Source organism: Budorcas taxicolor, chromosome 9, assembly GCF_023091745.1.
Source record: "Budorcas taxicolor isolate Tak-1 chromosome 9, Takin1.1, whole genome shotgun sequence".
Classification (NCBI taxonomy): Eukaryota; Metazoa; Chordata; class Mammalia; order Artiodactyla; family Bovidae; genus Budorcas; species Budorcas taxicolor.
The window spans coordinates 63,407,353-63,551,531 of NC_068918.1; the positions used below are offsets into that span (position 1 = coordinate 63,407,353).

At 41.4% G+C, this 144,179-nt stretch overlaps 2 protein-coding genes across 2 annotated transcripts; one reads left to right on the forward strand and one right to left on the reverse strand.

Moving 5' to 3' along the window:
- Window positions 1–12,506: 12,506 nt before the first annotated feature.
- Window positions 12,507–50,681, forward strand: TBPL1 (TATA-box binding protein like 1). Its single transcript, XM_052645920.1, has 7 exons — window positions 12,507–12,660; window positions 43,565–43,743; window positions 45,196–45,278; window positions 45,438–45,501; window positions 47,018–47,121; window positions 47,214–47,308; window positions 50,179–50,681. Exons 2-7 carry the CDS (start codon window positions 43,609–43,611, stop codon window positions 50,256–50,258), a joined length of 561 nt encoding a protein of 186 aa, XP_052501880.1. The 5' UTR covers window positions 12,507–12,660; window positions 43,565–43,608; the 3' UTR covers window positions 50,259–50,681.
- A 3,706-nt stretch (window positions 50,682–54,387) lies between these two features.
- SLC2A12 (solute carrier family 2 member 12) lies at window positions 54,388–119,635 on the reverse strand. The gene is made up of 5 exons (XM_052645997.1): window positions 119,521–119,635; window positions 91,475–92,815; window positions 71,632–71,754; window positions 67,494–67,626; window positions 54,388–54,558 (listed from the first exon to the last, which is right to left on the reverse strand). Exons 1-5 carry the CDS (start codon window positions 119,633–119,635, stop codon window positions 54,405–54,407), a joined length of 1,866 nt encoding a protein of 621 aa, XP_052501957.1. The 3' UTR covers window positions 54,388–54,404.
- Window positions 119,636–144,179: the final 24,544 nt, after the last annotated feature.

Sequence of the window (144,179 nt, forward strand, 5' to 3'; positions counted from 1 at the left end):
TCCATACCATTTCTGTCCTTTATCGAGCCCATCTTTGCATGAAATGTTCCCTTGGTATCTCTAATTTTCTTGAAGAGATCTCTAGTCTTTCCCATTCTGTTGTTTTCCTCTATTTCTTTGCATTGATCGCTGAAGAAGGCTTTCTTATCTCTTCTTGCTACTCTTTGGAACTCTGCATTCAGATGCTTGTATCTTTCCTTTTCTCCTTTGCTTTTCGCCTCTCTTCTTTTCACAGCTATTTGTAAGGCCTCCCCAACCATTTTGCTTTTTTGCATTTTTTTTTTCATGGGGATGGTCTTGATCCCTGTCTCCTGTACAATGTCACGAACCTCATTCCATAGTTCATCAGGCACTCTATCTATCAGATCTAGGCCCTGAAATGTATTTCTCACTTCCACTGTATAATCATAAGGGATTTGATTTAGGTCATACCTGAATGGTTTAGCGGTTTTCCCTACTTTCTTCAATTTCAGTCTGAATTTGGTAATAAGGACTTCATGATCTGAGCCACAGTCAGCTCCTGGTCTTGTTTTTGCTGACTGTATAGAGCTGCTCCATCTTTGGCTGCAAAGAATATAATCAATCTGATTTCAGTGTTGACCATCTGGTGATGTCCATGTGTAAAGTCTTCTCTTGTGTTGTTGTGCTGTGGAAAATTCTGAAAGAGATGGGAGTACCAGACCACCTAACCTGCCTCTTGAGAAATCTGTATTCAGGTCAGGAAGCAACAGTTAGAACTGGACTTGGAACAACAGACTGGTTCCAAATAGGAAAAGGAGTATGTCAAGGCTGTATATTGTCACCCTGCTTATTTAACTTCTATGCAGAGTACATCATGAGAAACGCTGGACTGGAAGAAACACAAGCTGGAATCAAGATTGCTGGGAGAAATATCAATCACCTCAGATATGCAGATGACACCACCCTTATGGCAGAAAGTGAAGAGGAACTAAAAAGCCTCTTGATGAAAGTGAAGGAGGAGAGAGAAAATGTTGGCTTAAAGCTCAACATTCAGAAAACGAAGATCATGGCATCTGGTCCCATCACTTCATGGGAAATAGATGGGGAAACAGTGGAAACAGTGTCAGACTTTATTTGGGGGGCTCCAAAATCACTGCAGATGGTGACTGCAGCCATGAAATTAAAAGACGCTTACTCCTTGGAAGAAAAGTTACTACCAACCTAGATAGCATATTCAAAAGCAGAGACATTGCTTTGTCAACAAAGGTCCATCTAGTCAAGGCTATGGTTTTTCCAGTGGTCATGTATGGATGTGAGAGTTGGACTGTGAAGAAGGCTGAGCGCTGAAGAATTGATGCTTTTGAACTGTGGTGTTGGAGAAGACTCTTGAGAGTGCCTTGGACTGCAAGGAGATCCAACCAGTCCATTCTGAAGGAGATCAGCCCTGGGATTTCTTTGGAAGGAATGATGCTAAAGCTGAAACTCCAGTACTTTGGCCACCTCAAGCAAAGAGTTGACTCATTGGAAAAGACTCTGATGCTGGGAGGGACTGGGGGCAGGAGGGGAAGGGTTCGACTGAGGATGAGATGGCTGGATGGCATCACGGACTCGATGGAGGTGAGTCTGAGTGAACTCCCGGAGATGTTGATAGACAGGGAGGCCTGGTGTGCTGCGACTCATGGGGTTGCAAAGAGTCGGACACCACTGAGCAACTGAACTGAAGTGAACTGATCTTTAATCTATTACTATATTTTCTGATTTTTTTGCATGTGAGGTTAAGCCATTTACGTGTATTATGCTTACTGGAAATTTAGAACGTGTTTCTTCTATGTTCTCTTTTGTTTTACTATATGTTTTTTCTCTCTTGACTTTCTTTATATCCATTTAATTATTTATTTGTTTTGTTGTTTAATTTTTGCCTTCTACTAGATGGGAATTTATAGTCTTTTCTACTGTTTATAATAGCAGTAGTCTTCTAGTAATCTTACTTAACAACTCAACAATACTTAGTGTTACACATACCTTAACTCCCCTTTTAAACTATACAAGTCTAAGGATGCTCTTTTTCCATTAACTTCCACTGTGCTCCCCCAACTTATGCACGCATGCTAACTGGCTTTAGTCTGACTCTGCAATCCTACGGATTGTAGCCTGCAAGAATACTGGAGTGGATTGCCATGCCCAACTCCAGGGAATCTTCCCAGCCAGGGACTGAAACTTCTACTCCTGCAGCTTCTGCTTTGCAGGTGGATTCTTCACCAATGAGTGACTGGGAAAGCCCCCAACTTAACTATTCAGTTCAGTTCAGTTCAGTCGCTCAGTCATGTCCGACTCTTTGCGACCCCACGAATTGTGACCCCACAAATTGCAGCACTCCAGGCCTTCCTGTCCATCACCAACTCCCTGAGTTCACTCAAACTCATGTCATTGAGTTGGTGATGCCATCCAGCCATCTCATCCTCGGTCGTCCCCTTTCCTCCTGCCCCCAGTCCCTCCCAGCATCAGAGTCTTTTCCAATGAGTCAACTCTTCGCTTGAGGTGGCCAAAGTACTGGAGTTTCAGCTTTAGCATCATTCCTTCCAAAGAAATCCCAGGGCTGATCTCCTTCAGAATGGACTGGTTGGATCTCCTTGCAGTCCAAGGCACTCTCAAGAGTCTTCTCCAACACCACAGTTCAAAAGCATCAATTCTTCAGCGCTCAGCCTTCTTCACAGTCCAACTCTCACATCCATACATGACCACTGGAAAAACCATAGCCTTGACTAGATGGAACTTTGTTGACAAAGCAATGTCTCTGCTTTTGAATATGCTATCTAGGTTGGTAGTAACTTTTCTTCCAAGGAGTAAGCGTCTTTTAATTTCATGGCTGCAGTCACCATCTGCAGTGATTTTGGAGCCCCCCAAATAAAGTCTGACACTGTTTCCACTGTTTCCCCATCTATTTCCCATGAAGTGATGGGACCAGATGCCATGATCTTCGTTTTCTGAATGTTGAGCTTTAAGCCAACATTTTCTCTCTCCTCCTTCACTTTCATCAAGAGGCTTTTTAGCTCCTCTTCACTTTCTGCCATAAGGGTGGTGTCATCTGCATATCTGAGGTGATTGATATTTCTCCCAGCAATCTTGATTCCAGCTTGTGTTTCTTCCAGTCCAGCGTTTCTCATGATGTACTCTGCATAGAAGTTAAATAAGCAGGGTGACAATATACAGCCTTGACATACTCCTTTTCCTATTTGGAACCAGTCTGTTGTTCCAAGTCCAGTTCTAACTGTTGCTTCCTGACCTGCATATAGGTTTCTCAAGAGGCAGGTCAAGTGGTCTGGTATGCCCATCCCTTTCAGAATTTTCCACAGTTGATTGTGATCCACACAGTCAAAGGCTTTGGCATAATCAATAAAGCAGAAATAGATGTTTTTCTGGAACTCTCTTACTTTTTCCATGATCCAGCGGATGTTGGCAATTTGATCTCTGGTTCCTCTGCCTTTTCTAAAACCAGCTTGAACTTCAGGGAGTTCACGGTTCATGTATTGCTGAAGCCTGGCTTGGAGAATTTTGAGCATTACTTTACTAGCGTGTGAGATGAGTGCAATTGTGAGGTAGTCTGAGCATTCTTTGGCATTGTCTTTCTTTGGAATTGGAATGAAAACTGAACTTTTCCAGTCCTGAGGCCACTGCTGAGTTTTCCAAATTTGCTGGCATATTGAGTGCAGCACTTTCACAGCATCATCTTTCAGGATTTGAAACAGCTCTACTGGAATTCCATCACCTTCACTAGCTTTGTTCGTAGTGATGCTTTCTAAGGCCCACTTGACTTCACATTCCAGGATGTCTGGCTCTAGGTGAGTGATCACACCATCGTGATTATTTAGGTCATGAAGATCTTTTTTGTATAGTTCTTCTGTGTATTCTTGCCACCTCTTCTTAATATCTTCTGCTTCTATTAGGTCCATACCATTTCTGTCCTTTATCGAGCCCATCTTTGCATGAAATGTTCCCTTGGTATCTCTAACTTTCTTGAAGAGATCTCTAGTCTTTCCCATTCTGTTCTTTTCCTCTATTTCTTTGCATTGATCGCTAAAGAAGGCTTTCTTATCTCTTCTTGCCATTCTTTGGAACTCTGCATTCAGATGCATATATCTTTCCTTTTCTCCTTTGCTTTTCACTTCTCTTCCTTTCACAGCTATTTGTAAAGCTTCCCCAGACAGCCATTTTGCTTTTTTGCATTTTTTTTTCCCATGGGAATGGTCTTGATCCCTGTCTCCTGTACAATGTCACAATCCATAGTTCATCAGGCACTCTATCTATCAGATCTAGTCCCTTAAATCTACTTCTCACTTCCACTGTATAATCATAAGGGATTTGATGGCATAAAATTTCTATAGTAATAAAGTACACAATTTTTCCACCACTAGAGGGCAACATACATTTTCAAGATTATTTTGTATATTTCAAAATAATGTTATTATTTATCTAAGTTGTGAATTGAATTATTTATCAAATGACCAAATAAAGTTTATTTCAAGGAGGTGATCTAAGGACATATTTACCTCCTTAGTCTTTCAAAATCCAAGTAAATTAACAGGAAAAAAATATAAAAATTAATTCAGAGCACTGAGAAGAAGTCTATGATGCCAGAAGACTACAGCAGTGAGGAATTTCTGAACCACACAAAGGTGTCACCCTACAGTGTTAAGTCTGAATAGGAATAGGATGGCAGGAGGTGGCAGACTAAAGGATACTTCACTTTGTGTGGGTTGTCTGAATGTCTACTGAGAAGTGTATTCATGTATTACCTGGTAGAATGAAAGATTACATAGTCATTTTAAAACAAACTATATGGATAGAGATTTAATGATAAAACCTAACAGAGCTGAGAATCCTTGAGACCCAGGCCAATACTTCGGTTTCAAAATAGAGAATAGGTTTCTGTTGTTTTAAACCACCAAGTTTGTGGTACTTTGTTATGGCAGGCCTAGAAAATGAATGCAACCTTGACAGCTTCAATATAAAATAAAAGTGGGGAGGAGAGAAAAGGAAATGATTAGTAAATACAAACAACCATATGGATATAAAAAGCTAACGGATAACATACAAAGATACTACAGTCCCTGGTTCTGTAACTGTTCAGGAGACCATAATTCCTATCTATGGCTTTCATTTTCCACTGCCTATTCTGTATTTCCCGTACCTTCAGTCAGAACCTCAACTGGTTGGGATTCTTTGCTTGGTGAAATGCCCCAAATCTTCATTTCCAAAGATTCTGAGTCCTCAAGAAAAGTACTTTTTATTTTTTGTTGATTTAATTTTTCATTAGCCTTAATATTAGACATGAAAGTACTAAGCAGTTACCCGGAAAATCTTCTGGGTTCCAGACTCTGGTCCTTGCCCTCACTTTTAGAGTAAGAAAGCCAATTTCCCCTTGGTAACCAGGACCAATCACTCCAGTCTGAAGATTATCCCATTTTTGTTTTGGTGGTATAAGGAACCCCAAATGACCAGTTGGTAGCCTCGTCATTCAATGTAGTAGAATCATAGCATATCCTGAAGGTGCATTCTCTCCATGGGGACTAAGATCTCTATACCAGCAGCAGCAAAGTTTTTAGGTAAGGGAAGAAAAATCCTGAGAGCAGACTGTTAGGTGAAATTGTGGAAAGAGACATTCACTGCCACACCTTGATTCAAATGGATTCTGCCTATGAGAGGGAGAAAGCCATATAATGGTCTCTGATTCAAAACATAATTCGGTCAAACAGAATCCCATTTTTCCAGAGTACTGCTTCCCAAATGACCATAACAGTGTCATTAGTAAGTCATTTTAATGTTCATTTAAGCCAGTTGCTTCCAAGTGACGGCATATGTGGTAAGGTCAGTTAATTCCATAGACATGGACCCACAGCTACACTTCTTTGCCCTGAACCAAGTACCCTGATTAGATGCAGTGTTGTGTGTAATACACCAGTGGTAGATAAACTACTTTGTGACTTCAGAGTGGTGTTGGCAGAAACATTAAGAGTAGTCAAGACCAAACCATTTCTAGAACATGTAATTATTCTAATGAGGACAAATCTTTGCTCTCTCAGTGATGGAAGAGGTCCAATGTAATCAACCTGCCAGATGGCTGGTTCATCACCCTGGGGACCAGGGCCATATCAGAGACTCAGTGTTGTTTTTCTGCTCTTGACAAGATAGGCATTTGGCAGCAGTGTCAGCAAGATGACCCTCACCATGGGGAAATCCAGGTCGCTGAGCACATGCACAGCCTGCATCCCTGCCGCCATGGCCACTCTGTCCACAAGCCCACAGAGGAAGCTCTGAGGTGGCTGGGCAAATCAGAGTGTGCCATTTTGTCCACCTAATTATTGACAGTCTCCTCTACAGCAGGTACCCTTAGTGTACATTCAAATGAGACACAAATATCTTCACAGTCCGCTCCCATTCAGAGTAATCCATCCATATTCAATACTTCTTTCCCATACTTCCTCATCTCCAATCTTCCAGTCCCATTCCATCTAGAAAAACCATTAGCAACTGCCCATTCTGGTCATTTCTTACATCAGATATGGCAGATAAACATACTATTCAAATTATGCCCACTTAGAAGATTTTCCTTCACCCTTGACTGTCCTGCAGACCCCTGAGAGGAGCTGGGGATGCCACTGTGCTGCCAGAGGTGGATTCTAGAAAAGTCTCCTATGCTTCAGGTGCCTGGCAGGGAAGCAAAATTTTTTCCTCCTTCAATGTCACTCCAGCCCTTTTTCTACTGACAAAGCTTAACAGTGTGATAGTTAACAAAAGAAGAATATTCACTGTGTCAAGACCCACCTTCATAGAACAGTCACACAGAGTGAATTTGGAACTAAGAGTCATAACTCAATCACAGTACAGTTATTATATAATCATCCTACCTCAGCTCAGAAACCCACCGCTCTGTCAACCACTGTGGCTACTGTACCTCCCATTTGTATTTGCATTAGATTGGAGGTAGGTAAAGAGTAGAAGTTGTTGTCCCAAATAGAAGGAAAGAGTACTCTTCCCAAAAGAAGAGAGCAGTTCTGGGTTGACAAAACAATAAATGGTCCCTTCACATCACACTTGGCTGCACAATAAACACACACACACAGAGTTTTCTCCATATTTATAGTTTCTCTTGACATAAAGTGATGATCTCATAAGAAATTGAAAATGTACTCAATTCCTACCCAGTGGAAGGAGAAAACTCAAAGTCATATCCAGCACAAATTCAGAGTTTTTGGGTGTAGTCAGTCTTAACAGGTCCAGATGTAGCTAACTGATGAATAATAAATTTTCCCCAACATACAAATATACAATAAAGGAGGTGGAGGTGGGATAACAAAAACTAAAGAGAAAGGGTAAAAAGGAGACACAACATGTGATGGCTGTGAGATCACATCATATCCTGTTGGACAAGAGTAACAAGCAGAGAACTGAGTATCTCTGGTGAGCCAAAGTGCCCAGATTTCTTTTATCTATTATCCTCAAAGACCCTGCCTTAGAGGAGTGGTAAGAAGGAATCTCCTAGGACTGCCTCAGCAATTGAATTCATCTTCCTATAGAGATGGAGAATGGGACATTGTCTTTGAGGCAGTACACAGGTTGGTAGATGCCTTTTGCCAGGGTGAGGACTTTCTGGCAACACCTTCAAACTTACTTGGCTGCCAGTCAATGTCATTTGGGGGAAATCCATTAGCTTTTTATCAGAAATCTCACTGAGACATAAGCTTTGAATATGGACTCTGCCCTTCCTGTTTCTAGCTCTTGGAAACTGACCTGGCAACTTCACCAACCTCCCTAGATCTCTATTCACTGTCTTTGCCATAGACACTATCTGATCACAGAGGAAGGGAACAGCTGGTATCATAAAATCAGGTTACAGTATCAGACTCTGTCCCATAAGTTGCACATTACTTAACTGGCAAACTGGAATTACTCTTTCAACTGGGGTACAGAGTGTATAACAGGAGATATTCAAGAATTCTGAGAAATGAGGATCCCTGACACCACTGCTCTGCTTGATCACTGCATTCATAGTTAGTGTGTTAACTTCATGTGGGGCAGAAAATTTCGTCGTTTCAATTGGCAGAGTAGATATTATCTGATCTCTACTAGTGTAGGATAACTAAACAGCTGGCAGAAAGGACTCCTCTTAACAATGCTGTTTCAGTACCATTCCACTACTGCTTGTCTCTTCAGAAAGCTATACTGAACAGTTTTTCTATATCAAAGCACTAAAGGAGATAAGTCAACATATTTCAATAGCCTGATTTTCTTTTTATAGCCAAGTTCATAAAACTGGAGCCTTAATGGGCATAACTATGGTAAAGAATCAGATTTGTTACCAACCCAATACAAATATTTCTATAAATACAAAGTTGCATGTTTAGATGTAACAGTAATGTCAGATTACTGAAAGTTTCAAAACGTTCCTCTTGATTTCTATAACTATTTCATTGCTGATCAGTACAGTTTACAGATGGGCTTTTGCCTTTATATCACATTTTAAACAGCATTTATCCAACTTATAAAGCTTACTATTTTACCAGCCTAAATATCAATTTATGTATTAATCAAGAGTCTTGGTTTGGCACAATGAGGTACCATCTTACACCGGTCAGAATGGCTGTTATCAAAAAGTCTACAAACAATAAATGCTGGAGAGGGTGTGGAGAAAAAGGAACCCTCTTACACTGTTGGTGGTAATGCAAACTAGTACAGCCACTATGGAGAACAGTGTGGAGATTCCTTAAAAAACTGGAAATAGAACTGCCATATGACCCAGCAATCCCACTGCTGGGCATACACACCAAGAAAACCAGAATTGAAAGAGACACATGTACCCCCAATGTTCATTGCAGCACTGTTTCCAATAGCCAGGACATGGAAGCAACCTAGATGTCCACTGGCAAACGAATGGATAAGAAAGCTGTGATACATATACACAATGGAATATTACTCAGCTATTAAAAAGAATGCATTTGAGTCAGTTCTGATGAGGTGGATGAAATTGGAGCATATTTTACAGAGTGAAGTAAGTCAGAAAGAAAAACACCAATACAATATATTAACACATATATATGGAATTTAGAAAGATGGTAACAATGACCCTATATGCGAGACAACAAAGAGACACAGATATAAAGAACAGACTTTTGGACTCTGTGGGAGAAGGCCAGGGTGGGATGATTGAGAGAATAGCATTGAAACATGTGTATCATCATATGTGAAACAGATTGCCAGCCCAGGTTTGATGCATGAGACAGGGTGCTCAGGGCTGGTGCACTGGGATAACCCTGAGGGATGGGATAGGAAGGGAGGTGGGAGGCAGGTTCAGGATGGGGAACACATGTACACCCATGGCTGATTCATGTGAATGTATGGCAAAAACCACCACAATAATGTAATTAGCCTCCAATTAAAATAAATAATATATATATATATATATTTTAACAAAGAGTCTTGGTTTGGAACATATGCTGTATATTCTAACTTTTCCTGGCACCTGGATAATAAATAATATTATAGCCTTACCTGGATCTTGACCAATGGAGCACATTATAAGACTAGTGAAGCCCATGGGCTTTATCTCATTGTCTTCTTTCACCTTGAAATGAATTCCTTGGTCAGTAAAATTGTGTTCTAAAGCTAAAGCATTCAACAAGTCTATGGGGAATGGTGGTTGTTGTTTAGTCGCTAAGCCAGGTCCAACTGTTTGCAACCCCTCCTCTGTCCATGGGATTTTCCAGGCAAGAATACTGTAATGGGCTGCCATTTCCTTCTCTATAGAGAATGGTGCCTGCAGTAAAATCAAACCCAATTCCAGAATGAGGAAATAATATAATGAGGCAAATTCCTGACCTGTCTGTGACAAAAGGGGAGTCCAAAGCAGTTGACATGCTTGATACCAGCTATATTGCTGGTCTCTTGTAAGGAAGGTGACAGGTAAAGACCTTAGTCATGGTTACCGTAAAGCTGACTTATCCACAGTGGCAGTGATCATTGGAATAGAGCCTTTCTCCTGCCATTTCCTTGGTAAATCAGACCATGCCACTCTACCACTTAAAACCCTTCAGTTCCCCCAACATTTGAAAGAAAATTCAAACTCTCTTACACATGGTCTGCAAGGCACTGAAGGTACAAGCCTTAGTTTCTTGTCAACTTTGCCTCATGTCCGCTTCCCCTTGCACTGATCATGATGCCCCATCCAGGCTACTCAGTTCAGTTCAATTCAGTCGCTCAGTCGGGTCAGATTCTTTGCGACCCCATGAATCACACCATGCCAGGCCTCCCTGTCCATCACCAACTCCCAGAGTTCACTCAAACTCATGTCCATTGAGTTAGCGATGCCATCCAGCCATCTCATCCTCTGTCGTCCCCTTCTCCTCCTGCCCCAAATCCCTCCCAGCATCAGAGTCTTTTCCAATGAGTCAACTCTTCTCATGAGGTGGCCAAAGTACTGGAGTTTCAGCTTCAGCATCAGTCCTTCCAATGAACACCCAGGACTGAACTCCTTTAGGATGGACTGGTTGGACTTCCTTGCAGTCCAAGGGACTCTGAAGTCTTCTCCAACACCACAGTTCAGAAGCATCAATTCTTTGGCGCTCAGCTTTCTTCACAGTCCAACTCTCACATCCACACATGACCACTGGAAAAACCATAGCCTTGACTAGACAGACTTTTGTTGGCAAAGTAATATCTCTGCTTTTGAATATGCTATCTAGGTTGGTCATAACTTTCCTTCCAAGGAGTAAGTATCTTTTAATTTCATGGCTGCAATCTCCCACACAGATAGCTCTAGCCTGTCTTGTTCCCTCCGCCTGGAACACTGTGCACCCCTTCCATTCCCATTCAGATAACAACCTGAAAGTCATCTCCCCACTACTCCACAGTCATGACTCTCTAACCCAGCCTCTTGCTTGTTGTCTTCATTACACCTAATACAAGCTATAATTATTTAATACTGTTCAAAGAATAAATGACTATAGAAACTGAAACAGATCAAAGTTCCATAATTCTACAGTGTCTTTAAATGCTCACATATTTTACTGAATATTCAAGAGTGGGAAGGAAAAGATCTATAGACACCCTTGAAGACCCCATAAATAGGGAAATACTCAAATGGTTGCCTCCTCCCCAACCCCTCAGAAGTCAGCCCAAGTCATCTATTTCAAAAAGGACTGTGGTATTAGCATGATTCATGGCGGATGCACACCAACCAGAGGCCAGGTATTCATGAGGCCCTTAGGGCCTTTTATTAAAATTAGAGCTGCCCACTGGTCTCATCCAGGGAGAGGCTTTTAACTGCAGCCCAACTCTGAGCAGAGGCCTGCGCCGGCCCGCCTGGGAGTGGGACTCGGGGGCGCGGCGGGCATCCGCACCGCTGCTTCGCGCTCCCGGACCGTTAGTCCGGTCTCGCTCTCGCAGGCAGCACCCTTCAAGTGGCCCCCGAGGGGCCCCGAGAGCCAAGCGCGGCCGTTCAAACTGGCGAAGTGTGCGCTTCTGGGAGTCCCCCGGGTCATTCCAGGGCCACTTGGGCGCGGAGCCGCGGAAGGGTCTCAGTCCTCAGGAGCCCGGCTTCCGTGTGAGCAGAGCCGCCGCCGCCGCCTCTGCCCAGCAGCCCGGACCCAGCGTGCAGCCGCCCTCTCCCTCCTCCCATCCTTCTTGGATCCGGCTACGCGGCTTAAAAGCCTCTCAAGGGCTTCCCGACTTCCAAGGCAGAGTCCTGACCGCAAACCCAAGTTGAGTATGGAATATCAAAGGGGCAGGCGACAGAAATGTGACCTAACCCCTATTATCTATCACCTATCTATCTATCTATCTATCCATTCTTTTACTTGTCATATCCTATCACTGTATTTTAGGACTAGGATTAGCATCCCTTCACGAGAGCTTGATCACGTAAGTTAACGCGTTTAACGGAAAAAGCGGTCGGACTTTTTCAAAACAGAAAATGTATTCGTCAGAATTAGAAAACAATTTTTAGTTGTTGAGGACGAGCTTCGCTAACTATATTGAATGGTGGACCTTTTCTATGAATTCAATGAGCTAACAGAAGTGGCAAGGTTTTGCCCCACCCCCACCCCTCAAAATAAAACCCCTAAAGTCCGTTTATATTACACTGTATGCCAGAAATTACGTACTCATGTGTAACTACTAGCTAAAAATGTACAAGGGATGCACAGTTTTTTCGAAATCTTTCCAGGCGGTTCTCAAGCAAAAGAAACCTAGCCTATTCCACACCTTTCCTCACTAACCCCACTTCGTCAAGCCCTTAGACAGGCCGGGCCGACCCGGACACCAGGAAGGAGGAAGGGAAAGTGGAGGAAGAGGCGGGGGAAAGTGACGGGAGCAGTGAGAGCCGGATATGACTGGCTAGCGAGGAACCCAGGAGGGCTCTGTCCGGCGGCGCTCTAGCCGCCGAGCGTTGTCTCTATGCTCCCCCGCGTCTGGTCTATTTATTGTCGCGGGGAAGCAGCGGCCGCCCTGTACCCGGAACAACAAAGCACGAAAGACGGAGCCCGAGCCTTCGGGGCTCCTAGCAACCGGCCGGGGCAGGAGTTCCATGGAGACTGGGGAGCGTGCTCGCCTCATCATCATCCTTATCCTCCAGCTTATCCTTCGCGTCCGCCGCAACCGGCAGCAGCGCTGCCGCCGCGTCCTCTGCCGCCGCCCGCTCTTCCCACGGTAACCCGGTCGGCGACCCTGGGCGGGAGGGGTAGCGCGGGCTTCGGGGCTGCCCGAGTGCCGGTTGCGGGGCGTCTTGGCGCGGGGCGGGCTTGTGCGGAGCCGCGGGCATGCTGGTGATGGAGTGTGCGGGGGCGGATGCCTGGGCGGAGGGGAGAGCAGCTCCGATGCGGGAAATTGGTCCAGCGGCCGAGGGAGGGTCCAGCTTTCAGGAGGACGGGGTGATATTTGGGGATCTCGTCTGGGATAACGGGGTGGGGGTGGGGCGTCACTGCCTGGGAACGTTATCCGGCGGGGTGTAGGATAAGAAGAGATATTTTTATTTCTTGGGTTAGCCACCACTGGGAAAGACTGGAGAAGGGAGATTCCCCATCTTTCTCTGTGGAGCCCTCACCCAGGGGACGAGAAATCGTGCAAAGATGCTAAAAGGGTCCGTTGCTTCCCAGAAAACTTCATGCGGTCTCGGCCGCGGCGGGAAGGCTCCCAAATAGCACCTTGGTCGGTTCCTACTTTTGGCAATGCCTGCAGCACCTCCCCCCACCCTTTTTTTTTGTTGTTGTTAGTAGTAGTAGTATTAACCAGAATTAGGCTTGATGAAGGATCTGAAACTGAGGAGGATAAAATGGGTAGGACGTAGGGCTAAGCAAGGTTGAGAACCGGGGTAAGAGCATAATAGCCAGTAAGAGGTCTAAAAGTAAATTCGATTGGAAATGACGGTTTTTAAACTCTCTCCTGCTGAGATGTGCTTCTGCGGGCTCTGTCAGTGTGTTCATTGCAATAGGATTCAGACCGCAGCCAATCCACGTCTGTGAGCTCTCTGACTGCATCTGTCACCTGCAGTTCTAGAGAGACACTGGCAATTGACCAGCGTGGGCTTGGGTGTTTAGGGTTAAGAAGAGTAACTTAAAATTGGCTCAAGGAAAGAAAAGGAAACAAGCTTGGTGTGATTTTTGTTTGCAGAGAGAATGACATTTTCCGTGGGGAAATTGAAAAAGAGAAATATGAGAAGGTTTAGCTATTTTAGCATAATCTGCAGCCTGTTGGAAAGTTTGAGAAAATGGCAGTTAAATCGAAAAAGGACTTTTATCATCACTCTGTAGTTGAAAGAATTATTCACAGCTGATATCTTGCTTACCAGTTTGTGCCATCTCTTTAGGCCTTAGGCCTCTGTTTAATGGTTTTATGCTTCCCAAACCTTTCTAGGTCAGTAAATGAGGTTTTCCTGTGGCATACTGAAATGGCCATATATGCATGCTACAGTAATACTATTTTTGTGTCCAGTGGGAACAAAGCTCTTTAGTTGAAGATTAAAGATGAAAAGAAAATTGATAAATCACAGAAGCAATGATGTCAACCATGGTTTCTCTTTGTCCCTTACTTTTTTTTTCCCTCTTACTTTTCCCCTGAGTCTGGCTTGTCTTAAGCAAAAACGTTCATCCTGATCCAGAGTCAGTCTCCGAGACTATCATGATCTGCTGCTTTGTGCTCTTGATTGGTTGATGTCAAAATCGAGTTTTTGACTGGATATTTTCATGGAATTGAGGTACAGCATCTCTTATTAAACCAATTTCGTATATGTGCAAAGAGGTGGCAGATACCTTTAACAGAGATGCGAAATATAAATATTGTATGTGTGTTAAGTTGCTTCAGTCGTGTCTGACTCTGCACCCCTTTAGACTGCACCCTGCCAGGCTTCTCTGTCCATGGGATTCTCTAGGCAAGGATACTGGAGTGGGTTGTGTGCCCTCCTTCAGAGGATCTTCCCAACCCAGGGATCGAACCCACATCTTGCATTGTCAAGCAGATTCTTTACAACTGGCGCTACCTGGGAAGCCCGGGAGGTACAAACATTGGGAAACTTAAAATTGCATTTTAAACCTCTTGAGAAGAAAAACCTAATATTGTCTTCTGTAGATTAGTGAGTCAAGGACTTTGGCTTACTCTCTCGTTTGAGGTTGTGCTGGGGCATGATGGCACTTGAGGTGCTGGAGGATATTCTTGGTTCATGTGAGATTCAGTGAGTTCCCTCTGCCTCAGGGCTGCTGTCACACTCACTTCATTTAGATCTTAATCGCTGCTGCCTCTTTTCCTTTACCGCTTCTGTGTTTGAGGAAAAGGATTTAAGCCCCAGCTACCTCAGCTTCTTCCTTTATTAACAGTCCCTGCTTTCCCTGCCGTCTGCTGCAATACTTGCAGCATTTCGTGTTGTCTTAGTTCCTCTCTTCACCTAATCATGTCCCAATCAAAAATGATTCCTTATGCTATTTGTATTATTTCCGTTTCTTAGGGAGTTTTCAACATATGTCCTTGGCCTGTGTATCCTTTTTGTTAACTTTGTTGCATTTTCCTTCTGTATCCCTCTGCTTATATTGAGAATGGAGTGTTCATGTCAGATGTTCTCTATTCATTCTGAACCAACAACTGTTGGTTGTATGGTATGACAGGTAAGAGCCTTATGCTGAGAATCAAGACTGTGCTGAAATAAGGCATGTAAAAATATTTGAACTTTTAGGAATAAAAGGTGTTACAGAAGTCCAAGTGGTAACACTGTAATTGAAGATGTAGTCACTTTTTTAAAAAAAAGATAAAAGTACAGCTTGCTCTGTGTTGTTAATTGAACCTTAGATTTTCATAATTTGTACTCTAAAAACCTTGTCTTAACATCCAACTTTTCAGATCATTTTGCATCTGAGTACTTGACTGAAATTATGCTTTGCCAAATTAGAGGGGAAAATTAAGTGAGTCCTATAATATTTTTTCATGTGTGGGAAATTGTCATATCAAAATTTTTGTAGATGTGTATATATAGAGAGACTGTATAGCATTTGCCATAAAGTAGAATGAATAAATAGAAAATTTACAGCTGAAAACTTCTGGAGAGTGTTCTTTCTTAGCATGGATGTGGCACAGTATTTAAAAATCAGCAAATATTGTATAATTTAGTTAAGTGGGTATCAGTGCTGTTTTTTGGTGAAGGAGGCCTATAATTACCTAGTGATTGATTTCTTTCTGTTGCATCATAGCCCATGTGATGAATAATTATTGCTGTGAAAAATAAAGTTTAAATGGATTTTAGAATTGATAATAGTAAAATGTTTCCACAGTGTTCTCAAAACCTGTAGTGCTTTGGCAATTTAGCTGTTTTGTGGCATTTGAATTAATAAATAAAGATTTCCTGAAATTTACACCCGTGTTTGTTATACCTTTAATATGTCTGATGCCATGGTGTATAAAGCTGTGTTAAAGGTGCCTCTCATCAGGTGCGTTTTGTGCACTTGTAGATAGCAGGGAAATGACATAGGTAGACACCAAAACATGACAAACACAAATCTGAATTTTAAAGCCTGTATTACATGCTTCCTGGTGCTAGACTTACTGGTGTATGGATTTCATCATGCCTGGTAAATTAGAAGTTTCTTGGGGATCAGGACTGTAAATTGCCATCCTGTTGTATGTTTGTGCGTGTGTGTGGTTTGAAGATTAATTAAAGGGTATACATATTTTATTTCTTTCCTTTCAGGGACTTATCTAGTAGATGAAGGGAACCTTTAGACATCTAATCTAATTAGTAATCTAATCCTGATGCCTAAAATTAAACTTTTATATTCGCTGTATATTCTGAGCAACAGAATTTCTCAAACATGATTAGGGCTTTTTTTTTTTTTTAACCAATTCAAATAATAAAAATAATGGTTTACTGCTTTGAGTTAATACTGTATTTGCTCTTGTCCCATGACTGTCACTTTGAGTAATTTCAAAAGGGTAAAAGAGTATATTTATCTGAGGTCTTCCCAGGCCATGTAGACAAATTTGATTCTTGTATTGTGACACAACCTTTGATTTAGAAGAAAAATGGAGTAAGTATGTTTGTATAGTTGTGAAAAAACAAGATTCCAGAACTGTGTCATTAGTAGAAGGGAATCAGGTCAGGTCGTATCAAAAATTGTACCCATCTGGTCTTTTCATGTGGTTAACGGGTGATAAAATTCACAATTTGGTTTAAATGGCTTGTTTTGTAATGTGAAGTGTGCTGCTGGGGATCCCACTAAATACTAAAAACAAAAACCATAACATAGTGAATAGTGAAGTCGCTCAGTCGTGTCCGACTCTTTGCGATCCAATAGACTGTAGCCTACCAGGCTCCTCCCTCCATGGGATTCTCCAGGCAAGAGTACTGGAGTGGGTTGCCATTTCCTTCTCCAGGGGATCTTCCCGACCCAGGGATCGAACCTGGGTCTCCTGCATTGCAGGCAGACCCTTTAACTTCTGAGCCACCAGGGAAGCCCCTGGTGAATTCTGGGACAGTTCTAATCAGCCTTCATGTGTGAGTCCATAATTAAGCTATTTAAAATTTCCCCCCCAAAAAAATGCACCATGAAACTTTTGACTGGCGACTTTGGCCATGCAGTATTCATCTGTCAAGAAAGAATACTGAAAATCAGATTGCATCTTTATGGACGGTTTTCTCAGGACCTATGTGGATGACTCTTGGTATTTTGTCGTCGTTACCATCATAGACTGCTGTCCATAGACACTAATACCTGATACACTTTTGTTTTGTAATTCAGTAAGTGAGAACTCAGAATATTTTAATTAAGAAGTCAGAATTTGTTTTTTATTAATGAAATGGTTTCAAAGAATCAGGCATTAACTTTCTTCCTTCTGATAAATTACAGTTTTTATTGTAAAATCAGTTTTGATCAAAATCTGTTATACTTTCTTGAGACGAGGCTTTGTATAGCGCTTGTGTGGACTCTGGATACAGGCTGCCTGTGTTCAGTGTGGTTGCGATGCTGCTTATTAGCGGTATGGCCTTGAACAAGTTTTTTCACTGCCTTCATTCCCCAGTTTCTTATCTGTAAAATGGGTTAATATTAGTACCACCTCATATTGGTGGTAAGGAAGTGTAAAGCACTTACCACAGTGTTGTGCGAAGTTAGCTGAAAAGATACTGGCTGGTGCTTGTTGCGGTGGCACGGTTAAAGGGGAACCACCTTATTTCTTTCAGTTGGAGGCGATTAAAACATTGAAACTCTTTGTAATGCTGCCTGTTGGACTCATCTCTGCTGTTAGGTCTTGGGAGGGGGAAGGACTTTTGTTTTAATTTTGAATCGTCACACAGACATCTGGTTATCACTTATGGCAGATGGACTCAGTAAAAAAGAGACATCTCTGTTTCTTGGAAAAGGAAGGCCAACAAAGGCTGGTCTGGCACCATGTTGCAGCTATTGAAATGCTATTCCCTGTGGACTTGACTGCTTGTTTAGTTGTATGGTACTTCTGAATAAAAGGAATAGACCCAATGGTTTCATTTAGCAGAATTAGTCTTTCTTTAGAATACACTATTTTTTACTTTAACCATAGGTGATGGTAAACTTGAAACTTGCTGATGTCATTGTCAGGCCATTTAACTTGAGGTTTTTGTGTCAGTATAAATGTGCTCTTCATAGTAGCTTTCTTGTCGTTTTAGAGGTAGCTGAAACTGCTGCTTCGCTCTGATAATACAAGTAGCTCAGGAATGACTGCATATAATTACAAGATTATTTGTTTATGATAAGGTTGACACCAAATACTGAGACTGCCTAATCAGGGAATAACCTGATAAATATAGCTTTGTTTATTAGACTGCTGTTGAAATGGCTAATTTTTTAAATGTTAAGTCCAAATGGTTTAGTTGTATGGGCCTTTGAAATTATTGACTAGAAAATAAATATTTCTGCTTAAGTATAATAAATCGCAAACTGTTCTTTCCTATTTTTGGCTAATGTATAGGTCTTAGTTTTTAGTTGAAATAATATTTTTTATAAGACATGGAAGTTTATATAAAACACATTATTAAAAGTATGTTTTGCTTTCAATATACAGGGGTAAAATTTTATAATTCTTCCATATTGTGCAATTTTTGTTTTAGTTGATTTTTATAACCCTCCCTCCCTCAGATTGGTAAATATGTTTGTGTTTAGAGGCATGACTTTTGTTTTCCTTTTTGAAGAGAGTGACATCTAGTTGATACTGTTGATTTCATTGAGTACTAATAACTACATTGGCCACAATAGAGGAAGTATTGATGTAATATTGTTAACATAATTCCTAGATCTAGATTCTAGGAATTCTAGATCTAAACAAATATTGAAATAAGCATAGAAATGATCCTGGCTGTTTCATATATATTTTTTCATATATATATATATATATGTATGTGTGTGTGTGTATGCACAAGTATATATCCTTTAATTTTAGATATTCTGAGGACTGTGTTGGGAACTTTCATGACAACAGGCCTTCAAGGTGTCAGTACTACTGCCCAGAATAAAAGCTAGGTGTTTTATTCTGTCACATGGTTAATATTTCCCTGGTGTTGTCAACATCACTCTTTTTCAGGGACAAGTGTTGCCATCTTTCAGACATGAAGATAACACCAGTGTGTAACCACAAAGTGCAGATCTGAAGATGGGCATTTGGTTTGTGAAGATGGCCAACACTTAATAGATCCATTGTTTGAACCTCTCTTTAGGTTCATGAAGAACCTGCAGCTTTTATGAAACAAGAACCTTTTCTTTTTAATTTGCCAAATACTTTTGTTGAGCCCCAACCCTTTTTTCTTTCACCTGCTTATGGCTGTGGTGAACATCTTGTATATCTCCAGTTTCTTGTATGCATGTGCAGCCTAGTGAGGTTGTAATGAGCCTCCCTTAATTGCTTGTGGGTTGACTGCATCCCAGGATGTGGCAGGTTAGGGTGGTGGTGGGAGCCACAGCTATGTAGAAGACATAGTCACCAGTTCATTGGACCTTCCTGAAACAGACTTGGCGTGCTCATCTCAAAAGTCTGCCGGATTTCGTAATTCAGTTCTCTCCTCTGTTTTGTTGGTGGGGGAGAAGCTGAGATAAGGGATGTGACATGGTTGAACAATTCACAACTGATTAAAAAAAATAATGATATTAATCTGTGAATAACGCTTGTTTTCATCATCGCAGCAGCGTATTGCCAGTGTAAATCTTGCAATCTTGAAAATTCCACTTCGATGCATAGTGTAAACCTACTTGGATAATTGTTCATTTGTCTATATATTAAGAATGCATGCCTTTAAAGTTACTCTTAGTAGGCTTTTTGTTTGGGGCCTGTTAAATTGGAAGAGTTTCAAATGTCTGAAACTATGTTCTTAATTTATCTGTATTGTATCCTCACTCTCACTTTGTAAAGAGAGGAATAATGGCTTTATTATCAAACCAAAGATTGCTGTGCTACAAGTAACTGACAGGGTAGCTAGTCTGTAACCAGCTATCCTGGAATGAATTTAGGGTATGGATGAATTAAGACTCTTGGGACTGAAATGGACAGTGTAGTTTAGGAAAAGGGAAAGGGACTAGGTACCAAAGTGCCAAGAGTTGGTCTGTGTGTTTTAATCAAAACAGTTCCTTCCTTACATCAGATATGTATTGTATTTATGTATTTGTGAAAACTCCTGAAACACAGTTACCCTTTAGGACTTGGGGATTTTAACTAAAAGTGGTAATGACTTGTTAGACACTAGAAGCACTAAGTGGAACGTACCGGAATGTGAGATAAGAAAGTAATAGAATTCTGTTGGATAACTTGAATAGCTGAGGCTACTAAGATTCTTATTGTTTTACTGGAGAATGTTTCCTCTCCCCATTTATTCACCAACCCCACAATTCTTTTTTTTTTTAATTGAAATATAGTTGATTTACAATATTGTGTTATTAGTAACTTCTGCTATACAGCAAAGTGATTCAGTTATACAAATATATACATCCTTTCTTATATTCTTTTTCATTATAGTTTCTCCCAGGACATTGAATATAGTTCCCTGCTATACAACAGGACCTTGTTGTCATTCCGTTCCTCCCCCACCCCCTTTCCACTTAGCAGCCACCCAACTCCACAATTCTTTCAGTTGTTCTTTTGCATTTAATTCAGCAACTACTTATTGAGTTTAGGACCAAGTACCAGTTACTAACCCACATTCCAAAGATACACATTTATATTAAATTGTTCTCTTTAAGGATCACAGTGCCTACAGTCTAGTAGGCAGTTACCGTACAGTCGGTGCCTACAGTCTAGTGGACAGTTCAGTACAGTCAGTACCTTTGCATTTGCTGTGCCTTCTACTTGGAGTCCCTTCTCTCAGTGTTTCATATAACTGGCTCCTCCTTAACCTTCAAGATCTCATTTTAAAAATAATTTTCATTTCTGAGGAAGTTAAGAAGCCTTCCTGGATCACTCTGAAGTTTCTCTCATGTCATTTCCTTTATAACATAGATCACATTCTCTAATTACTCTCATTGCTTGTCTGTCGTCTGTTTCTTCCACTGGAGGACAACTGTCAGGAGGGCTCCTTACTTGACCATTTTATTCTAAGCAAGTATTTCTGAGGGGATTAATTATTTGTTTTGGATACATTGGTTTAGCGCAATGAATATGCCTAACAGATAGGAATCTGGATTCAGTCTCTGATAGGTTAAGATTGAAGTAAGACCTCTAAATTTATGGATAGTGATTGAAGCCTGGAAAGCTTAAATTAAAAAGTATTTTAAGACAATGATTTATAACCTTCAAGGATCTTAAATCCTTTTGAAAATATGAAGAAAACAATGGCCTCCTCAGATACATATCCAGGTTAGTGTGGATATGATTCCAAGGGAGTTTGCCCTCTAGAATCTGTTGTTGAGCTTTTAAGGGACTGTCACTGACTTCCCTGAAGAATTTATGATTTAAGAGGCAGACAAAGCAATATTTGAGATAGGAGGAGAACCTAGGAAAGGTGCCTCAGAAGCCAAGGATAGGGGATAGTGAGGAAGAATTTGGGGAATCAGGGGTTCCCAGTGCTTTATGCTCTGCTGCTGCTGCTAAGTCGCTCCAGTCGTGTCCGACTCTCTGTGACCCCATAGACGGCAGCCCACCAAGCTCCCCCGTCCCTGGGATTCTCCAGGCAAGAACACTGGAGTGGGTTGCCGTTTCCTTCTCTGATTCATGCAAGTGAAAGTGAAGTCATGTCCGACTCTTCGCAACCCCATGGACTGCAGCCTACCAGGCTCCTCTGTCCATGGGATTTTCCAGGCAAGAGTACTGGAGTGGGGTGCCATAGCCTTCTCCGGCTTTATGCTCTGGAGTAGTCCAATAAAAGGAAGTGTCAGCTGTGACACTGGATTCAGCAAGGAGCAGTTCTTTTGTAACATTTCATCCCAGGCAGAGGCAGAAGGCAGATTGTGACAATTTAAGGCATGAATCTGAGTTAAGGAAACAACACATGGGAAACAGTGCAGAAATCTTGATGTTCTCTATGATAAACAGCCCTGATATGAGACTGTAGCCCATTTTAAGGACCTACTGAGAGGGAAATTCCATCATTTTGTTGACCTGTTGTGGTGTTTCAGCCCAGTGGTTCTCAACTGACTGCCCCATTAGAAACAACTTGGAAATGTTTTTAAAATCAGGGCCGTGCAAAGGTTAGTTAATCAGTATCTTTGGGGCTTGTACCTCTTTTATAGCTTTTATTTTGTTTTGTTTTGGCTTTTTCTTAGAAGTTAAGAACCAGTCAGAAAACCTCCTTATCACTCTTGTATGTTCTGTGTTAGAACACTTTCTTGTACATTATCATCAGTTAACTTAGCTTACTGTCGTGCTAGTTTTAAATCAGTGCCCTGTAGTCCTTTTTACATTGAATTTGAATTAGTTTCTAATTCAAAACATTTTTTGTGGCTTTCTTCTGATCTTTAGCCGAGTTGTACACATTTGTCTTTTTTGAATGATACAGCCCTCAATCGGTGAAAGATTTGCCCATTTCTGAGTAAAACAAGAAATTCTTAATGGTGCTAACATGTGGAAAATATTCACTCTGTAGTTCTGTTTGCTTTTATTTAAATGTTGCTTTTTTTTTCCCCCACTAAACAGCTAGAAAAGTTTGAACTCTGTACACTGTTTTCCAAATAGCTAATTTCATAACCTTACCTTCCTGTTTTTAAAATGGCAGTCATACATGACCCAGACCTTAAACAGGTTGTCTCCATTAGAACATACATTTCATATGAAAGGTAAGCCTATAAAAGTGGTTGAAAGGAAACTGTCAAAATAGGAAATTCACCCTGTTGTGTTTTCACCTTGCAGTGCTTTCTCTGGATTAAATTCTTGATGAGCTGTCCGAAGTTGAAGCTTGAATCCTGCATTCACACCCTTGAAATAAAAATAAAATATGGAGAAAAATGATCTTTATGCATGCCAACCTTGACACCAGCCACAAGCTGGAAGAGGGTTTATTCAGTTTGTTAGCAACCTCATGAATTAACATTTTTACTTGCAAAGAAAATGATAATCTTAAAAGAGTCTGCTGTGTTAATAGCATCAGTGTAATGACTAGATTAGTCACAAATTGTAGTTACTTATCATGGGTAACTTGAGAGATATCAAGATTCTCTATAAAGAGATAAACTTCCTAATTTTTTAAATGAAGTTTTCCTATTTTTGCAGGTACCTAGCTAAGTAAACATTAGCGAAATGTCTGTTTTGTAATTTGTTGTAGACTTGGTCAGACTCTTTCTTCTTGTCTATTCCTATCTCCATCTCCCCCATATTCCCACTGCCCCCCCCGCCCCCCCCAAAAAAACCTGACATAGTCAACAACTACTTTTTGTTTTGGTTTGAAATGATTTTGTTATTGTTAGGTCTTTTTTAAAATTTATTCACTGTTAAATTTAGTTGTTTTCTAAATACTGATATCATTTACCAGATACATCAAGATTGTTTTATTTTTACCCTTGCTTTTAGACCTGAAACAACATGAACTGTTTTTGCGTTCCAAAGCTGGAGGACCACAATGAATAACTGGAAATCCTTTCCATTTTTGCATGTTTCTGTATCCATGGAAGATGAAGAAAGAAGATAATAATAGTAACAATAAGAAGAGCTAAATTTGAATGCTTACCATGTACAAGTACTATGCTAAATGCTCTGCATGAAATTTTAGTTTTCCCAGCACTTGGCAGTAGGTGCTGTTATCTGCCTTATTTTACAGATGTGGAAGTTGAGGCACAAAGGCGTGAAATAACTTTCCCAAGTCATATGACGATAAATGGTAGAGTCTGGATTTAACCCAAGTAATCTGCTCCAGAGCCTGGCCTCTTAAAGCTTGTTTCTCTGTGCATGTTTGGAGATAGTGCTTTTTAATAATCTCAAGCTAACAGTTAACCTCTCACAGACACTTCATTGAATGTGTTTCATGCCTTGGGACCTATGCCAAGACTGGGGTACAGAAATAAGTAAGACTCGATCATTCTTCTGAGGAGCTTATTGTCTACCACAGAGATGCTGAAATATGAAATTTCACTGTAGTGTGAGAATGCTGTGTAGTGGGTCCCCTGGCAGCGTGGTCATGGGTCTCAGAGTATTCATCATGGTCATGGATGCCCTGGCTCAGTCTTGGAGACCAGAGGTCTTAGTACCTTTGATTTCTTATTTTATCCAGCACGGCTTTAATTACCTTCTACATGTGGGTTTCTAAGATTTCACCTGCAGTCTAGACCTAGGCCTGTCCTCAGCAGTGGACTCTTATCTGATTGTCTGTTTCTCCTTGTGGATGTCTCACAAGTTCCTTCAAATCAGTGGGTCAAAAACAGAATCCTTACCCCCTGCTCCTTTTCCCATCTCCCCTTGCAGACCTGCTCTGCCCCCAGTGTCCCTATCCCAGTAGATGGTATCGTAAGCCACAAACCTGGAGTCATACTCCATCTCCATTTTCCTCTTCTCCATATCAGTTGCAAAGCTCTGTTCCCTCTGTCTCCTAAAGAAGTCTCTCTCTGACCTACTGCTTTGCCTCTTCATCCACCCTGCTCCCACTACTGTCCTTTCTCACCAGGACCACAGTGGTGGACCTGAGTTTTCTGCCCTTTCTTGCCTTGCATCCCATTCTCTTGTTAAAGAAATGGCAATGATAGAGTCTCATGAAAAGCAAATACATTATGTCATTTCTTGCTTCTCTTTAGCCCACCATTATCTTGGAATAAATGTGAAAATCCTTAACATGGTCTGGAAGGCAGGACTTAACCCCTCCCCACATCTCCAGCCTGATCTCGTGCCCCTTTCCCTCTTCCCACTCTTCCTTCTTCACATCTGAACAGTTCACATTCCTCTCCTCAGAGCTGAGAATGCCTGCTGTCCCCTCTGCCAAGTCTTCCTCACTACTGGATCCCCATCCAGTAGGCTGGGGCCTGATGCTTAGATTACCGTTTATTGTTCTAGAACTGATTATAAATGAAGGTAACTTGTAGAACAAGTAGGAATGAGTGAAAATAGGCATTAATCATTTTTAGCTGAAGAAATAGCATAAGCAGGCAAAAGACTGACACTTCTTTACATACAAGCATTTATAAAATCAGTAGGATATCTCAGAAGGAGAATGAGCAAAGAATATGAGGCAATTAGCCTAGAGTAAATTAACTATTAATATTTGAAAAGTTCACCTTCATCAGTGTTCAAGGAAAATTAATGAATTCAATATTGCTATTTTTCTTAGCAAAAGTTGCAGATATTTTTACAAAATCTTTTGTTGACTAGATGCAACAGCTTATGCATATGATCTCAACCCTGTTTAGTATATACAAATAAATATGTGGACTTAGCAGCCTAAAAACATGTGCCCATGTGAGCATAGAAAAACAGTTGTAATTATCACAGTGGTGGGACTATAGATGACTTTTTTTCTTTAAATATTTCTTATGTAATCAGAAAATGACATATAACCTTTAAAAATCACGTTAAGACCGCTTATTTGAAATACTAAGAAATCTAGCCAAAATAAATTTTTCTTTTACATAGTCAGGAATCTCTATGCCAGATTTCTTCATCTTTGAGTTTGAATCCCCAGATTTCAAGTTGTATTCATCAAAATATACTTTTTCCTCTTATAATAGTACATTTAGTTAAAATTAATGTTACCATTGACTAGTGTAATGTTACTTTAATAGAGCATATTATAATTTGTGCTGGAGAAGGAAATGGCAACCCACTCCAGTATTCTTGTCTGAAAAGTCTCATGGACAGAGGAGCCTGGTGGGCTACAGTCCATGAGGTATCAAGGGCTTGGACACAACTTAGCGACTAAACCCCACACTATCATAATTTGTGAGGTACTCACTAACCCCTCAAATCAGTCATATGGTGAGTAAATAGTGTTGTTTGTATTTTGCATATAAAGGTAAGAACAGTTTAGAGTCAGTCCTTGTCACATAGCATCCATTTTACAGTCCACACCTTAACACCCAAGTTTTCTTACTTCACAGATACATTTTAGTACATATTAAAATAGTGAAATCCTTAAACAGGCTACTGTTTAAACATTGTTAATACAGGATAAGTATTAGATTATGTATTTTCAAATTGCAAAATGCTTAGTTGCTCAGTGGTGTCCAACTCTTTGCAACCCCATGGACTGTAGCCCACCAGGCTCCTCTATCCATGTGGATTCTCCAGGCAAGAATACTGGAGTGTGTTGCCATGCTCTCCTCCAGGGGATCTTCCCAACCTAGGGATCAAACTCAGATCTCCAGCATTGCAGGTGGATTTGTTTTTGTACTGGAACTTTTTTATGATAGTGTAAACTGGTGCCATCTTGGAGGCTGGCTACCATATGTACCATCTTTAACACATGGAAAAATTAAGTGAATGAAGGACAGGCATAGTAGATAAAGTATAAATATGGGATTGACATGAAGCAAGTAAGCTGATAATCTTTGTGTATAATGTTGTGATCTGCTGCAAAAAAGATGTAGCATCTTAGTTGTATGAAAAATAAGCCTATAGATAGACTGTAGTAATATCCTAGGATATTGTTTTTAGGGTTTTTTGAATTTTACACATTGACTTTATTATTAGCAGTAACTTAATTAGGGGATCAGTAAACAAAGGTACGCATGAATGGAAAGGTACAAAGTTTGAGCCAATGCATATCTGAGGGTTATGTGAATAAATGATTTGGTTAAACCCTGTAACTCTGAGGTCAGAGACCTAGTTAATGCCTGTGCAACAGAAGTTAATGCTCAGGAGTTTGTTCTCAGGCTATTAATATTCATAGGTCTAGATGGTATTACTATAAGTGAATTAGTGAATGAGTAAGTATATCTATATAGAACACAAGGAAAGCCATATGTGGTCCAATTATGAGTGTTTAATGTATTTTTGCTATTAATACATTTCTAAAGTGCTCGATTCCAATGTAAGTCTATTTGGATAAATAGCATACAGAGATAAATACCTGGAAATCAGTGTTCTGCATTATTTGAGAAGTGCTGACTGCTTATTGAAAATAAGAAGATATGATCTAATTGGTTATGTCTGGGAGTAATGACGGAGAAGGCAATGGCACCCCACTCCAGTACTCTTGCCTTGAAAATCCCATGGATGGAGGAGCCTGGTAGGCTGCAGTCCAGGGGGCTCTCGAAGAGTCGGACACGACTGAGCTACTTCACTTTCACTTTTCAGTTTCACGCATTGGAGAAGGAAGTGGCAACCCACTCCGGTGTTCTTGCCTGGAGAATCCCAGGGACGGGGGAGCCTGGTGGGCTGCCATCTATGGAATCGCACAGAGTCAGATACGACTGAAGCGACTTAGCAGCAGCAGTGACTTCAGCACTCATTCAGAAAATCACCATTGTTTAAATCTTCCTCCACCACCTTTTAGGCATCATTACAGATATTTTCATTGACTGAAACATAAAATATACTTCTCCTTACCTATTTTTTAAATAGATGGTTGCTGGCAACCATCAGAGCTGTTTAAAAACCAGTACCTTTCTCTGTAATAACCTACAAGGGAAAAGGATCTGGAAAAGAATAGATGTGTGTATGTGTGTAACTAAATCATTTTGCTGGACACTTGAAAGTAACACGACATTGTAAATCAGCTGTACTCCAATGTGAAATAATAACTAGAGAAAAAGAGTATTTGTGATTTTCTTGATGTAGATTTTTAAAAATTGTAGTAACTATTCTGATACCAGTCTTCAGAATTGGTATTTAGAAAAAGTCAGAGGTAAAAGGTAGATACATATGTAGTGAGGATAGAGAATGACATCACCAACTCAATGGACGTGAGTTTGAGCAGACTCTGGGAGAGAGGGAAGCACAGGCAAGCCTGGTGTGCTGCAGTCCATGGGGTCAGAAAGAGTTGGTCAAGACTTAGCAATTGAACAACAACAAATTATGGTTTTGTACATGCTTCTTCTTTTACTTAAGCATTTGTTAACTTTTTTTGTAATATGAGTAGTATACTATATAATCCTTTCCTTCAGAATCCTTTCCTTTAGAATATGCAAGGATTTTTGTGGTCAGGCATATTGTTAATGAAATTTTCTGCTTGTGGCTAGAACACAAAAATGCCGACACCAAGAACTGTTGGTATAAAGTATAAGCTGTTGGGCCACACACAGAAGTGTCTTCATGATGTGATGTCACCAGGTCAAACAGACTTTGCAGTTTGGTCGTCTGCCTGTGCCGTTGCCCCTCAGTGCTTCTAACTTTCTCTCTGCATTGCCCATTTGAATACAAGTGCTTGTTGTAGGAAAAGTGGGAAGTTCAGAATGGGTTGTCAATTTAACTAAACTACATAATAGTTCTAGACTGAAAATTGAAATGTAGTATGTAATTCCTAAATGTGTCTAGAATATGTCTTCATCTCAGATGTTGGAATCTTGGGATTTGAGAGTTAGATGGGCATCTTAGAAGCCATCTAGTCACATCTTTTACCTAATAAAAGACTCATTCTGTAACAGTCCAGCATATCTTGCCCTCCCTCCGTTCTTTCGGCCACTTATCTTCCATGGGGCCTGCTGCTTTGCAGGTATTTGGTTTCTGGTGTGACTTCATAAGGTCTCTTCCTCTGGGCCTTCATTTGGATTTTTTGGTTTCCTTTTTATTTAGACATCTGAAAGCAACTGCTGTCTTTCCTGTCTTGTGCTAAATGTCCTGAGACTTTCCTCACACAACTATTTTTATATCTCATGCCATCCTGCTTTCCTCTGGATATCAGTGCCCTCTTTAAATGATAAGGTCAGGATATTCTAGATGTTTTAGTAGCAAAGAGGCTAGTAATTCCTTTGCTCTGAATACTCTATCTGATCTGGTTTTTCTTTAAAAAAAAAAAAAATATATATATATATATATATATATAATTAATTTCCACATTGTCTTAGTGTGGCCTATTGTGAGGAAATTTGTTTTTCTTTTTAAACAGCTTTCAAAAATTATTATGGACATTGTTTAGACCAAAATGTAGGGAGAGCATTATATCCTTATATCCTTTCGCCTAGATTTAATCATTGTTAAGAGTTGAGGCAGTAATATGGCATTTCTTTGTCTTAAAATTATACCTACAATCCAGATCTATTCTGTACTCAAATTTTCCTAATTTGTTTGGTTCCTGTGGCAAGATTCCAGATATTGAGGGGATCATCTGAAACTTTACCAAATCTGTTTGTTACTGAGTTCAGATAGTGATTCCAGACATGGCATTTTTCCCTTGACTATTTCAATATGCATGTTAAAAAATAAGCGTAATCGTCTGTATGACCACTATATTATTTGACCTAGCAAAATTAATAGCAGTTCCCTAATACTATCTAATATATTCAAATTATCTATCGTAATCAGATCTTAACACCTGTTTCGTTCAAACCAGGAGCCAATCAAGGACCATGGTATACAGAGGTTTTATTCATCTTAATAAAAATATAAACTTTATTTACATTAGATGTCATTTTATTGATACTGCCCCATTGCACTAGCCTGGGGATCTGCAAACTTTTTCTTAGAGGACCATATAGTAACTACTTTAGGCTTGTGGGTCTTTTGGTCTTTGTCACAACTGCTAGGGCTTCCCTTGTGGCTCAGCTGGTAAAGAATCCGCCTGCAATGGGGGACACCTGGGTTTGATCCCTGGGTTGGGAAGATCTGCTGGAGAAGGGAAAGGCTACCCACTTCAGTGTTCTGGCCTGGAGAATTCCATGGACTGTATAGTCCATGGGGTAGCAAAGATTCAGACACAACTGAGTGCCTTTCACTTTCACAGCTGCTCAGCTCTGACACATAGTCATTAAGCAAACACATGAGCATGACTGTTTCAGTAAGATTAAAAAAAAAAATCAGGGCCTGGCCCATTGGTTGTTATTTTGCTGACCCCTGCCTAACCTGTTATGGTCTGTTTTTTTTTTTTTTTTTTCTATCAGTATGATTGTTCTCAAGTTGTGTGTCAGTTCATTAATACCATCTGGTTACAATATTCTACCTGTGAATCCATTAAATGGTAATAGTTGCCATTTAGTGAATACATACAGTATGCTATGTACTTGACACAGATAATTAGTCCTTACTTCTTAAAAACACCCTGAGAGATAAGATGATATTATCACCAATTTTTCAGAAGAGAAAATTAGGACTTAAGAGAGAGGTTAGGTAACTTACCCAGTGTCACATACCTGAATGCGAACACTAGGTCGGCACCCTATTTTATAAGGTTTATGGTGTACTATTAATGTTAATCCTGTGTGAAAGAAGACCCTCTTTGTGAAAGGCAGACTATTAGCCTTTCTCCATCTCGGTCACAGGTGTGTATTGAGAGATGGTTGAGTAATCGGTTGGAATCAGGAGCACAAAATGTCTCTTTCCTAAACTGCTATTTGGGGAACTTTATAAAGAATGTGCGGTTAGTTTGGATGGCATGTCTTGTTTGTAGAAAAGAAGGATCCCTAGGACACCACCTGGGCTCACACTGTGTTTGCAACTGGACTGTATCCAGTCTGTCTCTGCCATTTCTCAAATCATGGAGAGTAGTTCTGTGGTTAAATCTTAGAGGACCCACCCACTGTATCCTCAGATCCAACTTGCTGCTGCTGCTGCTGCTGCTAAGTCGCTTCAGTCGTGTCCGACTCTGTGCGACCCCATAGATGGCAGCCCACCAGGCTCCCCCATCCCTGGGATTCTCCAGGCAAGAATACTGCACTGGGTTGCCATTTCCTTCTCCAGTGCATTAAAGTGAAAAGTGAAAGTAAAGTCGCTCAGTTGTGCCCGACTCTTAGCGACCCCATGGACTGCAGCCTACCAGGCTCCTTCGTCCATGGGATTTTCCAGGCAAGAGTATTGGAGTGGGTTGCCATTGCCTTCTCCCAGATCCAACTTAAGTACCCTTAAAAGTAGCCAGAATCTACTTTCTGTATTCTCAGTTTTACTTTACTTTATTCTTTCGGCCTTTAGTTAGATTTTAGGGTTATTTTTGCTTTGTTTTCGTAACAATGTTTGTTGTGCCCTTTTAGTTTAAAATATCTTTCCTGGTGTGCTCAGTTGCTAAGTCATGTCCGACTCTTTTGTGACCCCATGGACTCTAGCAGCCCACCAGGCTCCCTCATGTCTATGGCATTTCCCAGACAAGAACACTGACTGGAGTGGGTTGCCATTTCCTTCTTTCCTCCTGGAGAATTTTAAATATAGTAGTGTTGGATGTAATTTGTCTTAAAAACCAGGAGGTGGCGATGTTTTCCAGTTGATGCTTTAAGGTTGTGGTTGGAATACCACCAGGAGGACCTAACTTGTCCATAAAAATCTGCTTCAACTCAATAGTGCATCTTAATACAATGCTAGAAATATGTTATTTCCTGAAGTAGGACAGCTTCAACTTTCAACTTTGCTTCTTATTAGAAGGAAATACTTGACAAACTCATAATTGGCATTTACTTGAGAAACAGGACAAAACACCTTGTCAAATCATGGCTTAATATTAGGCCTTGGGCAGTGGGGAACTTACCAAAGTCACCCTGTTGCCAGTTCTCTGAATAGGATAATTGTGAACATTTTGGCACTTCTAGTACATACGTAGATATATAAACCAAAATGAACTCTATCAAATGTATGTTTTTCACGTTATGAACCTCTGTCTATATCCATGTAGTTATAATTTATAAAGTCAGTTTAGTAGTCTGTTGTATTAGACTGTGCTATACTTTATTTAACCAACCCCTTCTGCATTGGCACGTAGGTTTCTGCTATTAACAGAACTGCAGTATATCATCTTTATTTATACTTTGCTCAGTTGAATAATTTCTCAAGATGCATTCATCAGCAATGTTTGATGTTTACCAGTATGAGTAGTGGTATCTCATTCTTTTAAGTTAGCACTTCCTCATTGCTAGTGATTTTAAGAGCTGTATATGTCTAAAGATAATTTATAAATAAGTGGTCTTAAAAAAAATAATGGAAATGCAACTATTGTTAGAATCAAGGGATAGTGAAAACATTATATATCCAACTTCAGATATACGGAATGCACTTGGTTATCACTGCTCTAAATGCTCATACAAGAAGAGAGAAAAAGTTCAAAACTGACATATTAAGCATCCAGCTTACTTTCCAATATAAGAAATCAAGAAAAGAGTAGATCTGTAGAAGGAAGAATATAAGGCAAAAATAATAATAATAATAATAAAGAGGATCGAACTACCTATCAATAGTTTGTCCTTTGAACAAACAAAAAATAGAAAAACTTTTCAGCAAGATTGATGATAGAAAAAAAAAACAGGGATAAATGATACTATGATGAAGAGATAAGTATACTGAAGTTGAGTTTTTAAAATTTGTGTGAAAACCATGAAAAGTTAAATGCCATAAAATGTTAAATTTTAGAAGAACTGGAAAATTTCCCAAGAAAATTTAATTTGGGAAAACTGATCAAGGAAGAAATAGAAGACATCAAATGTCTTAAAACTCTTAAATTGAATTAACCTTTTAAAATCCGCAAAGGAAACAAGAAACAAGTCAAGACAGTTTTCAAATGAGGTCTTCTAAAACTGTCTTCCAGAGGTTTTTGTTGTTTTTTTTTTAGAAGAAAGCAACCTAACTTGTCTAGTAAGTCTGATATCACCCATGATACTCAAACCGGATAAAGTCCAAGAAAGGATTATAGACAAATTCTGCTTACAAAAATAGATGAATTAATCCAAAATGAAGTATTACCAAGCCAAATCCATTAATGTATTTTTTTAATGATTTATTGGGTTCAAGGATATAATGTGTATGTCATAACTTTAAGAGGAATATATGAGAATGATAAAACAACAAATTGGCGAGAATGGAGTTTTCTCCAGAGGAAAGGAATTGAGGACCTTATCTAGGAGAAGAGCAGGAGGGGAGACATCCATTGTATTGTAAATTATATTTTTTAAACTGGATGCTGGGAACATAGATGTTTGTTTTTGTCATTTATGTTGTCTAAAGTATTTTGTACTGTAGTGTTAGCAGGCTTAACAGCTTTGTAAATATAAATGCCACTTTAAAATGGTGTTCTTTTTTGTGGATTTGCTGAAACCTATTTCCCTTGAATGCAAGCAAACAAGTTTAAAAGTTTTAAATGTGTAAGCCATCCTGAAATATAGTAAAGAACACTACATATGCATTTTCATGGCTATTAAGGGGCATGTAGGGCTGCAGTCCATGGGGTTGTGAAGAGTCAGACATGACTGAGCGACTTCACTTTCACTTTTTACTTTCATGCATTGGAGAAGGAAATGGCAACCCACTCCAGTGTTCTTGCCTGGAGAATCCCAGGGACGGGGAAGCCTGGTAGGCTGCGGTCCATGGGATTGCAGTGTCAGACACGACTGAAGCGACTTAGCAGCAGCAGCAGCAGGGAAGAAAAAGACTCTTAGCTTTTCTTCATTTAAATGAGAGTGAGTGGCTTTGGAACTGAAATTTCAGGCTTGCTTTTAGTTTCTTTTTTTCTTTCTGTTATGTGTTTGTTTGTTTTAAATAATAATGTATTATCATCAAGTAAACACTATTATGTTTAGTTTACCTCACTTTTGAGATGTAGTAAACTAGTGGCACTCACTCTGTTTTGGATTCATTTTGCTTCTAACTTCATGGTTCCATTTTGACTTTAAAGCAGTTTGGACTTGACCTGAAGCACTTTCTTCAGGAGCTTTTAGTTTTGCTTTTTGTTTTTTTTTAATTTTTCCATACCCAATATTAAAAAAATTGTAGTTTGGGATTCTAGCTAATGAGAATTCTAATTTAAACTGAAGATTGAACTGTTGGATTTTCTAGCATCTATTCACGAAATAGTAATAGAACATTTTCTATGTATGAGATATGGTGCCAAGTCATGGATGTGACTTTAAGATGTAGTTTTGAACCTTCAGAATATCATAAGTGAAATAGATGTTTAACTATAGGTACCATGAAAAGTGAAGTTGCTCAGTCATGTCCGACTCTTTGTAACCCCATGGACTGTAGCCTACCATGCTCCTCCGTCCATGGGATTTTCCATGCAAGAGTACTGGGGTGGGTTGCCATCTCCTTCTCCAGAGTATCTTCCTGACCCAGGGATCAAACCCATGTCTCCCACATTGTAGGCAGACGCTTTACTGTCTGAGCTATCAGGGAACTTCAAGGTACCATAGGGAACTATAGGTACCATAGTTACAAGCAATTTGGAATATTTCTTCCCTACTGGGAATTAATTCTCCCCATCTTTTTTATAGCTGTAGCTGTGTATGTGTGTGTTTAAACTGTGTTTTAAAAGTTATGGGTATGTTTTAAAGTAAACAAGTGGGATCTGATTAAACTTAAAAGCTTTTGCACAGCAAAAGAAATGATAAGCAAGGTGAAAAGACAACCTTCAGAATGGGAGAAAATAATAGCAAATGAAACAACTGACAAAGGATTAATTTCCAAAATATATAAGCAGCTTGTACAACTCAATACCAGAAAAACAAACAACCCAATCAAAAAGTGGGAAAAAGACCTAACAGACATTTCTCCAAAGAAGACATACAGATGGCTGACAAACACATGAAAAGATGCTCAACATTGCTCATTATTAGAGAAATGCAAAAAAACTACAATGAGATATCCCCTCACACCAGTCAGAATGGCCATCATCGAAAAGCATACAAACAATAAATGCTGAAGAGGGTGTGGAGAAAAGGGAACCCTCTTGCACTTGTTGGTGGAAATGTAAATTGATACAGCCACTATGCAAGACAGTATAGAGATTCCTTCAAAAACCAGGAATAAAACCACCGTCAATTCAGTTCAGTCACTCAGATGTGTCTGACTCTTTGCGACCCCAGGGACTGCAGCACGCCAGGCTTCCCTGTCCATCACCAACTCCGAGAGCTTACTCAAACCCATGTCCATCAAGTCGGTGATGCCATCCAATCATCTCATCCTCTCTCGTTCCCTTTGCATCCCGCCTTCAATCTTTCCCAGCATCAGGATCTTTTAGAAGGAGTTAGTTCTTTGCATCAGGTGGCCAAAGAATTGGAGTTTCAGCTTCAAAATCAGTCCTTCCAATGAATATTTAGGGCTGATCTCCTTTAGGATTGACTGGTTGGATCTCCTTGCAGTCCAAGGGACTCTCCAGAGTCTTCTCCAACACCACAGTTCAAAAGCATCAGTTCTTCTATGCTCAGCTTTCTTTATAGTCCAACTCTCACATACATACATGACTACTGGAAAAATCATAGCCTTGGCTCGTCGGATCTTTGTTGGCAAAATAATGTCTCTGCTTTTTAATATGCTGTCTAGGTTTGTCATAGCTTTTCTTCTGAGGAGCAAGCATCTGAATTTCATGGCTACAGTCATTATCTGCAGTGATTTTGGAGCCCATGAAAATAAAGTCTGTCACTATTTCCATTGTTTCCCCATCTATTTGCCATGAAGTGATGGGACTGGATGCCATGATCTTTATTTTCTGAATGTTGAGTTTTAAGCCAGCTTTTTCACTCTCCTCTTTCACTTTCATCAAGAGGCTCTTTAATTATTCTTCTCTTTCTGCCATAAGGCAGAAACCGCCATCAGTTCAGTTCAGTTCAGTCACTCAGTCATGTCTGACTCTTTGTGACCCCATGGACTGCAGCACCCAGGATTCCCTGTCCATCACCAACTCCCGGAGCTTACTCAAACTCATGTCCATCAAGTCCATGATGCCATCCAACCATCTCCTCCTCTGTCATCCCCTTCTCCTCCTACCTTCAGTCTTTCCCAGCATCAGGGTCTTTTCCAATGAGTCAACTCTTCACATCAGGTGGCCAAAGTAGTGGAGCTTCAGCTTCAGCATCAGTCCTTCCAATGAATATTCAGGACTGATTTTCTTTAGGATTGACTGGTTTGATCTCCTTGTGGTCCAAGGGACTCTCCAGAATCTTCTCCAACACCACAGTTCATTTTTTTATAGTCCAGCTCTCACATGCATACGTGACTACTGGAAAAACCAGAGCTTTGATTAGACGGACCTTTGTTGGCAAAGTACTGGAAAAACCAGAGCTTTGATTAGACGGACCTTTGTTGGCAAAGTAATGTCTCTGCTTTTTAACATGCTGTCTAGGTTTGTCATAGCTTTTCTTCCAAGGAGCAAGCATCTTTGAATTTCATGGCTATATCATCTGCAGTGATTTTGGAGCCCCCCAAAATAAAGTCACTGTCTCTTTCCACTGTTTCCCCATCTAATTGCCATGAAGTAATGGGACAAAATGCCATGATCTTAGTTTGCTGAATGTTGAGTTTTAAGCTGACTTTTTCACTCTCCTCTTTCACTTTTGTCAAAAGGCTCTTTGGTTCTTTGCTTTCTGCCATGGGTGGTGTCATCTGCATATCTGAAGTTACTGATATTTCTCCCGGCAATCTTGATTCCAGTTTGTGCTTCATCCAGCCTGGCATTTCACATGATGTACTCTGCGTATAATTTAAATATGAAGGGTGGCAATATACAGCCTTGATGTACTCCTTTCCCAGTTTGGAACCAGTCTGTTGTTCCATGTCCAGTTCTAACTGTTGCTTCTTGACCTGCATACAGATTTTTTAGGAGGCAGGTAAAGTGATCTGGTATCCCAATCTCTTTAAGAATTTTCCACAGTTTATTGTGATCCACACAGTCAAAGGCTTTGGTGTAGCCAATAAAGCAGAAGTAGATATTTTTCTGGAACTCTTTATATGTGGTCCAGCGGATGTTGGCAATTTGATCTCTGGTTCCTCTGCCTCTTCTAAATCTGGCCTGAACATCTGGAAGTTCACAGTTCACGTACTGTTGAAGCCTGGCTTGGAGGATTTTGAGCATTACTTGGCTAGCGTGTAAGATGAGTGCAATTGTGCAGTAGTTTGAGCGTTCCTTGGCATTGCCTTTCTTTGGGATTGGAATAAAAACTGACATTTTCCAGTCCTGTGGCCACTGCTGAGTTTTCCAAATTTGATGGCATATTGACTGCAGCACTTTCACAGCATCATCTTTTAGGATTTGAAATAGCTCAGCTGAAATTCCATCACCTCCACTAGCTTTGTTCGTAGTGATGCTTCCTTAGGCCCACTTGACTTCGCATTCCAGGATGTCTGGCTCTAGATGAGTGATCACACCATTGTGGTTATCTGGGTCATGAAAATCTTTTTTGTACAGTTCTTCTGTTTATTCTTGCCACCTCTTCTTAATATCTTCTGCTTCTGTTAGACCCATACCATTTCTGTCCTTTATTGAGCCCATCTTTGCATGAAATGTTCCCTTGGTATCTCTAATTTTCTTGAAGAGATCTCTAGTCTTCCCCATTCTGTTGTTTTCCTCTATTTCTTTACATTGATCACTGAGGAAGGCTTTCTTATCTCTCTTTGCTATTCTTTGAAACTCTGCATTCAAATGACTATATCTTTCATTTTCTCCTTTGCCTTTAGCTTCTCTTTTCTCAGCTATTTGTAAGGCCTCTTTAAACAGCCATTTTGCCTTCTTGCATTTCTTTTTCTTGGGGATGGTCTTGATCACTGCCTCCTGTACAGTATCACCAATCTCCATCCATAGTTCTTCAGGCACTCTGTCTAGCAGATTTAATTGCTTGAGTCTATTTGTCACTTCCACTATATAATCGTAAGGGATTTGATTTAGGTCGTACCTGAATGGTCCTGTGGTTTCCCTACTTTCTTCAATTTAAGTTGGAATTTGGCAATAAAGTATTCATGAACTAAGCCACAGTCAGCTCCCGGTCTTATTTTTGCTGACTGTATCATCTTTGGCTGCAAAGAATATAGTCAATATGATTTTGGTATTGATCATCTGGTGATATCCATGTGTAGAGGCTTTTCTTGTGTTATTGGAAGTGGGTGTTTGCTATGGCCAGTGGGTTCTCTTGGGAAAACTCTGTTAGCCTTTGCCCTGCTTCATTCTGTACTCCAAGGCCAAATTTGCCTGTTACTCCAGGTGTTTCTTGACTTCCTACTTTTGCATTCCAGTCCCCTATGATGAAGACATCCCTTTTTGGTGTTAGTTCTAGAAGGTCTTGTAGGTCTTCATAGACCCATTCTTCTTCAGCACCTAGACTTAGATTACTGTGATATTGAATGGTTTGCCTTGGAAACGAACAGAGATCATCCCGTCATTTTTGAGACTGCACCCAAGTACTGCATTTTGGATTCTTTTGTTAACTATGATGGCTACTCCATCTCTTCTAAGGGATTCCTGCCCACAGTAGTAGATATAATGGTCATCTGAGTTACATTCACCCATTCCAGTCCATTTTAGTTCACTGATTCCTAAAATGTCGATGTCCACTCTTGCCATCTCCTGTTTGTCCACTTCCAATTTGTCTTGATTCATGACCTAACATTCCAGGTTCCTATGCAGTTTTATTCTTTGCAGAATTGGACTTTACTTCCATCACCAGTCACATCCACAACTGGGTGTTGTTTTTGCTTTAGCTCTGTCTCTTCATTCTTTCTGGAGTTATTTCTCCACTGATCTCCAGTAGCATATTGAGCACCTACCGACCTGGGGAGTTCCTCTTTCAGTGTCCTATCTTTTTGCCTTTTCATACTGTTCATGGGGTTCTCAAGGCAAGAATACTGAAGCGGTTTGCCATTCCCTTCTCCAGTGGACCACATTTTGTCAGAACTCTCCAGCATGACCCCTCCATCTTGGGTGGCCCCACATGGCATGGCTCATGGTTTCACTGAATTAGATAAGCCTGTGGTCCTTGTGATCAGTTTGATTAGTTTTCTGTGATTGTGATTTTCATTTTGTCTGCCCTCTGATGGATAATGAGGCTTATGGAAGCTTCCTGATGGGAGAGACTGACAGGCGGAAACTGGGTCTCCTTCTGATGGGCAGGGCCATGCTCAGTAAATCTTTAATCCAGTTTTCTGTTGATGAGGGAGGCAGTGTTCCCTGCTGTTGTTTGACCTGAGGGCAAACTATGGTGGAGGTAATGAAGATAATACCAACCTCCTTCAAAGGTCCCGTGCATGCTCTGCTGCACTCGGTGCCCCCCACCCTGCCACCATATGACCCAGCAGTCCCACTCGTAAGCATATACCCTGAGGAAACCAAAATTGAAAAAGACACATGACCTCAATGTTCCTTGCAGCACTGTTTACAATAGCTAGAACATGGAAGCAACCTAGAGGTCAATCAAAAGATGAATGGATAAAGAAGTTGTGGTACATATACACAATGGAATATTAATGTTTAGTGTTAGTTGCTCAGTCGTGCCCGACTCTTTGCGACCCCATGGAATGCAGCTCATCAGACTCCTCTGTCCATGAGATTTTCCAGGCAAGGATACTGGAGTGGGTTGCCGTTTCCTTCTCCAGGGGATCTTTCCAACTCAGGGATCGAACCCAGGTCTCCTGCACTGCAGGCAGATTCTTTACCGACTGAGCTACAAGGGAAGCCCCAATGGAATATGACTCAGCCATAAAAAAGAACACCATTGAGTCAGTTCCAATGAGGTGGATGAACCTAGAGCCTATTATACAGAATCAGAAAGAGAAAGATATATATCATATACTAACACATATATATGGAATCTAGAAAGATGGTACCAAAGAATTTATTTGCAGGGCAGCAGTGGGAAAACAGACATAGAGAACTGCCTTATGGACATGGGGAGAGGGGAGGAGAGGGTGAGATGTATGTAAATAGTAACATGGAAACTTACATTATAATATGTAAAATAGATAGCCAATGGGAATTTGCTATATGTCTCAGGGAACTCAAACAGGGGCTCTGTATCAACCTAGAGAGGTGGGATGGGGAGGGAGATGGGAGGGAGGCTTATGAGGAAGGGGACATATGTATACCTATGGCTGATTCATGTTGAGGTTTAACAGAAAACAACAAAATTCTGTAAAGCAATTATCCTTCAATTAAAAAGTGAGTTCAGTTCAGTTGCTCAGTCATGTCCAACTCTTTGCAACCCTATGGACTACAGCACACCAGGCTTCCCTGTCCATCACCAATTCCTGGAGCTTGCTCAAACTCATGTCTATTGAGTCAGTGATGCTATCCAACCATCTCATCTTCTGTCATCCCCTTCTCCTGCCTTCAGTCTTTCCCACCATCAGGGTCTTTTCCAGTGCGTCAGTTCTTTGCTTCAGGTGGCCAAAGTATTGGAGTTTCAGCTTCAACATCAGTCCTTCCAGTGAACACTCAGGACTGATCTCCTTTAGGATGGACTGGTTGGATCGCCTTGCAGTCCAAGGGACTCTCAAGAGTCTTCTCCAACACCACAGTTCAAAAGCATCTGTTCTTCAGTGCTCAGCTTTCTTTATAGTCCAACTCTCACATCCATACATAACTACTGGAAAAACTATAGCTTTGACTATATAGAGCTTTGTAGGCAAAGTGATGTCTCTGCTTTTTAATATGCTGTCCAGGTTTGTCATAGCTTTTCTACCAAGGAGCAAGCGTCTTTTAATTTCATGGCTGCTGTCACCATCTGCAGTGATTTAAATTAATTAATTTTAAAAAAAGTGTATGTTTTAGGAATAATGTAAGCCTTTTGAACTAATTTTAGAGGTAATCAATTCATTCCTCTTTAATGCTGAGAGAAGTTTACTCAGGTAGAATTTTTCACGCATTGATAAAATGATTTAGCTTCACTCAGAATTGGAAGGACTATAATAGGCTGTCAGATGCTCTGTAGAAATTGAGATTTGTCTCTTACTGGCTTGCCATTTGAATTATCCTACTTAAAAGTGATACGAAGTGTTTAGCTGTAAGAAGTGAAAGGGGACGACCGAGGATGAGATGGCTGGATGGCATCACTGACTTGATGGATGCGGCTCTGAATGAACTCCGGGAGTTGGTGATGGACAGGGAGGCCTGACATGCTGTAATTCATGGGGTCGCAAAGAGTTGGACACGACTGAGCGACTGTACTGAACTGAACTGAACTCTTGTTTTACAAGATAGATATTAACTGTTTGCAAATGCATCTCTTTTTTAGTACTGCTTTAAAAATCTGGGGTTTTCATGTAGTATGCCTGCCTGTTTGTTTTCCTTAGTAATGACTTTCTCATATTTTACTCTTGATACATCTTCTGTGACTGTTTGCTAGGATGCTCATCTAAAATGTGAATACTTCCTAACTTATCTATGCCCATGACTTTATTTTTAGATTTTAAGTTGCTGATGTATGGAAACAATCATCAAATTTTAATCAATTTCAAGGCTTCTTTGCATTCTCAAAGTTTGCGTTCCCCCTTCTTTTTTTGACTTATTTTTACGTTGTCTGTTACCCTTGTAGTCTTTCCAGACAGTTCAGCAGTTAATACTCAGAGTAAGAGATCTGAATCATTTGTTTTAGCCTGTTTGATGTAAAAAGTCTGTGTGAGGCGGTAAATTCAACTTAGTTCCTTCATATGTAATTTCTCTTTTAAGTCAGGCTTTTTGTGGCCTCTTATCATGGGATGTGTATCAGTCAGGATTAGATTTGGCTGCATATAGTTAAAGTCCACCAGGAGGGCTTAAAATAGAAATTGATTTTTCCCTCACGTTCGTAAAGTCTAGAATTAGAAAATGATGGGGGTGATAAGGAGTTTCACAATATCAGGGTCACAGGCTTCTCCTGTCTTACTGTTCTTCCATACCCGTCTCATGATCCTGAATGGCTTCTTGAACTCCAGCTCTCACATCCAGACTCCATCCAGCAAGAATGAAGAAGAGCAGAAAGGCAAAAGGGTCCTCTGGTTAATTCGGTCCCTCTGAGCAGGCTTCTCAGAAGTCATGAAGCCATATTGTTTTACATTTCTTTGACAGTACAGCGCTTGTGTCCTCTTGGGGAATGTTGCCAGGGAGGCTAAAATGTATAGAATTTTTTTTTCCTGCCACAATGTATCCAGCTAGACATCTGGGTTATGTTCATTGTGAAGGAGGGGTGAAATGGGTGTTGGGGTGAGCAGTCAGAAGCCTCTGCCTCACAGTTATTTCTGAGTTCTAATAGGAAAGTAGCAAGTGGAGCAATATCTGGGTTATGATAGAATCATGGAAAGTGATGGCTAAGAAACCTCTGCTCTACCTGTGGACTTGGACTTAAACTTTTACCCCTAATCATTATTATTTTTTGTGTTACTATTTTCCAAGTATATGTGTTAAGTACTTTTCATACATTTTATGTAGTTCCCATGGTAGCATCTGTTAGGCACTGTCCATTTCATGTCATAGGTGAGAAAACCAAGACACAGATAGATTGTATAATTGGCCTACATCCTCAGAATAGTCAGTGGGGAATCGAATGTTGAGTGTGCACTTAAAGATCACCACTGATAACTGCTCCTGTCCTCTGTTTATTAATCTGTCCACCTATGTATCTATCCCTCAGACACCACTGCCACCCCTGTCCCCGCCTCTTGTACCCAAGAATCATTTGAGGTTGCTCAAGCACAAAGAACAGAAAAACAAACAGATAGGTAGATTGAACTAAATATAAGAAAGAAAATAGAATGAAGTTGAGGTTCAAATGATACACAGAGTTCAATGCTGTATGATCCTACAGAGATGCTAAACGTCACCACCTGACTTCTCATTGTGTCCTACCAGAAACTAAAAGGCAGAAAAACAAGGTAGAATTTTTTTTTTTAATGTGGACTCTTGGCTTTAGTCATATAATAATTTGAATCCTTATAAAGAATACTAGTTCTTTTTTCATATAGTGCTTCAAGGAATTATAAAGATAATTATAAGAGCGTTGTTACCATTTTCTGATTTTTCTCTTTGTGGGATAGGTCAACTGAATTACCATTGCTTTTTTTTTAAGATATGCGTACTCAAAGAGAAAATATTTTAGCTGGACGTAGATCGTGTACTTAGTAAAACTAGGGCTCATTTTTGTTTGTTTTTAGAAATATTCCTGTCATTGTTTTGAAAAGATACACATTCTATAAGATTGGGATCTTGGTAAAAATGGTATGGCGATAAACAGTTGTTTGTTAGAGCTTCCCCGTACATACACAGGCTGGTGAGCTGCTTCAGGACATCTTTTGTCTTATTTCTGTTTTTCTCCAGTCTCCTCAGTGTGTAGAGGTTTTCAGTAAGTGGTTAATGAATGAATGACTAGTAAATGAAGAAAGTCTGTTAATGAATGTTATTATTAATATCGCTGTATCTTAAAACTTAAGAAAGTCAATGGCCCTACCGGAATAGAGAAAAAGTAGGTCATTCTTTATATAGCCCTTTCTAGTTGTATGAGGTGGGTTTTAGTACCGTTAATGGTTGGACATTGGGACCACATAGAGTCCAGCCCTTGAACATGTTGTGTTTGGAGAATCACCATAGCTGTGACACACCTGGAAAGTGGTGGCTGTAAAGGCGAGTTGCAAGAGTTAAGTCTGGCAAGTTCCTGGCCTGTAAAAGTTACTGATTGGTTTTAAGGAATGAAAGTTAGATTCAGATTTTCAAAGACTTTCTATGACACGTTATCTTTTTAAAAGTGACGTTTTTCATGGGGCAAAGAAAGGACATGATTTGAATAACATTTGAAAAATAAAAAATAGAGATCTACTTCTTGCATTTTAGTTTTCAAGATTCCTTGTGACCAAAATATTAACAGAACATTTGAGTTTAATTATTTAATTATTTGTTTTTACTTCTCAGGATGTGATCTTCGTGGTGGGAAGCCAAGTTTTTAAACTACCCCAATGGATGCAGACAGTGATGTTGCATTGGACATTCTAATTACAAATGTAGTCTGTGTTTTTAGAACAAGATGCCATTTGAACTTAAGGAAGATTGCTTTAGAGGGAGCAAACGTAATTTATAAGCGTGATGTTGGAGTAAGTATCTGATTTTTGTTACGTGTGCTACATAGCCTAATTTTATAGTGCTGTGAATGACATACTAAGTAAAGAATGAGGACAATACCTTATACATTTATTATAAAAATTAAGAATGGGTATGAAGGCCCTGCTGAAGCTCTAAAAATTAAATGCCTGTATATCTTGGTAAATTTGCATTAGTTCTTCAGGCTAGAAATGAAGTACAGATGAATTCAATTAAAAATTTCAGTGAGTCACAAAGATTTTCATGTTCATCAATAATGCCATCTTCACTTTTAAAAAGAAGTAAATAATCTGCTAAAAAGAGAGGGACAGGCTTAATGCTGCATTGAAACTTGAGCATGCCATATGGCAGACAAGTCATTATTCCTGGGAAGGTTAACATCTTGAGTTGATGGACAAGCTGGTAGCGAAAGACAACTAAAGGTAGAAAAAACTCTGTTTCTTACTTAGGTAAGAAATTTTATAATGTATTTTAACTCGAATTTTGTTTTGAGCCTGTGATAAATTGGGTCTCCCCAGGTTTACTAGCTTTCTAGTTTAATAATATATGACAGAGAAAGAGAGGAACTCAAAATGTAACAAGAGTTTTAAGAAGAAATGTCCAGTTCCTTTTTTTGTTACATATTCAGTAAAACATTTAGCTCTTTTATATATTATGGCCATTTATTAAATATTGCCATAAATGAAAAGTTGCAATGAAAATCTAAATTCACATGTTATCTTGGACCTTAGTCCCTGACCTGTTTACACTCACACTGTAGAAAATTTAATCCAAATCCATAGCTTTAAGTCCCTTTCATTTCTAAGAAGTCTAAAATTACATCTCCAGCTCCAAACTTCCTCCTGCATTCAAGATTTGCACATCAGTCATGAATATGTAATAGGCATATCAGCTGTAAGACACAGAAGAAAGTAATGAGCACCATGAAGCAGAGACTAGCAGGGTTAGAAGTCACAGAGGGGTGAAGGGATGGGTGTGCTGGTGAAATGGTCAGGGAGTGTCTCTCTGTAGCGATGACATCTGGTGAGAGACCTGAATGAAGTGAGAACACTGAAGGAAGAGAATGCCAGATGAAAGTAACAGCGATGCCAAGTTCCTAAGGCATGCACAGTTTGGCATGTTCAAGGATCCAGGCAAGTTGCAAATTCCAGTTATGTGAACAGAGTGAGAAGTTGGAATGTGTACTTGTAGTACATTGATTTCAAGTATATAGTGAGAGATATAGACAGGCCTTGAATTTTTTATTAATTAAATGTCCTTTTGAATTAATATGTTCTTTATGTTCAGTGTGGTTCTTGATTTCAGAGTGGGTGGTTTGGAGAACAGTTATTTCAGTCTTAGGTAAGCTTGAAGTAGTATTTAAACATAAAATGGCCGCACAGAGGAGAACCATGTGTGGAAATTAACCAAGCTGTTGGGTTTTTGGTTTTCCTTTCTTTTTGCAGAAAGTATTAATGAAGCTTAGAAAGCCTAGAATTACAGCTACAATTTGGTCCTCAGGAAAAATTATTTGCACTGGAGCAACAAGGTAAATGTTACTTGGGTTTTTATTTTTTAATTTTCCCCTCATGGGAAAGACATTTTTCCAGACTTGAAAACAAAATCACATGTACAGTTTGTTGTGTTCCTCAGTATAAAATTTATTTCTTGTGTAACTGATAATCTTTTTCTTTCTTTCAAACCATAGTGAAGAAGAAGCTAAATTTGGTGCCAGACGTTTAGCCCGTAGTCTCCAGAAACTAGGATTTCAGGTAACGTTTTCAAAAGCTATCCAAGCTGCAGATATCCAAAAATTTATTTCTGTAAGTTTTACATATATATAGGATTGAAGAAGTCTCCTCAAGGTCCTCTTATGATTGACCTTTTTTTAAGTTGTATAATTCTGTCCCTTCAGCTCAAAACGTAGTGCCAGACTTTGCCCGCAAGGATGTTTGTATGGGATCCTGGCTTTTTCACAAATTGCTTTCCCATAGAGAGAGACTTGTTTCCTTATAGATTAACTGCTTTTCAACTCCTGACATTTTTCACTTCTCTCTCTCTGATTCACACTCTCTCACACACATGCACACACACAATCTGTGTTTGATCATCACAAGAATGCTGTGTCAGGATGATGGGTGAGAGCCACAGGACCCTATTGACACGTACACACTGCTTAGCGGGCTCTCAGCCTTGTAAGGTGACCATCTCTAGCAGGTCAGCCTTATAAAATATAGTTTCTGGAGGCATAACTTTGAATAAAATGAATATGTATCCTGGACTCACTGGGTCACTTAGAAATGATGAGTAAGTAAAAGAAAAAGAGATGGGCCTAGGCAGTTTGGGATTTGGGTGGCAGGGGATGGGGGGTCAAGTTTCTCTCTGATGACTGCAGTCTCCCCTGAGGTGGAAGGTGGCCAAGCAGGCACCAAGGTGCTGGGGGGTGTGGGGATGTTGGTGCTGGCCAGGAGTTCGGTAGAGAGCCGAGACTGATGGCAGGGCCACTGGGTACGTATTGTGACTTTCTCTCATTGCCTTGTGACTGCTGAGTTGGAGGATAGTTAGTTCATCCAGATTTGTGGTTTTACTAGGAACAGTTGAAAGGATTACAGGGTAAAATCATTAAAATATTGGCAGAAGTGGCTAAAGTTATTAATATTGAGAGGACATTATTTTCAGCCTTGGAGCCTCTTTTCTTAGCCTTACATTAGAGATGTTGCGAGAAATCCCAGTGAGTTAAAGACACAATTTTGTCACTCTGTTCCTCATTCTGTCCCCCCAAGTGAGCCAACATCTAACTAAATTCACAGAAACATGATTCTACCTTACTGCATATAACAAGAAGTCTGGCCTTTGGAGCTCAGAGTCCACTGCTTTTTGAGTTTGAAATGACAGCTTTTCCATTTTGACTCTTTTTGGAGGAATCTGCTTTAATGTTTCCTCACTGTTCTCCCTCTTACACTGATAGATTAAATATCCCGTTTGAAGTACAGTCTTAAAATAAGTTTCAGAAGACCCAGATGTACTATTTTATTCATGCAGTTATCTCAGGCTTTGTTTATTTTTGAATAAAGTTTTTGAGCTCCCCGTTTCTCCGCTTTAATTACAGCAATAAGCAGTCTCTGGTAACTTCAAATATTAAATCATGCTTTAAATGTTTCTGTTTATCTTGTTTGCTCTTATTTTTAAGGATTAAAATTTAAGATTTAAAATTAAGATTGCCACAGTGAGTAAGTTTTTTGTTTGTTTGTTTCAAAATAATTCATTGGTTTTACTTCTCTCCTAAAGGTAATATTTACAGATTTTAAGGTTGTTAACGTTTTGGCAGTGTGTAACATGCCTTTTGAAATCCGTTTGCCAGAATTCACAAAGAACAATAGACCTCATGCCAGGTAGGTCTTCAAAGAATCAATATAACTTACCAAATTTGAAATTACTTGTCAATCTATAAATATTTATTTTAATTGTGGCTTTTTTGGTATAGTTATGAACCTGAACTTCATCCTGCTGTGTGCTATCGGATAAAATCGCTAAGAGCTACATTACAGATTTTTTCAACAGGAAGTATCACAGTAACAGGTATTTTATGATATTGAAACCAAGCTTGTCAATTATGGATTGAATAAGATGAGGTGTTCGTACCAAAATAGAGATAAAGTATGCTTTTCCCCTTCTGCCCTCCTCAGAGAGCCAGTCTCCTCATTTTTAACACAGTTGTTGTTCAGCTACTAAGTCATGTCTGACTCTTTGCAACCCCATGGACTATAGCACGCCAGGCTTCCCTGTTCTTCACTATTTCCCAGAGTTTGTGCAAACTCATGTCCATTGAGTCAGTGATGCCGTCCAACCATCTCATCCTCTGTTGCCCCCTTCTTCTCCTGCCTTCAATCTTCCCCAGCATCAGAGTCTTTTCCAATGAGTCGGTTCTTCACATCAGGTGACCAAAGTATTGGAGCTTCAGCTTCAGCATCAGTCCTTCCAATGAATATTCAGGATTAATTTCATTTAGGATTGACTGATTTGATCTCCTTGCTGTCCAGGGGACTCTCAAGAGTCTTCTCCAGCACCACAGTTCAAAAGCATCAATTCTTCAGCACTCAGCCTTCCATATGATCCAACTATCACATCCGAACAGGACTACTGGAAAAACCATAGCTTTGACTCTACATACCTTTGTTGGCAAACACAGTAGATGAGTTTAACCTGCTTTTAAACACTATTGTGAAATCTTATGTATACAGTTTTATGTCTGTCTTCTTTATCTTCATCATTACCTTAGTAGATTCATCTGTATTGTTCCACATAGTTGTGGATCAGTTGTTCTTATTGCTCTTTAGTACCCAGCATGTGAATATATTGTTCCATAGGCATTTGAGTTTTCAGTTTGAAATTAAGAATATTCTAGTATATGTTTTCATATGTTGTTTTTAAGTTTATGATGTCTTGCATTTAAAATACTCAAGCCTGTTTTATGAACTTCATAGAGGTTTTACATGAGCAGAATATTCAAATATAATTGGTATCTATTTGTAATGTGTATTTTGTTATATCTTCTGAGTCTTTTTAATTATTTGGAAGAGGTGATTTCAAAAGAGTAGGCATAGATGTCAAAGGGTAGCATTAGGTGTGCAGGGTGATTTTTTTTTTAATGGTATTGTGGTTATAAATTGTTCATAGACATTACTTGGGAGTCAGGTCCAGTCTTTGGCAAAATTAAGGAAAACTACTTTAGGTCCTTGAATTTTCTTTTTATTCCATTAATCCTTAAAGGAAAATACACCTATAAACGTTCAATAGAAAAGCTTTAGTTTTGATTCATCCATGGGTTTTCACATCTTCCTTGGAGACTTTTAAAGGCTCTTGCCAGGATCATGCCTGAATCTTAAAAATGGGGTGATGGGGAACAAGTCTCTTTCTTTCCTTCTCTAGGTTTCTACACTTTGGAGCTCAGACTTCACAGGGTTCTAAAATATATAAAGTCCTTGCTAAGTATGGAGTTGGGCTTCCCTGGTGGCTTAGTGGTAAAGAATCTGCCTGTCGAGCAGGAGACTTGGTTTGATCCCTGGGTTGGGAAGATTCCCTGGAGAAGGACATAGCACCCCACTCCAGTGTTCTTACCTGGGAAATCCCATGCACTGAAGAGCCTGGTGGGCTACAGTCCATGGGGTTGCAAAAAAGTCAGACACGACTTAGTGACTAAACAACAAGAAGTATGGAGTAAAATAATGCTTATGTAAAAAATATATATTAAGTTAATAGATAATTAACACAATGGCAAACTGAAGACCATTGACCTGGTTACCTAGTATGCATTATATATTAACATCTGGAATACCCTCTGAACTGTTAGTTCAGTGGACACATTCTGAGTGGCCCTGACAGGCAGAGCTCTATTCTCTGGAGGGACTGAGGTGAGTCAGGAAAGGGTTCTCAGTGGATGCATATGTACATTTTTAGGATCTTTCAAAAAGTAAGTGTAAATGTTAGTGGGGGACAATATATGTATTTATGTATTTATTCAAAATAGGTTTTATGAAAATATTTTTCACTGTTCTATATATATTTTTACCTATTTCGATGAAAGCTTACTTATTTTAAAGTTACTCTTAGCATTGTATGGATTAATAAATATATTACATCACCTCATCCCTGGTGCTTTTTTGTTTTTAATTGGCAGTTATTGTTCAGTCACTAAGTCATGTCTGACTCTCTGGGACCCCATGAACTGTATCCTGCCAAGTTCCTCTGTCCATGGGATTTCCCAGGCAAGAATACTGAAGTGGGTTGCCATTTCCTTCTCAGGGGATCTTCCCAATTCAGGAATCAAACTGGCGTCTCCTGCATTGGCAGGCAGATTCTTTTCCACTGAGCCACCAGGGAAGTAAGCTGTAAGGGTGAATGACCCGATGAGTAGTAAAGATGTGAATACCAGATAGTGGTAAATCTGTGGGGATGTTCAGACCGTGCAGTTTATAACAGCCCTCTGGTTTCCCAACTCTGGTAGCAGCTTTGTTTACTTCTGCTGGGTTGCTTGATACTCCTGTGATGAGCTTCAGTTGTAGCCTAACCAGAAGCCAGGTTACAGTGACCAAAAGGATATTATTAATAGTTGTCTAGTTCTGTCCTGTTTTCCCTTCCTTTAATGAGCGTATTTTAGCACTTCGTATTTTCCTCTGTGATTGTGTGTGTGTGTTTAATGTACTTTCTTTTCACAGTGGTGCCCAAACCAAGATGAATAACATCATTTTATGTTTGATTCCCTTTAACTGTTTGTAAAAAATTGTATTTCTTGGTTGTTACTATGACTGTGTGTACAGTTATATAAGTGTAGATTTTTAAAAGAACAACCTGATATTCTAAGGTACTCAGTTCTTTGTAATTCTGGGAAATCAGCTTTTCCTAGTTTTCTTCTGCCTCTTCTCACCTCTTCCTCCATTGTGTTGTTGCAGGACCCAATGTAAAGGCTGTTGCTTCTGCTGTGGAACAGATTTACCCATTTGTGTTTGAAAGCAGGAAAGAGATTTTATAATTCACCACTTAATTGGTTAGAATCCTTAACTGAGCACCTTTTAAAACCTGCTGCACATTGGACTCAAAAGGAAAACCGGACCAACAGTAACTGAGGAAATAGACTCTTTTATTCTTTCATGGCTACAGTGTAAGCTCCAGGCCCTTTGGATTTTATTTCAAACCTTGCTGTAATATAAAAAGGAAGTTTACAAGACGTGACATTGCTGCTTTTACAAAAGGACACTTCTATTTATTTTCGCAGTGATTTTCATGTCCCCGTGAGCAGAGCTGTCGCCGTGTGCACTACCGCAGATCGCTTTGTTGTTGTCATTATTTTTTTTCCAGTTTGAGCTAATGTGTTTTATTTGTGAATAGTCTTTTACATTTTTGTATGCTGAATATGGGCACCAAAGAACCTGTCAAAGTTATCTTTTTCAATTGAATGTGCACAAATAAAAGTTTGGAAAAGATCTCTCTTCATATCCATTCTGTAACTTTTATTCCCCATTTTTCTATTTTAACAAAAATTGTATTCATAATTCTTTTTTTTAATCTATGCAAGCTTAGACTTTTGCTAAAGTGTGTCAGCTTCGTTTTGAAGTGTATTTTGTAAATATACATATGCCACGTGTGTATAGTATCTTTTAATGCTCTGTTACCAAATATCAAATAGGAATTTTTTTTTTTCCTGAAGATTAGAAATGAAAACCTGTATATAAATTGTAGGGAACCAGAATAGAACTTTATAGATTAAGCATAATGTTTTATGTTGCTAATTTAACATGGTAGAAAATGTTAACCATCTTTTAAAAGTTGCAGAGTTGTAGTTTTAAAAAAAGAAACCTCTTATTACCTACAAGATAAATACGAGAAAAGCTGTGATGGGTTGTACCTCATATGTACCTTTGTTATTCTGGAAAGACTCAACTCTGGTTATAGGAAAAGAATAATCTGAGGTTGATACTCAAGGCTGTATATTAGGAGTCTTGTCAGAAGTTGAAACATTGTGCTGTTTTAACAAGAAGTGCCCCAGGGTGACTATATTAATACTGCAGTTCAACTTGAACTTGAAAGCCATTTTGCAAGATAAGTCTTTCTCCTTGCTGTGTCTTATTGAATGAAGCTAAAGAGTGACTATTCAATACATGGGATTGCGCCTTTAAAGTTAACAGTAAATACACATTTGTGAACAGTAAATACACATTTGGCTCACCCATGAGCCCAGAATGGTAATAAGAGTATCAAGCTGTAGTGGTGCTCGACCAATGAGTATTAACTAACAATGATTTTACCTAGAAATAAAACCAAGTGAAGAGTCATATTAGCTTCTCAGTTAACATTAATAGAGATAATAATACAACACAGTCTTCCACTAAAACCTTGAATTCCAAAATGTTTTGGAACCTTTGTGAAAAATTGGAACACTTTAACCTCTATATTCTAGTACATTTTCCCTACCATGTTCTAAAATCTTGAAAACTGTACTGAACAAGACATATTATTTTATGTTTATCTTTGTCTTCTTGATACCTTCCCCTGCCCTTCCTCTCACTCTTCCTAAGTTGGAGGCAAGAGCTAACTTTTATATTTTCTCTCTTGAGAGAGACTTAATTGTGATTTTCAGACTTCTTTCTTTCTTTTTACGTTTGTGTTTAGATAGCCTCATAAAATATATACAGAATAAAATTCAATGAAAATTATAGGTTCTGGGCAGACTGTTTGAAAAATTTGAGTTTTCACTAAAACTTAATTAACAGTAATTAAGTGATCTCCTGTTCTGCAGTGTTCACAGAAAAAGAAGTAGAGAAGGAGGGCTGGAGGGGAACATGGGCTGGATATAGCCAAGATGCAGATCCAATTGTTGTAAGACTTTTCAGTATTGGAGTGACTTGAAAACCAGGTAGATCAGTAGCTCATCAAAACGCTTTCTCAGAAAAGAGGAAGAAAGACAATCTGACTGGGTCTGGTTTCAGGGCTGCTGCTCGTGTGTCGCCTGGCAAAGTGTCACGGATGTGACCCACTATCCTTAAAGCTGGTAAGAAATGAGTGTGTCTGATGTCTTCTGGCTTTTCACAAGTGCTGTACATTTTTTTTATAAATAAAAACTGTAAATATATACATAAAAATTATAAGTGTTCCCCCTTTTTATTTTTAAAAGTGAAAATGCTGTAGTTGGGGTTGTATTGGGTAAAAATTAGTTTGAAAATAGAATTGTTTCATTATAGATTCTGAATAATAAAAGAAAAATAGAATGCTTAAGATAGTGAAGTTGAAATCACTTAATGATAAACCTGCTAAGTTTATAAACAGTTTCCTGCCCATTTACAATACATGGCTAGGCCATGAAATAGCTAAAGGACACACAGTGTTTGAACTTGCACAGTTTAACAATTTTGTTAGTATCTTACAATCTGTGATGCTTGGCAAAGAAAAAAAAATCATACTGATTAATTACCTGTTGTGGCCTTTTTTAATGTCAGCATATAATTCCACTGAAGGTTCTTAATAAATTTCTTCAATTGATTACCTCTACAGAACATACTTTCCCTTCTTCCAAAACAAATGAACAATGCATGCTCAAACTTGAGTGAGAAATGTACTGTGCAGAATGGAGAATGCAGATCTTTCTTCATAAGTTCCCCTGCCAATTTTAATGTAGATAGTGTTTTTCAGCACCAGGACTTTTAGTCATTCTCCTGAGTTTCTGGTAATACAGTTGTTTTACTGTTGCTTACAGAGGCTGAAGTCTGACCACTTCATTATAAAGGGCTGCAGTAGATCTTACTTCCTTATATCAAACTGGGACAGTTTGTTACGGGCTGATACAGAAATTTCAGGCTAAATGAAAAGGGCTTTTGACTCAGGATTCTCTTTTCTTCAGGGTAATCATATTTTTGTATTCTTTTTCAGCTTAGGTTGTTCAATATATTTTGTGTGTGTTTCCCATAGCTTAAGTCATTTAATAGATTACTGCATAAATGGTTTGAGATTTTTTATTGTAGATTTTCTACCAGTGTACCAAATTTTATTGGTCAAATGCCTCCCCACATCTTAAAATTCAACTGGTGCAGTACAGAAAAGAGCAGACCATTACTGAGTGGGTGAAAACCCAAGTTTCTGGTACAGTCAGTGATCTCTGTTTCATCATAGAACATAGTGAGGGAATTGTCCCAATGTCTAGATGTCATTTATTATGTCTGCAAGCATCTGAAAGTCAGCATCAATTATAGCCCGTAGGCTGTAACTTGAGGTAGTGATATTCCTGAGGCGTGTGAAGAACTGCAGGAAACTATGGATCTAAGTTATCATGAAAGCCTTACAAAGAGAGACGTGTGCAAGCTTAACTTAGTAACTCAGACCTAATTAGTTACAGATTTGGATAAATAACCTAATGACCTGACTCCTTTTCTCATGTTTTACTAACAACTACTACTAAATAAATACGATCCCATGATTTTGAAAGTATCTTTTCTGCTCATATATTTTTTTAATGGATAGAAAAATGCTTATCTTTCTCAACTATTGCAGAGTTGTTTCTTTTTTAATACATTGTAATATCAAATTCATAAAAATATTTTGAATTACATTGTAGTTCATGATTCATAAGATGGATAATCTTTATAGTTGTTGAACTATAATTAGAAATGATCGCCAAAGTCATAACCAGGACCCTATCCTAAGCTAGAACATGTGTGCAACTGTCTATATTGTGTCTTGGTTCTTTTTTACACAAGACCTAGTGTGAGGAGTGTCTTGGTAGGCAAAGAACTGTAAGCTTATGTTCGGACAACTTATGTGTCTGAATAATAAAGCCACAACAGGCCTCTGTGCATAACCTTAAGATAAAAGTTGTTCTCATCACTGGTTCATCGTCTTTCAAAGGCTACTCTGTGAAGAAGTTGGAAAATACTGAACCAGCTGGTATTATTTTTATCCTGGTATCCTGCTCAGAGTAAGAAAGAGACCGCTTGGGACCTTGTTCCTCAAATACCTTTCATGGCTCCTTTAGGGGGTGGGGTAATGAGTAAAGACTGTGTAATTTCAGGATATCCTTTTTAAACTAGCTCCATGACACTGAAAAGAAAACGCAGGAGTGGCTAACACATATTGATAGACACCAGAAGTATTCTCTTTCTGTATCAACACTTGAAGGGTTTTGAGGCCATTAGATCTCTGAAGAAAGCTGCCCTGGCTGTCCCTTACCCCGTAGATTTTTAGACTCCAAGAACTGCTCTTGGGGTTTTCTTTTTTGAAGCTGTTTTGGCACTAATTCCTCCTGGTGATGACTCATAAAACAAATGTTGTTTTTCACATAGTTCCTGAAAGAGAAAGAGGCACTAATGAAAATGTCATTCTTAATTTACAGTATTTGGGGGGAAAAAATGTGCAGGCTATAATTTTTTTTACCCTGGGGCTTTAATGTTTTAGCTGTGCCAAAAAGACCAATGTTTATTGCAAAGTTTCCATGTGTCACGAAATTCCGGGCACCACAGACCTTTGATCAATCTCATGCAAAGGGTAAGGTGAGGTGGCTTCTCAGAACAACCATGGCATTCCTGTCTGCAAGGAAGGATTCCAAGGGTAGTCTTACATAGAATGAGTGGAGATCACAACCCAGATCCTCTCATTTTTCTCCCGTTTTCTCAGACTGGTTACCAATATGCCTATATTTGTGTCTACACATTCTACTTTCTGCATTATTCTCTTGCTCCTGCTTTAACAAATTCATTTCTACAAGATTATTTCCATCAGCATAGAAACATGGTCTAGTATTTTATATTTACTTTTAAAAAGACCTCCTTCGAACCTTTCTCTCCCCTTAACTATGCTGTCCTATGGTTTATCCAGTTCGTTGAGTGGCTACAACATTCCCGGTGTTCTGTGGTTGGAGTAAAGACCTTGCTTTCAAGGATCTTACATCTTAACAAAGGAGACAAGCACAGAAGCACATGATTTCAACTAGTAAGAGTGCTAATGAGAAAAGTAAACCAAGAAAGGGGGAAAGAATGACTTAGTGGGGATGTGGAGGCCTTTTATCACACTGCTGGCATCTCCAAAGATGAGGTGACATTTGATCAGAAACTGGAGTGAAGATAGGGAAGAAACCATGTGAAGGACGGCAACTAAGGACCATGTTATGGAAAGTCCAGCGTGGCTAGAACATGGGAGCACATGAATGACAGAGGTGCCGCTGGAGGGGTAGGTAGCAGCCATAGTTCATGTTGAAGTATGGCAAAACCAATACAATATTGTAAAGTGAAAAAAAAGAATGACAAAAAACGTAGTAGGATTTTGAGCTGAAGAACGACATGTTTAGAAGATCCATCTAGCTGCTGTATGGAGGATGGACTGCAGAAGGTGGAAGCTGAAAGAGGACTAGTTTGGAGGTTAGTCCAGATGAAAGATGGTGGCTTGGGTTTGGAATAGTACTGGTAGAAAGTGTATGTTCGTATGTTCACAGCTAACAAGACTGACAGTGTAAGGAACAGAATGGATGAATCCCACGCCTCTGGCCTCAGAAGCACCCTTGGCCTCAGAGGTTCCCCCAAGCAAAAGACTTGTGGAGGAAATATGAGAAGGGCAGTCAATGGTACTGGGAATCCAGAGTTCTGTGTAGGTCATATTAAATTAGAGATGCCCTATGGACGCTCTAACCAAAGATGTCAAGTAGATGGATTTGGGAATTGAAAATCAGGTAAAAGGTCAGAGACCAGAGAAAATCATTTGGGTACAATCAATTTATGGATGGCTTATAAAGCCAGGGGAATACACCCAAGAAGTGAGTGTAGATGGAGATCAAGGATTAAGCCCTAGGCATTATGGTATTTGGAGGGAGGGAGGAAGGAAGGACGGAAGGGGAAACAAAGGAGACCAGGGAGTCACTGATGAGGGAGGAAAACCAAGAAAGTACAATATTCTAGAAAATAAGTAGAAGGAAAACTGCTTAAAGATGGGAGCATGGAGAACTGGGCACATACAGCTAGAGTCACATAACACGGGAACGTAAGGGGTTTGGTAACAGCAGAGGTCATGGGGAATAAGAAAGCAGCAAAGAAAACCTGAGTGGGGTAAATAAGTACAACACAGAATGAGAGGTAAGGATGTGGAGAAAACAAACAGAAGATACCCTGTAACTGAATAGTGGCAGCAAGGAGTGGGTGGTACCTGAGGGGAATTTGAGATCTGAGGTCTAGGGAGGTATTTTGTTTAGGATGGGAAGTACTGTAGCTCTGTGTGTGTGTGTGTAGTGATAATCCCATGCTGCTAAGTCCCTTCAGTCGTGTCTGACTCTGTGCAACCCCATAGACAGCAGCCCCCCAGGCTCCCCTGTCCCTGGGATTCTCCAGGCAAGAACACTGGAGTGGGTTGCCATTTCCTTCTCCAATGCATGAAAGTGAAAAGTGAAAAGTGAAAGTGAAGTTGCTCAGTCGTGTCTGACTCTTAGTGACCCCATGGACGGCAGCCCACCAGGCTCCCCTGTCCCTGGGATTCTCCAGGCAAGAACACTGGAGTGGGTTGCCATTTCCTTCTCCAATGCATGAAAGTGAAAAGTGAAAGTGAAGTTGCTCAGTCGTGTCTGACTCTTAGTGACCCCATGGACGGCAGCCCACCAGGCTCCCCTGTCCCTGGGATTCTCCAGGCAAGAACACTGGAGTGGGTTGCAATTTCCTTCTCCAATGCATGAAAGTGAAAAGTGAAAGTGAAGCGCTCAGTCGTGTCTGACTCTTCGTGACCGCATGGACTGCAGGCCCACCAGGCTCCTCCATCCATGGGATTTTCCAGGCAAGAGTACTGGAGTGGGGTGCCATCACCTTCTCCAGATAATCCCATAGAAGGGGGAAATTGATGACATACTCAAGACAAATGGACGAATTGGCCTTTATACCAAGACGCAGAAAACGGGCACAGATGTAGGTAGTTTGGTAGATGGCATAGAGCATGAGGTGGGCTCTTTATTTCTCTCTCTCTCTCTCTTTTGTGAACTAAAAAGCCAAGACCATCAGCAGGGCATGAGGAAGTGGGACGGAATGCTGGAGGTTTGAGAGGTGACAGAGTGTGAGGTCGCCATCTAGGACAGTCGGAAAACCAACTGCGGAAGGACATTCCTGGAAACCTATTTGAGATTTACATTCAGCAATTTAAAACTGAACTTACCTAGCACAGTTGGCTATTTTCTCCAGCCATGTGTAGTTCCTCGGAAGCAGGGAAAAAACAGGCTAAGAATAGACTTAATCAGATTTGCCTGATTAAGAAGAGACTTAACGAAGATTTGCCTGAACAATGAAGGGAGAGGGGACAAGGTAAAGGAAGACGTGGTGCATGGAATCCAATGTAAGAAAGGAAATGGATGATGACTCTTCAGTGGATTCCCAGTCCTGGTAGGTGTTAGAGAGTGAGCTGAAATGCAGAGTGGTCCGAGGGTGCGTGGGAGGCTTGTGAAAGGAGCAGTGATGAGTTAGGACAGTCAGGACCATGATCATCCTGTGTGTTCCCATTCCCAGCAAAACTGGACTGTAGCTGATGTCTTCACAAACTTCCACTCTCAAGCCTCCTGGGTCACCTCTGTCCTCCTAACCCCACGGAGACTGTACCCAACGACCCGGAGTCACCACCCCTCTTTGTACTTGGCCACTCCACAGCATTTAAGATCATTTGGTGCCACCTCCCCACAACACTCCTGCTGGCTTCAGTGACTGCACATTTTCCAGGCTCCTCTGCAACCCCACTGTTGGCTCCTTTTCAGTGCTTTCCACGCGCACTCTCCCCTGCTTCTTCTCTAAATGTTGGCATAAACTAGGGCTTGGTCCTGGGCCTCATCCTCTTTGCTCTGCTCTCTAACTAGATGATCTCATCTGGTTCCATAACCTACATACCATTTACTCCCAAATCTGACCCAGACTCTGAATGTCCCCAGAATCTCACATATCCAGCTGCCAGTGAATACACATCCATCTGATGTCAAATGGACATCTCGGTAATCTTTCCAGCTCTGAAACCAAGTTCTCTTTCAGGCTCTCCCCCATTTTACCATCCATGCAGCTTCTCCAGCTAAAAATTTTAGTTATTATCCTGACTATTTCATTGCTGTGGTTTAGTTGCTCAGACATGTCCAACTCTTATGCAACTTCATGGACTGTAGCTGACAGGGTCTTCCGTCCATGGGATTTCCCAGGTAAGAATAGTCGAGTGGGTTGCCATTTCCTTCTCCAGGGGTCTGGCCAGCCCAGGGATTGAACCCACATCTCCTGCATTGCAGGTGGATTCTTTTCCTGCTGAGCTACTGGAGAAGCCCCACTACTTCATTGCTGCTGCTGCTCAGTTGCTTCAGTCGTGTCCGACTCTGTGCCACCCCATAGACAGCAGCCCACCAGACTCCTCCGTCTCTGGGATTCTCCAGGCAAGAACACTGGAGTGGGTTGCCATTTCCTTCTCCAATGCATGAAAGTGAAAAGCAAAAGTGAAGTCGCTTAGTCGTGCCCGACTCTTAGCGACCCCATGGACTGCAGCCTTCCAGGCTCCTCCATCCATGGGATTTTCCAGGCAAGAGTACTGGAGTGGGGTGCCACCTTACTCCTATATCAAATTCATTCATTCACCCATTCATTTTCAATAATGTGCTTCAATTATATGCAAAGAAATTATTCCAGGTGCTGGGAAACTACAGTGAACTAAGTATACAAAAACTAGGGCAGAGACCCTGCGTCTTGAGCATTTCCTGGTGTGTCTGGGATACAGCAGAATGACCTATACAGCTAGTGAGAGTGAAAGTGGGGAAGAGTGGTAGGATATGTAGACCTCTATGGGCCTGAATACACACTGGAAGGACTGATGTTGAAGCTGAAGCTCCAATACTTTGGCCACCTGATGCAAAGAGCCGACTCATTGGAAAAGACCCTGAGGCTGGGAAAGATTGAAGGCAGGAGGAGAAGGGGATGATAGAGAACGAGATGGTTGGATGGCATTACCGATTCAATGGACGTGAATTTGAGCAAACTCCGGGAGATGATAAGGCACAGGGAGGCTGAGTGTGCTGCAGTCCGTGGGGTTGCAAAGAGTCGGACATGACTTGGCAACTGAGGAACATGGGCCATCAAAGCTGCTGGAAGAGTTGAGCAAAGGAGTGGCTTGATCACATGTAAAGGGGTCACTAGTTGCTGTGCTGAAAACACTGGAGGGGATGGAGTCTGAAAACAGGACCAGTCGGGTGGGTCTCAGGTGGCTCAGTGGGTAAAGAATCCGCCTGCGATGCAGGAGATGAAGGCAGATGTGGGTTCGATCCCCAGGTCGGGAAGATCCCCTGGAGGAGGGCATGGCAATCCACTCCAGTATTCTTGCCTGGAGAATCCCAATGGACAGAGGAGCCTGGTGGGCTATAGTCCATAGGGTTTCAGAGAGTTGGACACGATTGAAGAGAATGAGCATGCACAGATGGTTACTACAGTAATACAGGAGAGAGCATAGTGACTCAGATCAGAGAAAGAACAGTGAAGATGGCCAGGTTCTAGATGTATTTGAAATAAGAACCAACACTATATTCCGAAAGATTGAACATGGAGTGGGAGGGAAGGAGAGGGAAGACTCAAAGGTCTGTGGCCAGAGCAAGTAGAAAGATAAGGTTGACCTCAAGTGAGGTGGATGTCTGTGAGTGGAGTAGGTTTGGGGGGCATCAGGGTTGAATTTAGATCATGCTCAGTTTGAAAGATTTATTAGACATTTGAAAAAAGGTGTAGAGCAAAGAGTTGAATAAACAAGACTTGAATTCTGGAAAGATATTGAAGCTAGAGGTATAAATGTTGAAATCAGTGGCATATATCCATAAAGGCCACGGCTTTAAGATCAATGAGCCAGTGAGGGATAGAGAGGTGATCAGAGGATGAAGCCCCTGGGCACGCCAACTTTAAGACAGTGAAACATGAGATGGATCCAGCAGAGGAGGAGGAGCGAGTGGCAGAAGACAACCAGGAGGTTGGTCCCGGAAGGCAGTGAAGCAAGGGTCTCGGAAAGGAGGGCACGCTCACCCCAGTCCATGCTGGCGATGGTCACTATGCCAGCCATTAAGATGCTGACCAAGAACTGACCACTGGGTTTAGCAATGTGGAGTAACCTGGATATTAAAAGGAACGATGTCAGTGGAGTAGTGCCCACAAAAGTCTGCTCACTGGAGCAGGTTCATGAGAGAATAGGAAGAGAGGAGTTGCTGACAGGGAATAGAGACAACTCTGGAAGAATTTTGCTATAAATTATGGCAAAGAAAACATGAAAATAAATGAGAGCAGAGCAAAACCTAGGGAGGAAAATGGGACCAAAGACTTTTTTGTTTTAAGATGGGGGGGAAAATCACATAAGATCTTTCTGCTGATGAGGAGTAAAGATCCAGGAGAGAAGGAAGATATGCATAAAGGTGGACCAGGAGTACTGCTGGGGAATGATCTGGAAAAGGGAAGGGAAGAGGGTGCGAAGTGGTCACCTTCATGTAGCAATGAGTTAAAGGTAGAACCTAGAGGGATGGTACTATATTTCAATACAGACACTGAGATGTGGGTGAAGTGGAAGGTTAGGGAAGTTTCCTTTCTGATTGTGTTCATTTCTTCTGTGAAGTCAGAAGTAGAGACTTCCCAGGTGGCTCAGTGGTAGAGAATCTGCCTGCTGATGTAGGAGACACAAGAGACTTGAGTTCAATCCCTGGGTCAGGAAGATCCCTGGAAAAGGAAATGGCAACCCACTCCAGTTTTCTTGCCTGGAAAATTCCATGGAGAGAGGAGCTTTGTGGGCTACAGCCCATGGGGTCACAAAATAGTCATACACAACTGAGTGAATGGGCATTCATGCTTCCATGAAGTCAGAAGTAAGGCTGTCAGCAGGAATGAGGAGGGCTAAGGAGGTGGGCTTCCCTCATAGCTCAGTCGGTAAAGAAACTTCCTGCAATGCAGGAGACCCAGGTTCAATTCCTGGGTCAGGAATATCCCCTGCAGAAGGAAATGGCAACCCACTCCAGTATTCTTGTCCAGAATCCCATGGATAGAGGAGCCTGAAAGGCTACAGTCCATGGGGTCACAAGAGTTGGACATGACTTAGGGACTAAACCACCACCACCAAGGAGGTGGGAAAGTCCCAGAGAGAGGAGCTGGTGTTGAGCAGTTGTCTAGGAGAGGCAGTTCATGGACAATGGATATGGGCAATTGCCAGGCGGCATGGGAGGGGCCCTGGAGGTCATGAGGGGGATTGAATTTGGGGCCCAGCCCTGTGCTCATGTGCCTTCTCTACCATGTGCAGCTGTGTGCCTACAGACACTAGCTTGGCACACCTTAAAGTAAATCAGGTCACATCACTTCCCTGTTTAAAGTACTTTTGTAGCTTCCCATTGCACTTAGAATGAAATCCACACTCAGTCTGTGAAGCTCTACACATCCGTTTCCACTGACTTTCTCACTGAATCTCAACGATTGCAGCCTCCTCCTGGGCATCTTTCAGTTCTTAGAACAGGTCAAGTATGTTACTGTAGCCTTTGCACTAGCTGTTCTCTCTGCATGAATTCTCTTTCCCTCTCTTTGCAGGACTGACACTTTATTAGCACTCAGTTTTTATCTGAAATGTTATCTTTCAGGATACCTTCTCAGATCACCAATTCAAAGTACCCACCCAACACACACACACACACACACACACACATTTACTATCTTAATTCTTACAGCACTTTGCTCACTGATTAACGTGATAGCACTTAGAGCAGTGTGTGGCATGGAACAGATGCTCGGTAAATATTCAGCGAATAAATGAATTTGTGTGAATGAATGAAGGAATGGCCACATAAAATTAGCTGCTAAAAGTGAAAAATAATCTAAGCCTCAGAGCTAAAATATTTACAAAACATTAACTTGTGTTTCTCTAATTGCTTCCACTTAAACTGGGGAAAAGAATGAAAGTCACAGCTGAAATAGCACATGTGGCAAATATCCCATTTTGTGTTTGTAGCTGGCAGGGCACGAGTTCAAAATAAAATCCTTTCAAATTACATTATTAGTGAGATCTTTTCTGACCTCTCCGCTGAGTCATTGTTTATCTTACAAAAAATTTAACAACTTTGGAAGAAGATGTGTTTTCTCAGCCTTGTAGAAACAGAAGGAAAAGAAGCCAGCTCTAAATATGAGAAATGAAAATATTAAGTGGAATGGAGTATCAAATTTGAAGTTAATTCGATCTTATAAGTAGTTTCCTTTCTTGCTTAGAAAATCATTGGAGGTAACATCTGAACTCAGTGTTTCCCTGGTGACAAAAGTTGATTCTTTGTTTCACCAACTCCTAAGTTCAGAAAGACTTTCTTAGCTCAGCTGTGGCCTTCCTCCATCTTCAAGTTTTCTTCAACTTTCATGTCCTCTCAAGTTCCCTGGGGCTTTCTGCCGCCCCATGTTCACTTAGCTAGTTCAATAAATTTTCAATACAATTATGTATTTTACTTCTGGTCTTGTCTCCACCATTTCCCTCCAGGGAACCTTGTTTAACACCCATACTTCATACATAAATTTGGTCAATTTACACCATTCAGGCTGCTTACTTCCTAATTTTTAAAGCATTGGCCAATCTGCTGCTTCAAGCTAAGACTTGTCCCAGGCTCTTTGGTGTTGTAGAAATCAGTTAACCAAGATTTCTGAAAGCAACTGTTTCCTTTCTGCCCTCAGGTACTGGGCTTCCCTGCAAGAATACAACCCAGGTAGCTACTGCTGCTTGCTGCTGCTAGAAATGAATTCAAAATGCAGAACTGTTTTGCCAACTCATCTTTCATAATTCACACCTGCGCCATTATCTGTATCTGTTCTACATCAACCTCCTGGCACAAGAAGAGTCTGCCTTTGGCTTTTGGATCTCTCCTAATTTGCGATTTGAAACTTTCTTGGAGAGGGTCTGGATTTAAGTTTGAGTAATTGTGTGACTCAAAAGGAACAGAAATGTGATTCTTTCAAAAACATTTCATAATGCAGAGTTTTGCTAATTTAGACAAATTTCGTCCCTACCCTGAATTCTAAAGCATACTTTTTGTTGAATTTTAGCCACCCAAATCACTATGTTCTTATGAATACCATATTCTGGAGGTCTGCTGGATAGAAAGACTGGCTTTTCTTAAGTTTTGTCTTCAAATTTTCATTTGGTTTGAAATTTCATACATTCTGACAGTCCCATATGAAAAAGAAAGATCTAAAAGTTTCTTAACTTTAATTCATTGAGAACATTCTGCTTTCAGACTTTTTAAAAAAGAGTGCGATAAGGAGTGATGCATAGTCTTGTTCAGTTCATTCATTACAGCTTTCTCCCTACTTCATTTTTTTTAATTCGTACTGCTCACCAGGGAGAAGGCAATGGCACCCCACTCCAGTACTCTTGCCTGGAAAATCCCATGGACAGAGAAGCCTGGAAGGCTGCAGTCCATGGCGTCGCTAAGAGTCGGACACAACTGAGCGACTTCACTTTCACTTCTCACTTTCATGCATTGGAGAAGGTAATGGCAACCCACTCCAGTGTTCTTGCCTGGAGAATCCCAGGGACGGGGGAGTCTGGTGGGCTGCCGTCTATGGGGTCGCACAGAGTCGAACACGACTGAAGCGACTTAGCAGCAGCAGCTCACCAGAATTGTACTGAACCCTTACCTTTAAAGGAATTCTCTTCCCCAATACACGTGACCTTCCTTTGTACTTGCCAACACCGTGTATTGCAATGGTCTGTTTTCTGGTCTGCCTCTTCAAATAAGGAAGTTATGGACTCTGGATATCTTCCGTTCTTTCCTAATACAGTGTCTAGACCATAGTAGATCATCAACAAAGAGCTGAATGAATCATCTCTGCAGTTGTGGGGAGGGAGCAGTATGGTGAAGCCCATTCATCTCCCTTTTCTGAACACATACCTCTTTCTCCTCTCATTGCACAGACTGTTAGGTCATAGATTAAACCTCATCCTATGATCCACAGATCAAAACCTGTAATGATTTATATTGTTGTCTGCAATTTAATACCCACATACAGTGAATTCAGCATTGGATCAACAGACAGCATGGTGGATGTTTTTCAGTCATCCACGAGGAATCAATTTTAATCTAGGCACTGTAGAAGTTACATAAGAAAGATAATGGGTTGAGACCATCCCTGGAAACCAAAATTTTCTAACATACTTAAGGAAGTGAAACCACAAGAATTTTAGCTAAGGCAACATAAAAAGAAAATAGGACTAGAAAATCTTGAACATCCAGGAGAAAGGAATACTATCCAGGGCTAGGGTTACTCAAGGCTTTGAAGATGAAGATTTGGCCTTAAGGCAAAAGGGTATATGGCTAAGATATCAAAGATAACTATCATGTAGGAGCAGTAGGAGAAAGAAGGAATTAAGAGTTGATGAGGTAGGAGAAGAAGACCCAGGGGGAAAAATTGTTTCTTAGGAGGTAAAAGGGTTTCCCAGGTGGCGTTAGTGATAAAGAATCCACTTGCAATGCAGGAGAAGTAAGAGATGCAGGTTCAATCTCTGGGGTGGGAAGATCCCTTGGAGAAGGAAATGGCACCCCACTCCAGTATTCTTGCTTAGAGAATCCCTTGGACAGAGGAGCCTGGCAGGCTACAGTCCATAGGGTTGCAAAGTGTTGGACATGACTGAAGTGACTTAGCATGCATGCAGGAGGTAAAAGACTTTCAAGAAACAGTAGGGGTGGGACTTCCCTCACAGTCCAAAGTAGCAAAGACTCTGAGCTCCCAATGCAGGAGGCCCGGGTCATTCCCTGCTCAGGGAACTAGCAGAGAAGGAAATGGCAACCCACTCCCGTACTCTTGCCTGGAAAATCCCATGGACAAAGGAGTCTGGTAGGCTGCAGTCCATGGCGTTGCTAAGAGTTGGACACGACTGAGCGACTTCACTTTCACTTTTCACTTTCATGCATTGGAGAAGGAAATGGCAACCCTCTCCAGTATTCTTGCCTGGAGAATCCCAGGGACATGGGAGCTTGGTGGGCTGCCGTCTATGGGGTCATACAGAGTCGGATACGACTTCATACCAAGAAGCGACTTAGCAGCAGCAGCAGAGAACTAGATCCCACATGCTGCAGTTAAGACCTGGTGCAGCCAAATAAATAAATGACTTTAAAAAAAAAAAGAAAGAAAGAATAGATGTGATAGGTTAAATGTAACAAACAAAAGACCTTTGCCCTTCATTTCATCAAGACATAAGTCAATCGCTATGTGAATCTGGGCTGGCCTTAGGACTTGTACTGACAATAGAAAGTGATGGAAGTGATGTAGCGGGACTTCCAGAATGGGAACTTCACGGAACCTTGCAGCTTCTGCCTCCACTACCTGGGAATGCTGCCCAGAGTCTGACAGGTGAGGAAGCCACATTAGCCTCATGGAGGATGAGGCCACCTGAAGAGAACTGAAACTCCCCCCTGGGTCAGCATCTTCCACCAGCTGCCCTTCCTGCTGATACTGGAGTCACATGACTGAGCCCAGGTGAAATAAGTAGGGGCCCCACCCAGCCAAACCAAAGAATCATGGGAAATAGCAACTAGTGTATTTCAAGCCACTACATCTGGGGAGGCTTTATATCTAAACAAACCAATGATGTGAAACAAGCTCTTAGGGAAGGATGAGAAGTAAAGGGTAACCAGTAAAGGTGGATGTCAACAGGGTCCTGGCATCTCAGTTCTGAAAAAGGCCTGCCTCTGTCAGATGTGTTTCCAGTTTACAGATGAATGCACTGCGTTATTAAGGTCTGAAGATATTCCTTATGTAACTCATGTATGTGTAATTAATTGTCTTGTTCAGATTCTGTGCTCACCAAGAAATCCAATTGTTTGACTTTAACTTGTATAGAGCCAAACAATGCTCTGACCAGGCCAAGGGGATATCTGGCTTTCATGACAACTATATATATATATTTTTTTTTTGTAAGTGAATAATTTTCATTTTCATTGAATACTTATAAAATAAGGCCTATCTGCATCAAAAATTAGCCTTACAGTTGATATTTATGTTGAATTAAGAGAAAAGCTTTTCTGCTTACTAAAAGGAAATGTCTTTAAAATGTAGGCCTTTTTATGTTTGTTTCTTTTTGGCTGCCCCACTCAGCTTGTGGGATCTTAGTTCCCCAACCAGGGATTGAGCCCAGGCCCTGGCAGTGAGAGCACCGAGTCCTTATTACTGAATGGCCAGACAATTACTTGTAAAACATTTTAAAGCATATAAAGTACAAAGTAAAAATCATCCGTACTCCTACTTCCTTTATACCCTAATAACAATAATAACAAATAATTGTTATATAATACTTTTAAACCAGGATTAAAAACTCGGCCTATATATTTGCACACATATACCTCTCAGTGTATGTCAGTTCACCTCTCAGGTTTATTCTTCCTTCAGACAAAAGCTGAAGAATCACTGTGCTTACAAATTTCTTTAGCCATCATAACATTTCTCTCTAGTGTATTGGAAGTATTTTTAGAAGAAAATCAAGCTGTAAATATGTATTTTCCTCCTGTTAGGTTAAACCCTAAGCACAAGTATTCCTGTATTTCGAGTGGAATGATTACATGCTAGGAAGAGGTGCAAGTTCCCTTTCATGCCTGACCCCTGCGCACTGGGCGCCTCCTCCCGCAGGCCAGTTTCATCACTCAGAATTGTGAGTTCTGTTCCTAAAGAAAACAGGAGTTTTCTTTACACAGCCCACTGCTGTGTTGAATTGTTTAAGCAATCTCTCCATGTGAGTTTTTTTTAACCAGTGTTCTAATTGCCTATTCATGTAGGAAACTCTCCATCTTGCATAACATACTTTGTGCCATATTTGGAATAATTCTAGACATTTAAGCCAGAGAGTTTTCCTGGTAATCTTAGCCTTAATGGGTGTTTAGGGCTTCAAGAAACCTACCAGTGTGATACAGAAGGCTGAAGCCCAGTTTTAGCACAGGGTGAGCATGTCATTCTGGGACCAATCTGAAACCCCAAACAAAAAAGACACTCCTGTGAGGGGGAGGCGCAGAGATGGGAGAGGTTCTTCAATCATTACTGAAAAGAGCTTTGGAAGACTAGAAAACCGTGCTTATTCTAAATTCTTAGGTGAATTATGCCAATTAAACATATAGCAGAGAAACTGGAATTATTTTTGAGTTATGGTTCCCCACCAAAGCATATATCCTAAAATAATTTCAGATATTATCATTTCATTGTATATAAAAGCTGAATTTTTGAGCTAAGAGTGCTGTTCAGAGAGCAACGCATGCAATACTCACTCTTTTGCCAGCTCCATTGATATTTGTTCCAAAGAGCATCCCTTTGTTTCAGGTATAAACACAATAACAAAAACCAGGGATGCTAGACTCATAACTGTATATATAAAGCACACCCACGGCAAGCCAATGAGATCTGGGGGAGACGAAAGAAACTAGTTAGAGATGCATTTTGTGTTGCTTCCATCCCATTTGTGGATAGACGCTTCTTAGGGCACATATAAAAACATACGTATTTTCAAACATGCCAGTAGTAGCCAGGGAAATAGCAATCACAAATTAAAAATATAGCCAGCATCTGAAAGGTTCATTTTCACAAACAACCCCAGCTCTCTCTGGTGAAGTGAATAACAGTCTTGTAAGGATCACAATTTAAACCCAATGCCATTTTCTTGGTGAACATACTTTTTGTTTTCAAAATGGTAATAGACATGTTCATTGCAAAACAAACAAACAAAAAGAACCTCGAACAACACAGAAACACATAAAGCAGAAAGTAGACACTCTCCTCTCTCCTCACCCCCTACAGTTCCTCTCTTGGGAATCACTGCAATAGCAGTTTAGTTTCTATTTGGTCGACATTTGTAAAGACATATATACAAATGGACTCTTCTTGGAATGAGCTCCCCCTTCTTTACTCTGACTTGAATAAATCACTTCATGTTGGCAGTATTTCATCATTTTAGTAGCTGGCACTGTATTTGCAATGCTGCTTCCTGGATTCAGAGGGGGAAAAAAAGTGATAATGGTTTGAATGAAGGATATTAACTTGCTAAGAAGCATCAGCAAGAAGCAGGATCCTCCAGGTTTTGATGGATCTCATCTGCTAACATAGTGTTTCCTCTGACGGCTTCTTGCCAGAGGTACTGTCCCTTTGTAGTATAGACCAAAGTCAAGGTAAGGTAACTAGTGAGAGGTGGCCCCCAATGCACTCGAGTCTGCCCTTGTATTGTGGCATCCTGTGCGCAGCAGAAAGTCCAGTGTAGCCAGGAGCAGAGAGGAGGAGCCTGGCTCAGACCAGCCACAGACTGAAACAGTGCAAATAGTCCTTAGCGGCCACAAATCATAGCTAGTCAGTCGGGAACACTGACCGAGCAATTATGCAAGAAGGCAGTTTGGTAAATGCAGAGTGGAAGGATCTACATATATTAAGCACTTGCAGGCCAGCTGTGCTGAGGTGGGTTCAAGAGGGAAAAAAGACCAGCGCTACAGTCCTCCTGGCAATTTGACTTAAAGTCTGCTCTCTCTTGCCTTACTTGCTGCTGGTGCATGGTCTCCCCCAAGCGAATACTTAATAAAGAGTTTAAAGATTTGGTCCTCCTTCCTTCTCTGGGGCATAAAATCAGAAAAGTAGAAGATGGGGCGGGGGAGTTCATCTCATCAAACTTATCCCCTTTCCTGTCTGAGTACTTACAGGGACAGGGAGCTCACCACTTACAAGGATGTATACTTCATTGTGAATCAGCCCTGTCTGTTTCACACATACTCCTCATTCATTTCTAAAGCCAAGTCTCCCTTCTGGGAATTTGGGTTCAGAGGCTCTGTTTTGTTCTCTGCATCAGCCTTCTCATTCCTTCTTCAAGACATGCCGCAAATATTTGAATGCACCTCCACCCCTTCCTGAGCATCCTTTTGTCCAAGTCAAACACCCCGAGCTCCTGCAACTGTTCTTCACAGACCACAGGCCATGTGCCCATGTCACCCGGTGCCCTCCTTGGGGACACGCTGAAACTCTCTAAAAATATTCTACTCAGAGCTGAAAGCAATACCCAGCTGTATTATGACCACAGGAGGGTATGTCTGTGTCTCCGTAACATTCTTCTTTTATTGGTACAGCTGACATTGCACCAAAAGTCAGTGCCCAAGGGCTTGCTGTCAAGCAGAACCCTTATATCTTTTACTTGGAAAATTGACTTTTTGAAAAGAAGTATAGAATTTCAAATTTAGTCCAATGAGATGTCATCTACAGGTCTGAGATCATACCAGGATTTTTTTTAAATAAATGAATATGCTCTCCAATCATTTGTTCTAAAAGTCCACTCAGAACTTGAGTCTTCATCAGCTCATCCTGTATATTAGCTATCCTTTCCAGAGATTTGTGTCATCTTTACTTGTCCTCCATCATTTCCATTCTTTCTTTTATATTTCTCTTTCTCTACATAAATGTCAGGTAAGGGTGTGTGTGTGTGTGCGTGTGTGTGTGAGAGAGAGAGAGAGAAGGTGAAGGGCATGGATCTATGTGTGTGATCTCAGCAGGAGACATATGGTTGGTGCAAATGACCAGTTCCTTTGTTTCGTCTTAGGCTATTTCCAAAAATGTGGGACATAAATATTTTAAAATTTTATTAAAAACACAAGCTAAATTTAATGAATAACTCCAAAAGTTCACTTCCAAAAGTAGATGTACTAAAAAAGAAAAAAGAAAAGTAGTCAACAAGATTCAGAAGTACATGAGTTCAAAGACTCTTGTTTTTCCCTCTACATATAAATTTTTTTGAGTATACACCCCCTGGAGAAGGAAATGGCAACCCATTTCAATATTCTCGCCCAGAAAATCCCATGGACAAAGGAGCCTGGTGGGCTACAGTCCATGGGGTCTCAAAGAGTCAGATGTGACTGAGAGATTAAGTATGCATGCATGAACCACTTCTGAAAATGTATATATTATCTCTATATTATATATATATGCACTATTTAAAATTTATACATTATATATATACATATACATATAAAATAAAGAAAACTCAACTTATTAGTCAGTTTTTGAGGATGCTGGGGAGCCACCTTATTATTTTGAAAACTAGAAAATAAAGAGAAAGTTTCAAACACTAATCTTGCTAGTATATGAATCTAGTGTATGATCCATACTCAGGGCAGGCAAACAACTAATGAGAAGAATTTTCTCCTTAGAGAAATACTGCTGATAAAAATTCAGTTGTTGTTAAGTCGCTCAGTTGTATCTGACTCTTTGTGACCCCATGGACTGCAGCACACCAGGCTTCCCTGTCCTTTATCATCTCCTAGAGTTTGCTCAAACTCATATCCATTGAGTCGATGATACTATCCAATAATCTCATCCTCTGTCGCCCCTTTCTCCTCCTGTCCTCAATCTTTCCCAGCATCAGGGTCTTTCAGGGATAATGGAAGGAAAATAATGGATCTTGGCAATGATCCTCAAAGGATGCAGGCACGACAAGGTGGGAGACAAACAGACAGGACATGCCTCTAATAGCAGGACACACGCCATCACCTGGGAAGGGGTTTGCAATAAACAAGAAAAGCTAAATCTTTCCCAGCCTCTACAGATAAATAGGCTTCTCAGATGGCTCTAGGGGTAAAGAATCACCTGCCAATGCAGGAGATGCAAAAGACTCGGATTCCATCCCTGGGTTGGGAAGATCCCCTGGAAAAGGAAATGGCAACCCACTCCAGCATTCTTGCCTGTAAAATCCCATGAATAGAGGTGCCTGGCAGGCTCCAGTCCATGGGATCACAAAGAGTCGGACATGACTGAGTGATTGACCACTCACAGATAAATAGCAGTTTACAGGAAACACACAAAGGACAGAGGGTCATGTGATATGACTACAATCAGCAAATCCAGCCTGGGAAAAAGTCTATGAAACAAATGACCCAGCTTCTTTATTAAAAATATAAAGTGTGGGGAGGGAGGAAACATGGAGTTGAAACCTGTAAATTCTGAGACATACCAATCAACTGTAAATCAGTTATTTGAACTGTGATTCAAATAAAGTGAGAAAATAATTATAAAACAATTGGAAGGATGTGAACCCAGACTGGATACTTGATACCAAGGGATTATTATTAGTATTTCTTTTAGGGGTGAAAATGCTATTTTAGTCACAGTATGTAGATGTCTTATCTTTTAGAGGTCCCTGTTGAAACTTTAGAGACGTGTTTGGAACATGACTTAAGCTCATTTGGGGGCAGAACAAGTGGGGTCATGACTGAATTAAGGATTGATAACTTTAAATTGGGTGGTTGGTACATCAAGTTCACTGCCATCCTCTTCACTTTTGAGCGTTTGAAAATGTTGACAAGAAAGTGTTTTTCAGGTGATGTACTTCCCTAACACCTGTCCTAAGAGCATAAAAGGCCTTAGGGAAAAGCAAGTTCTTACCTGTCACCGTCAAAAATGTCAGAGAGATGAGGAGATTGATGCCCCAGTTCATGCTGGAAGTTAGAGCCATGGCACGTCCTCGAATTCCACCAGGAAAAATCTCGCTCAGCACCAACCAGGGCACTGGAAGAAAGGGAAGAGTGGACGGGGAGCAGCAAAATGATGGAAAATCCACTGAAGCTGACAGCCAGCTCACTGCCCTCTGCCCCACTGACCTCTGCGAGATTTGTGGTTGCAGGGCCGTGTCCTTCTACATGAGGAAGGAGGAGGGATGTGCTTTCTTCCCTCTCCAGTCAAATATGAAACTGAGGGAGCTTGACAAGGGTCCCTGGAAGTAGGGGGAGCAACATAACGGGCTGGGGCAGGTGAGACTGTCCTGAGAACTGCAAACGGGAAGCGCAGTGGCTGAGGCCACCTGCCCACGACAGGAGGCAGCTTTGAGGCTCTGCCAAGCACAGAGCCTCAGTGCCAGATGCTGGCTCTACCCACTTTCCTCTGGGCCCTATCCTGTAATCTCCTCTGCCCCTAACCTTGGAGAAGTCCACCATCACAGCTACCGAGTGGGTAGGAACCAGGAGAGTGGAAGAGGAGACGGGCCCCGCTCCTTTCCCCCACTCGGGCTTCCCAGCCTGTGGCAAGCTGGGTGCAGAGAAGCTCTCAATTAAACGGAGCTCTAGGATTTGATTTTGTATCAAATATTTGACTTTCTGAAAGGAGACTCTTCTTGGCACAAGAACTGATGCGAGGACTTTTTGTGATCTGAGAGTGACACAGAATCATAGGACCTGCCTGATGGGATTACTTGACTTCTGCTCACAGCCCATCAAATCCAGTTTGCCTAATAGCTACAAGTTCTTTCAATGGACTCCGCCCTTTACAAACCTTGTTATCATTGGATCCTCGCTGAATCCCTCCTCATTAGAAACTAACAGTACTCTTCCCCTCTTTTAAAGTAGAGGAAACTGAGGTTGAAAGGAGTTCATAATTTGCCAGGATCCCAACACTGGCTTCCCAGGTGGTGCTAGTAGTAAAGAATTTGCCTGTCAATGCAGGAGACATAAGAGACGCAGGTTTGATCCCTGGATCGGAAAGATCCCCTGGAGGAGGGCATGCAACCCACTGCAGTGTTATTGCCTGGAAAATTCCATGGGCAGAGGAGCCTGGTAGGCTACAGTCCGTGGGGTCACAATAAGTTGGACATGATTGAGCAACTAAACACTAACAGAGTTCAGAGGTGGCATGGAGCTTGGATCGTCTCTGGATCTCACGCTTTTTCATCTTGGTGTGCTCTTGGGAGTGGCTCAATAAATATTTGTTAATGAACATGTAGATAAGGAGTATAAGCACTTCTGATGCTGAAGAAAGAAGGGCTTAGGAGTTGCCCCAGCCCTGGCTCAGTGCTGCCTAAGTCACCTTGTGTTGCAAACCCAGTGTTTATACACAGACCAGCTGCATCGTCCTACCCCAGAGGAGAAAGAAACAAGAGGCTGAGGAGGGCCCCCCTTGACCAGCAACCACTCGGGCTGCCTGTGCCAGAATCATGGGGCTGTCACCTGTGTCTCTGACTGAAAATTTATCTCTCGTAGCAGGATCACGCTCTGTACAGAGAACATCTGCTCAAAGTAAATTTGCTGTTTCAAAGAAAAATATTTAAATTACGGAAGAGGGCTGCAAACACATTTTTTCCCCTTGATTATTTGCTCCAAGTGGTTACCTTGAGGGTATGGAAGAGAATCACAAGCCAAGGAACATGATTATTGTTGTTCTAATTAAGAAGGAATTCCAAAATAACACTCCAAAGCCCTCCCCTCCACTCTGTGCCCCAAAGTCCTTCACCAGGTTGCTGCAGATTATATCCTTGGAGACCAATGCAAAGATCAGGTAACCTTGCCCTGAGCTTTGCAAGAGAGAGGATCTGGCTCTAAGAAGAATGATAGCTGCGTAATTTTGGTGAAGCCTTTGTAACAAGGCTATCCTTGAGCAAGTACAAGATAAAAGTAAGTAAGTTCACTTAGTCGAAGACAAATCATCTATGCCACAGGCCAGTCCCCCAGGCTCCTTCCTGCCATGGGTATTTGATGCAGGTAGAGGTCCTGCTTTCAAACTGTGGTGTTGGAGAAGACTCTTGAGAATCCCTTGTCCTGCAAGGAGATCAAACCAGTTAATCCTAAAGGAAATCAACCCTGAATATTCATTAGAAGGACTGATGCTGAAGCTGAAGCTCTAAAACTTTCGCCACCTGTTGCAAAGGGCCCACTCATTGGAAAAGACCCTGATGCTGGGAAACATTGAAGGCAGGAAGAAAAGGGGATGACAGAGGATGAGATGGTTAAATGGCATCACCGACTCAATGGACATGAGTTTGAGTGAACTCCAGGAGATAGTGAAGGACAGAGAAGCCTGGCGTGCTGCAGTCCATGGGGTCTCAAAGGCGACTGAACAATGACAACGTTAAAATAGCTTTAACAGATCTCAGAATCATAAAGAGTACAGGTTTTCAGATCCATAGAGAGTGAAATAAAAATCTGAAAGTGCTATTTGCAGCAAGATAGAACTTACTGAAAGGATAAAGTCCCTCCACGGCAGTCTTAGGTGCAAGATGGTGCCAGAATTTTGTCTCCACTGAACAGTGGAAAAGGGCTATGAGTACCCAGAGCAGAGGGAATGGAGAAGCTGTTTCAATTCGTAAGTAAACAGCAAAGAGGTATAAACTATCACAGGAATTTAATATATTGATATTTAATAATAGGTGGAAGTTTGGTTTTTTTTAAATCCCAAGCGTTTTTCCAATGAGAGAGCCTAATTCCTCACCACCAAAAATCAAGTTATTGCCACATGCCGCAGTAAAGTGATGGCTCTCTCTGGAGTAGTCAGAGATATAATAATTCTTTCACAATGAGTGCAGCCATTCACTGCAGGTGAGCAGGCCCTGCAACAATTCTCCTTGACATCTATTATTTCACCTTTTATCCTTCTCTTCCAGGACCACCTCTGCAATAGGTGCCTCTATAAATGTCTGCGTGAGTCTTTAAACTCTTCTCCAGGTTACAAGGATTGAGGAAATTTTGGACTTGCTGGGAGATGATTGTCCACAAATACTGAGACTCGTATTTCACATGGTATTCAATCACCAAGGTTGCCTGTCAGAACAGGCCTGATCCAGATGAAATCTGTGGTGGTTACGGCTGCACAGAGTGCCATAAAATGACCATGAGGGACAAACTTGTTGAAGTGGCTCTGTGTGCAGCAGAGGACACAAACTTGGATAAATAGGGCCAATCAGTGGTAACGGCTGAGCTCTGCCATGTCAGCAGCCATGCTTATCTCCCCCTCCTCCTATATTTCTGCCACTGCTGAACATTTTTTTCCCACTGAGGCTGTCCTTTCTCTCCCTGTGCCTTCAGATGTAAACGCTGCAGCATTTCAGGCATGCTTTCCATTTGGCTTGAGCATTTCCTGAACCACGTGGCATGGCAGCCTCAGGTCTGAAAGACTCATGGAAGGCTTGAAACTCTTACCTTACCTTGAAACTCTTAGGGAACTCCTAGCAACTTGGAGGAAGTTCTACATTTAGGCTGTAGAGTTCTGAACAACCTGATGGAGCCAGTGTCCTATACTTTGTAGGAGTGAAGCCAAATCCTATGGCTTTTACTGACTTTGTAGGCAATGTGCAGCAGACCCAGCTCTCCTCTCACTGTAAAGAGGTACTTAAAATGTGAATTTGTAAGGGAGTATGCCCATTTCCTTCCAACTAGATGTTTAAATTATGATCTTATAAGCGACTTGAGTGGGAAAATCTTGTCCTTTAAAAATATACTCCTTCATAAGCCATCATCATGATTCCCAGGTAGCTCAGCTGGTAAAGAAATCGCCTGCAATGCAGGAGACCCTGGTTCGATTCCTGGGTCAGGAAGTTCCCCTAGTGAAGAGACAGGCTACCTACTCCAGTATTCTTGGACTTCCCTGGTGGTTCAGATGGTAAAGAATCCACTTGTAATGCAGGAGACCTGGGTTCTATCCCTGGGTTGGGAAGATCCCCTGGAGAAGGACATGACAACCCACTCCAGTATTCTTGCCTGGAGAATCTCCATGGACAGAAGAGCCTGGCTGGCTACAGTCCGCGGGGTCGCAAAGGGCTGGACATGACTGAGCAACTAAGCACAGCACAGCAAACCACCATCCACAACATCAGCAATGATATTGCAGCTTTACTTCATTTTTTGTATTTTTCCTTCTCTCAGTCTCTCTGGATTTTGCTCACTCCTGGCCGCTTTTAAAATAGATACCTTATTCAAGAATATTAACAAACCAAGAAAAGCAATGAAATAAAGCCTCAAGATTCCCCAATCTTTCTATTTTAATGATTTCTAGTCAGAATCAATCAGAAATGATTTTCTAAAATATTTTAGGAGAAATTGGATTACATGGATTAATTGGATTAAACTTTAAATCTTTAAAAACATTCCAGAGTTAAAAATGGAACCCTATTGTGAACAGGTACCAATTGGGAATAAGAACTGTGGCGGGGTCTCCAGGCTTTCATGCTTGTGTAGCCTTTAAAATAATTAGAAAAGCTAAGTACTTTCTTTCATTTATAAATCAACATCTCACTTTTTTTTTTTACCACAAATTTAAATGACAGCAAAATATGCAATTTCAATGATTTTATGTATTTACTTTTGATGCCATTTAAACTCTATGTGTATAATAGAGAATATTTATATCACTCAAATAGTTCCAGTGGAATTTAAATACCATCTCTATTTGATATTCATCTTCATCCAATTAAAAATATAGCAACTTGACATTTAACATAAAGTTTACATTTTTAAATAGATGAAATGTTCTCAAGAATAATAAAAATTGATGGGGAGTCAAAAAATTTTTATAATAGCAGTCTCACTACATTCTTTAAGTTAACAAAAAAAAATTGTAATGATGTATCAGTTGATAACTTGATTAGGTCAGCCCATAGGTTTGTTAAAAGCAGATTATTGGAAATATCTAAGCTTAAGAAGTACTTTTATACAGTCATTAGAGTCATTTTTCTAGTCCACATCTACACCAATATCTCCAACTGCCGTTTTGATTAGTGTTCCTCAGGTTTTTATGATTGGGGACATACTGTCATAATAAGATTTCTGGCAGGTAATAGATGTGCTTTCTTTTAAATGGAAGAATAGTTATTAGTGGGAAGATAAGGAAGAAGAAACTTTAGGAAACAGATTTTTCCTAAAGGTCAAGAAATTGATTTCCTTTAATGAATCACTGAAGGAAGATTCCAGAAAGTAGCCCCCAGGAGTATGCTTATCCGAATTTGCAGATATTTTGAACTAGAATTCAAAACGAAAAAAAAAGGAGGGAAGGAGTTACAAAAAAGTAATCCGCTCTGGTTTACAGTATGATGTGAATAGCGTGCTTCACACATAACATTTTATGTTGTACTTTTCTTATGAATGATGCTTCAGTATTCATAATAAAAAGTATAATAAAAAGTATTATAGTTTCTAATGTTGCAAGTGTTCTTTGGAAAAATGCTTAATGTGTTCTGAAGAACAATAAAGTAACAAGTGAATACTGTGCTTATTAAGATAGCGTTAAAACTTTTACTCTCTTTCTTTAATGTTTTCACTGTCTGATATTCATAATTTTAAAGGGCATGAGTCAACAATCATAGTGCAGGTCAGAGAGGAAAGCTAAACACCAATGTATTATATTATGTGAACAGTCATTTTTGATGGCAATGTAATAAATGGTGCGGTTTCTCTGTGTTTAGCTGTGTTTGTGCTACAAAAATACAGTTTCAGACTCTTTGGTTCTTTTGGGAACCACTGTGCATTATCTAACTCCAAAGAGGAAAGTGAAATTTAATTAGCAAAGGGCACATATTTCTCTTCTTTAAGTTTTTCCTCTTTTGCTTGGATGCAAATTTAGTATAAAACCATTCAGATACTATTGTTGGTTTACTTTGCGTTACTGTAATGACTAACACCAGAGGACCAAATAAATCACCACTTTAATCAAGCTAAATATCTTTTAACTTAATTAACTGGGGAGGAGGAGGAACAGTATTGGTATGAATTTTGGTGATAACTGAAACATAAAACTTGAAAGAAAAAAAATATTTGGAAGATCTTAAAGGTAGACACACTTACCACAAACCCATTGGGTGAATATGATTGTATAATGGCTACATTTGATAATAAAATTCTTCTGTTTAAAGAATAATAATTTAATCAATATGCTTTTTCTCTAAAAGTATGTATTATTCCATAAGAATGGTAGGAAAAAGAAAAGATTGAACACTAAAAAGTCTTTGACTGTGATGGTTTTGAGTATTAGAGGCCTGGAGCCTAGAAGGAAATATGAAGAATATCAAAATCTCTTTGGAAACATCTGATGTAATTCTGGTCTGCAAGCCTTTGTTCTAAACCCTGTATATCTTGAAGTCTAGTAGCTAACTAAACTTCCAAATTAGAACCTGCTGTTCCACATCCCTGGAATTGTCATCATCTTTAACTATGAAAACATCACATGAACAATTTCTTTTAGAAGAGCTCATTATTTAGTTATAAATTTTAGATTAAATGTTATGGCAAACGAGTCATATGCTTACTACTGATACCTATCCTCCAAAAGGCTGCTTAAACGCCACAAAACCAAACAAACAAACCTAGGCTCTACAATCTTTGTGCCTTAAAAAGTTTCAAAGTTTTGTTTTAAACAGAACATTGTTTAATATGTTTTAGAATATTTGAGTTGAAAAACAAGTTTTCATGGGTCTTGCATTTCAATATGTTTCCTGACAAAAGCACTGACTTTGTTCCAGACTGTCTTTCTAAGGATGTTCATATAACAAGCAGCCTTGGAAGATGGAGTGTCTCCTCTGGGCAAAAGTTTGCTTACTATTGCTTAAATTAATGTCTCCCTCCAAGGGAAAAATCAGGTTGGTTTACTGTCTATTATAAAAGACTTGGGTTCCCCAAGGTTGGGATTCTTCTTCTCTAAAATAACCCATTCTATGTGTAGGTGTCATCTGGCCTGGTTCATGATGTCAAGGCATTAGGGCTTGGGGAACCATGCAAATGCTGTTAACTCTGGCTATTGCTATTGCTAAGAGTAATAAACTGTCTTTTGTCTCTGACCAAAGAGTCTAGGGTCTTTTGCCAAAATCCATGAAACTGAGACAGGCTAATTTTTAAACTTGCTAGTGGGCTCAAATATCAGCCTGTTTATAGTTCTTGAGAGCTGATTATTTGTAGCTATGGTATGAATTTTTTTTAAAAGATCTTTTATTACCATTATTAACTTTAGACTTCCCGCTTACATCTGAGAAATTTTACATGATTCTTAAGCCTCAGATAATCCACTGAAATATTTCTATAAGCTCTAACACTAATTAAGTAAGGAAAAACAACCCCCAAATACCAGACTTAGACTTTTGTATATTTCTGCTAGGAAAACTGGGAAGAAATTATCTCAACACTTTTTTGGAAAGTGTCAAGTTTTAAAACATTCAATTACTAAACCAAGGTAGGAATTATTATCCCATGATATAGCTAATCTCAGTCTTTTTTTCCACTTCAGGAGAAGGGTTGAATCTTATATTTAGAGAACATAATAGAAATAAATATTTTCTAATACCATACATTTTTTATGGCCTTAATTTTTGTAACTTTAAGACATGAAACTTCTTAAGTCGCCAAATGAATTAGAGATGGCTCCACATCCTCAATTGAGTAGCTTTACTCAGACATAACTTTTGGTCAAATGTGTATGAGGTTCCACTCAAACCACTTTTATTTCTGATGCCCTCTATATTGATACAAACTCATACTAGAGAAGATCAGGATATGTCAACGGCTGACTAGAGAGACAGCACCCCTATAACACAGAAGCGGAAAGAGTCCCAGAAACTTTTTTGGACTCATCTAACAAATATTTCTTAAGCCTTTACTGTGGGCCAGGCACAAGGTTAGGCTCAAGGAAACAACAATGAACAAGACACCCAAGACACAGAGTCTAAATTAGTTGCACCAACTCAGAATAATAGAGAATTGGTTATTTCTCAGCCTAAATCACACCTTTCACCAAAGCCTCCAAATTTTTTGTAACATCTGTCTGATATACTAGAAGGCTCTCTTGACTGTAGGTAATGCAGAACTGAACCATACTTCAAGCAATACATGTGTTTTCTTTAGTCTTGACCTAATTAGAATGATGCTTGGAAGGGAGGTGAGAAGGACCATGGCATCATAATTCAATATGGGGCTATGGAACATTTGCTATGTCTCCTGAAATGGCTTAAGCAAAATGCCAGCTGAGGTCAGTGCTTGGCATTACTGGAAACATCCATCTCATGTCTAGACTGTACCCAGATATTTAATAGCACTAATAACTAAGTGTACTGAGTCCATGCCACCCACCAGGCAATGCACTAGGTATACTCCATGCAAATATCTTTGTTCAACCCCAGTTAAACTGTGAGGTAGGTCAGGAAGCTGAAGCCTGGGGAGATGGATTGACTTGTCTGGAGTTCTACACCATGGAACTGCCAATTCAGTGTCAGGAAGCTTGATGCCAATGTCTGGTCTGAATTCATGCACTTTGTTTACAACCTCTGCAGGCTTTCTTGCTCTCCTCCCCAAACTCCTCCTAAACCTTGCGTGACCCCCTTAAGGCCATTGATCTTATCCCTGATCCTTCTTTATTTGTCTCCATCACTCTTACTTCCACTTAAATGTTGACACTTCTCTCTTCTCGAAGCTGTATTATACATGTGTTTATTTTCTGTCTTATTGCCTGTCCCCACCACTAGCTCCATGCAGGGGAGGGGTGGCTTTCACTCATCCATCCCTGAGTCACCATCAATGGGCACCATGCCCAGTGGGTCATGACTGAGCCATTCACATGTGCTGGACAAGTGAGTGACCAGATGGATCCCCACCACCTTCTGCCCCTCTCCTCTCTTCCAGGTCCCTCCAAGGTGCTTTCTTGCTGGAGCTCCTGCCTATTTGGAAAAAGAGATAGAGGGAGGTGATTTGGTGTCACCTGTCATTCAATCTTTAGAGTAAAGTTCTGCTTGAACTTGAGAATACAAAGGCAGTTAAAGGATAACAGTCATAGCCTCATTATGGAGCCTAATATGTGACTTTGGACAAATTCTTTCAATCTGCTCTAATGAAAAGATATTAGTCATAAGATAAGAAGAAGAGGTTAATTAATTAATTTATGGACATAGGAGTTCTTGGATTTTAAAAAAAGATCCTAGTAATTGTTTTGAAAAGAACAGTCACACACATTTTTCTGAGTTACAGAGGCTATTTTAAGGAAGGCGGCTACACAAGTATTACCTCAAATGAACTCATGAGATAATAACTTTATGCTTTGGGTTTGGACTCATTTCTGCTTTACTTTCGAAGCCTAAGAAGAAGACAAATCTCTATGTGGCTCTATGTCCTCACAATGTCAGGGATCTTTGGTTCTACCCTGAGCTTGAACTACAATAGAAAAGTATTCATTATTAGAAGGAGCTAAAATGATCAGAATTACCCCAGAAAGAGTGGAGAGTCAAGTTAAGATTTTGAACATATTTTAAAGGGAGAAATGAGTCGTGTAAAACAGAATGTTTCGTAAAAGTCTCTAATTAAAGCAGTGGGGTATATATTGTGATTTTATTTGATGGAAGAGTTTTAGGATGAGTTACAGGAGGGCAGAATTTCTTAACCTCTATGAACCCCTTCAGCCGGCTCATGAAACCTATGGATTCCTCCATAGAATAATATTTTAAATGTACAAAATAAAATATGTAAGATTACTTGGTAGCAAATTTAAGCCCCCTTCTGAATTCTAGATTTCAGAGTACCCCAATTATTCTAGACTCAGGCAAACAAAGGACCAGAATGCAAAATAATGTAGGGCATACACTTTAGCCTAAAAATAGAAATACTTTTTGACAAGAGAAACTATGTTGTGATCTAATACAATGAAGGAATGTTGTTCTAAGCCAACCCATATTTTTAAAGATTTAATAAAGATGATTTAATCTTGCTTTTGAGTTTTCTTTGGAACAGCAAGTACTTTTCTCTTTATACCCCTGTTGACACAAAGGATTTGCTTCTATTACAAGCAATAAACTCTCTAAATGAAATACCTGAGCAATTATCACATCGGCTTAATAAGTTTTATGATGCATTCATGATCTGGCATGAAAATTTGCTCTTAATAAAAATATTCTTTAAATTTCAAATCATTTGTGCCAGTACTCTAGAATACAATTTTGGTTACTGAATTGGAATTCTTATGGCATGGTTTCTTTGGAAAAGAAAAAATTAACTACAATATGAACATGGACATAAATGACTAACTCTTAGCAAGAAAAAAAGGAGAATTATTCAGATCTCTTCTAAAAACTCTAGCAGAATTGATCGTCTCAAGCCATCAGTGTGAATTAACTACTTGTTTTCCTTAAAGGGAATGGTGGCTCAGCAGTAAAGTTCAGTTCAGTTCAGTCGCTCAGTAGTGTCCAACTCTTTGCGATCCCATGAATCGCAGCATGCCAGGCCTCCCTCTCCATCACCAACTGCCAGAGTTCACCCAAACTCATGTGCATCGAGTTGGTGATGCCATCTAGCCATCTCATCCTCTGTCATCCCCTTCTCCTCCTGCCTCCAATTCCTCCCAGCATCAAGGTCTTTTCAAATGAGTCAACTCTTCGCATGAGGTGGCCAAAGTATTGGAGTTCCAGCCTCAGCATCAGTCCTTCCAGTGAACACCCAGAACTGGTCTCCTTTAGGGTGGACTGGTTGGGTTGCCATTTCTTTCTCCAGGGAATCTTCCCAGATCCTGGAGTAAGAAATGGCAACCCACTCCAGTATTCTTGCCTGGGGAATCCCAAGGACAGAGGAGCCTGGCGGGCTACAATCCATGGGGTCACAAGAGTTCGACAAGACTGAGTAACTAAACCACCGCCACATTCTGTCTCCTACTGCTTGCCTTCTAGCCTCAGGTGTGAATATCTGAATCAGTGCTTGAAACAGCAATCACAATTGGAAAAAATCAGGAGATGATGGGTTATTTCCCTTTCCCAAATGCAAACCTCCTTCAAACCTGAGAGTCTCATCCCATTAGCTTTGCTTTTGTTCTAAGAAATGCTCTGAAAGACTCTTCTCCATGTGAGAGCAAAAAGCAGAGGTGTCAAAAAAAAAAAAAATCTAGTACTACTTTTAGATACTCTGTGTCTGAAATTCCCAAATAACTCTTTATGACTTGACAAATGCCCTAAGTGCTTCCAACTACTTGCTTCTGAGCACTGCTAACTCTCTTGCATCTTTTCTTAGAGGCCGCAACAGAAAAGGATTTTTAGAACTCATGCCCAAATTGAGACAGGAGGGAAGAGGGCAGGGCACAACCTTTAAAAGAATGACAAGGCCATTGAGGGTATGATAAAGCCTGGTTAGAACAGATTAGGCCCAAAATGGCAGAAGATTGACTTTCAGTGAACCTTAGGCTCATTATATGCTCATTATAATATATTAGCATGTACAAAATGACACACCCACAGGCACCATGACAGTTCTGAGGCTAACCATAAAAGGTCAGAGTGGGCAGTGGCTCAGTTCCTGGAAATCTCAGTCCCCTTCTTCAAAAATAGTTGGAATAATCCTCCCACTTATTAGCCTATGAAATTATCCAGCTCATACAAACTAACCACCCCATATTTTGGGGCCTCTCGCCTCCTGAGATGGCCTGAACTCGTTCTGTGGAGTATGTTTCTCCCTAAATAAACCTGCTTTCCTATTTACTTTTCAGGACAGATTCCTTTTGCCTGACCTCTTGTATCCTTCACAAGTGTCCTATATTAATAAACCTACTTCTTGCCCGTCACTTTGTCTCTTGCTGAATTTTTTTCTGCAGCAAGATATAAATAACCTGAGGTCCATTAAGTCTTGTGACCAGGTGTGTGGTTTCATCTGGGAGACTGTGGGTTCAAGGCCCCTCTTAAGCCAGAAATTGTGGGTTCAAGTACCAACTAAAGTGCAGCTGAATTGGAGTCCCACCCAAAGGACTGAGGTTAGAAGACTGTGGGTTTGAGTCCCAAATTGGGGTGTGTGATTGCAAAGTGATGGATTGTTCTGCAAAAACTTGATGGTTTCAGGACATACAGGCTTTTCTGTGGCAACCTAGTGACCATAGCTTTGTTAGTACTTAGCCTACCAACTAGATGTACCTTGACACAGATAAAGAAACACAGGCCGAGACTTTTCCTGTATATTCATCTTTGTTTTCAAGTTCTTTCGCTCTCCTCCTTAGTAACATGAATGTACCCCTGCATCATTTTCAAACAAGTGGTGCTAATTAAAGAACCTGCCTGCCAATCACAAGACAAAAGAGATGCAGGTTTGAATCTGGCTTGGGAAAATCCCCCCGAGGAGGGCATGGCAACCCAGTTCAGTATTCTTGTCTGGAGAATGCCATGGACAGGGAGGCTGGTGGACTATTCTTGGCACAAAGAGTCAGACAAGACTGAGCAACTTAGCACTCAGCATGACTTCAAAGGACAGAAGGAAAAAATATGAGATGTCATGTCTCCCCTCCAAGAGCTTACAATCCAGTAACCACATTCTTGTTAATAAACCAGTAAACACTCAAAAGCAATACACTGTTTCATTAAGGACTAAGTTGTTATCACATGCTAACTTTCATTTACATCATACACTACAGGATCCAAAACACATGCCTATGCGTTGGCTCCCTTGATACTCACCTATACTCTGTGATGTAGGACAGGTGTTATTATGCCTAGTTCATGGATTTAGAGGAGAAGGCAATGGCACCCCACTCCAGTACTCTTGCCTGGAATATCCCATGGATGGAGGAGCCTGGCAGGCTGTAGTCCATGGGGTCACTAAGAGTCGGACACGACTGAGCGACTTCACTTTCACTTTTCACTTTCATGCATTGGAGAAGGCAATGGCAACCCATTCCAGTATTCTCGCCTGGAGAATCCCAGGGATGGGGCAGCCTGGTGGGCTGCCGCCTATGGTGTCGCATGGAGTCGGACACGACTGAAGTGACACAGCAGCAGCATGGGTTTAGAAACAGCTTCAGAGAAAATAAATGACTCAAAATCACATAACCAGTAGGCAGAAGAACTGAGATTAGAACTCAAGTTTTCTGGTTTCAAATTCAGGCTCTTTGTAGCCCAGAACTGAACTACTCTACACTAGAAATAACTGATGGTTCATATGAATAAAGACCTTGAAGAAAGGAGTAAATTCATAGAGGAGATAAGACTTTCACTGAACTTTCAAGATAGGAGGGACTCGGGGAGACTAGATGCAGAATGAAAAGAGGTCACAAGTGCTTTCTGTCTCCTGACCTGGGTATGGAGCAGTGGAAAATAAAAATGCACAGAGAGCAAAGTATTGCCTCATGTCACAACTCTTTGTACCCTCAGGAATCTAAATGTATTTCTATGTGAATGGTAGCCCTGGAAGAAAAGTCTATAGACTATGATGTAAATGGTTGTCTTGGAGTCATGCAGATACCCTGATGGAGTTGGGTGGATGATGGAAGGTCTTGAAAATCACACTTCCTTTCCTTCCAGGATGTGTGATATCATAGTAGAAAGAGAATGGAATTAGGCTTCAGATAGATACCCAGAGATCTAGTCCTAAATCTCTGTGATCTCAATCTCTCAGAATTTCTTATTTCTTTTTTATAAAAAGAAAATGTAGAGTACAGCATTCCTAGTCTTCTTTTCATCTTGAAAATGATTTGACTTTTCTGATATGGAAGAAAGTGGGAAGTCATGGCAGATTCATGAGCTGTGGTGACATGAGGAACATGGTTGCTTAGGGAATACTGGTATGGTGGATGATGTATGCGGAAAGGCCGGAAGGGGAAAGAACCACAGGAAGGGCTTCCCAGTAATCTCAGGATGAGACCATAAAGAATAGATGAGGATGGCAGAAAAGAGAAGGACAATATGAACAGAGGAGTCCATTTCGAGGGAAAATACAAGAACGTTTGATCATTGACTCCATCAGGAAATGGTCCCAGAGCATTAGAACTGAGTGACTGGCAGAGTGACTACCCCATGGAAAACAAAGACAAGTCTTCTTGGCATAAGGGGAATAAGAATTCAGGAACAGCTTCTTTGTGTTCAGCTGACAGTGAAGCATCAAAATGGAAAAGTCCAGCACTCATTGGGAAAAAAGGAACAAGAAGTCATGTGAGGTGATGGAACTGGAGATACGTGACGATCGTCAGCCCAAGGGAGACAATTAACATTCCTGAGAAAATAAATATGAAAGCTTTTATCATGCATTAGCAAAAGAGTGTCTTTGGTTTTATAGCTAAAGAAACAAAAGCCAAGAGACAGTAATAAAATGACCTAACCTCTTTTTTAGAACTAGATGGAATGGAAGCTAGTCATATATTTTAACAAGTAATGTTTAATTAAAAGAAATAAATGTCTACACAGAAGACAGAATACAGTCTTTGACCCTCTGAAATATTTCTTTCCAGATTCATATTTATTCTCTTAGTCGAGTTTATCACCTGACCATTTTGTCCTATGCCAATTTAGCTAAGCTGGAACTACATTTCCCAGAATTCCCTTCCCCATGTAGTTCTGGGTGAGGGTTGGCCAAAAGAGAAATTTGCCTGAGACTTGGAAGGCCAAAGTGACACTGAGCCCTGTGCTTGGGGGGTTGGCACCCTGGACATCAGTGCAGGATGTATAAGTTGTTATATGCTGGTTGTCCTTGTTGGCATGGAGGAGCAGCCAGTAGACCCAGATCTCCTCCTCCAACTTCTCCAAGTACCAGGCCAGGCACATGGGAGGGGTCTGTGGAAAAGGACGTGGGTTTTCTGCAGGTGGCCTGCATCGTCAGAATTGACGTGGTGAGAGACAGATGTGGGTTACCATTTCTCCTTAGGGATTCCTGCTTGTCCTAGCAGGGTCACTGGTCTTTGCTGTCCCTGCTCCAAGTCCAGCTTTTCCTCCCACCTGCCCTGCTGCCCTGCAGAAACTTCAGGCAGCATCCAGATGCAGAGGGTGCAGGCTTCCCAGACTCCACCAGCTTTCCTCTGAGGCCCTGATGAGTGACCTTCTCTCTTTCCTCTAACTGTCCCTTCCAGATCTGTGCTTTCTCAGCAGCTCCCACAATTATGTGATGTCTAATCCCTGCAGAAAATTCCTTATCTCATATCACTCATAGTGGTTCTACTTTTCTTATAGAATTTCTCACAGTGTCTTCTCACCAGGCCTTTGTCTAGCAAGCCTCCCTTTAATTGACTGTACTTGTGCATTTCACTTATTCTCAAGGGATCATCAGCTATCAGAAAAGGATGATGAAATTTTTAAATGCATTTTAGTATTTCTAAATAGGCATCATGATAGACCGGGAACCAATATCAAACTTTGGGCTACCATGAGGTTTAGGGACACTATCTATTGGCTACTGGTGACTGAGCTGGAAACCTCCATAGTGCCCAGAACTACCCAGGTCCAGCTGTTAACAGAGAGAAAGAAACACCTATCTTGTTTAAGCTACTTTCATTTTGGTCTTTGTTGGAGCTGAGCTTGAATTTCAACCAATATACATGCTAAAATATTTTAATTGTTTAGTTATTCAAATAAATGCATGTCAAAACCTTCTGCATTTCATTATTTTCCTTCTCTTTTAGCCCATAGTTCAATCTTATAAAAAATGTACATGCTCACTTACCTAGCAGAGCTTCAGAAAAAGAGACTACCTCTATCTTGCATAAAATGCAGTGGCTCATTTAATGACTTCATGCAATGGACAATAATACACAATTTTCATTTATTCCTATTTCTAATACATCTTCTGGCATCTGGTCCCATCACTTCATGGGAAATAGATGGGGAAACAGGGGAAACAGTGTCAGACTTTATTTCTTGGGCTCCAAAATCACTGCAGATGGTAATTGCAAACATGAAATTAAAAGACGCTTACTCCTTGGAAGGAAAGTTATGACCAACCTAGATAGCATATTGAAAAGCAGAGACATTACTTTGCCAACAAAGGTCTGTCTGGTCAAGGCTATGGTTTTTCAAGTGGTCATGTATGGATGTGAGAGTTGGACTGTGAAGAAAGCTGAGGGCCAAAGAATTGATGCTTTTGAACTGTGGTGTTGGAGAAGACTCTTGAGAGTCCCTTGGACTGCAAGGAGATCCAACCAGTCCATCCTAAAGGAGACCAGTCCTGGGTGTTCATTGGAAGGACTGATGCTGAGGCTGAAACTCCAATACTTTGGCCACCTCATGCGAAGAGTTGACTCATTGGAGAAGACCCTGATGCTGGGAGGGATCGGGGGCAGGAGGAGAAGAGGACGACAGAGGAGGAGATGGCTGGATGGCATCACTGACTTGATGCACATGAGTCTGAGTGAACTCCGGGAGTTGGTGATGGACAGGGAGGGCTGGTGTGCTGTGACTCGTGGGGATGTAAAGAGTCGGACACGACTGAGCGACTGAACTGAACTGAACTGAACTGAATACATCTTCAAGGAGAGGACTGAACTAGCAATTAATGGTTACCATCAGGACCAATACAGTTCTGTCTGTTTTGTTCATTTTATAAACAAGACATGTTTTCATGTGAGCAAGTCACTTAACATCTCTGAGATTCAGTGTCTTCATTTATAAAATCTGGTGAATGTTTTTCTTCCCAGGCTTGTTGTGAAGCCTCCAAAACATGTAAAAAATTCCTAGAGCAGTGTTTGATATAATATTAGTTGACTTTAAAGTTTAAATTATATATATATTTTTTTAAATTAGTGTAGAATAATATTTGAGGAATTCTAGAAGGTAAATAATAAACAGCCTCCAATAATTTTCCTCCAAATCAGACTGAACTTCCTAAAAGGGGAACTCTTGCTCTAATACAGTAATGTATCAAATGATATATGGTGTAACTGAAGAATTATTGCACTTTACAAAGTTATCCAAAAACTAAAGAGAAGAGTAGCATGTGCTCAGGAGGATTCGTATAATGAACAGGTTGGCTCTGGAAGTTTAAAATCAATGTTTCTCATATTATAATATGTAGCATGTATTAATCTCTGCCAGTCTGAGAGGTTCCCTGAATGAAACAAACCAAGAAAAGGCATTCTTTTCTTAGATTCTTAGTTGATCTGTGATATTTCAAAAGACTAGATCAAGAAAACTGATGTAAAAAGGAAATATTTTTACTTTTATGATAAATATATAGGTGAAAAAGGGCTTCCCTGGTGGCTCAGACAGTAAAAATCTGCTTGCAATGCGGGAGACCTGAGTTAGATCCCTGGGTTGGGAAGATCCCCTGGAGGAGGGCATGGCAACTCACTCCAGTATTCTTGCCTAGAGAATCACCATGGACAGAAGAAGCTGATAGGTTACAGTCTGTGGGGTCGCAAAGAGTCGGACTAGACTGAGCGACTAAGCCCAGAGGGGAAAAAAGATGCCAGCAAAGGAAATCAATGGAGCAGTAAATACTACCTCAAGTTTATCAAGTGAGCAAAGATTATTGTACTTATTGATATAGAAAGGTCCATAGACAAGGCTAAGCTGTTCCTTGGTAAAAGCTAGCACTCATATCTTGCTCTTAAAGTAGACTTTAATGAGTTTCTGAAAATAATTTTAAAAAGGTGCTTACTCATTTATTTCATTAGCTGTATGTATCAGAGTTGACACATAAGCATTGTTATTACTGCATTTTATGGCTCCCCAAAATTCATATATTGAAACCCTAAACCCCATTGGATGATATTTGAAATGGGGCCATTGGGAAGTAATTAGGTCATAAGGGTGAAATTTCCATGATGGAATTATTACTGTTATAATAAGAGACACAAAAGATATAGCTACTTCTCTCCTCTCTCAGTCTCTCTCCAACACACCAAGAAGTCTGCCTCAACAATACAGGAAGAGGGAGCTGCCAAGAACTGAATCTCCTAACTCCTAATCCTGAACTTCCCAGCCTCCAGACTGTGAGAAATTAATGTTTGTTCTCTAAGCCATAGCGACCCAAGCTGATTAAAACAAGCGTCTCACAGGTACACACCCAAGTAATTGAATCCTGAAATAATGGTAGAAACTTTTTTCCAGGAAACTGTTCATTAATGGTATTTATCATTTTCAGCCTTAAGAAGCAGTATCAGGGTCCAGGAATCTGTCAGAGGGATCAGGAGTTGATGGCACTGTAGTGTTTCCTCTATCTTCCCAAGCACAGTCCTTTATGGGGAAATCTGCCTACCCATATTGCAAAAGAAAGGGCCAGCTTCAGGACATCAATGCTTTAGATCATGTGATCCAATCTAGCCATCGCTGCTTATACCAGAACAACCAGTTATGACTCGGCATAGCAAAGAGCAGTGCAGATCAGATTCCTTCTCTGGAATCTGAATGAATCAATATCTAGAGACTGATCTCATACAGAAGTAGGAATAGAAGCTAAAAGATGAGGAAGCAGAGAATTGAAGGGAAGGCCACATTGGCTATGTGCAAGTCCAGCCATTAATGAACTGATTAAGCAGGCCAAACCTGCTGATGGTCGAACAGAATGAAGCAGACACAGGGAGCATAGCTCAATCCATTCAACCAAAACCTCCTTGAAGACAGGACAATATCTGTCTTGCTCATTACTGTTTCCCTATCATTGAGCACAGTCCCTGGCTATTAAAACAATTAGTCACTCAATCTACATTATTTCGGTGAAAAGCTAACAGTGGATCTCTAGGTCAAACCCTTTTCCAGAAACACTATCCAGTGTCCGGCAGCTGCATGTGTTCATGAAACTCCTTCTCCTTCAACACAGCCTACATCTTCTTCTTATTCCTGAGCTTCCAACGCTTTTCTTTTTTGGAGCAAATATATCTGCTCCTTGATCATTGTAAAGAAACATTTCGATATCAACTCTGTGTAAATGAGGAAAGAAAGGAGGAAGAAAGAAAGAGGGGTGGAGAGGAATGAGGAGGGAGAGAGATGCAGACCGAAGCTAAGGGTGGTAGTGAAAGACTGCCCTTGATTTTTAAGCCCATCCTTTTCCAATGAGGTGCAAAAAAAAAAGAGCTTTCACAACTTCTCTACAGAGAGGTTTAGAGTTTGGATGAGAAGCTAAAAGATGAAAGAACTGCAACAACCAACTTATGCTAGCAAACTGTAGGTAAAGTTTGCTGAAGAGAAGTAATTAAACTTTGTCATTGCAATAGACCAACTATACCAAATAAAACAGTCTTGTAGTACCTCCCTCTAGACTGTCGGCACTGTTTTCAATGGGAATACGTGGATTCCCATTCACCCATTTAACAGAGTAAAGTCCTGGGAGGTTATTCTAGTGATCAAATATCGTCCTTTCCCAAATAACGCCTTCTTAATTCCCTTCTTCATTATTACTGGAATGCATCCATTATTGTGTCTTTGAAAAAATCTAAACACAATTTTTTTCTTCCACCTTCAAAGAAACTAGAGAATTGCACAGAAGAAAATGTCCCAGTAAACTTAGACTTCATAAAACAATATATTCTCTTGAACAACATATCTTTCGAGGTCTGATTCCTTCCCAATTAATTAATAGTAAAGCATCTTCATCTGACAGATAGGAAAACTCCTCATTGGTTGGATACTAGCCCTGCACATTTCACAAAGCAGATATAATACAGGTGTATTTTCCTCATTACCAGAGACATGAGGTGGCCAATACTACTCCTGGCTTGCTTCTAGTATTTCCATGTATGAAGTATTATAGCAGTAGAATGCTCTGACTGGTCAAAAGTAATTGGTAACATTCATAAGGCAAGAGAGGGAAGGAATAAAAACTAAAATACTTACTTGGTCCTAGACCAATCGAAAAGGCAGCAACGTAAACAAGCAAGCTGGCTAAAGAAAGCCATTTCAAAAAAGTGGGGACATCTGCAGAGTCTGTGACGATCTGGTATTCAGTTTGGCTTAGTCCAGCATTTGGTAAGGATGCCAGGGTCGTTTCTCCTCTCCCATCTATGTCATTTCTCATGGGCCTCGGTGAGCTTCTGCTGTGGAAAGTCATCCCTTTAAAGGATTCTCTAAGAGTGTCATTGCTGGCTGACGAGTTACCTGGTCCATAAAACACAGACTCATCCAAGGACTGGTTGATAGGACTATGGTTTCTGCAGATACTGGTGAAGTTCATGTGGATGTTGAGATTCACGATGCCCATGGTCATCAACGAAGCTGCCATCACAGAGGAACCGATACACAGGAAGGTTTTGCTCCCAACCTGGTCTACGAGAAGTGTGGCTGGGACGGTGCTGATGACCTTGACGACCCCAACTCCCGTGGAGGCGAGGCTAGCTGCCTCATTGCTTTGGAAGCCAACAGACTTCAAAACAGTAGATGCATAGAATAATATGTTTGGCTGGCCAGTGATCTGTACAAAAAATACCAGTGTTAAGCCTATCATGATTCGGGTCCTCATGTTGTCTTTTGAACGAAACAGATCCCAAAAACTGTACTGATATTCATCTTTCAGGGAAGACTTTATCACAGTGAGTTCATCCGTTGTATCCGAGATAGCTCTCAGCTTTCCAAGAACCTTACTAGCAGCTTCCTCATGTCCCTTCATCACCAGAAATCGAGGACTTGGAGGAAGAAAGTACATTGCAATGGCTTGCAAAACTCCCAAGGGAATAACAAGGCCGAACATGTATTTCCAGCCATGGGAAATGTTGGCAAATGCATAATTTGAAATGTAGGCAAAAAGAATGCCGATGACAATCATCAGCTCGTTCAGCGACACGAGAAGGCCTCTTCTGTGTTGGGGAGCAATTTCTGCGATGTAGACACAAGTGGCGGTGGAGGAGAGTGAAATGAAAACTCCAATAGCAATGCGCCCCCCTATAAGAGTGGTGTAAGATAAACTGATAATCAAGACCAGGCTCCCAAGTCCAAGAAGGCAGGAGGACAAAATGATGGTGGCCCTTCTCCCGTACCTGTCAATCAGGACCCCTCCAATTAGAGAGGCCAGGAGAGCCCCGATAAGCAGGGAGCTCACCACCATTTCCTGCTCATGGCAGGTCAGGACTAACAAGGCTCTTATTTGCAGAAGAGCCCCAGAGATGATCCCAAGTTCATACCCCACCAGGAAGCCACTGACAGCAGCTGTGACAGACGACAGGAGAGTATACATGCCACAACCTACGAGCAGAGAGAAGAAACAGGTCAGTTCTGAATTGCATCCGATGGAGACTCAGCCTTGTCTAAGTACATTTTCCATAGCACTGATAAACACATATATGTGAAAGTCGCTCAGTCATGTCTGATTCTTTGCAACCCCATGTACTATACAGTCCCCGGAACTGTCCAGGCCAGAATACTGGAGTGGGTAGCTGTTCCCTTCTCCAGGGGATCTTCCCAACCCAGGGATCAAACCCAGGTCTCCTGCATTGCAGGCGGATTCCTTACCAGCTGAGCAACTAGGGAGAACCATAAACACATATAATTATAGTCAAATAATACAGTAACCAAAACATGATTAGATAAAGAAGGAAAAGTCCTTTTTCTTTCATTTTTGGGGAGGAGGGAGTGGAGGCATTTACACGGTGTGTGTGTGTTTGTGTGTGTGTGTGTGTGTGTGTGTGTGTGTGAGATGTGACGTTGGTTTTCGTTTTGCACAGACCCATATGTGAGATAAACAGATGACCGATGATGGGGCCTGAACAAGCAAGAACACAGTTTTGTTCCTGCTCTGGTGTTGGATTGGAAATTCACAAAGCCTGGCTCCTCAGGTCCTGCTGTCTAAGGCAAACCCTTGAGGGCAGGATACAGAGGGACGCAGTCTCTGGAAGGGCCTCAGTCTGCCCAATGTGCAATCTGGGGGAAAATGAAGCACAGCGTCCAGGAAACCTGCCCTCCTGTCTCCTTGCCCAAAATTCAGCCACCCCTGGCTTTGCTGAAACACAGGAGGCTGTTGGGGAAGACCAGGGTGTGAGTGCCTTCTCAAAGTCGGGGCTGGGTCAGAAAGAAGGGGTGGGGAAGAAGAACAAAGGGGCTTTGTATTGCTCCATTCATTTGAGGTTAACATCTGAGGGAAAATGGCAAAATGTTATTGTTGTTGTGTAACCAAGTCAGGTCTGACTCTTTGTGACCCCATGGACTGTAGCACACCAGGCTTGTCTATCCTCCACTGTCTCCCAGAGTTTGCTCAAATTCATTTTAACAGGCAAAATGTTAAGTCATTAATTTTCAGTGGTAGGTACACCGGTGTTTGTTACCTGTTTGTAATTTACTCTGGGCACCTGATGCGAAGAGCCAATTCATTGGAAAAGACCCTGATGCTGGAAAAGATTAAAGGCAAAGGGAGAAGGGGGCGGCAGAAGATGAGATGGTTAGATAGCATCACTGACTCAATGGACATGAATCTGAGCAACCTTTGAGATACAGCAGAGCACAGGGAGTCCTGGAGTGCTGCAGCTCATGCGGTTACAAAGAGTTGAACATGATTCAGTGCCGGAACAACGACTTGTCACAACAGAAAGGAAACAAACAAACAAAAAAGACAAAAAGCCAGGGAAAAGCATTGCAGGCAGAGGAAGCAGTAGCTTCCAAGGTCTGAGCACAAGGAAGCTTAGGTCATGTTTCAGGAACTATCAGATGCCAGGATGCATGGGGCACAGCCTGAGCTTGGATAGGGAAGCAGAGGTGGTGTGTGTCAGTGAGCATGGGTAGGTACAGAGGCCAGGTAGACTTCATGCTGGACCTGGCAGATAACAGTGACAGTTTTTATTGTATTCCCAGTACAGAGGGTGCATGCCTACTGACCAGTGAAAGGGAAGGCATTCTGAGCCTCTTGCTTTTGTGTGGAGACTAGTTCTTCAAGGGGCAAGACTTGTAGCAGGGGAGGGTAGTTTGTAACCTTAGTGTTGATAGAAAACAGTGCCAGCTTGCATTTGCTTGCATTTGGGTGTGGGGAATGGAATTGATAAGTGGACACAACTGAAGCGACATAGCAGCAGCAGCAGACAAATTCAAGAGTTAATTTGAAGGTAAAAATGATGACATTTGCTCATGAATTGGTGTTGGAGGGTAAGGAAGTGGATCAGAATCAAGATGGCTCCCTGGTTTGAGCAGTCGTTTGGGTTACTTTATAATAGTACCCTGTACACGGGCTTACGTATTATACTATACAGGCAATAGACTGACCTAGGGAAGAAGGCCAGGGGACCTGGCTGTGGGTGGGAGTGAAAGGAGAAGCGGAAATCAGAAGTTCCATATTAGACTTGCTAAAATGTTTGTTTTCCCTGTAGAATGTTCAGATTAAAATATCAGGTAGCGGATTGAGCATACAGATTTGGAACTTAAGAGACAAGTCAAGCCTGGAGAGATGTATTGGGGATTCAGCAATGTGTATGTGATATTTAAAGCCATGGGAAGGGGTGAGATCACTTTGGGAGACAGAACAGAGAAACAGGAGAGACAGGACAAAAGACAAGGATATAAGGAACACCAGCATTCAGAAGAGGAGACAGCAGCAAAGGCAACAGAGAAGAAGCAGAACTGAGATATGTGTGAAATGGACTAGAAACGTGTACTTGGACACACAGTTATCACAGGCTGAGCTAGGGCTGAGATTGTGCCATTCTGGAGTAGCAGATATGGTTTTAAAATGCTGTTTAGCTTTGGTGAAAGGAGCAGGTCAAATAAAGGTGATCTGAAACCACTTTCCCCTGCTACAAGTATCTAAGGTATTTCACGTCTCTGGGATACTGATGGCATAAGGAAAATGAAAGACTCCAAAAATAAAATTCAAAAAGCATCAATTATTTAGATGGAGAAGCAAATAAAAATGCAATAATCCACAATAAAATAAAGTTGATGTATGAGCATTGTGAACACAAACCATTAAAATGAAACTACATCAGCAACTTATTCAGCTAATCGGAAAACAGGTATATAAAATCCCTACACAGCAGGTGTTATCTCTTTATATGTAACACAATGAAACAAAACAAATGTGGTTCTTGCCCCCCAAGAAACTTAACATTCTAGTGATATTTCTATTATTTTTCATGTCTCTTTTAATTTTCATGTGCAAAATCACTTTACAACACTCTTGCGCCCTCAGTTTCCACATAAATTATTTTCCCACATAATCTTAAAATTCTCAGCAACAGATTCTTCTACCAAAAGGAGATTTGGGTCAGATTTTCATATTCAGATAAGGATATTGTAATGCTTTGTATCTTTTCTTGTCATTGTTCATTTTATCTAAGTCTGATGTGTTGATTGGGGTGTGTGCTTTGGCAATTCATCTCCAATATGCAGATTGGAGAAATAAGTGATTCTGGAGACTGATGCACCTGGGGAACAGGTTGCATGAGGCCCCTCAGAGGGGATAGAGGGACGGAGGGCTGCATGAAAGTACTGTCAAGGACCTGGGGGAAGAGACGCAGAGCTCTGTGAGCAGCAGATGTCTTTGCCACATTGTCCTTCTCCTTCCCCTTCCTTAGTTTCTCCCTCTTGTTGGATGGGAAATAGTGCTTCCCTACAGAAAGAAAGACCCTTTGAGTTACATCCAGATACTCCTTGATGCTCTATCATTCTACTTTAGAGAGAGTTGAGGTGGTAGATTAAGTGGGCAAGCAGGTGGAGGACGGGTATAAGTCCCAGGCCCAGCTTCTTGTGGTCTGGGGGAAAAAGCTCCTGACAGAACAGAGACATAGCCTTTTCTTCAGCTTTCTGGACTTAACTCCATATGCCTAGTTCTTTTATTTAGAGTTCATAGGACACTGACAGACTAGGGTGTGTGAAAAGGGTCTAGAAACCATCCCAGTTTTTCAACGGTCCTCTTGATATCCAGCAGCTAGTGCTGAGTACAATTCTTCAGAGATATAATAAAATTGTCTCTATATGAATTGATAAAAAATTATCTGTACAAAATCGCAAGTTTTTAAAAATTATATGTCACAATATTATCTATCTATCGATCTATCTTTTCATACTGTTCATGGGGTTCTTAGGGCAAGAATACTGAGGTGCTCTGCCATTTCCTTCTCCAGTGGACCACGTTTCATCAGGCCCTCACTAACAGGGACATGCCCTTCAACCACTCAGCATAGCTGGATGACATGCCCTGGGTCCTGGCTGTCCCACCAAAGAAGCGGTGTTGGAGAAGATACTTGAGAGTCCCTTGGACTGCAAGGAGATCCAACCAGTCCATCCTAAAGGAAATCAGTCCTGAATATTCACTGGAAGGACTGATGCTGAAGCTGAAACTCCAATACTTTGGCCACCTGATGCGAAGAGCTGACTCATTGGGAAAGACCCTGATGCTGGGAAAGATTGAAGGCAGGAGGAGAAGGGGATGACAGAGGATGAGATGGTTGGATGGCATCACCAACTCAATGGACATGAGTTTGAGCAAGCTCTGGGAATTGGTGATGGACAGGGAAGCCTGGTGTGCTGCAGTCCATGGGGTTGAAAAGTTGGCGACACTTAGTGACTGAACAATCACCTATTTATCTAGGTAATCTGCCTTCAACAGCTGCATCCCAGGCTTCCCTGTTGGCTCATTGGTAAAGAATCTGCCTGCCAATGCAGGAGACACAGGCTGCCAATGCAGGAGACACAGGTTCAATCCTTGATCCAGGAGATCCCACATGCCGTGGAGTAACTAAGCTTGTGCACCACACCTATTGATCCTGTGTTCTAGAACCTGGGAGCTGCAACTATTGAAGCCCGCACACCCTAGAGCCCAAGCTCTGCCACCAGAAGCCATTGCAATGAGAAGCCGAGCACTGCAACGAGACAGGAGCCCCTGCTCACCACAACTAGAGAAAAGCCCCTGAGCAATGAAGACCCAGCACGGCCATAAATAAATAAATAAATTAAATTAATTATTAAAAAAATTTTTTGCACTCCATGACCTTATTCTCACATGGGCGAGGTGATACCAACATAGGTTATACGCTACAGAATTAAACTAAGGTCTTCATTGTCTGAATTTTAGTGGAAGAATATATCTTCCCTGTTATATGCTTTAAGGGCTACTGCTCCAAACTAGTTTCCTCACTCATCTCACTGCTGCTTATTACTGCTGAGGTCCATTATGGTCCTCAGCTGCCCATTCAAGATTTGGAATTTTAATTTAGGGTGGAAGGCTAGTCCCCAAGTCTTCCAAGATCTCAACCCTGTGACACCTTAGGACTTCCCGCACAGGAAATTTTCCTGGTGCTACTTTACCATATAAATAAAATGAAGAAAGACATAGAGTAGGGTTTCTTCTTCTTTTTTTTCTGTATCTACCTTTTGGTTGCTGATGATAGAAGCAGGATGCTACCCTATGGATGCCAGAAAGCAGAGATGACTTTCCCCAAAAATCTGACAGAGACCAGAAGGAAAGAGAAAGAATGGCTGCTTAATCATGAATGGCAGAGTCTGGGGCAGGACAGAGTCCGGGGTGGACAGAAGAGAAGCAGCCAGCGCTGAAGGAGAGAGGAGGGTGAGGAATCATAATTAGAGCCTTTTCAACAAACATCCAGCCCTGAAGTCAGTCCGCACTTTCAGTTCATGGTGAAGTTTAGCATTCCTGGCCATTCTGCCCATGGATTTGCTTCACGAGAGCCCATCTCTACATCCCTGTGTCCCCCTAAAGGTGCCATGGGGGATTCTCAGCCTTTTGTGGACATCACAGAAGTAGAAACTATCTAGAAACTTCTAATTGGTACCCACAGGCTGCTGGGTCATGCCTACACTCTGAGTCTGGCTGCTTTGTTATTAATAGGCCAGTCGTGTTCCTTTGGAGCAAGGATAATTCCTTAATAAGATAATAAAGTAAAACTGTTCCTATTGAAGATGTGATCACAACCCAGAGGCTTTATGCAAATGAGCACTGAGACCCACATCCCTGGCACAAAGGATGGCCAACTCCCACAGGCTAGGCAGCTGCAGCCACTTCCACAACAATAGCCGCATTGTCTGCCGCTCGCGGTGACTCAGACGAAACCACAACTTTAACTGGCTTGCACCCGAAACACTCCATCTTTCGTGATATTTGACTTTGTGCCCACTTTCTTCTTTCCTTTTCTTCTCCATATGCCTATTATATCGTAAGTACATAATGGAATACACAACAGACATTTGCCGGAAGACTGACTTCTACAACAAACTGGAAAGCGTGCACACACAGGTTCCTTTTTTGGCAGGCAGCCAGGTCATTATGCAGCTTGACCAACTGTGAAGGTTTCACACATTGAAAAGGGCTCCTACTTCATGATTTGCTTGAGAAAAACTTGCAGTGGCCCCCAAATGGCCTTGCATCTGTGCTCTCCCTGCTCTCAGCTCCTCCTTCCCGAACACCTGTAATCCCAACCCATCACTCAAGAGTCATGTCAAGTGCCACCATGTCCAGGGTGACTGGCCTGTTCTGAAACCTTCTGCTACCCCACCCTCGACCCCTCTGGGCTCCCACTGTGCACAAAATACGGGGTTCCAGACATATGAAGGCATATTAGTAAGTCACTTATTTATTGACCTGTTTGTCTTCCCCTCTCACACAGGAAGACTTTGAGGCAAGAACTCTCCTTTCCTTAACATCTGTATTCTCACCTCTTTGGCACAGGAGTAGTCTTCAATAAATATCTGTTGAGTGAATAAATAAATTCACACTGGACCTCTTTTCTCCAAAAGTTGTACTGTGACTGGTGTGGACAGAAAGCCTCACAGCCATTCCTTTACAAGGCCTCTTACTTGCAAATGTGAGCAGTGGTTGATTTCATGTGTCCTTTTAGTTATATCTAAGTGTCCAACCCTCTGCGGGGGAGAGACCTGAGCTCCCTCAGGCAATACTGCAGTTAGGAGGCCCTGAGCAGTTTCTTATCTTGACTGTAACACAGACCAGCTAGAGGAGTAAGTCTTCATCCCAGTCATATTCTACAAGCAGTGGCTCCTTCAATATGGGACAAAGGAAACCTTGGAAGGGCCATAAACCCTCAATCCATAAGAATTAGTCTTGGACCAGAAGCTGCCTATCCTAACAAGAGACAATACTTCATAAAGTTGGAAGTGAAGAAAGGTTTACAACTCCTTGTGGAAAAAGTCTTAAGATATCTTGCTGCCCTGACAGTTTCCATGCAATATTCCTATTCTGCCAGTTGTTAAGCCAAATGGGGAATATATGATGGTACAAGACCTTAGAGCAGTAAATGTGTCACCACTGTGTAACAGTCCCTGTACATCCCTTCATGGCCATCCTTATAACATATTAGCCCAGATCTCTGAGGATGCTAAATGGCTTAACTGCTGGATCTCTAGAACGCTTTTTTTGCATCCCAGTTCATCCATCATCACAGTATCTGTTTGCCTTTGAGTGAACTAACCTCAACTCAGGCCAAAGGCAACAATATACCTGGACAATATTGCCTCAGGGGTTTCAGGACAGCAAAGGTCCATCTAGTCAAAGCTATGGTTTTTCTAGTAGTCATGTATGGATGTAAGAGTTGGACTATAAAGAAAGCTGAGCACCAAAGAATTGATGCTTTTGAACTGTGGTGTTGGAGAAGACTCCTGAGAGTTCCTTGGACTGCAAGCAGATCCAACCAGTCCATCCTAAAGGAGATCAGTCCTGAGTATTCATTGGAAGAACTGATGTTGAAGCTGAGACTCCAATACTTTGGCCACCTGATGCGAAGAGCTGACTCATTTGAAAAGACCCTGATGCTGGGAAAGATTGAGGGCAGGAGAAGAAGGGGACAACAGAGGATGAGATGGTTGGATGGCATCACTGACTCAATGGATGTGAGTTTGGGTAAACTTGAGGAATTGGTGATGGACAGGAAGCCTGGCATGCTGCAGTCCATGGGGTCGCAAAGAGTCGGACACAACTGAGCAACTGAACTGAACTAAACTGAACACTTGTTTGCCCAGACCCTTGGAAAGGAAATAAGGGAAATACACCCAAAAGAGGGTGCTAAGCTACAGTACATGGATGACCTATTGGTATGAAGTCCCTCCATGGAAGCTCAGATCAAAATATCACTGAAGTCCTTCATTTCCTTGGGATCCAGAGTTAGAGTCTCTCAGACAAAGGCATCAGTCTCCAAACAACAAGTTAACTATCTGGGATATATTATAAACCTTGGAAGTAGACAGTTATCTCCAGATAGAAAACAAGCTATATTAGGCCTAAGTGTTCCAAAGACAAAGGAACACCTCTATCTTTTGGGACATGGTAGGATTTTGTAAAATTCGGATTTCAGGATTCAGGCTTATGGCTAAGACCCTGTATAAAGCCGTTTAAGGACCAGATACAGAACTGTCACTTTGGAACAGGGAACAGGAAAAGACTTTTAATGATATCAAGTAGGGCCTCACTAGAGGCCCTGCTCTCAGTCTTCCCAATTTGAAGAAGCCATTCTTCTCCTATGTGGCTGAAAAGCAGGAGACAGCTCTGGGGGGTCCTTGTACAGAAGCTAGGGGAAGTTCTTCAGCCTATAGGAGACTTTTCCAGCCAATGAGACTCCATGGTTGAGACTGGCCTGGGGGCCTCTGGGCAGTAGCTGCCACAGTTTTATTAGTGGAAGAAGTTAACAAGCTTACCTTTGGACAGCAACAGAAGTCCAGACCCCTCATCAAGTGCAAGGGATCCTAGAGATAAAAGGCCACTATTGGCTAACTGAAGGCTGCCTTATTAAGTACCAGGCTTTGCTCTGTGACTTCCCAGAGCTCACCTTCAAAACTTGCCATCCTCTTAACCTCACTCCTTAATGCCTGCCAAAAGCTCAGAGCTAACACATTCTTGTCTCAAAACCCTTGACCGAATCTATGCCTGCAGGTCTGACCTAGCAGATAAAGCTGTGGAAAAAAAATAAGAGTGGTTTACTGATGGCAGCAGTTTCATTAAAGATGAAGTCAAGAGGGAGAGTATGCCATCGTCAGCACCCACAGCAAAACACTGACAGCTCTAACCTGAGACTTAACCCTAGGGGAAGGAAAGATTGTAAATCCATATACAGATTTAAAGTATGCCTTCCCTGTTTTACATGCCCATGCAGCTACCTGGAAAGAGAGAAGACTTCTAAATGCAAGAAATTCCCCTATAAAATATGGGGCTAAGATTTTACATCTCATAGAGATGGTTCAGAAACCAAAACAGGCAGCAGTCATCCACAGCTGCAGGTATCAAAAGGGACCTTCTCAAATTTCCCAAGGAAATGACGGGGCAGATCAGAAAGCAAAGGAAGAAGCCCAGATACCCATAACCAAAAAGGCATTAATGCCATCCCTTACCCCTTTTAATGTTATACCCAGGCACTGGACTTTAAGAGAGATCTGGGCACGAGACAGAGGCGGTACCTAAGGGAACAGATGGCTGGTGGCATATAGGTCAGAAGTTTCTCATATATCTCTCTGATCAATGAAAAAATTATTGAAGGGTTACATGATTCTCTTCATCTGAGGAGAGATGAAATGTCTGTGATTGTTTTCTGACTTTATTTTTTTACAGGGAAAAGGCTCCCAGAGATGATTTAAAAAGTTACTTGAGCCTCTGCCCTCTGTGCCACCCATAATCCAGGAGATAACCTCAAGCCTTCCCCTCTTAAACCCAGTCCAGTGTGGTGGGACTTACCCAGGAGACAGGACTAGCTAAGTTAATAGATTTCACTCAGATGCCCTCTTTTCAGGACTTCAAATATTTGTTAGTCTTTATAGATACTTTTACTGGATGGACAGAGGCTTTCCCCTACTAGAACAGAGGAGGCAACTTAAATGGCTAAGGCTCTCCTAGAGGAAATTAATCCTAGATTTGGATTGCCCCATCACCTCCAGAGTGACAATTGGCCTTCAGTTGCAAAGGTCACTTAACAGATTCACAGGCTTTAGGAAATAAATACCACCTCCATTCATCCTGGAGACCTCAGTCCTCAGGAGAAGTGGAACAGGCTAAAGAAAATCTTGGGCAAACTCCATCGGGAAATGTCAGAGTCATGGCATCACCTGTGGCCGATAGCCCTCTTAAGGGTCAGGGCAGCTCCTAAAGCAACCATCAAGTTAAGCCATTTTGAAACAATATTCGGAAGGCCATTCCTTACTTTGGACATGTTAACTGACCCAGAAACCCAGGCTCAACTTCAATACATTATAAACCTAGGCCAGGTCCAGAAGGCAATACAAGATTACAGCAACAGAGTGCAGCCCGCTCTAGATGACAGTCCTAGGTACCCTGTTGTAAACCCTAAAAGACCTCAAAAAATGAGTCCCTGGTGACCAGCTTCTCTCAATATGGAAGGGTTCTTACCAGTCTTTCTGAACACCCCTACAGCAGTTAAACTCCAGGATGTCACCAGCTGAGTTCATCTGTCTAGGATTAAACCTGTCTCCACTGATATGTTACAGGAACCTGAAGACCCACATTCCAGCCATCTCTGTGAATCCACCCCTTTCTCCAAATCTCCAAAGGATCAGGGGCACCCAGAACAGACTGAAAATTCCAGGTGGATGAGTGAGCCACTCCAAGACTTGAAGCTCTTATTCAGAAGGGACAAAAAGTCTTCTTAGCCTCTGGCTAAGTACCTCTAGCCACTACCTTCCTTTTGCCTTCTGGTACTCCAATATACTTACAGATTAATTGAGATGCTCTGGTAGATTTAGATAAATATTGTCTTTTTTGCTCTCACCTTCACTCTTGGAATTTATTAAACTTCTCTGCCCATGCTGGATGATTTAATTATGATCCTGACTGGTGCAACTTGTTGTTTAGTCAATAAGTCATCCAACTATGAAACTACCAATTGCCTTAGCTTTTCTATGCCTCTGCAACTAAGACCTTTTTAGTCCAGGAAGGACTTCGGCCACTGATGGGAAGAACTGACTCATTGGAAAAGTCCCTGATGCTTGGAAAGATTGAGAGCAGGAGGAGACGGGGGAGACAGAGGATGAGGCGGTTAGATTACATCGCCGAATCAACAGACACGAGTTGAGCAAACTCTGGGAGACAGTGAAGGACATGGAAGCCTGCTGTGCTGCAGTCCACGGGGTCACAAAGAGTTGGATATGACTTTGTGATTGAACAGTTCAAGGAGGCTTGGGACCAACAGGTTCAGTCCTTCCATTTTAGAAATAAAAAAATATGTGGTCTCTTATTTCTTATCTGGACAGGGCCAAAGTTCCTCTCTCAGTTGTCCTCCTATTGATATTTTGGAGTTTGTGTCCACAAGGACCCAACTCGAATTGCTTACCGTGGGTGGGGGTAGGGTGGATCTGTCTCTTGCTTCATATTCTTTTCTCTTTCATCTCTATCTTCTTGTCCTTTTTTTTTTTTTTAATGTTTATTCCTAGTAGCTTCTCTTATATATCCTCCACATCACAGGCTTCAGATAATAATTCTGCTTTTGCAGTTTTAGACCCGACACTTCACACTTTTCATATTAGGTCTATCTGCATCTCTGATCTCAACTAGCTCCAGTTCAGTTCACTTCAGTTCAGTCACACAGTCATGTCCGACTCTTTGTGACCCCATGAACTGCAGCACACCAGGCCTCCCTGTCCATCACCAACTCCCGGCATTCACTCAAACTCATGTCCATAGAGTCAGTGATGCCATCCAGCCATCTCATCCTCTGTCACCCCCTTCTCCTCCTGCCCCCAATCCCTCCCAGCATCAGGGTCTTTTCCAATGAGTCAATTCTTTGCATGAGGTGGCCAAAGTATTGGAGTTTCAGCTTTAGCATCATTCCTTCCAAAGAACACCCAGGACTGATCTCCTTTAGGATGGACTGGTTGGATCTCCTTGCAGTCCAAGGGACTCTCAAGAGTCTTCTTCAACACCACAGTTCAAAAGCATCAATTCTTTGTGCTCAGCTTTCTTCACTGTCTAACTCTCACATCCATACATGGCCACTGGAAAAACCATAGCCTTGACTAAACGGACCTTTGTTGGCAAAGTAATATCTCTGCTTTTGAATATGCTATCTAGGTTGGTCATAACTTTTCTTCCAAGGAGTAAGCATCTTTTAATTTCATGGCTGCAATCACCATCTGCAGTGATTTTGGAGCCCCCCCAAATAAACTCTGACACTGTTTCTACTGTTTCCCCATCTATTTCCCATGAAGTGATGGGAACAGATGCCATGATCTTCGTTTTCGGAATGTTGAGCTTTAAGCCAAATTTTCACTCTCCACTTTCACTTTCATCAAGAGGCATTTTAGTTCCTCTTCACTTTCTGCCATAAGGGTGGTGTCATCTGCATATCTAAGGTTATTGATATTTCTCCCGGCAATCTTGATTCCAGCTTGTGTTTCTTCCAGTCCAGCGTTTTTCATGATGTACTCTGCATAGAAGTGGTGACAATATACAGCCTTGACATACTCCTTTTCCTATTTGGAACCAGTCTGTTGTCCCATGTCCAGTTCTAACTGTTGCTTCCTGACCTGCATATCGGTTTCTCAAGAGCTCCATCTTCACCTCAATTTACTCCTATCACCAGCTGTTGTCCTGCGTCTCAGTTTTTTCCCCACAGAGTCCATTTTTTAAAAATTACAGACAACAGAAATCAGATACTGCCCAAAATATATGTGTTTCCTGTGAAGAAAAATCTTAGAATGCATGTTTTCCCTTTGTATTTAAAATGTACTTGACAGTAACTGGTTTGCCACGTTCTGTTTACCCAGCCCCTAAATCAGTTATGATATTTTTGACTGTAGGAAACCAAAAACCTGAAAAACAAGGGCATTTATTGTTTAGTTTGTGAGAAGGCCAAGTTGAATTTGGTATCTCCAAGGATTCACGCTCTACCCATCCATCTGTTCCTGCCTGCACAGAGGGCTGGCTTTTGTCCCCAATCTGTCACCATATGTGCAAGGTGGCTGTCACAGCTCGGGGCTTGAGATGCTCTCACAACCAGATTCACAGTGGAGAAGGTTTAGGACAAGTAGTTATCCCCATGTGCCTCTTTCCTCTTATCATGGAGGGAACTTTCCAGAAGAACATTGAAAGATGATGGCATTCACAACATGCTAACCCAAAATACAACACCTTGGCATGTTGAATATTTCATGTGAGAGGTACTTTCTGTTATACTCAGAGGAAAAGAACATCCTTATCTCAGAAAGCAAAGGGGCATGAAGAAGAATTTGAATGAAGAGACTTGCGAAGTTTCCCCTGGTTTACTACACTTACCTCATACTCCGTCATATTTTCATGACAAATCAAGCATAAAAATATTCAGGCTTAATCATTTCTTTGAGATTTTATTTCCTTATGAAGGTTTCCATGTCACATAAAACCTACATTAATTAAATATGGATGCTTTTGTGTTAATCTGTCTTTGTTGGTTTAATTTTTGGACCCAGTCACAGGCCCTAAAAAGGTTGAGGACAACTTTTTACCTCCCCACAAAGACTTATCCTCATGTCTCATTGACCAGAACCAGTGTGTTCCATATAGTCAAACTTGGCTGCAAGAGAGAATAAGTATCTGAATCTTCTAGTTCCCCAGTTGGAAAAGACAAAGAAATAAAAAGGAAGTTGGGATAGCAATTAAGTTTTCGGTGTCTGACACACCTTACTGTAACCACCCAGTTGCAGTTGGAAATGTTCTTAGTTAGACTTGAAGGAGCAGTTAACGTGCACAGATGCTAGCCACACTTCTGATGTCTGTAAGTTATCTTTCTGGTGTGACCCCACTGAACTGAGAAAGGAATTTTTTTCCTTCTACTTTTTGGTCCCCTGACTGTGAACAGGGGATAACATCTCTGCATTGTATAAAGCAAACTTTCTTTTTTTTGCTTGTCAAAAACAGTACGTGCAAAACTGCAACTTCTAGAATATACCACTCCACTGGCTCATCTGAGCATTGTCTCTTCTTAACACTGATTTTCACATTCTAGAATACCACATTTGTCTAGCCAGAGTTGCTGAAATCTTGGAAATTGTAGCCCCTAAGAGATATAGAATGGGAAGTGATGGTGATAGGACAGGGTGGGAAGAATTATACTATGGAGCAAAACCTTCTGACCCTCTCAAAAAAGCAGCTCCAAGAGGTCTGTGGAGATATCATCCTTTGATCGATGAAAATTCTCTCAGTAGGGATGCTCAGTGACAGATTGTGGAAAGCCAAAATATTACTCCCTTTTTTATACATTGGGCTTCTCCAGTGGCTCAGGAATAAAGAATTCGCCTGCATTGCAGGAGCCACAGCAGACGTGGGTTCAGTCCCGGGGTAGGGAAGACCCCCTGGAGGAAGGCAAGGCAACCCACTCCAGTATCCTTGCCTGGAAAACCCCATGGACAGACGAGGCTGGCGGGCTATAGTCCATGGGGTGGCAAAGAGTCAGACACAACTGAGCAACTAAGCACAGCACAAGTTCCAACCCACTGGTAAGTATATCTGGCTTTAGCGTTATTGCAATTTTGCATCTCTTCCCATCTTTTCAAGAGGATTTTCTATAGACAGTTAAGAGGGGGTGAACCTGGAAAACAAACCAGCAGCCATTCACCCAGAGACCTCTGACATCTCCAGGAAGGAGATTCTCAATCAGTGTGAATTGTGGTGAGTGAGGCACATTTGAAAACTGATAAAGTCTTCAGAAAGGATCTTCATCCCATCAACGCTTACTAAACATCAGGAAAAATAGCAACATACACATTTGTCTTTCAAGATTCCATACATATGTGTAGATGTGCTGAAATAAAAAGTTTTAATTCAAAGTGTGAGTGAATGCAGAGTAACTGCCTGCCATTCTATATTTTCTAATCATTAAATGCAACACTGTTAAAACTATTATGTGAGAATTTGAAATTATTTTTCTGTTTAAAAAGGAGTCCAAGGACTCAAAAATGGTTGAAAGTCATCCTCAGTGCTTTAAAAATTCTTTAATTAAGGAAATGAATAGGGAGAAAATAACACTGTAAAGCTTGTGGATGTAAAGTTCTTAGGAAGAGCACTTTATCTACTAAAAACGAATACCTGTATGACCACCTCAGGGTTAAGGGAAAAGGCCATGGGTCATGTTGATAACACAGAGGTGAGCCATGGGAGGGAGAGAGAGAAAGGGAGCAAATGCTAAGAAGCACGAATTTGTGTGTGTTTGTGTGTGTGAGACAGAGAGAGAGCGCTCAAGAAAGAAAGAACAGAACACAGAAATAAGACAAATGAAAAAAAGGTCAGGAGAATTTGTCAGCTTGTAGAGGATGGGTAAGGATGAGGAATGAAGTTAAGAGAAAAATAGTACAAGAAGTTTGTACCTTCTAGCAAAAATTGGTTGACAAGAAAGTCCCTAAGGTGGATTTGACAGGAGAATTGTATGAATGGGTCCACCTAATATTTAATTGCACTATAGCCCTCTTCAGATTGTCAGTAAGAATCTACCAAGAACTTGAGTGAATGGGATTTGAGTATATGAAGGAAAAGATTGTAATCCATGCATGGACTAGAAGAGGGATAAGAGAAAAGACCAGCTTTGGGAAGCAAAGGGCAAGAAACCAGGGTAAATAGGAAGTTGGTGCAAAAAGTGATCAGAAACCACTTTCTGATCCTAAGGCTCCTAAGGTACACCAGTATACTGTATGTGTTTGAGGATGGGCAGAGAGCTGGGGAATAAAGAGGCATGTGACTTTAACTTTATGGGAGCTGGAGCTATTTATGTTTAACTGTTAAAAGAATAGTGGGACTTTCCTGGTGGTCTAGTGGTCAGGACTATTTTCATTGCCAACGGCCTCATGTTCAATCCTGGTTGTACCACAAACTGAGGTGCAACCAAAAAATGAAAACTAAAAGAATGGTAAGGGTTTAGAGGCAGGAAGAGTTTTCCAAGACCCCCTAATTCTGTCACCACTATCATCACGTTCAGAAACTTTTCTTGATTTCTGTAATCCAATAAGATCTTTTCTCAATAATTCCTTCTATCATGTTACTTATCACACAAAGGTTTCATGACATGTCCCTACTTAACATCTTCAGATTCGTTCATAACCTTCTTTCTCCTTCTTTGAACTCTGCGTTTTCATCAGACAAATATATTTGTAGTTCCCTGAATGTGCCATTCTTTCTTCTCCAAACTCATATACAAGCTATTTTCTCTGCTTAGAATGTTCTCTGTAAACTTATTGGCCTCAGTGATACTTTCTTGACTCAGCTTAGCCATACTGTCTTATAGGATCCCCTGTGCACTACCAAGGCATATGTGTCTGGTCACCTCCTCCTGTCTACATTTCTGGATCTCTTCTCTCTCATCACCCATTGGTAATTGCATATGCATTGCACAGATGTCTCTGGTTTACCATTGGACCCAGGTTCTAGCATCATGTCTGATTCCAGGAGATGCTCAATGTTTGCCAAATGATTGTCATTACTTAGATTCTTATCTGTCTGATGAGTTGGTAAAACTTATGGACCCAGACAATGTTTTTAGATATTTTTATTTTTTACACTGAAGTATCTTGCACTGTACCTCTTACACAGTAGATAGTCAATAAATATTGCAGAATTAGAATGGGCTTTAGTTTAACTCAACAAACACTTCACTCATTCACTGATTTAACAATTAAGCATGTACTCCATGGGAATATCATCTTGGACACAGAGGGCAGACAGGTTCATCTGGATGGACAGTGCAGTCAGCACGGTGGGCGTATTGAGCACCATGCGGACACATTTCCTAGGCTACAAGGTAGCGTTACTTGTGCCATGTACACATGATCCCTGATGGCAATACAGAGGAAAAGGCACAGTTCCTACCTCATATGAGCTAAACAGTACTTTCTAAACAGCTAGCTCAGAGATCTGATAGGTTCAAGGATACATATTTTAATCCAGAAATTTATAATCTTATAGAAAAAGACATATCATATGGAAAATTAGGGAACTAGTTAAAATGAGACGCAATGAAGTTCTGAAACAAGGGTAATGGGGACCCAAATTCACAGATTAGAACACGGATCAGAGCAGAAAGTAGAGACATCAGTGTTGGATGGTATTGTTGCTCAAGTGCAAAACCCTGGTGTGGATTTAGAATGTGCAAAGTGAAAGTGTTAGTTGCTCAGCCATGTCTGACTCTGTGCGACCCCATGGACTGTAGCCTGCCAGGTTCCTCTGTCCATGGAATTCTCCAGGCAAGAATACTGGAGTGGGTAGCCATTCCCTTCTCCAAGGATCTTTCTGACCCAAGGATCAAACCCAGGTCTCCTGCACTGCAGGCTGATTCTTTACCATCTGAGCCACCGGAGATTAATAACACTGAGGTTTAGATCTCTGGGCTATTATCCATGCTACATGGAGCAATCATTTTGCTTTTCTCCCAGAGGTACCTCAGCTTAACACTGAAGGTACAGTTTGGAATCAGAGTACCTGGTTAGTTAGCAGTTAGACTCTGACATGTCTAGTTTAATCTTTTTGTTCCTCTGTGTCCTAAAGTAAAGATAATAATATCACATACCTCATAAAGTTATGAGAATAAATGAAATAGAAAAGTAGCTGGTGCACACTACTAAGTGCTTAGTAACTGTTAGCTTTTGGTCTCTTAGCTTCAGTTTCCTTATCTGTCAACTGGGGGTAATGTTACTTCATGGAATTACCCACAATAATCATTCAATAACAGTTTGTTTAGTCTGAATGGAGTTTTGCCAAGAGAACGCACTGGTCATAGCAAACACCCTCTTCCAACAACACAAGAGAAGACTCTACACATGGACATCACCAGATGGTCAACACTGAAATCAGATTGATTACAGTCTTTGCACTCAAAGATGGAGAAGCTCTATACAGTCAGCAAAAACAAGACCAGGAGCTGACTGTGGCTCAGATCATGAACTCCTTATTGCCAAATTTAGACTGAAATTGAAGAAAGTAGGGAAAACCACTAGACCATTCAGGTATGACCTAAATCAAATCCCTTATGATTATACAGTGGAAGTGAGAAATAGATTTAAGGGACTGGATCTGATAGATAGAGTGCCTGATGAACTATGGACTCAGGTTCGTGACATTGTACAGGAGATAGGCATCAAGACCATCCCCATGGAAAAGAAATGCAAAAAAGCAAAATGGCTGTCTGGGGAGGCCCTACAAATAGCTGTGAAAAGAAGAGAAGTGAAAAGCAAAGGAGAAAAAGAAAGATATAAGCATCTGAATGCAGAGTTCCAAAGAATAGCAAGGAGAGATAAGAAAGCCTTTCTCAGCGATCAATGCAAAGAAATAGAGGAAAACAACAGAATGGGAAAGACTAGAGATCTCTTCAAGAAAATTAGAGATACCAAGGGAACATTTCATGCAAGGATGGGCTCGATAAAGGGCAGAAATGGTATGGACCTAACAGAAGCAGAAGATATTAAGAAGAGGTGGCAAGAATACACAGGAGAACTGTACAAAAAAGAGCTTCACGACCCGGATAATCATGATGGTGTGATGACTCACCTAAAGCCAGACATCCTGGAATGTGAAGTCAAGTGGGCCTTAGGAAGCATCACTATGAAAAAAGCTAGTGGAGGTAATGGAATTCCAGTTGAGCTATTTCAGATCTTGAAAGATGATGCTGTGAAAGTGCTGCACTCAATATGCCAGCAAATTTGGAAAACTCAGCAGTGGCCACAGGACTGGAAAAGGTCAGTTTTCATTCCAATTCCAAAGAAAGGCAATGCCAAAGAATGCTCAAACTACTGCACAACTGCACTCATCTCACACGCTAGCAAAGTAATGCTCTAAATTCTCCAAGCCAGGCTTCAGCACTACGTGAACCGTGAACTTCCAGATGTTCAAGGTGGTTTTAGAAAAGGCAGAGGAACCAGAGATCAAATTGCCAACATCCGCTGGATCATGGAAAAAGCAAGAGAGTTCCAGAAAAACATCTATTTCTGCTTTATTGACTATGCCAAAGCCTTTGACTGCGTGGATCACAATAAACTGTGGAAAATTCTGAAAGAGATGGGAATACCAGACCACCTGACCTGCCTCTTGAGAAATCTGTATGCAGGTCAGGAAGCAACAGTTAGAACTGGACATGGAACAACAGACTGGTTCCAAATAGGAAAAGGAGTATGTCAAGGCTGTATATTGTCACCCTGCTTATTTAACTTCTATGCAGAGTACATCATCAGAAATGTTGGGCTGGAAGAAGCACAAGCTGGAATCAAGATTGCCAGAAGAAATATCAATAACCTCAGATATGAAGATGATACCACCCAGAAAGTGAAGACAAACTAAACAGCCTCTTGATGAAAGTGAAAGAGGAGAGTGAAAAAGTTGGCTTAAAGCTCAACATTCAGAAAACGAAGATCATGGCATCTGTTCCCATCACTTCATGGGAAATAGATGGGGAAACAGTGGAAACAGTGTCAGAGTTTATTTTGGGGGCTCCAAAATCACTGCAGATGGTAATTGCAAACATGAAATTAAAAGACGCTTACTCCTTGGAAGGAAAGTTATGACCAACCTAGATAGCATATTGAAAAGCAGAGACATTACTTTGCCAACAAAGGTCTGTCTGGTCAAGGCTATGGTTTTTCAAGTGGTCATGTATGGATGTGAGAGTTGGACTGTGAAGAAAGCTGAGGGCCAAAGAATTGATGCTTTTGAACTGTGGTGTTGGAGAAGACTCTTGAGAGTCCCTTGGACTGCAAGGAGATCCAACCAGTCCATCCTAAAGGAGACCAGTCCTGGGTGTTCATTGGAAGGACTGATGCTGAGGCTGAAACTCCAATACTTTGGCCACCTCATGCGAAGAGTTGACTCATTGGAGAAGACCCTGATGCTGGGAGGGATCGGGGGCAGGAGGAGAAGAGGACGACAGAGGATGAGATGGCTGGATGGCATCACTGACTCGATGGACGTGCATGAGTCTGAGTGAACTCCGGGAGTTGGTGATGGACAGGGAGGGCTGGTGTGCTGTGACTCGTGGGGATGTAAAGAGTCGGACACGACTGAGCAACTGAACTGACCTGAACTGATGGGGTAAAATCTCTCTAACAAGTAAAACTTTGAAACAGTCTCTTATTGATAGCAAAGGAAGTAAAATGATACCTTGTTTCCAGCATAACAATTCTGCCTTTTCATACTTTCCTGAATTCCTTTTTTTTTTTTTTTTTTTGCAATACCTACACAGTTCAGTTCAGTTCAGTCGCTCAGTCATGTCCGACTCTTTGCGACCCCATGAATCACACCACGCCAGGCCTCCCTGTCCATCACCAACTCCCGGAGTTCACTCAGACTCATGCACGTCCATCGAGTCAGTGATGCCATCCAGCCATCTCATCCTCTGTCGCCCGCTTCTGCTCCTGCCCGCAATCCCTCCCAGCATTAGAGTCTTTTCCAATGAGTCAACTCTTTGCATGGGGTGGCCAAAGTACTGGAGTTTCAGCTTCCGCATCATTCCCTCCAAAGAAATCCCAAGGCTGATCTCCTTCAGAATGGACTGGTTGGATCTCCAAGCACAATGGGACTTACATCACGAAAAATTCTTCCTGTGATTTTGCCTTGAGTTTTCCACAATTTTGTTTCCCAATAGAAATGAAACATTCATTAGCTACGGATGTTCTTTCACAACACTAACTGATTAAAATTACAACTTTTCCCCCTATTCTTTATTTATTGTCTCTATTTCATTTTATGCCCTGTGGCATGTGAGATCTTTAGTTCCCCAGCCAGAGACTGAACCTGTGGCCCCTGCAGTGCAAGGGCGGTGTCTTAATCATTGGACCACCAGGAAAGTCCCTCTCTTATTCTTAAAAAGCCTTGCACTTCTGAGGCTGAGATGCCATATATAAATTAGCATTGCACATGGCTCATAACTTGCATAAAGTGTGTGGAAACAAATGCATACAGGGGCAACACATTATAAAATAACAGTAATATAAATAAAATAAAATGGATGCAGCTAATAGCCACAGAGCCTAATAATGGCAGGCAGACCTTCGTCATGATTGTTTTTGAGAAACAATTCCAGTTCAGTTCGGTTTAGTTACTCAGTCATGTCTGGCTCTTTGTGACCCCATAGACTGCAGCATGCCAGGCCTCCCTGTCATCACCAACTTCCGGAGTTTACTCAAACTCATGTCCACTGAGTCAGTGATGCCATCCAACCATCTTATCCTCTGTCGTCCCCTCTCCTCCCGCCTTCAATCTTTCCCAGCATCAGGGTCTTTTCCAATGAGTCTGTTCTTCACAGTAGGTGGCCAAAGTATTGGAGTTTCACTTCAGCATCAGTCCTTCCAATGAATATCCAGGACTGATTTCCCTTAGGATGAACTGGTTGGAGATTACTTCCAAGGGATGCACAATTCTACAATTTAAATAATGCTTGATTTTCTTAAGGGGAAAGAAAATATTCCTATAAGTCAAAAATTTGCATTTTTCTCCCTGATACTTCAGCACAACAGTATAAAGTGAGTCATGGTCAAAAAGAATGAAAGTTCCTAAAGTGAGAATAAGGTGATAAATTATTTTAGTCTCATCACTTCTACCTAAATTGTATAGAAAAATTAGTATATCACTGAATCATAACCATTTAGCAAATACATAAATGAGCATGCTGTGATACAGGAAGAACAGCTTTACCAAGGAGCCAAGACAGAAAAAAAAAAAAAAAGAAAAAAAAAACTAATATGACTTTATGTTTACTATAAAGGTAGTATATTTGGCTCAACATTTCAGCTGGGAAATACTTGCAGGGATTTCAGGTTCTGTGTCTTTTCTTTTGCCATGCTGCTTGTGGAGTCCTATTTCCCTGACTGGTGATTGAACTCGGGCCCTCAGCAGTGAAAGTACAGGGGCCTAACCACTGGACTGCTCTGGAATTTCCAGAGGTTGGATACTTTCTGAGGGAAGACAGGATAGGGAATTATTCTCTTTTGGTATTTGGTCAAATAGCTGCTTGGAAAGCAGCCTGTTTCAACTTTTCTCCTTTCTCACACCGTGACTTGGTATACTTCTAGGTGGCTTTCTTTCATTGCCTTATTTTATTCGCTAACTCATCCACTTGGGGAAGGCTCTTCATGAGAAAAAGCTGAATTTGGGAGCCCCAATTCCATTCAATTTAAATGCTTGTGCTCCGCAACAAGCCACCACAGTGAGAAGCTGGAGTACCGCAAGGCAGAGTAGCCCCGACTTAACACAACTAGAGAAAGCCTGCACACAGCAATGAAGACCCAGCAGAGCCAAAAATTAATCAGTTTTTAAAAAAGAACTAACTATTCTTCAATGACAAAATATCATCCCACATGTCTACAGCAATTAAAAACTGCATTTTAAGATTGGCTGATTCACCTTTAATACATACATGTAAATTATTTTCCATAGTCGCCTCCAGAGAGGACTCATTGTATTTTGAGTTCTGTTTTTCTCAGCTACTACAGGGTCTAGACCACTAAAAAGTACTCTCTAGAGAATACATAAAAGATATACCTGAGGGCTCCCTGTAGGGTTCCTTCCAGCTATTCACCAGGGTAGTTCCTAAGAACTCAGTCATTCAGGTCCTGCAGGCAATCTTACTAGACAGAAGGGTGATGTTGAAAATATCTGACAACCACACCAAGGTACTGTCCTATCAAAATAGACATCGGCTTTAAACCTGCTCGGGCACGCTGGTATCCACAGGCTAATTTCAGGCCCTCCAGGTCAGGGGCACTGTTGGTGGCTCCTTGTCTGCCAAGCTCTGCCACCACGGGCACTCATCAGTGCATGTCTGCTGCTGTGGGGGCAGCCTAGAGGAGGTTTGCGACAAGTGGCAATCTTCCCTGACCTCTCGGGGTGACATGATACTAAAGGGGAAAAGATCCCTGCTGTGTGAGTCAACACCACCCAGAGTTGGCAGTGGAACAGCTCCTGCCATATTTGTTTAGAGGTTTCTCCCTTACCTGGGAAATCCTATGGACAGAGGAGCTACATAGAATCCATGGAGTCACAAAGAGTCGGACACGACTTAAACCACTACCACCACAGGTCCCAGAGAAGCCACTTACCCAGGTCTCACTGTCACAAAACCCCTCAAATTTATATTTTTGATGTGATTTCCAAATGAGGTGAAATGTACAGACCCAGAGAGAAGCTGATTGAAGAGAAAGAGGAGATGGCTATCTTTAAATTTGGTCTTATTTTCAGCAAAAACATCTACACAGTTCAGTTTAGCCACCCAGTCGTGTCCCTCATATATTCAAATGTCTATAAATTCTGCCATTTCCTTGAGAATATCAAGCCATACACAACTTTTTTGTTTTTGCTGTTGTAACTGCCATTTATTTGTTAGATATACATGCTTTTAAAAGCACAAGTTTTGTCACAGGTTTTGTCACTTTTTCTTCTGATACATATATATTGTATATGGTTTATTTAAAAAATTTTCCCTGCTTTTTTAAAGGTATAGTTGATTTATAATATTATATTAGTTTCAGATGTCACTTTTTAATATGTGGAAAGCCTGGGAAAATGGAAATGGCCAAGGTCTGGGTCTTCCCAAAGTAACTTCCCAAAGTTGGTCTCACAGTCAAAGCTCTGTGATCAGGTCAAGGTGGTCAGTCTGACCTTCTCTTCTCTGATAACAAGTCTATTCCCCAAAGTCTTCTCAGTCTATCTTACAAGTAAACTTCTCCTTGAGCTGTCTGAGGAAGCCTGAGAAGGCCAAGCTTGACTCAATTCAAGAGGGACCAGTTTAGGCTGACTCTGAGAGCCCAAGGCTCACAGTAGGAGCACAGTAAGTATGCCCCAACCTCGAAAACATGACCAGCATAACCTGAGCAGTGATGGACCTGAGGTTTGCTAATATAATCCTGAGCCAGGAGCCAGCTCAGGGCCACAAGGGATGCGAGGGGAGCAGAGAAGCAGCCAGGCCACAGGGCTTTCTTTCTACACTTCCACTTTCCACTAAAGAAGTGCCATGTTTACCTGTCTCACGTACTGACCACCTACACAGACTCCATTTGCAGAAAGGAGTTTGCAGCTTTGAACATGTTTGAGGACAACTGCCATAGTACAGCCGCCTCGCCAGCAGAGGTGTGCATTTCGTGACTCCCAGACTGCAGGGCTGCAGCTAGGCTTAGAAGGGTCTGGGAGGGGGTGAAGTGCCGTCAGTGTCGCTGATTCAGTGAGCCTAGTTCCAGCGATCTGGGTTCCAGTACATCAGGCAGCTGGATCTGCGGTGTGGAAAACATGTACTCACACAAGTATTGTGCTGTTTCTGACCTTTTGGGCAGACCTGAGAAGGAAAAGCAGAGCGAGTGGGGTAATGGAGGACTTAAGGAAACCCCCTTCCTAACCAGTTGTTGAATCATGAATTAGAGGAGCCTGGGAGACCCAGCTTCTGAGGTGAAGGAGCAGGCCCCGCTGGGCCACAGGCTGCCAGGGTCTGCTTTGATCAGCCACCCCCTGAACTTGGGCCAACCACACATCTTCTAGACTCCTGTTCTCCTTGTGTGAGGTGCTCTAGCCATCTATGTTTCGCACCTCATCTATATCTGTTGCTGGCTTTAAGTACCAAGATTTCAAATTGAGCTCAACGTTGCCCTACAAGGTCAATTATAACATGTCTATGAAAGCTGAAATGTTTACTAAAAATGTACCCACTTAAGCCATAACTTCTTGAAAATGAATTTAAATTCATTAGCTTCTAGCCACTGGAACAAAGCATTCCTTCCAGTTTAGAGGGTTTGGCCAAGGAAAACCTGCCAACCTTTCTCGCTATGCACAATAGCATTAAGGGGTGCAATCACAGGGTTTCTGTTCTGTTTCATTTTTCAGTATCTCAAATGCTTTAATTACCTTATTCTGGGTTTATAACTCATTCCTCTTTGCACATTGTTTTTCATCTAGGAATACAGAACAACTTGCTACTTTCAAATGCAGGAAAAGAAGGATAATTATTTAGCGTATTTTAAACACTTGAAGTTTCCTGCAGGAAGCTATGGAAGTTTAAAATACAAAGAGGTTGAAAGAAGTTTTTGTCAAATATTTCATTTGACATCTTTGTAAATCAGACAAAAATACAACCTTGATAGAAGAGGCGAACTAACTTGTCAAAACAGCTGAGCAAGTCCATACTATGTGTTAATTATATATGTAGATCTGTATAATTGCCTTTGGGTACCAAGAATGCCTAAGACAATTTAGGAAAATTTATGAAAGTAATAATAAGGTTTGTATTTGTCTAAATACAAGCTACATATAGCACCCATCAAAGCTGTATTCATTAAGGAGTTAACAAAAGCATTTAGGTTTCTTCTTCTACATGATCAAGATTCATTTAAAGTTAAATGTAAAAGACAATTGATGGTATTTATTCACTTAGTGTTTCTTTTCAACAGTTTAAAGTTGTACTTTAAACTGAAAGTTGTGTGTGTTCAATCTTTAGAAGCACACATATTTGCTTTCCATTGTGAACTTGGACAATCTGACCTATTAAAAGGACATTATGCTTTCAAAGACATATCATAACTAAATAGTCCATTTTTGATTGTTACTGTGGAGGCCCCTCTAGCATAAAATTTGTTTTCAACTTCTTTGCAACATTTATCACTGACTCTATATAGTTAATGCTTTTGTCGCTATTACCACCTCAACTCACCCTCTAGCTCAATCTTGCGAGAATTCAGAGAGAACTTCGCTACTCTTTCTCTACTCCCCAATACAAGTTTCTTTTGTTTGTTCTTAGACTTAGATCACACTTAGAGAAAGTGGTAGCTCTGCTGAAGAGAGGACTGGGCCATAGTGTAAGGGACCCCAGATATTAATTCTTGACTAGAAGGAGGGAAGTTAGAGAGGGCTGAGCTGAAAGAGGGCAAGGGAGAAGGAGAGCTTCTCCATTTACGAGGAGGGGTTGCTTGGTGCCTCAGTTCCAATGTGGATTCAATTCCAAGATCAGACAATCCCACCATGAAAACCTAAGCATATAGGGGACTTCACCTGGTGGTCCAGTGGTTAAGACTCCGCCAGGGAATTGGGGAACTAATACTCTGCATGCAATAAATAAATCAAATTAAAATAAAATTCTTTTAAAAGAACAATTGTTAAAAAAAAATAACTAGTATATAGATCCATCCCAAGGTGAAAGATAAATGCTTTTTGTATTTATTTGGTGGTTTGGATTATTCATGAAATTCTAATATATGGCCTGGGCATGTGTTATACGATTAGAGGGAGCAGAGCTGAGAGAAGCAGGGGAAGGGGGTATTATTTGTGTTTGATTTCATTTCATATTACAGTGAGTTCCTTTTCCTTTGAAGACTAATTGATCAGGAGAGGCAACTAAATGTAGGCAGTGTGTTTGTGAAAATTGTAAATATGGAAGTGAGGAAAGGCATTTGGTTTAGCAAAGTTAACTGAAATGAATGAAAACTTTTCCGAATTTCACCTCCAGAAGGAGAGGTATTAAACAAACCTCAGTCTAAGATGTCAGTTTTAAAGAAAGCAGGAGCAAGTAAGCAGAGGTTTTAGACTCCAAACAATGCTCAAATTCATTACAAAAAGATGCTGGGCACTTAAAAAGAAAGTTGAATTTATTGATTATGTAACTAATAATTTTAGGAAGCCTCCTTAAAATGCTGGTTTTTAAAATGGTGGTTAGAATGTCCAATTGTTACAGATTATCCATGTGTGACAAGAAATGAAAAAAAAAGTGTGTACGTGGGGGGGGGGGGGGGGTGTGTGGGTGTCTTCATCGGCGCGATTATCTTGCCAGTCAATTTCTCCAAATGAAAGAGATTCATCCCTGATAACAGCCCACGCAGAGGAGGGGACCCGGCTTAGGAGTAGTGAGACTTCAGCCTTCACATTAGAGCTCCTTGTCGCTTCTCCCACGAGATCCTGTCCCCTTGTCTCCAGGCACCTTGCACGCTCACGTGGACACACACAAGCACACGCACACACACGAGTGAGACACGCGTCCAGCGCGCTCCTCTCGCGGTCCCCCAGCCAGGCTGCCTCGCTTTACCTCGCGCCCCGGGAGGATGCGGGCCGCCGCTGGCTCTGTCGCTGCCATCAGTCTCCGCCGCTCGCCCCTTCGGTTTCAGCAGACTGGGGCCCTCTGCGTTTTCAACAGGTACCATGGTCACGTAGAAGTTACAGCCGTTCCCTGGGCACCAAACCACCCCGACTTCCCCAACTGACACGAGCGGTCACTTTCCCCATAGTTGCATGCTAAAGAAAGGTGGGGAAGAAAAAAAAAAAAAAAACTTCGAGCAAAGCCAATGTGATTTGTGACCAACTTTGTTTCTATTTCCGAAAGCTTTGCCCTTTTCGGTGACACAGGCTGTTGCTATTCCAAGCAGCCTATCACAGGCAGTGGGAGGGCCGAATCTCCGGAGGATTGTTTTTGCCTGCAGATGCAGAGTTGGAAGCAAAGGATTTCAAGGCTTGGGAACCTGCGCTCTGACAGTGTTTGGCCTTTAGGTGGTGGGGAGATCTCCTCTTCCTGCACCTTTGAAAAGAGGCAGAGAAAAGAAACAGGTAGATCCAAGCGCAAACTGAGGGAGGGCCTGGAATACTCACAGATGGTATTAGTTAATCTTGCAGAGGGAGGAACAATTTATGCAGAGACACACCAGAAAGGAAAGTGTGTCAATTTTTCTGCAAGGCTGTTATTCCAAGAGTCATGACACTTAGGGAAGTCAACAAAGCATGAAGCATAGTCACTGTTTCAACCTGATGTTACCCTAGGTAAACACTATACATACTTGCTCTCTCCAAGGCTTGTCAGACAAATCAAGGCAAAGTCATAATGCACAGATTCTTTGGACTTTTTGCACCCTGGGGTTACAGCAAGATAATCCAGTTTATTTATGCATAGCTGTCTAAAGGAGGAACCGACCCTAAATTTCTTGTTGCGTTGCCCGATAGCCTGATGGCAGAAGGAGGGTCATTTCCAATTCTGAGAGGCTAGGCTTTATGGTCCATGGTGTGGCTGTGGTATCATCCAATCTGGAGCAAAATCAGGGCCTGAGAAGAAGGACTTTCTCCTCCCTGATCTGTGACTATATTTCTATAAAAGACCTTATAGAGTCATGACATTTTACCTTCAGTTATATACTTAGCAAACCATATTTCCTGAAAAAGCTTGGAGAAGAAATTGGGATCATTTTTGAAAATCATTAAGAGTAAAAACTAAAATTTATGAGAGCACTAATGCACCAGAAATTATGCTGAGGGCATTAACTCAAATGATTCTTTTGGGGGCAGGGGAGAAACTGTGAGACAGGTACCCATACTACAGAGAAGAAGATGGAGGCAAAGTGACCTACCTTAAAAATAGCCGCTAGCCTGTGGTGTAGCTGAGACCAGGAAGCCAGGTGATCTAATGCCATAACTCTTATATCCTAACTGTCAAGCCTCATGCTTCTCTGATTTTCTTGGTTTCTGTCACTTTTAGCACTTCTTCACCTGAAGAAGATGAACTGCAGCTTTTGGTCCTTGTCATTCCTGTGGACAGAGAAACAAGTTCGTACTTGCAGAGGCAGAAGCTGAACTGTGCAGAACTCACTTTCATCATTTTGGCTGGATCCTAACACATCTCTAAATTAACTTATGATTTATACGTTTCCTTTGCTCATCTTTAGATGTTTCCATGTATTTCTTTTCCTTCAGAGAATCAGGCAGCAAATGGAAACAAACCTGTGTTGATTCAACTAGTGTTTATCATGCACCTATTATATGTCAGCTGCTAGTGCTGGAAAATGACAGTTATTTGAGTGTAGCCCAGCCCCCTTCCAATTCAGAGGTGAGTGGTTCAGACTCCAGCAGATTAGCCTGTCCCCACTATAGAATGTGTGGTGTGGTGATGCTGTGGCTTGTATTTGCTCCCAGGATGTGTTATCATTGTAGGAGCAACAGTTTATTTTTTTTTTTTTTAATCTTCAAGACACACGTATTCTAATCAGCTCTCGATATTCTCTTGGTTTCTGTCTTCTCTCTGCTGGGAATCAATGACCTCGGCTGGGGACATGTTCTTGTGATGGATCAGCTGTATAATTGCTTTTGTTTAATGATCTCAGGCCCTGTGTCTCCAGCAGCTTCCTGGCACCATGGATGTGTTCAGGTGTTTTCTGTAGTCTTTGACCAAGTAGAAGATAAACCTAATTCCAGCATCCCTTACTATGGTGAAGAGCAATTCAGCAATTCTCAGTTTGCTTTCTATAGCTGAACCGCATAGGACCTCCTAAGGTAGAAACCAAGGAGACATGCAAAGGAATAGCATGCATTGTGACTGACCACACTGCTCCTGGTACCTCTAATTCTGTTCTTTATTTCATTGTTGACCCAGTGGGGGCCACTGGTTTTCCCCAGCTCTGTTCTGTGCTCACTTCTCTCTTTTAAACAGAGTAAAGTTTAGGAGAAAAAGTCTTTTCTCCCAGACTAGTGGGAAATATTCTTCTGACGAAATTTCCTGAAGAACACTGTACTTCTCCTTCTCCTTCATAGTATTTTGTACACTTACCGTGATACAGTTTCACTGTAGTTACATACAGCAGTTTGATTCAACCTTCCTTTTTTCTGCTGGATCACAGGCTCTGTGACAATGGACTGTGTCTGTTTGGTTCATTATGGATATTCCAAGTTCCTGGCACAGAGTGAATGCTCAGTAAATATTTGCTGGATGACAGACTGATTCCTGTAAATCCAACTAACTTTAGCATGACAAGAATGTAAGCTCCATGAGGGCAGGCCCCTATGTCCATCCTGAGCATTCATTCATCTCTGTGTCCCTAGCTCTAAGCATAGTGCCAGACATGCAGCAAGCAGCAAACCCTCAATAAATACATGTTAAATAAGTGACTGCTCACATATGGGCTCTTAGTGACCTGATTAACTGTGTAGTTTTTAAAAACCCCTTTGACTACCTTCTGAAACACTTTGTCCTTTTTATCTTTTTTGGTACTCTCTTCAAAGCAAGTATCGCCACAGGCTGTCCCTCTTTAATGGAATTTGAGCCACTACTATCCTTAAAAACTGTTCCTCCACTTAAGGAAGATATAATCAGCAGATGGACAGTTCATCTCCCATAATTTCAATAATTTTGCTACATACCATTTCAGACTGGGCTTCCTTGATGACTCACTGGTAAAGAATTCACCTGTCAATGCAGGAGATGGGGGTTTTGTTCCTGGGTTGGGAAGATGCCCTGGAAAAGAAGGAAGTGGCACCCTACTCCAATATTCTTGCTAGGAAATCCCATGGACAAAGGAGTCTGGCAGGCTATCGTCCATGGGGTTGCAAAAGAGTCAGACATGACTTAGTGAATAAACAACAGCAACCACCATTTCAGACCACCTGCTCATAGTTAATGCTACCAAATCCCAAACTATACATTACAGCTTATAAACTGACAAGGCAAATAAGAGGAGATGAAGAAGAAGGTAAGCAGCATCACCTCTGCTGTGTATCCTCCATGTCTATTTTTATGATGATTTTTCTTAAACCTTGCAACAACTTTGTGAAGTAAAGACTACTGCCTTCATTTGGCAGAAATTGAAAATGAGAGGTTTATGAAACATGTCACAGGTCAAGGAAAAAAAAAACACTTTCCAATATTTCATCCTGAAAATTTTCAATCTAGGAAAACCTAGATTCTATAATCAACATTTTACTATGCTTGCTCTTTCACCTGTGTATCTGGGTTTTAATCCCTCTATCCATCCATTGATTCATTTTAGATTTTATGCATTTCAAAGTAGGTTGAAATACTTTGGTATGTATGTCATTAACTAGAGTCCAATAATTGTTTAGGTTCTTTTTTTTTTCTTTGAGAAATTTTGCATACAATAGTATGCACAAATCCCATGTGTAACATTATATAAATTCAGAGACGCACATACATATGTCCACTCCAAACCTCTACTAAGTTACAGAACATTACTGTCATCCAATTAGTCCCTTTATGTCTTTTCTGAGTAACTTCCCATCAAAACCCCTAGCAGCAACCAATGTTCTGATTTTCTTCACATGGGTTACCATTCCCTGTTCTAGCTCCTCATAGAATGGAATCAAAGAGTATATACGCCTGTGTAAGGCTTCTTTCACTGACCATAATTTTGACATTCATCCATATGTTTGTGTGTATTAGTAGATTATTCTGCTTATTGCTGACTAGTATTCCATGGGTAAATATATCACAGTTTATCCATTTTCCTATTGATGGGCAACTGGGCTGTTTTGTTTGGGCTATTATAAATAAAGCTCTTATGAGCATTCTACAAGTCTTTTTGCAGGACATACCATTTCAAAGCACAGCAGTCCAAATCTATTTGATTCCAAAACTCACATGCTTTCCACTACACCCTGTTGCTTCTCTGTGTTACATCCCATTGCCCTATGTTTTTGTGAAATGTACCTCCTGAGTTTTTATCCTAAAATAGTTCATTACAGTATAAACACAAATGGAAAATATGATCTCTGGACAAAAAATACCCAGATACCAATGCAGGTCTTTTTAGCCATAGTCCAACAAAATATTCATCTTGGTAGGAGTTTTTTGGAAGAATATTTATTATTTTACATGTTCACACTATCCAAATAACTTTTTCTAAGGGTATCTGATATTTTTTAATGGGTAGAATATTAGTAGTTATAACATATTGATTAAATTTCCTCAGATTATAAAAGAAGTCTGATTAAATTAATTCTATGTCCATTTGATATAAAATTATAAAATGAATTGTTAAAAGAAGGATAATATAGCAAGATAATAAAATATTATTTCTATTATTTGAAATGAAAACATCAGAGGAGAAAATTGCATGTTGATTACCACCATAATAATTTTTTTTAGTATGCATATTGGCAGAGACTAGAGGGGAATTTGGGAAAATTGAAAATAACAAATACACTGACAGAGGAATCTTAGGTCACATAGGAATTTAGACTAGTCCTAATCATGGGTAAATCATGTGTAAAAAGTTTTTTCTGAAAAATATTTTCTTAATGTTGTTATAATACTATCTATCTAATAAGTATAAATCTGAAGAAAGGTGCTTCAAATTAGGATTGCCATATAGTGTTGTGCAATATGTATGTCACACAATTATAGGTGGGTCATTCTCATTCCCTTAGACAGAAATTTGTTTGTTTATAAAACAGATTTTCCATAATCAAAGTTAAAATGTAATTTGCACAAAGATCCATTTGGGCAATTAATGGGGCTGTTCAAATTATAATCTTCCTCTACTTTGCAATGTCTTATCTGTTAGTTCAACCTATATCTGCTTTTGTATTGCTTAGCAATATGAGCACCCTTCTCCATTCTATTACCTATGTTTCCAATTAAATTATTCTTAATTTTTTAATTTTCTTCGGTACTATTACATGCTCTTTGGATGGTGGCATCCACAAAGAGTTATTCAATGACCAAGCCTTTCCTTTAGGTTATCTTTCTTTTTATGCCATAATGGCAGAAAAAAACTTACTCTTTATTCCCCATACTTGGTAAATATTTGGTTTGAGTGTCTTGTGCATGTTTGCTAAGTAACTTCAGTTGTGTCCAACTCTTTGCAACCCTACAGACTCTAACCCACCAGGCTCCTCTGTCCATGGAATTCTTCAGGCAAGAATAGTGGGATGGGTTGCCATTTCTTCCACCTGGGGATCTTTCCAATCCAAGGATCGAACCTGGGTCTCCTGCATTGCAGACAGATCCTCTGCCATCAGAGCCACCAGGGAACCCCCCCCCCCCCCCAATCTCTACTGTCACTCTCTAAATCCAGACCACTTTCCACCTCCCATGTGGGCAGCTGTAGTGACCTCCAACTGGTCTACCTCACTGCATTCTTTGATCCCCAAAGCCCACTTTCCATGCTACAGCCAAGACTTTTGTCTAAAATCTAAACCCTTAAATGGTTCCAGTTGTTTTAAACCTTTGACCAACTGCCAACTGTTCTTGGGCCTGGTCTACATTTCTTAATGAGTCCTAAAATGCCCAGCATGATCTGGCTTCAGCTGATTTCTCTGGCTGCATCTCCTGCTGTTTCCTCACTGGAAACTGCAATCTAGTCCCAGCTTGGACTTTATGATGGGCCAGTGCCTCCTTGACCTCGTACGCTTTTAGACATTCTTGTCTCATTCCTCACTGTAGTTGCCTCAGTTCCACCCCCAGCACAACTGACCCAACTAGGAATAGAGTTCCCATGTTCAGGGAGCCAAAGGGATGAGCCAGGATCCTCTCTTTGGGGGTCTTCACTCTCTAAACTAAATTAGAGATTGGTTATATGTCAGTCAGATTTCTCTTTGGGAATTTCAAACAGGAAGGAATTTGACACAGGGAGCTGGGGGCTTATAAAATCATTGGAAAGCCTGAAAGATTCAATTCCAATCATTGAGAAATGACTCCCAGAATAATACAGAGCCGACTCATCAGCTGAGCTCCTATATCTAAGGCTACCTAATGGAGCAGTGAGTTCAAGATGCATTGTTTAAATCTAGGCATCAGTTTTAAACACAACTACCCCACAACTGTGGGCTTCACAAGTGGTACAGTGGTAAAGAATCCACCTGCCAATGAAGGAGATATAGGAGACGTGGGTTCAATCCCTGGATCAGGAAGATCCCCTGGAGGAGGAAACGGCAATCCACTCCAGTATTCCTGCCTGCGAAATCCCATGGACAGAGAAACCTGGCAGACCACAGTACATGGGGTCACAAAGAGCTGGACATGACTGAGCGTGCACAACGCACCCCACATCTGCATTCTCCAAGAAGTTATGGATGTCAAATACCGCCTCAGGAAAATCTCACATTCACTTAGTCTTATAGGCTAGTGGAAACTCCCAAGGAGGCAAAGAAAATAGCCTCCCATCATATCTACCTTCTTTTTTTTTTTTTTTCCTACCATTTTGCAGATACTTCCAACTGATATCTAGAGCCTGATTGCAAGGAACTCTGGGAAATGTAGTTTTCTACTCTATCCAAGCCGAAGGAAGATGGAATGGAAATGGAAAGGGCCATTCCACTGAATCCACCAATGGTGGGTGAATGTTTGGATTAATATGAAGTGAAGTCTGGGGTCAAAGCTACGGCAGGCCATGGCAGGCCAAAATCTGTACAAGCCAGAGTTATGGTAGAGGCAGCAGAGGAGATGTGCAAAATAAGAGCTGGGTGGAGAGAAAGCAAGAGAATGAAAAATCACAGAGTGAAACAGAGAAGTGGAACTCTCAGGTCAGGCCCCGGGAGAATTGGCTTTTGACTTTCTATGACGTCTGGCTGGACTCTATACTTGCCCTTCAATACTTGAGGAATTGGGAGGTATGATCTTTTCCTTCCTTTCCCACTTCCTCCCCATCTCCCTCTGCCAGATGCCTCAGTCTACTCTGTCCTCCCTTTTCCCAAGTTGGGCCAAGGACCCCACTCCCCGCTCCCATGGCATAGAGTGCAGTGCTGACATAAGGTCATGATTTCCTAAACTGTTCTCCCTACTAGACTGCAACCACTGTGCCCACCCGGCAAGTTGTGATCACATGTTTCCTGCCACTCCTCCAGAGTCTAGAGTGGTGGCTGAAACCTTGAGTCACTCACTAAATATCTGCATAAAGAAACACAGGAGAAAAAGATAGAGATGAACAATAAAACTTCAAATTGATTTTGTATTGGTTCATTATAAAATCACTTTGAAAGTAGGTTCTAGGACTAGCTTTGGTTTTAATTCTGGCTGCATCACTTACTAACTCGGGAACCTCTTTATGTCTCAGTTTTCTCATCTCTAAAATGGGATAATAATAGCACCCATCTCTTAGAGTTCTGATGAAGATTAAATGTATTATTATAAAGAAAGTATTTAGAACAGTATCCTACCATTGTTGTTGTTGTTGTTCAGTTGCTCGGTCACGTTTGATTCTTTGTTACCCCAGGGACTGCAGCATGCCGGGCTTCCCTGTCCTTCACCATCTCCCAAAGCTTGCTCAAACTCATGTCCATTGAGTCGGTGATGCCATCCAACAATCTCGTCCTCTGTCGTCCCCTTCTCCTCCTGCCTTCTACCTTTCCCAGCATCAGAGTCTTTTTCAGTAAGTCAGCTCTTCGTATCAGGTAGCCAAATTATTGGAGCTTCAGCTTCAACATCAGTCCTTCCAGTGCTTCAGCATCAGTCCTTCCAATCCAACCATAGTGACCCTCAATAAATAATGGCTGTCGAATCCAAGGGGCTCCATGGAAGTACAGGTAAGTCTAGAAAAAAAAAAATTCAAGAGTAAGATCATATAAATGCTATTGTATTTTTTGTTTATTATTCACTTGACTTTAAGCCATTCAAATGATTCTTCTAGGCTATTTCCTTATCTCTAAGATAGCAAAACATACACTTGCTTTGCCAAAAGCTGATAAATTTTTTTGCCATGCAGCTAAGCACCCTTCTTTTGGCAAAACCTTGTAATTTTCTGTTGGGAAATGACATGCCATTTTGACCTGCCAACTAATGTGCACCATCCCTTAGCTAAGGGGTAGGCTTTTAATGCCTGCCACAACAAGTAGGTGTTCTGTCCCTGGAATGTGAGTCTTGAGAGGTGACACAAGGTCAATACCTGAGTGGAATAGTCACTCATTCCTGATAACAGAACAGAAAACACCACCCACTATTACCTATTTCTCCAGAAGTTTCCTGGTTTCTCCCAAGACTTCGTTCTTCCTGTTTTTTCCTGCAGTCCTATATGAACCAGTCAAAGCCCAGCAACACATTTGTTTTTGGCTACTGTTGACCAGCGTCCAAAAATTCCTTAGCAAAAATTATCTCAAAGGACTGTGGTTAAGATAAAATCAGAGAAAGTATTTGAAAGCACTTTGAAAAGTGTTCAGGTGCTATACAAATATAATTTATCCACTAATGCAATAGCAGTAGCAACCATAGAAGAGAATCAAGTTAATGCTCAGTTTATTTGTTTATCCAGACAACATCAGGCACTCTTTCTAAATAAGGACAGATACAGCATATGACGGTGGACTGGCAACTGACACAGTGGTGATAAACTAGAAAAGTCCACGCATCTCCAGCCTCTACAATAGCATGACCTGACTCAACATTTCACAGAGCCACACACCCAGCTGGAGGCCCCAGTGAGATCTTTAACTTTCAGATGAATCTGAGGCCTGGTCTCACTGCCAGAGGATTTCCCAAGTGGCTGGGTGGTAAAGAATCTGCCTCCCAATGCAGGTGCTGCAGGAGATGCAGCTTTGATCCCTGGGTTGGGAAGATTGATTCCCTGGAGGAGGAATCCCATTCCAGTATTCCTGCCAAATAATCCGACAGACAGGGGAGCTTCGGCTGAGTGCTGAAAAATTGATACTTTTGAACTGTGGTGTTGGAGAAAACTCTTGAGAGTCCCTTGGGCTACAAGGAGATCCAACCAGTCCATCCTAAAGGAAATCAGTTCTGAATATTCATGGAAAGGACTGATGCTGAAGCTGAAACTCCAATACCTTGGCCACCTGATGCAAAGAACTAACTCATTTGAAAAAACCCTGATGCTGGGAAAGATTGAAGGTAGGAGGAGAAGGGGCCCACAGAGGATGAGATAGTTGGATGACTTCACCGACTCAATGGACATGAGTTTGAGTAAACTCCAGGAGTTGGTGATGGACAGGGAAGCCTGGCATGCTGCGATTCATGAGATCGCAAAGAGTCAGACACAACTAAGTGACTGAACTGAACTGAACTGAACTGGGGGGACCCTGGTGGGATACAATCCATGGGGTTGCAAAGAGTTGGACAAGACTTAGTGAATGAGCACGCATGAATGCTTACCACCAGGAGAGAAGGGAAGAAAAGACAGTGCCAAGAAACAATCAGGCCCCATCTTTCAAGCCCCATTTTTAGAGCTTACTTTATGAAATGGCAGGGGTCAACGTCTCAGTCCTTCTTTCCCTGTTGGTAAAGAGAGTCAATACCTTAAAGAGGAGAGAATCAACTCTGGTGTTAAGATAAGAATGGATTGGCTAGGATTGAACCCACGTCTCCTACAGCTCCTGCATTGCAGGCAGATTCTTTTCCTCTCCTAGCCACCTGGGAAACTCTCTTGGGTAGGGTGGTACTTCCTATTTCCTCTTCTACAGAGGTTTGAGATATTAACAGACATTCTGAGGAACTGAAAAGTGAGGGGGCTCTTTTATTGTCCAAAATGTTTGAGAAATTCCCTATATGATATACTGTACTTAGAAAGAAAGTGAACGGCACTCAGGGAAGCCCATACTGTACTTAGGACACCAAGAAACATTTTATAAGAAAATTTTCAGTATAGACACAAAATAATTTAAAGGTAGATTCTCAGCCTCTGAGAATCATGTTAGGAAAAATCTAATTTTAAGGTAGATTTCCCCTAACTTCTTTAATTTTAATCCTTCTTTTCTACACAAAAAAAATAAATAAAATTTTTAAAAAGCATTAATTTTTAGGAGGACACAGTTTGGGCAATCTGTATTCAGATGCTGGTGGGATCGGGGTGGTTTTGCTCACAACCGCCCACGCCCCTGAATTTACTCTTCTCTGCTGCCCCCTTTTGACAGACAGAAGGAAAAGCAGGTTTTCAGCTACAAGGGGCTAAAGGACTCGAGACTGCAACAGTAGCTGCCAATGTCTGCTGAAAAAACGAGAGCACCACATTGATGCGGGCATTGCCTTTGTCAGCTGCTGTGTGCAGTTTTGTGGGTCTCATTAGCTGCTTGCTCCTGCTGCCTGCCTGCCTGCCTGGAGTAAAGGGAACGTAGTTGTTCTTTCAAACACTCATTCACCCGTTTTCACAAATGTCATGTACTATGCACCCAGCCCAATGCATGGTGATGAGGTGGAACAATGAATGCAACCGGAAGAACTCAAGACCTTTCCAGTTGATCTGACTGCGTTCTTTGTACCTGTGCCCTGATCTTCACTTTGACTCTAATACTCTTCCTTTCTAGACATGGTTCTCTGAGACTGGGACCTTTGATCGAGGCTTCTTATAGGCATTAGTGTTAAATAGGCATTAGTGTTAAATCAAACGGTTGAATCAGTTCAGTTCACTTCAATCGCTCAGTCATGTCCGACTGTTTGCAACCCCATGGACTGCAGCACTCCAGGCTTCCCTGTCCATCACCAATTCCCAGAGCTTGCTCAAACTTAGGTCCATCAAGTCAGTGAAGTCATCCAACCATCTCATCCTCTGTCTTCCCCTTCTTCTCCAGCCCTCAATCTTTCCCAGCATCAGGGTCTTTTTCAATGAGTCAGTTCTTCGCCTCAGGTGGCCAACGTATTAGAGCTTCAGTTGGTTGAATAACAACTTATTTTTTCACCATGAAATATTTAAACTCATTTTTAAGTTCAAATAACCACATTAATGTGTATCTTTTATGGCACTCATCTCCTTTTTTAATTCTTGTTCTAAAATAGATAAGAGTTGGAGAGAAGAAGGGAGGTTTGCATAAGCTAGAACTTGAGACCTAAAGTTGGCATGAGGAACAGGCAGGCCCAACACACATCTCATGTTGAAAAAGCTGCAAGAAAGAAACTGGAACTCTCAAATCATGAAAAGATATAAAGGAGCCCTGAATTTCTTTTAAAAAATCTTTTTAATCTTATCTTTTCTAGGAGTACAAGAGCAACCCCTGTATCTTCCAGCCTGACCAGAGAGCCCGAGTTACAGGCTAAGCTTTTGAAATTTGTTTGAGGGTGAGGGGAGTCCCTGATGGAAATTAATCAGGGAATAAGTGACTGTAGGTCCCAGGCTGAGAAAAGTGGGAGGATTAAGTAGATGGTGCCACATTGACAGATTTCCAAGGCCAGAAGTGATGTCAACTGATGAGATATCCCAGGTGTATTAGTTAGCAAACTAACAAAGCTACTGTAACAAAGTACCACAGACTGGGTGGCTTAGACACAGAAACTTAATTGTCTCATAGCTCTGGAGGCTACAAGTCTGAGATCAAGGTGTTTGCAGAGCCATGCGTAACCTCAGCCTTCAGATGGCATTCTCCCTATGTGTGCATGTATCTAGGTGTTCTCTTTTTATAAGGACACCAACCATACTGGATTAATAATGACACAAGTCTCTTTATAAGGACACCATCCTAGTCCCGTATGACCTCCTTAACTAACTGCATCTGTAAAGTCTCTATTTCCAATAAGGTCACATGCTGAGGTCCCGGGGGTTAGGCCTCCTATATATGAATTAAGGGAGTGGGGTACAATTGGGACCCCACTTGGAGAAACCTTTCTTCAGACATTGTGCCTGAATGTCTGAGAACTTCAGAAAAGGATTCAGAGTTGACTAAAAATCAGAGGATGCTGCAGGTCAATTCCCTAAGTCCACTCTTGAAGGCTGTTGAAAAGGTTGAGGTCTGTATTTAAACTGGAATTAGAGTCTTTGATACAGAAGCGACTGGTCTGGGAGATACACACCTGTAGCTCAGAACTTGCTCATTTAAACTGGGCTTGCACGCACGCACAGCTGAGTGCCCCACACTGCTGCACGTCCACCCTCACTGAACCTGTGTTCCCTCCCCCTCCCCAAATGCTCTCCTATCCATTGAACTAGGTGAAGGGAAAGGAGAGAAGAGAGACGAGGAGCCAATTGCTCACTTCCATGCAAACTGGAGCGAGACATGGATGAGTTGACTTCAGCAGCCCATGTCTTGCCTGCTGTGGCAGATGGGAATTTAGCAAAGCAATAAAGAGCCCTGACTGCTCTTGCGCACGCTTTGGGGATCTTATTGTGGACATCCTTCACCTGGGTCCCCTGGGATGTGGTGGTGCTGAGGCACAGAGAGTACCCTCTGGCCTGGTTCATCCCTCCCCATCTAAGAACCTGGTCATTGAAGGAGTGCCCTGGAACCCAAGTGAAGAGACCACAGCATGGAGCAAGCCTCTAGTGGCCCCAGTGGAGACTAAGGGCCCTGCTTAGCCCAATGTGGGAAGATATAGAGAAAGCCACTGAGGGATTAGAGAAGCCCAATGGCTCTGTGTTTCCTTCTCTTCTGGTAGATGGTGCACAAGAATGACTTTGCAGCTTGACAGAGGCAACTCAGGGGCATTTGCAGTGATCTCAGCAAATTAGGGAGGAAAGCAAGGAGTAGGGGAGCTCCACACACCAAGAAATTAGGCTCAGCTGGCTCTTTCTGTGTTCTCTTTTACTCCACACTACAGGGACCCCCCAAAATGAAGGGAAGAACAGTGAGGAAGAAGAGGGCCCAGTCCCCAGTTAGGGAACAAGATCTGGGTTTGTCAAAAATGGACTCTTCCTCTCTGGCTGTCTTTAAGCCAAACATTGCTCCCTCAAACTTCAGGTTTGTTCATTGCCCTCAAACTGGGCAAAGAAAATTCTAAACCTGAGATTCATGATGAGCTGGGAAGTTGCCTCGCCGTCCACTGGCTGCAGACTCAGGCTCCTAGTCTAGGAGTTCTGAACCCTGCTTCCAGTGGAGAAGCTAACACGCTGGGAAACAGACCTGGGCCCCTGGGAGGTATGACAAAGCCGAGAATACTGTTTGCTTTTCAGAGACTCCCGGATTGTGCAAGACGGTAGGAGAGAGAGGAGAATGATAAGATTGTCTGAAAATAGCAGTTTGCGTCTTGCTGCTTCTGTGTGTTTACCTCCCCCATTCCAGAAGACAGCCAGGCCCCAGTGTTCCGGCAGCCGCTTTGTGTGGCGAGGCTGGAAGGAGCGGTTGCCAGGCACCCAGAAAGACACCCCTCCTCCTGGCTTTTGTGTTGCCTAGGCCTGCGCGCTGATCCCGGGGAATTGTGCTGCCTGAGAGCGAGAGCCAGTGGAGTGAGTGCTCGGGGTAAGAAAGACCTAAGTGCCTGAAGGGACATGCTCCCCTCCAGAACTGGGGAGTAGAGGGGGCTTTTGTGATTCCACACCCATTGAAGCAGCACTCCTCACCCTGACATATTCACAATCTTGAGCATTTAGGGGCAGAATCTGAGAGGAACTGATTCTAGGTTCACCCAGAGGGACCGTTCCTTCCCTCCTCACCTAGTTCTTCCTGGAAATCAGAGCTGCCCCAAGCTGTCCCTCTCACACTGGGGGCTGGGGAGCAGAGTCAGTCAGTTGCTCAGTCATGTCCATCTCCAACCGCATGGCCTGCTGCACGCCAGGCTTCCCAGTGCATCACCGACTCCCTAAGCTTACTCAAAGAGAGCAGAGAACAGAATGCATTCATTTCAATCCGCAATGGCTCTTTCACATACACAAAGCTCCTCAGGCCTCCTCTTACCACCCAGTTCATTAGAGTTATTTTTAGTTCTCCTATTGGTTTTTTCCTCTGGCCTCCAATTCTCGCTAGAGCACCTCTCAGCTGTTATAACCAAATGAATTTTTACATTCTCAATATTTATAGGGTTTATGCTTTTAGCGTCTTCAGCTCTAATTAATGTATTCATAATTTGTCTATGTGTTACCATATTGGTCGACTGGACCCATGCTGGGGTCCGAACCCCTGCTGAGACCCTTTGTCTTGGCCAGGAAGGCCGTTTCTCTTAAGTGGATTTGTGCAGCCAATAATGAAACCAACGATGAGACTGGAATGGCACAAGCTTTATCAACGGCCAAAGAATGGAGAAGCAGGAACCTAGTTCAAAATTTGGGTGGAGACATCAAATGTATATGATGATTGAAGTAATAAAGGAGGGAGTTGGCAAGAGTGGGAGGAATATTCATGACATATCCAAGAATGGAGGTGTGGTTTGGTCCCTTATCTGATGCAACCCTCCTTTTCATTCCTCATGTGGGCTTTTCCCGTTGTTGTCCATGGCAGTTTTCATGGCACTGGCTGGTGTGTTATTTAGCATGCTGGAGTGTTATAATGAGGGTATAATGAGGTTCAAGGTCTGCTGGAAGTCAAATCTTCCACCATCTTGGGGCTAGCTGGTACTAACCAGTTCTTTTCCTCTTTGCAGCTTCCTCCTAAAACTTCAATAAGGGTAATTGGTTTCCATTTAAGGGAGAGGCAGAGGTATGATTCTGGGGCAACTGCCTTGGTAATATATAGAGTGACTTTTAAAATTGGTATTCACCATGCAGCAGTTATAAGATGATGATTCAGTTCAGTTCAGTCGCTCAGTCGTGTCCGACTCTTCGTGACTCCATGAATCGCAGCACACCAGGCCTCCCTGTCCAACACCAACTCCCGGAGTTCACTCAAACTCATGTCCGTTGAGTCAGTGATGCCATCCAGCCATCTCATCCTCTGTCGTCCGTCCCCTTCTCCTCCTGCCCCCAATCCCTCCCAGCATCAGAGTCTTTTCCAATGAGTCAACTCTTCACATGAGGTGGCCAAAGTACTGGAGTTTCAGCTTTAGCATCATTCCTTCCAAAGAACATCCAGGACTGATCTCCTTTAGGATGGACTGGTTGAATCTGCTTGCAGTCCAAGGGACTCTCAAGAGTCTTCTCCAACACCACAGTTCAAAAGCATCAATTCTTTGGCGCTCAGCTTTCTTCACAGTCCAACTCTCACATCCATACATGACCACTTGAAAGACCATAGCCTTGACTAGATGGACCTTAGTGGGCAAAGTAATGTCTCTGCTTTTGAATATGCTATCTAGGTTGGTCATAACTTTTCTTCCAAGGAGTAAGCGTCTTTTAATTTCATGGCTGCAGTCACCATCTGCAGTGATTTTGGAGCCCCCCAAAATAAAGTCTGACACTGTTTCCTCATCTATTTCCCATGAAGTGATGGGACCAGATGCCATGATCTTCGTTTTCTGAATGTTGAGCTTTAAGCCAACTTTTTCACTCTCCTCTTTCACCTTCATCAAGAGGCTTTTTAGTTCCTTTTCACTTTCTGCCATAAGGGTGGTGTTGTCTGCATATCTGAGGTTATTGATGATTATGAATATACTATTCATTAAAGAACTAAGTGAAGTAATAAGACAGGATACATAAAGAAATGTCTTCAATGTCACTGAAAGCTGTGACACAAGGAGAAAAAAAATGTCCAAATGTTAAAATCAAATAATTTATTGTCTTATTCTTTATTAAGTGCTCAAAATCATACCATGTTTTAGATTGCTTTTTATTTGAACCTATAATTTCTTATAGATTTTTTTTTTTTAGTTTTAAATTTTGCCTACTTTGTAGTCTCACTAAAAGAGGCATATACCTTTACCTTCTCACTAAAGTCATCTAGCTTCTTAATATTTGTCAAGGTGAATCCACTCACCTTCTTTGACTTGTTTTAGTTTGAACAGGTTGTTTTCCAGATCCACTGCATATTCTTCATCATAGTTTACTTTCCTCTTCCTTGACCTCATGCCTTCTTCATTTGATTCATTTTAAGTTTTCTTGAAGTATAGTCACAGTATTTTTTTCAAAAAGGTAAATAGTAGAAAACTATTTGAACTCTGCAGTCTAAGAATACCTTTATTTTGCCTGCATGTTGAATTAATGGTGTGAGTAAATACATAGCTAGATTAAAATAAGAACTTTGAAGGCATCCAGCAAGAGGATGTCTACCTAATTTTCCTTCCTTTTAGAGAAACTTGCATTTTTCTTTCCCTTTCTTAAAATCTTTTAAGCTGTTTTACTTATCCCTGGTATCCTAAACTTTTATATTTTGGTATGAATTTTTTCCAGTAATCATGTATGGATGTGACAGTTGGACTATAAAAAAAGCTGAGCACCGAAGAACTGATACTTTTATTTTTTTTATTTACTAGGATATGTATTTAATACAGTTAATATTTATTATAATGTTATGATTAATATTATGACTTTGTCCATTAGATGATGTGTATTGTTCTAATTTACATATTTGATGACAATTTTGACAGAAGTACCTAGAAGTACTTTTCTCTAATTCTCAAAAAGGCCTCATCTGGGCTAGTGGTGACCCTAACAACCCATGGTAAGGGAGGTTTTATAAATCAGAGTTCTTCCCAAATTTTATAAAGTATCCTGGGTTTTTGAATGCTGATCAAATTTCAGTAGTACATCTTGTCACTTTAGGCAAGTCATTTAACTTTGTGAGACATATTTTCTCTTCTGTAAAGTCAGAGCTGGCCTGATGATAATTTTGGTCTCTATTTCTCTATAACTACTTTATGACTCTCCTTATGGAGCAAATACATCTATGACCTGCCTGAGAGGCATGGATCCTTGAGGAGTCTTCCAAATGTATCCAAAACATTGAAAAATATCTCAGAGCTAAAATATCATTATCTTTAACGTAAATTTCAAGCAAATTGTTATTGAAAAAAGTATTGCAAAAAAAAAAAAAAAGAAAAACTAGTATTTTTGAACATCTACTAGACACCCAGCTCTTACTTTCTCTCAGACCCTTTATAACCATGCTGTGGGTTATTGTTTTCCTCAGTTTGTGGAAAAGGAAAGAGCTAGTATGTGGTAGAAACAATCACACTGCTTCTCAGAGAACTTCTAGTGTCTCACGAGTCTAGGACAAGGAAAACGGGAAATATAAATACCAGTTTTGTCTGGAGGAGGCCAAAAACGATAGAAAAATCTGGAAGAAGTGAGCATTAAGCCTATCAAAAGATTTAGACCAGGGATTCACAAATGTAGCTCAAGGGCTAAATGCTCATAATTGTAATCTATCCATCCCTACCCAGATCCTACCACCACCACCTTTACTACTGAAATCCTTGCTGGACAGCTTTAATTGGAGGATAATTGCTTTACAATGTTGTGTTGGTTTCTGCTGTACAACACGGATCAGTCATAACTATATATATATATATATATATGTATATCCCCTCCCTCTTGAACCTCCCCTCATCCCACCTCTAAGTCATCACAGAGCACTGAGCCGAGCTTCCTGTGCTATACAGCAACTTCCCACTAGCTAGCTATTTTACACACACACATATATATGTCAATATTACTCTCTCAATTCGTCCCATCCTCTCCTTCCCCCGCTGTGTCCCCACAACTGTTCTTTACATTTGCGTCTCTATTCCTGTCTTGCAAATAGGTTCATCAGTACCATTTTTCTAGATTCCACCGGTATGCTTTAGTATATGACTTGTTATTGAGAGCCAGTGCAGTGTTTCTATCTACCTGTACTCAAGCTTGCTGACATTTCCTTTTCTAGCACTAGATCCTCCTCTTCAATCCTACCCCTTTATCACTAAAAGCCCAAACCAGTTGCTATATTATCTTAGTGGGTTCCCCCTCCCACCCTAGTTCCCTAGTTCCCGTGTCATCTGAGTGCTCTTCCAGACTGCAAGTGGAATCAATGCAACACAACGTTGTTGATGTTCAGTTGTTCAGTCGTATCCGACTCTCTGTGACCCCATGGACTGCAGCATGCCAGGCTTCCCTGTCCTTCACCATCTGCCAGAGCTTGCTCAAACTCATTGAGCTGGTGATGCCATTCAATCATCTCGTCCTCTGCTGTCTCCTTCTCTTCCTGTCTTCTCTCTTTCCCAGCACCACAGTCTTTTCCAGTGAGTCAGCTCTTCACATCAGGTGGCCAAAGTATTGAAGCTTCAGCTTCAGCATCAGTTCTTCCAATGAGTATTCAACACAAGCGTTATCTCCTAACTGATTATATTAAAATCAATGTTGTAATTAAAAAACAAAAAACTGCCATAACAGATATGTCTTTACTTATTTATAGAGTATTGATCTCTACATAATTATTTTTGACAAGTGGGACCAGGCCTTAATCAACTTTGATCCTTTTCAAATAGCGTAGATATTTTCTCAACTGCCGTATGTCCCAAGTATCATACCTGCTTATTCTGATTAGTATCATATGCCAGAATATGAGCACAGTCTTGCAGAAGGTTTAATTTATATCCCTCAACATAAGCACTTTTCCTTCAAGGAGAAAAATAAAGTTTTATTTGTACAACTTGATAAATAATTCTCACCCCCATACAATTCACACAAAGTGCACAATTCAGTAGTGTTTAGTATAGTCACAGAGTAGTGCCTCCATCACCACAAAATCAATTCTATAAGATTTTCATCTCCCTCTCCAAAACCCCAAATTCAATAGCAGTCACTCCCACTTCTCCCCACCTTCCCCCAGCCCTAGGCAACCACTAATCTACTTTCTGCATATAGAGATTTAACAATTCTGGACATTTCGTACAAATCAGATCACACAATATGTGGCTTTTCCTGCCTGGCTTCTTTCACTTGAAGTTTGTCCATGTCGTGTATCAGTACCCAATTTCTTTTTAATTGCTGAATAAGATTCTATTGTCTGGATATGCCACATTTTGTTTATTATTTGATGGGTACTTGACTTGTTTTTATTTCTGGCTGTTATGAATAATGCCACTATAAACATCTGTTTACAAGTTGTGTGGATGCATTTTCATTTTTTTCTATAGCTAAGAGTGGAATTACTGGATAATATGGTAAAAGTGAAGTCGCTCAGACGTGTCCAACTCTTTGCAACCCCATGGACTGTAGCATACCAGGCTCCTCCGTCCATGGGATTTTCCAGGCAAAGGTACTGGAGTGGGTTGCCATTTCCTTCTCCCTGTTTCTTTTAAACTGTGGTGTTAGAGAAGACTCTTGAGAGTCCCTTGGGCTGCAAGAAGATCCATCCATTCCATTCTAAAGGAAACCAGTCCTGAATATTCATTGGAAGGACTGATGCTAAAACTGAAACTCCAATACTTTGGCCACCTGATGCAAAGAACTGACTCATTTGAAAAGACCCTGATGCTGGGAAAGATTGAAGGCAGGAGGAGAAGGCAACGACAGAGGATGAGATGGTTGGATGGCATCACCAACTCGATGGACCTGAATTTGGGTAAGCTCCGGGAGTTGGTAGTGGACAGAGAGGCCTGACATGCTGCAGTCCATGGGGTTGCAAAGAATCGGACACAACTGAGCAACTGAACTGAACTGAACTGAATTGGTGAATCTTTTCTCTCCCCACCTATTATTCCACATGAGCTTCTCTGGTGGCTCAGACAGTAAAGAATCTCCCTACAATGTGGGAGACCTGGGTTCAATCCCTGGGTTGGGAAGTTTCCCTGGAGGAGGGCATGTCAATCCATTCCAATATTCTTGCCTGGAGAATCCTATGGACAGAGGAGCCTGACAGGCTACAGTTAATGGGGTTGTAAGAGTCGGACATGCCTGAGTGACTGAGCACACACACACATTAATCCACACAACAGTTTTCAATCTAAGTAGTGAGATTTTTCTTTATATTTCAGAATTTTTTCTCTGTATTGGGTTGATAAAAAAGTTCATGGAAAAACCCAAATGAACTTTTGGGCCAAGCCAATATCTCTATTTCTGGAACTCTTATGGACCAGATTTTGGTTTGATCTATCATGTATTAGCTAGCTATTGCTGCACGACAAATTATCACAGCTTAAACAGCAGATTAAAACATGTACTATCCCATTGTCTAGCACAGCTTATCTGGGTTCTCTGCTCAAGATCTCAAAAGGCTGTGGTGATGTCAATTGGTTTACAGTCTGATCTGGAAGCTTGCCTGGGGAAGGATCTGTTTCCAAGTTTGGCAGAATTTATTTCCCTTCAGCTGTTAGTCTGAGAGCCTCTCAGTTTGGGGGGAGTTTAAATCCTGGAAGCCCCTCTCAGATGCTTGCCACATGGACCTCCCAATATGGCTCTTTTTCAAAGCCAGCTGGGGAGAGAGAACCCTGAGCACTAATCTTCTAGCAAAAAGGTCTTGAATAAGGTAGTGTAGTTCCTTATTACATGTGACATGCCATCACGTTCATTGTAGCCGATTCACTGGGAGAAAGTTAAAAGTCCAGCCCACACTCAATGGGAGTGGATTATACCAGAGTTGTGAACGCTAGGTAGGGGGCGTCATGAAGGGGGCCACCTCAGAGTCTGTCTGCTGAACCCCAAGTATCTCAGTCAAACCCCCTGAAGCCATCACACACAGTTTCTTATTTCTAAATGTTTTTTCCCTTTAATCTATGCTCTGGAAGATTTCCTCTTCTTTGTTCTTCCTGAAAATAAGAGACTTGTGATGGAGGAGATGTGACCTAGGTATGTCTGACCTTGACTGGACCTTCTTGCAAACATATTAATGATACTTACTGTCAGATGGGGAGGGGAACCAATTAAGGTGGTCAGTTAAGACAGCCTTATTGTTGTTCATTGACGAAGTTGTATCCAATTCTTTGTGACCCCCTGGACTGCAGCACCCCAGTCTCGCCTGTCCTCCCCTATCTCCCAGAGCTTTGTCAGATTCATGTCCTTTGAGTCAGTGATGCTATCTAGCCATCTCATCTTCTGCTGCCCCCTTCTCCTCTTGCCTTCAATACTCCCCAGCATCAGAGCCTTTTTCGGTGAGTTGGCTCTTCGCATGAGGTGGCCAGATTACTTACTCTCACCACCAGACACATCCGGAACTGAGCATCATTTCCACACTGGCTATTAGTAATTGCCCTCTGCTCTTCCCTGTAGCATATTGGACACCTTCCGACCTGGGGAGGGGCTGCTGCTCATCTTCTGGTGTCATATTTTTAGCCTTTTCATATTGTTCATGGGGTTCTCTCAGCAAGAATACTGGAGTGATTTGCCATTCCCGCCTCCAGTGGACCACGTCTGTTAGAACACTTCACTATGACCTATTCATCTTGGGTGGCCTTGAATGGCATGGTTCACAGCTTCACTGAATTACACAAGCCCCTTCTCCATGCCAAGGCTGTGATCCATAAAAGGGAAGAAACCTAGAGCTGTATGATGATCTATATCACTGCTCCAACATGAAGGCAAAATAAAGGCATTCTCAGACAATGTTCTACCATTTACTCTTTGAAAACAGTATTGATGGTTTATCTCAGTAAAACTTAAAATTAAACCCAGGGAGGAAAAGTATCAAGTCAAGATTGTAAAAAAGCATGAGCTTTATGGAGTTATGTGGCATGACTGGTTGGGGACTGAACAAGACACAACTATGCCACATACCTTGTTTAGAAATCTGAAAAAAATGCATTCTTTGGAGGGAGAAAGAGACATTTTAAAAAGCTGTGTCTGACAGATAGGGGCTTCTCCTAAAAGAAGTGCCACGCCTGTCCCTGCCTCTTGCCAGTAATCTTTGAGTTATTAGTGAAAGTTGGTGCTAGATGAGATCTGTGATTCGAGTGTGTCGGCTTTGACAATTCAACTCTTCTGCTCTGAAGGCAGGTAGGTGGGTAATGGTCTTGTGGGAGGGTGGGCACAATAAAGCTTTTTTTTTTTTCTCAATTCTCTTTGGTTCCCTAGGTAAACTTCAATTTCTCTAGAATTAGTCATTCTGTTTATTTTTCTTGGTCCTTCTTTCTTGATAACTAATTTGGGGAAGCTGTTCTTGGTTACCTGGCAACAAGCTAGCTGAGCCTGATGCTTCAGTCTTTTTAGGGGCAGAGCCTGAAATTTCCTCTGTAGTCAAGTACTCTGCCTGCCTCCACTGGGGTGGGGGACTGGTACCCAAACTCAACTTCTCACTTGCAAGTCCATGCTCAGTCGCTCAGTCATGTCCAACTCTTTGCACCACCATGGACTATAGCCCACCAGGACCCTCTATCCATGGGATTTTCCAGGTAAGATTATTGGTGTGGGTTGCCATTTCCTACTCTGGGGGATCCTCCTGACCCAGAGATCAAACCTGCATGTCTTTCATTTGCAGGGAGATGCTTTACCAATAGCACCACCTGGGAAGCCCAACTTCCCACTTAGTAGGCCCTAAAATTCTCCAGATGTGGACAGTTAGCATTGTTCAGAAGGCTCTTAAATAATCAGCTTCGAAGTTCAGACTTCTCAGTACTCCAGGCCAATATTTTTTTCTTTTTCTTCACATTCAAGACCATCATCATGCTCAATTTATACAAAGGATGAGAAAAAGGAATCAGGGCATCTGTGTTGGGATGCCCCACCACGTGTTCAGCTGCTCCCCAGGTCAAGCAGGCCTCTCTACAAGATGAGAGACTGGGGTCCTTCCTGCTTCCAGCACAGACAGCCTCTGAGGGCTGCCCAGATCCCCCTGGCTGTGTTCTGCTTGTCCTAGGGTGTTTTTTCCTATTTCTTTATGAAGGATAAGACTGATGAACAGAGGTGACTGACACAGTTTCCAAAGGCACTGAGTGCCTCTGTTCTCCCATCAAGGCTCTTCCTGAAACCAGCATGCTGTAGAGGAGGTGTGTGTGTATATGTGCACACACACACACATGCATGGAATGACAGGGTTTACCTTTGAGTGGAAACTCTGCAGAGGACATTTAAGCTAATTTTGTTGGCAAAAAGGCTAGGGCTTCACTCATGTGCTAGTGTCCACTCTTGTTAACCCTAAGCCCAGTGTGAGAAGTCATCCCTTTCTTTAGATACCACATCTGTGTGGGGTTTTTTTTCTCCTAGCATTAACAAGAGTATTGGCCAGTGGCTTGTTAAGTGTGAGGTTAGGGAAGACAGATGGAAAGGCAGCCACTAGCCCACGTTCTGCTGAAAGCCTTCCAGGGAATGCCGCCTCCTGCCTCCCACTCCTGCCTTGGACCTGCTGATGCTGAGCTTAGCCTCCCTGAAGCTTGAAAGAACATCTGCCACCTCGCCCATCGCCTTCTCCTGAGGTTGCTCAGACGGGCATGTCGTTCAATCCCCAGTCTTCTTTCTGTAGTCCAGAAATCAGCTAAAATCTCATTGCCTCTTGTTTTCCTTCCTCTATTTCTTTATTTGTAACTCATATACTCACTTAACATTTTGAACCAGAAACCTAATCCTTTTATTTTAAAAAGAGTCTGGGTTTGAAACAACAGGTGACAGTTGAAGCCTGTCATTTGTGTTTGGATAGAATTTAAAATGGACTTCCCTGATAGCTCAGCTGGTAAGGAATCTACCTGCAATGCAGGAGATCCCAGTTTGATTCCTGGGTTTGGAAAATCTTCTGGGTAAGGGATGGGCTACCCACTCCAGTATTCTTGTACTTCCCTGGTGGCTCAGATGGTAAAGAATCCACCTGCAATGCGGGAGACCTGAGTTCGATCCCTGGGTTGGGAAGATCCCCTGGAAGAGGGCATGGCAACCCACTCCAGTATTCTTGCCTGGAGAATCCCCGCAGATAGAGGAGCCTGGTGGGCTACAGTCCATGAGGTAGCAAAGAGTTGGACACAACTGAGTGACTAATTAAAACAGGCACTTTTGCTCTCAATTTTGACTACAGCTTCAAAAGGTTGATTCAAATATTATAGGTAACAAATATTCCCACATTCCTCAGTGAGGTGCTGCACCTCCTATATGGGACTAACAAGGAAGATGATCAGGAGAAGGAGAGGGTGGGATAATTTGAGAGAATACCATTGAAACATAAACATTGCCATCTGTAAAATAGATAGCCTGTGAGAGTTTGATGTATGATGCAGGGAACCCAAAGCAGGTGATCTGTGACAACCTGGAGGGATGGGGTGGGGAGAGAGGTGGGAAGGGTCACATCGGCCTGTGGCCAACTCATGTGGATGTGTGACAGAGACCATCACAATTTGTTGTTGTTCTATTGCTAAGTCATTTCTGACTCTTTGCGACTCCACGGACTGTGGCATGCCACGCCTCCCTGACCATCACAATATTATAAGTATCCTCCAATTAAAATAAATAAATGTATTTTTGAAGAAAGCTTTTTCTGTGACCCTTCCATCTGTTACACCCTCCACCAGAGGGTGTAAAAAGGTAAGGTGGAAAAGAGAGTTCCTTTGAAAAACATGCTGTCAAG

What these genes read in the sequence shown, in the direction of transcription:
- TBPL1 (XM_052645920.1), top strand. Translation starts at nt 43,609, where the DNA reads ATGGATGCAGACAGTGATGTTGCATTGGACATTCTAATTACAAATGTA. An exon ending in ATTTGCACTGGAGCAACAAG is followed by an intron (nt 45,279 to 45,437) that starts GTAAATGTTACT and finishes TTCAAACCATAG; the next exon opens with TGAAGAAGAAGCTAAATTTG. An exon ending in AGGAAGTATCACAGTAACAG is followed by an intron (nt 47,309 to 50,178) that starts GTATTTTATGAT and finishes GTGTTGTTGCAG; the next exon opens with GACCCAATGTAAAGGCTGTT.
- SLC2A12 (XM_052645997.1), bottom strand. Translation starts at nt 119,635, where the DNA reads ATGGTACCTGTTGAAAACGCAGAGGGCCCCAGTCTGCTGAAACCGAAG. An exon ending in TTCGATTGGTCTAGGACCAA is followed by an intron (nt 71,755 to 91,474) that starts GTAAGTATTTTA and finishes CCTTTCTTCCAG; the next exon opens with TGCCCTGGTTGGTGCTGAGC. An exon ending in GACATTTTTGACGGTGACAG is followed by an intron (nt 67,627 to 71,631) that starts GTAAGAACTTGC and finishes CGTCTCCCCCAG; the next exon opens with ATCTCATTGGCTTGCCGTGG.